Source organism: Oncorhynchus masou, chromosome 28, assembly GCF_036934945.1.
Source record: "Oncorhynchus masou masou isolate Uvic2021 chromosome 28, UVic_Omas_1.1, whole genome shotgun sequence".
Taxonomy (NCBI): Eukaryota; Metazoa; Chordata; class Actinopteri; order Salmoniformes; family Salmonidae; genus Oncorhynchus; species Oncorhynchus masou.
Genome location: NC_088239.1, coordinates 76854910 through 76999088, shown reverse-complemented (window position 1 = coordinate 76999088; position 144179 = coordinate 76854910). Strand labels below are relative to the sequence as shown.

At 42.7% G+C, this 144179-nt stretch overlaps 1 protein-coding gene across 2 annotated transcripts; it reads left to right on the top strand.

Annotated features, from left to right (window-relative positions):
* Positions 1-65693: 65693 nt before the first annotated feature.
* slc12a2 (solute carrier family 12 member 2) lies at positions 65694-140769 on the top strand. 2 transcript variants are annotated; one of them, XM_064943418.1, is made up of 27 exons: positions 65695-66790; positions 100314-100433; positions 103610-103685; positions 104341-104436; positions 108170-108309; positions 109228-109338; positions 109567-109675; positions 110018-110145; positions 110329-110413; positions 110497-110663; positions 110930-111037; positions 111264-111387; positions 111618-111719; positions 115022-115177; positions 116491-116590; positions 118517-118628; positions 120850-120990; positions 121935-122041; positions 122766-122845; positions 123888-124028; positions 126473-126520; positions 128862-128978; positions 131457-131568; positions 133000-133086; positions 134947-135082; positions 135369-135436; positions 137361-140769. In XM_064943418.1, exons 1-27 carry the CDS (start codon positions 66254-66256, stop codon positions 137494-137496), a joined length of 3444 nt encoding a protein of 1147 aa, XP_064799490.1. In that variant the 5' UTR covers positions 65695-66253; the 3' UTR covers positions 137497-140769. The 2 variants fall into 2 exon arrangements, with proteins under 2 accessions (XP_064799491.1, XP_064799490.1); XM_064943419.1 differs by lacking the exon at positions 126473-126520 and having other exon boundaries at positions 65694-66790.
* The last annotated feature ends 3410 nt before the right edge of the window (positions 140770-144179 follow it).

Genomic DNA, 144179 nt, shown 5'->3' with positions numbered 1-144179 from the left:
CAAAAGAGTGTGTGTGATTGTGAGGCATGGAGTGGCTAGATATAGGTGTGTGTGTGTGTGGCATTTGTTCACAGACAAGGAAAGGCAGGATATTTTAACCCATGAAACATCAATTACTTAATGCTGAAGTCTCCCCTCACGGTCCAAATGAATATTGATTTTAAATGTTAAAATCGATGTAATGGATCTTTGCTGGCTTGGTTATTGCTGTAGTCAATTAACAATCATTCCCAGTCGAATCTATGTGATTAATAAGTGCACTTATGGTCAGTTGTGTAAGGTTTTTTCTTACACAAAGAGTAGAAAGAACAACAAGAACACTTCACTGTGCTCTTATTAAGTACCCTAGTGGTTAAGAGCATTGGACCAGTAACCAAAAGGTTGCTGGTTTGAATCCACATGCTGAATAGGTGAAAAATATCTGTTGATGTGCCCTTGAGCAAGGTACTTAAACCAAATTGCTCTGGATTAGAGTGTCTGTTGAAATGTAAAAAAACATATGATTTATGAACATACTTATTACCCCCTATACGAGACTATGAATATAACAATAAAACCATTTATAATATTTCTTATAGGAATTTGCTGACAACAGTCATGACAGTGCCCTCTAACAGGCAAAATGTACTACAAGAACACACATGCCATTATTGCATGACTCTGACAGTACATATTGCATTAAGTCCCTCTCCAAGGTCTTTCAAGTTGTACTTTCTCTGCCCGTGTTCCCTTGTGATGTCTTGAGCAAATGTTCCTGCAGCAGGTCGGTCTGTCTCCAGGCGTACCCTTTTCACAGATCCCCTGTTGCATTTCAATAAGCATTTCGCTATGGAACCGATTCCAACCGGAGTTAAGCACGCGTAAATGGAACATAATTCCCTTTTAATGCACTTTTCTCTCTCTGCGTATTCTGACCTTGAACTTAAGCGTGAGAATAGCGTGCTATTCACCTGCTATTTATTTTTGTGTGCAGGTCCAATAAATTAAGGTGTGGTGGAGGTGTGTCTACAGATACGCCTTATTCTGATCTTAGTGTCCTAATAATTCCATCACCTTTACACGTGAGGGTAACGTGAATAAGGTCTAGCAAACCTACCAGTTCCACGTGGAAATAGCGCCAACTACATTTTTTCCTATAGAAATTACACCATTCCCCATGCACTGTCCTTTCTAACTTGATAAGAGCTATTGATAAGAGCTAGGTAAATGAGTAATCTGCTTAGATAAGGGAATTGTGTATATAAATTACACTTATTTTAGATATATTTGACCTTATAATCGCTGGAGACAAATGTGAAACCAGTCATATGGCAGCACACTGAAGAAAATCAACATATAAACTTTCCCACAGTAGTTTATGAAACGCTGTGCCATTGTGCAGAATTTAAATTGTACAACCTTTTAACTTGCAGGGATGAGTACCCTTGAATATCTTAATTTTAGGCTACCGGGACTTTCTCTGTTTCCTGTTTATATCATGTTAAATATTAGTCACTATCAGTATCGACCGTCAGTAGGCCTAATAACAAAACATATTAAATTTACTGTTAGTTCGCTTTAGTTGGTATAGCCTACATTATAATTCCATTTAATTCCATTGTTTAGTTTACCTTCATTTGCTTCCTCTGTAAACGCCGTCACGGCCATGTGGTTGTTGCTGAGGATAATATATCAAAAAGACATGTAGGCTAATTCAGTCATTATGAAGCGGAGCGCAGACCAAGCAGTTTGAACCTGACGCATGGCACAATACTTGACTGTGTCATCACACAGTTCCATGGTTAGCCCAGGCAATAGACAAGGTTAAAGCCTACTATTGTACACTATTCTCCCTATTATAATTTTATGTACACTAATCTTCCAATATTACCATGTGTTAAAGAACTGAATGTAGCAATTTTCAGAATGAATCAAAACACTGTTTTCTTTCTTTTGTGCGTAAGGAGTTTATATCCATAACCAGTTTTTTATGATTTGAAAATACTTTCCTAGCCCTAAATAATCTACAAGATCAGAGTATTTTTCCATCTACCAATTGCTGCCGAAATAGAGACAAATATTTAAATGTTTCATTGGAATCTAATATTCTGAACCCATTCTCTCAATATTTTCTTTAAAGTCTGTAGACAAAATTTGAACTAAAAGGTACACTGTATTTAAAGGGATGGCTTAAGATAAATGTACTTAAAAAACTATTGAATGAAAACTCCACAAGAAAATCTGTTGGCAGGCAAGTGGGAGGGTTTTCTCCTGATCAATTACATTTATTCAGTGTGCTCAAGTGAACCATGCCTGCAAAGCCCTGTTGAAACTCTGGGGGCGCTATATGGATTTTTGGATAAAAAGACGTGCCCGTTTTAAGCGCAATATTTTGTCATAAAAAGATGCTCGACTATGCATATAATTGGTAGCTTTGGAAAGAAAACACTCTGACGTTTCCAGAACTGCAAAGATATTTTCTGTGCGTGCCCTAGAACGTGAGCTACAGGCAAAACCAAGATGAATCGGCATCCAGGAAATGAGCAGGATTTGAGCAGGATTTTTGAGGCTCCGTTTTCCATTGTCTCCTTATATGGCTGTGAATGCGAGAGGAGTGAGTCAGCCCTTTCTGTCGTTTCCCCAAGGTGTCTGCAGCATTGTGACGTATTTGTAGGCATATCATTGGAAGATTGACCATAAGAGACCACATTTACCAGGTGTCCGCCCGGTGTCCTGCGCCGAAATTGGTGCGCAAAAGTCAGCTGCAAGTATTTTTCCACAGAATTCAGAGAAGAATGCAGGCTTCCACGAACGATATATCAATGAAGAGATATGTGAAAAAACACCTTGAGGATTGATTCCAAACAACGTTTGCCATGTTTCGGTCGATATTATGGAGTTAATTCGGAAAAAGTTTGACGTTATAGGTGACTGAATTTTCGGTTCGTTTCGGTAGCCAAATGTGATGTACAAAACGGAGCGATTTCTCCTACACAAAGACGCTTTCAGGAAAAACTGCACATTTGCTATGTAACTGAGAGTCTCCTCATTGAAAACATCCGAAGCTCTTCAAAGGTAAATGATTTTATTTATTTGGTTATCTGGTTTTTGTGAAAATGTTGCGTGCTAAATGCTACTCAAAATGCTAAGCTAGCTTAGCATACTCTTACACAAATTAGTGAATTGCTATGGTTCAAAAGCATATTTTGAAAATCTGAGATGACAGTGTTGTTAAGAAAAGGCTAAGCTTGAGAGTAGGCGCATTATTTTCATTTTATTTGCGATTTTCAGAAATCGTTAACGTTGCGTTATGCTAATGAGCCTGAGGCTTTAGTCATGATCCCGGATCCGGGATGGGGAGTTTCATGAGTTAAGCACCTTCATAAGGTAAGTCTGAATAGCAACTACTGAGAAGTGTGTAGGAAATGCATGCATAAGATAAGGCTTAATTTCGGAAATCTAAATCGGGCCCTATAGGAATGTGTTATGGATATAAACTTATTTTGTGTGTCTCTAAGGCATTGTGGTTTCATAATAGTTTAACAGAGAAATTATTGTTAATCTTTGATATTACACCGTTTTTGATTATTACTGTTCTATTTTTTTTCAGCACAGGGCAAATTTCACGGTCTGCTGAGCAAACTTGAATGTTGTGAAAATTCTGTGCAACATCAAAGGCACATTTAATGCGAACACTGAGGCTGTACCGACTTTACATTACAGTTTAACAACGACCAAGTAGGCGACTGTGGCTATTTGATCATAATGTAGGCCTTCCAGAGTGTCCTACCATCAAAAACAATGGAAAACATGCATCCCATTGTAACATGGAAAGAGCTGTTCTATCATTCAGCCACAGCAGCAGCCAAATGTGTGGTGTTCAATGTAGGCCTACATTCCATGAGAAAAAAACATGCAGTGCTTGGCATTAACCTGTTTATCCACTATGCACACACGTTTGTTGTGTTTGATGCAAGAAACCACTGTACAAAATACAGTGCTTTATTATTCCCATACCATTATTACAGAGAATCAGACACATTATGCTGCTCTCTGCCTATTGGCTACTAAGCTTATTCAAGTCTGCCTCAAAATACAACACTGTATTTTTACCTGACAAAGCTCTTTACCTGACTTGTTTTTCAAAGATGTCTAGAAATGTACACATTTTGTGCTCTTGTAGGAAGCAATCACTACCCTATTGCTGATCCTATTGGGTTGAGAGTTCCCTGGTGTCCACATCACCAATGAACTATCATGGTCCAAACACACCACGACAGTCGTGAAGAGGGCATAACAACACCTTTTCCCCCTCAGGAGACTGAAATGATTTGGCATGGGTCCCCAGATCCTCATCGAGAGCATCCTGACCGGTTGCATCACCACCTGGTGTGACAACTGCACCACATCTGACCTTAAGGCGCAACAGAGGGTAGTGCGTATGGCCCAGTACATCACTGGGGCCAAGCTTCCTAATCCAGGACCTATACACTAGGCGGTGTCATAGGGAGGCCCAAAAGATTGTCAAAGACTCCAGTCACCCAAGTCATAGACTGTTCTCTCTGTTACCACATGGCAAGCGGTTCCGGAGCACCAAGTCTAGGTCCAAAAGGCTCCTTAACAGCTTCTACCTCCAAGCCATAAGACTGAGGAACAATTAATCAAATGGCCACCGGACTATTTACATTGACCCCTTTTACACTGCTGCTACTCGCTGTTTATTATCTATGCCCCTACCTACATGTACATATTACCTTGACTAACCTGCAACCCCGCACATTGACTCGGTACCGGTACCCCCTGTATATAGCCTTCTTATTGTTATGTTATTATGTTACTTTTTATAACATTTTTACTTGAGTTTATTTAGTAAATATTTTCTTAATCTATTTCTTGAACTGCACTGTTGGTTAAGGGCTTGTAAGTAAGCATTTCAAAGTAAGGTCTACTACATCTGTTGTATTCGGGAAGCACAATTTGATTTGATCTATAACTGGGCTAAGAGCTCTCTAACTAGCAAAGGATACAGTGCATTCGGAAAGTATTCAGACCCCTTCCATTTTTCAACATTTTTGTTACGTTACAGCCTTATTCAAAAATTATTTAAATAATTTTGTCTCCTTAATCAATCTACACACAATACCCCATAATTAAAAAGCAAAAATAGTTTTTTTTAGACATTTTTGCAATTGTATTAAAAATAAAAAACAGAAATACCTTATTTACATCAGTATTCAGACCCTTTGCTATGAGACTCAAACTTGAGCTCAGGTGCATCTTGTTTCCATTGATCATCCCTTGAGATGTTTCTATAACTTGATTGGAGTACATCTGTGGTAAATTCAATTGATTGGATATGATTTTAAAAGGCACACAACTGTCTATGTAAGGTCCCACAGTTGACACTGCATGTCAGAGCAAAAACCAAGCCATGAGGTCGAAGGAATGGTTTGCAGAGCTCAGTGACAGGATTGTGTCTGCAGCATTGAAGGTCCCCAAGAACGCAGTGGCCTCCATCATTCATAATTGGAAGATGTTTGGAACCACCAAGACCCTTCCTAGAGCTGGCCACCCGGACAAACTGAGTAATCGGGGGAGGGCCTTGGTCAGGGAGGTGACCAAGAACCAAATGGTCACTCTGACAGAGCTCCAGAGTTCCTCTGTGGAGATGGGAGAACCTTCCAGAAGGTCAACAATCTCTGCAGCACTCCACCAATCAGGCCTTTATAGTAGAGTGGCAAGCCGGAAGCAACTCCTCAGTAAAAGGCATGTGACAACCCACTTAGAGTTTGCAGTACATCACTGGGGCCAATCTTCCTGCCACCCAGAATCTCTATACCAGGTGGTTTCAGAGAAAGGCTCTAAAAATTGTCAGACTCCAGCGACCCTAATCATAGACTGTTCTCTTTGCCACCACACGGCAAGCGGTACCAGAGTGCCAAGTCTAGTTCCAAAAGGCTTCTTAACAGCTTCTACCCCCAAGCTATAAGACTCCTGAACAGCTAATCAAATGTCACAGACACACAGCTGATCCCTGTCTGCCCACAATGGCGGCTGTATGCCACCATGTCACCGTTTAAGAGCCCACTACTGTCACAGAGAAGAGAATCTTCCTACCGAGGAAGAATCTCAGCAAACATAGAATGTTAAGTGATATTTCTCTTCAGCTTAAAATAAGGTTGAATTAAAGGTCACTGACTAACATTACGGATTGTTTTGGAAATACTTGGTTCGTATTGCAGGAACCATTCTTAAAGACCTATACCTTTTATAAGATACGTTGTATCAAACTAACAGCATAGCCTGACCATCAAACAATGGTTGGTTTCAATAATGATCTGCCCAGGGGGAAACAATAAAAACAGGTTCTAAGAACAACACTTTGTTAGCGTTCAAAACACGGTTTCTGCAGACAGGGTCTGTGGTTTCTTGTTGTGGTTTCTTGTTTTAGTTCGTAGGGGGAAGCTCATGGTTGGTTGAGCAAGATGGACAGGACAGACACAACCAGACTCCAGAGCCAGTCAAATCACCCTCTGACGCTGACAGAGACAGTGCATACAACAAGGAGGGAAATGGGTTCAAGAAAAAGCTTCATTGTAAATTGGTTTCAATAGAGACTGACAATTCTGCTAGGCACATTGATTTTTAGTGTGGAGTACTTATTCAATAGTGGATTAAAGGGTTTCCTCAACATTCCCATCACTCTTTTGAAAGTTATATCCACAGAGAGCTGGTGGGAGGGCAGGCTTTGTTCCAGACAAGCGTCGTCAACACATCCGATTTGACATAGAACTAATCATTATCTTCAGTCAACAATTATGTCTTCCTGCTTGGCTGGAAGAAAAGCCTGCACCCACACCCGTACTCTGCAGATAAAACACCCCTGGCATAAGGAATATACGTATGTGCTCTCAGAACAGCAACCACATGTCTGTAGCTATCCTTGGAATCAATTCACTGTTTCCATTAAGAGATGGTGTATATTAATTCAACTGCAGAGTGATATCTAGAAGCAGTTGTACTTCCCATGATGGGCCTGTTCATACGTTAAATGGTGTGCGACTGGTATTGTGCTTCCTGTAATGTGCTGTGTAATGCTTTATGCTCACTTGTTCTAATGTCAGAAAAGTCAGTTCTTGCTGATAAAGTGAATTGGATGGTGGACTTTTGAATTTCCCTTTTCTGCAAAGTGAGCGAGAGTGGAGAGAGAGAGAAATAAAGCAGGATAGAGACTTGAATTTCAAGCCTCAGGTATTGTGAGTTGTACAGTAATCTATACGACTCGTGATCTGAAAGACAAAATCCTCAGCTACGGTACATCGACATTGACACCGAGCAGCTCAGAGGGACATCACTGAAGTAGCTTCATAAATTGAACTACCTGTCAAGGAATAGATATTCCACTGTTGTGTTCTAACGCTCTTTCTGACAGCTTTTCCCTGTTTCTGAAAGAATTGTGCTCTGTTTACTGCATTGCACCAGTACCTCAATGCTTGAGTGTGTGTGTGTGTGTGTGTGTGTGTGTGTGTGTGTGTGTGTGTGTGTGTGTGTGTGTGTGTGTGTGTGTGTGTGTGTGTGTGTGTGTGTGTGTGTGTGTGTGTGTGGTTGCGTGTGTGTGTGTGTGGTTGCGTGTGTGTGTGTGTAGGTTGAGTTCCAGTTGGGTCGACTTCTACTGTACAACAATGCTAGCATTGTTTTTCCCAGTGTGTGTCGAGGCTAATGTATAGCTCTGAATTTCTGCACCAGATGTTTCAAAGACTGGAGACTATCACCACTGACTGAATATTTCTAGAATCCCTGGCACACAGAAACCCTTCCGCAAGACTGCTTTATTAGTCATTCATTCGTTCACCAAGGCATTGATATATATACAGCTCTCTACCTCCAGCTCTGACTGAAAAATAGCTCTCCAAACAATCACCAATGCTGCACTAAACCAAAGCCAACAGATTGCTTTGCAACAGATCAAATCAAATGTTGGAAGCGCAAGTCTAATGCGGCTGCCACAGACTCTTGTTTATCCCTCTTCGTTACAGTCCTAAACTGTTTGTTCCTCTGCAATACTGTTTGAACGGAGAATAAGACACATTTAATGGATCTGTTGATTGTGTTTTCTTTCATTTGCAGCAGTCTGATTGTGAGTCAGTGTGTGTCCTCTTCAACAGAGAGAGAGAGAGACAGACAGAGAGAGATAGTGCTTCAAAAGAATGAAGATGATACATCAGCCACCTCTCCTTTCCTCTCACTCTTTATCTCTGACTATCTCGCTCTCCTGTCTCTCTCCTTCCCTTTATGTCTCCCTCTCTCTCCAGTCTCTCTGTTTTCTAATGTGTCCTGAGTGTGAACAAGACTGAGCACCTCAGTTTTAGGACTAAATATGTACCAGGCATTGATCTGCTTGGAGAAGACTGCTGCCACATACCTGTCTTTGATTAGCGCCAAGCGCAAAGAACTCCCGCTGTGTTTTATAATCCTGAATTTAAGAACGCACTCACTTAAAGTCCCCCACTCACTGCCTATTGGCTGCCATTTTAGAGACTGCATGATGAAGAATGTGAAAGTATTCATGTTTAAAATGTAGAGGCTTTTAGAGATGTTTTTTAGAGACTTTAGCCTTCCCAGCATACCCAAACTACTTGCTCCGGCTAAACGCTACGTCATGCCCACAGACATTAGTTTCTTCTCCGGCAATGAGTCTGGATCTGAGTACCTCCCCGGCGATTTCTAGACCTCAAACACATTGTAACCTTTCTGATTGGTCCCAGAAACGGATGGCTTGGGCCAGAGCCTGAACACACATAGGTACAGTGCCTTCAGAACGTATTCCCACCCCTGGACTTTTTCCACTTTTTGTTGTGTTACTGCCTGAATTTAAAATTGATTCAATTGAGATTTTTGTGTCACTCGCCTACACACAATACCCCATAATGTCAAAGTAGAATTATATTTTTTGTCATTTTTACTAATTAAAATGAAAGGCTGAAATGTGTTGAGGCAGTAAGTATTCAACCCCTTTGTAATGGCAAGCCTAAATAAGTTTACATAATCACATAACATAGTCACATAATAAGTTGCTTGGACTCACTCTGTGTGCAATAATAGTGTTTAACATGATTTTTGAATGACTACCTCATCTCTGTACCCCACACATACAATTATGAATATAAATGGGATATAATAATTATCTGTAAGATCAGATTCAACCACAAAGACCAGAGAGGTTTTCCAATGCACCTATTGGTAGATGGGTAAAAATAAAAAAGCAGACATTGACTATCCCTTTCAGATTTGGATATCCCTTTGAGCATAGTAAAGTTATGAATTACACTTTGGATTGTTTATCAATACACCCAGTCACTACAAAGATACAGGCGTCCTTCCTAACTCAGTTGCCGGAGAGGAAGGACACCGCTCAGGAATTTCACCATAAGGCCAATAGTGTCTTTAAAACAGTCACAGCCACACTTTATATCTGAATACAAAGCGTTGTGTTTGGGGAAACACAGCACATCAATGAGTACCACCCCTCATATTTTCAAGCATGGTGGTGGCTGCATCATGTTATGGGTATGCTTGTCATCGGAAAGTTCTAGGGCGTTTTTTTAGGATAAAAATCAACCGAATAGAGCTAAGCACAGGCAACGTCCTAGAGGAAAACCTGGTTCGGTCTGCTTTCTAACAGACACTGGTAGACAAATTCACCTTTCAGCAGGACAATAACCTAAAACACAAGGCCAAATATAGACTGGAGTTTCTTATCAAGACAACATTGAATGTTCTTGAGTTGCCTAGTTACAGTTTGGCAAGATTTAAAAATGTCGGTCTATCAATGATCAACAACCAACTTGAGAGAGCTTGAAGAACGTTTCAAATAATAATGTACAAATATTGTACAATCCAGATGTGGAAAGCTCTTAGAGACTTACCCAGAAAGACTCACAGTTGTAATCGCTGCCAAAGGTGATTCTATTGACTCAGAGGTGTGAATACTTATCTCATGTAAATGAGGTATTTCTGTATTTCATTTCCCAAGAATTTCTAAAACCATGTTTTCACTTTGTCATTATGGGGTATTATGGGTAGATGAGTTCGATTGATTTTTTAAAATTGAAGCCATGTTTTATTCAGGCTGTAACACAACTAAACGTGGAATAAGATAAGGGGTATTAATTATTTCTGAAGGCACAGTAAAGTGGTGTTTAGAAAAAAAATGTCGTTGGCATTTTTACATCACCGCAAATGACTTCAACAATGGCAGTCTCAGACTAAAGTATGTAGCAAACAGAGCAGCGGAGAAATTCAGTTTGCATCATCAGGCAATAAAGTACCTGTATTGGGGGCTCATCCAGGACCTGTCATTGATCTAGCACTTTAGATGATTAAGTTGTTGTTTTTGTAAGTTGATCCACTCCAGTGGCCAGGTGTAGTTTGATGACTGTTAGCGGTGGATTTTAAAATACATTTTGGGGCATTTCACCTCAGTGAACTCAGTTTTACCTCAGGTAATTTCATGTCCCTAATAAGCATATTATCCAAGTTTAGTCAAAGCAATGGTACAGCTTTAAATGTAATCTGTGTTTTTTTGTTTTTGATTGAAACTTTGGTCAATCCTATCAGTATGCCAAAATCAACAATATCCTGTGGGTACCTGGCATCATCAATCCATGTGCAATCAACTTCAGCGTCTGCTGACAATATAGTGCATACTTACAGTTGAAGTCAGAAGTTTACATACACTTAGGTTGGAGTCATTAAAACTTATTTTTCAACCACTCCACAAATTTCTTGTGAACAAACTATAGTTTTGGCAAGTCAGTTAGGACTGTCACGCCCTGGCTTTAGTATTTTGTGTTTTCTTTATTATTGTGGTTAGGCCAGGGTGTGACATGGGTGATTATGTGTTTGTCTTGTCTAGGGGTTTTGTAGATGGATGGGGTTGTGTTCAGTGTAGTATTCTAGGTAAGTCTATGGTTGCCTAGAGTGGTTCTCAATCAGAGGCAGTTGTTTATCGTTGTCTCTGATTGGGAAACATATTTCGGCCGCCATATTCTTTGAGTATTTCGTGGGTGATTGTTTCCTGTCTCTTTGTTTTGCATCAGTTAGGACTGTTTCAGTTTTTCCACGTTTTCTTATTTTGTATATGTATATTGTTCACGTTATCATCTTTATTAAAGATGTTCAACCATAACCACACTGCATTTTGGTCCTCCTCTCCTTCCCAGGAAGAAAACCGTTACAAGGACATCAACTTTGTGCATGACACAAGTAATTCTTCCAACAATTGTTTACAGACAGATTATTTCACTTATAACTCACTGTATCATAATTCCAGTGGGTCAGATGTTTACATACACTAAATTGACTGTGCCTTTAAACAGCTTGGATAATTCAAGAAAATCATGTCATGGCTTTAGAAGCTTCTGATAGGCTAATTGACATCATTTTAGTCAATTGGAGGTGTACCTGTGGATGTATTTCAAGGCCTACATTCAAACTCAGTGCCTCTTTGCTTGACATCATGGGAAAATCAAAAGAAATCAGCCAAAAAATTGTAGACTTCACAGGTCTAGATCATCCTTGCGAGCAATCTACAAACACCTGAAGGTACCACCACGTTCATCTGTACAAACAATAGTACGCAAGTAGAAACACCATGGGACCACGCAGCCATCATACCGCTCAGGAAGGAGACGTGTTCTGTCTCCTAGAGATGCACCTAATTAGGTGCGAAAAGTGCAAATCAATCCCAGAACAACAGCAAAGGACCTTGTGAAGATGCTGATGGAAACAGGTACAAAAGTATCTATATCCACAGTAAAACGAGTCCTACAGTATATCGACATTACCTGACAGGCCGCTAAACAAGGAAGAAGCCACTGCTCCAAAACCGCCATAAAAAAAGACAGACTACTGTTTGCAACTGCACATGGGGACAAAGATTGTAGTTTTTGTAGAAATGTCCTCTGGTCTGATGAAACAAAAATAGAACTGTTTGGCCATAATGACCATCGTTATGTTTGGAGGAAAAAGGGGGAGGCTTGCAAGCCGAAGAACACCATCCCAACTGTGAAGCATGAGGGGTGGCAGCATCATGTTGTGGGGGTGCTTTGCTGCAGGAGGGACTGGTGCACTTCACAAAATAGATGGCATCATGAGGCAGGAAAATTATGTAGATATATTGAAGCAACATCTCAAGACATCAGTCTGGAAGTTGAAGCTTGGTCGCAAATAGGTCTTCCAAATGGACAATGACCCCAAGCATACTTCCAAAGTTGTGGCAAAATGGCTTAATGACAACAATGACAAGGTATTGGAGTGGCCATCACAAAACCCTGACCTAAATCCTATAGAACATTTGTGGGGCGAACTGAAAAGCGTGTGTGAGCAAGGAAGCCTACAAACCTGACTCAGTTACACCAGCTCTGTCAGGAGGAATGAGCCAAAATTCACCCAACTTATTGTGGGAAACTTGTGGAAGGCCACCCAAAATGTTTGACCAAAGTTAAACAATTTAAAGGCAATGCTACCAAGTACTAATTGAGTGTATGTAAACTTCTGACCCACTGGGAATGTGATGAAATAAATAAAAGCTGAAATAAATCATTCTCTCTGCTATTATTTTGACATTCTTAAAATAAAGTGGTGATCCTAACTGACCTAAGACAGGGAATTTTTACTAGGATTAAATGTCAGGAATTGTGAAAAACTGAGTTTAAATGTATTTGGCTAAGGTGTATGTAAACTTCCGACTTCAACTGTCACTACATGAGGTAGTCTGCACTCCTCGCAGCTCAATCCAAGCTGTGAATCAGTTGTGACAACTTACTGACACCCAAATCTGCACTTGCCAACTTGACTTTGGTCACCATGTTAGAAGCGGCAGCACTGCATGGGGAACTGTGGACTTTTCAGACAGGATATATATTTGAGGAAAACAGCAGTTGACACTCACTCACGCTCACTGCAACTTCATATCTGGCAGGTGGCATTTGACAAATAAACTTTTCAATCAAAATAACTTTTGTCAAAGAACATTTGTAGATATACACTTTTACAATTAAGTTTCCGTCAAATTACTTTCCTATGTCCTTGTGTTAATTCAATCAGTTCTCAAATGAACACCAAAGCTTGCAGTTTTCAAAGTTCGAAGGTGGCATTTAAATAAAGCAAAAATGAATTTAAAAAAATTAACTTGGATGTTTTGAGGCAGTTCTAAGGTGCTTGAAAGTTCTCATAGGACTTTTTCCATCAGGAATTTCCACGTCATTTTCTGTTAATTGAATCCGTATTTAGTTTTTTAAGCTTGTCTGTTTGATTTATTGCAGTATAAATCGTATCAGAGTGGATTGTGTCTTACTTCTTCTTAGAGCCAGTCAAACCTATAAAAGGTGTCAGAAAAATTGCAGTGCTTGACACTCGTATTTCAAACAAGTTCTTGACAGTTGATTTATCCTAGAATACCTTAAAGATAAATTACTCAGCACAGCACAGAATATGGACTCACAGCGATTTTTTAAAGTTATTAAAATGAAAGCGAAAAGGGTAACTGGGTAACTGGGGACACCTTGTCGCGTTCCCTTTTTTCCTTGTTTCAGATAAATCTAATAGAAACAGCAGCACAAGCAAAAAACTATTTCACGCTGTAGTTGGAATTTTGGGAAAAAATAAATTGTTTTTGTTTGTCTGTTCTTCAGATAAGCTGTACCATCCCTCAAATTTGGCCCATCATATTCGCGTTGAGTCAACATGTTTATGTTCAGGTGACGAATAACAAAATACTGTTCCCGTTCTGACTAATGGTTTTACACAGATTCTGTCTCTCTGTCTATCTTTCTCTGAGCTCACTTTTTTCCTCTTTTGCTTTCTCCTCGCACTGCTGTCTGTCTTTTTGTCCTAACCTCTTTTCCCTGTCTGTATCTTGTCCCCTATCTCCCCTTTTCTGTTCCCACCTCTCTTTCCCTCCATCTCCTCCCCCTTCCCTCGCCCCCCTCTCCCCTCCCCACCCCTCCCTGCTCTGTCATCCTGTTTTCCCTCCCTCTCTCTCCCTCACCCCCATCCCCACCTCTCCCCCACTCTCTATTTCTGTCTAGACAATGAGGTCCGTCTGGAGGGGATGAGGGATGGGGCTGGCTTCATGAGGATGCCAGAGCACCCCCTGTGGGAGTCCCGTAGCCTAGCCGCCCAGCACCTCTCCACCTGGATGACGGAGGGTGAGCCCTTCACCTCTCCTCTCTCCCTGCTGCACTCTGCCGGAGGACAGCGGCTCTCCTCGTCCTCTTCCTCATCAGTGGCCGCTACTGCCCTTGTCGCCGCCATGACCCTGGAGCAGAAGACCACCTTCGCCCTGGTCCTCTTCCTCTTCGGTGTCCTCCTCATCCTAATCGTGCGGTGCTTTCGCATCCTGCTGGACCCCTACCGCAGCATGCCCACCTCCACCTGGGCAGACGGCCTGGACGGGCTGGAGAAGGGCCAATTTGACTATACACTGGCATAGGGGGTTGGGCGTCCATGTACTGTACACACACACACACACACACACACACACACACACACACACACACACACACACACACACACACACACACACACACACACACACACACACACACACACACACACACATGAATATGCAGAATGGCTACATTCACCTTGGCTGATGGTCTGGATGGGCTAGAGAGAATGGTCAATTTGATCACACGCTGTGGTGTAAGGACACAGACCAACATGCAGTGTATGTCATGAAATACACACACACAACACACACACACACACACATGTGGTTGTATCCTCTTGGATTCACAGTATGCATGGGCAAGAGAAGAGCCGGTTTAACCACACACACACACACACACACACTGCAGTGTGGTTGCATCTTTCTGGGTTCACTTTCTCCCACTTGTTTACACAGTAGACAGCTAATGTCACTCACACACACTGACACAAGAGGCCACCTGGGGCTCCTTCAGTGCCTCACTCCTACAGGGTAGTTATCATCCTCCTCCGTGTCCTCCTCACCGTTCAAGTTGACAACAATGTCAGTGCTATTTCAACCCTCCTCCTCGTAATACCTCACCATCCGAATCAAGAACTAAACTATTTCAACCCTCCTCCTTGTAATACCTCACCATCCGAGTCAAGAACTAAACTATTTCAACCCTCCTCCTCGTAATACCTCACCATCCGAATCAAGAACTAAACTATTTCAACCCTCCTCCTCGTAATACCTCACCATCCGAATCAAGAACTAAACTATTTCAACCCTCCTCCTCGTAATACCTCACCATCCGAGTCAAGAACTAAACTATTTCAACCCTCCTCCTCGTAATACCTCACCATCCGAATCAAGAACTAAACTATTTCAACCCTCCTCCTTGTAATACCTCACCATCCGAGTCAAGAACTAAACTATTTCACCCCTCTTTCTCATAATACCGCACCATCCGAGTCAAGAACTATGCCAACGCTATGTCAACCTGTGCTGTCGTAGGCTGCTAAGTTATTCAACCTTGTACTAATGTAACATTTGAAATCTTCTACTGTCCTGGAGGAGTGTTGTTGTTGATATATGTATGTCCCAGAAATGTGTGTTCAGAATGTTAAATGCTGAAAGCTGACCTAACATATTATTATGGTGATCGTTTTGTCATTTTATAGTCATTGCTCATAATTGACTTATGTTGATCTATTATAGAAGGACGTATTTACACAATCAGGGAATTCGATTTAGGATGAGATTATTTTCAATGGCCAAAAACAAGCATTCCTCATCTTGTTTTTATAGCTCAATAATTTGATATTGTTGGTATAGATTGAGATAATAGCTGATATAATTTGACCCAGTCAGCAGATGGCTAGAAGGGAGACATAAATGTACATATTATATCCTATCTATCCATCTATCCATCTATCTATATCTAAGCACTTCAAGTCAACGCAATAATATATGAAAACTATCAGATGTGGTTTCTCCTATGGGAAACCTGGGTTCAGATCCTACCTGTGACACAAGTTTGTTCCTACCAATCAGATACCTGTTCCTCAAGATTACCTGCTGTCCCCACTGCAGATCCCCGTACGCTCCTCTTCTTTGTTTTCAGACCTCAAAAGTAGTCTAATATCAAGATGTGTGCATGTGTTGTGTAAATTTGTTTTTCTTCAAATATCTGACTAACTTAGATTTTTGAGTGGACTAACACTTTGACACTATATAAAATGTGGGGATTTATATGTAAAATGTAATGAAATACTGTAGGTGGCAACAACAGTGTGTTTGGATAGGGCTCTACAGTTGGAGCTGTCACTTTCATTTATAATCAACTGCATGCAACTTAGTTGCTGAAAGTATTTTTAGTAAATGTGGTTGTTGGATCTTGCATGGGATTCAGAGCAGTTGACACTTGATAAATCAAAATGATAGATTGCTTAGAGTTTGAACATAGGAGACTATCCAAATAAAGTATCACCAAGTAATTAAATCCTGGCCCGGTAATCCACAAACCCAAGAATATGTTGTACAACAGATATTTGCTCTCTTGTGACATCCAGAGTATACTTGCTTCGATTCAAATGAATGTGTCGTTGGTAAAAAATGACTTCTGTTACAGAAGGCAGGCTATGTCCACTAACTGTGTCTCACCTGAGTGTGTTGCAGTGACCAGGGTACAGTTCAAATAACACTCCTTTTTCAATACTGACATTGGAAGGAATGGCCTTTTCAATCTGTGAAGTACAACTCATAACTCAGTCACTAGATCAGCCTATGTAAAGTCTATGTAAATATGCAGGGTTATAGTGATGATTCTGCGGCAATTGCATGTAGTGGTCAGTCAGAATCTTGTGGAGCAACAGAACCTTTAAAATGTAAAAACAACCCCTTCCTTCAATGTGATAGAATGACGATGAATAAAGTGTTTCCAGATCACTACCTCTGAAGATGTAGTTATTGACGTTTGGCTTATGGTTCAAAAAGTGAAGTGGAAAGATATTCTGTGAATATAAATGTCACACCCTGATCTGTTTCACCTGTTTTTGTGCTTGTCTCCACCCCCCTCCAGGTGTCACCCATCTTCCCCCATTATCCCCAGTGTATTTATACCTGTGTTCTCTGTTGCCAGTTCGTTTTGTCCGTCAAGCCTACCAGTGGTTTTCTGCTTGCTCCTGTCTTTTTCTATAATTGATGTTTTCTAGTTTTGACTATACTGCCTGCCCCAACCCTGAGCCTCCCTGCCATTCTGTACCTTGTCACACCGCCCTGGACTATTGACCTCTGCCTGCCGTTCTATACCTTTTGACGCTGATCTGGATTACTGACCTCTGCCTGCCTTGACCTGTCGTTTTGCCTGCCCCTGTTCTAGTAATAAACTGTTGTTACTTCACCCCACTGTCTGTAGGGCGGTGGGTATCCTAGTGGTTAGAGCGTTGAGCCAGTAACCGAATGGTTGCAAGATCAAATCCCCAAACTGACAAGGTAAAAATCTGTCGTTCTTCCCCTGAACAAGGCGGTTAACCCACTGTTCCTAGGCCGTCATTGTAAATAAGAATTTGTTTTTAACTGGCTTGCCTTAATAAATAATAAAATAGATTTGGGTCTTCCCTAAAATGTGATAATGAATGTCGACTTAGACAGTGCATGCTGCCATATACCGCTGTGAGAGTGTCACATACTGCTGTGAGAGTGCCATATACTGCTGTGAGAGTGTCATATACCGCTATGCTTCAAGCTGTTATAGCTTTCAAGACTGCTTGAATCTTTCTCAAAGAGTTATTGACGTCATGCATATAACCAGAGTATGAGGAGGATTCAGGCCTAGTTCAGTATGAAAAGAGTACCCTAATGTTACACTGCAGTAATGACACACACATTGACTTAGTAAATTAGCATCATATTACTTGTTTCAATTTCTCAGTAAAACACAATTTTTTCACAACAAAGAACAGTAACAGAATACAAATCTTCTTTAATGTATAATTCAATCAAATAGGTCACATACACATATTTAGCAGACATTTTATTTTTTACTCCTTTTATGGTATCCAATTGGTGGTTACAGTCTTGTTTCATCGCTGCAACTCCCGTATGGACTCGGGTGAGGCGAAGGTCAAGAGTTGTGCGTTCTCCGAAACGCAACCCAACCAAGCCGCACTGCTTCTTGACACAATGCCCACTTAACCCGGAAGCCAGCCGGACCAATGTGTAGGAGGAAACACCGTACACCTGGCGATCGTGTCAGCAAGCACTGCTCCCGGCCCTCCACAGGAGTCCAATCCTTGACTTCGGCGATGTCATTTACAAAATAGCCTCCAACACTCTACTCAGCAAATTGGATGTAGTCAATCACAGTGCCATCCGTTTTGTCACTAAAGCCCCATATACTATCCACCACTGCGACCTGTATGCTCTCGTTGGCTGGCCCTCGCTACATATCCGTTGCCAGACCCACTGGCTTCAGGTCATCTATAAGTCTTTTCTAGGTAAAGCCCCACCTTATCTCAGCTCACTGGTCGCCATAGCAACACCCATAGCACGCACTCCAGCAGGTATATTTCACTGGTCATCCCCAAAGCCAACACCTCTTTTGGCCACCTTTCTTTCCAATTCTCTGCTGCCAATGACTGGAATGAATTGCAAAAGACAATGAAGCTGGAAACTTACATTTCCCTCACTAACTATAAGCATCAGCTGTCAGAGCAGCTTACTGATCACTACCTGTACACAGCCCATCTGTAAATAGCCAACTACCTCATCCCCATATTGTTATTTTTTTTAAATGCTCTTTGCAAACCAGTATTTGCACTTTCACATCATCATCTGCACATCTATCACTCCAGTATTAATGCTAAATTGTAATTATTTCGCCACTATGGCCTATTTATTGCCTTTCTACACTTGCACACACTGTATATAGATTTTTCTATTGTGTTATTGACTGTACATTTTGTTTATTCCATGTGTAACTCTTTGTTATTGTTTTTGCCACACTGCTTTGCTTTATCAAATCAATATAGGTAGGGTGGAGGCGAATATAGACTTCCGGCGCCGACAGAGATGGCCGCCTCGCTTCGCGTTCCTAGGAAACTATGCAGTTTTTTGGCCAGGTCGCAGTTGTAAATGAGAATTTGTTCTCAACTAGCCTACCTGGTTAAATAAAGGTGAAATAAAAAACAAAAGGATAGCACACGATGGGACAAGGACATCCTTGCCTGCCAAACCCTCCCCTAACCCAGACAACGCTGGGCCAATCGTGCACCACCCCGTGTGTCTCCCGGTCACAGCCAGCTGCGACAGAGCATGGACTGGAACCCAGAATCTCTAGTGGAACAGCTAGCACTGCAATGCAGTGCCTTAGACCACTGACCCACTCGGAAGGCCCTGCAGATATTATTGCGGTTGTAGTGAAATGCTTGTGTTCCTCGCTCCAACAGTGCAGCAATATCTAACAATTCACAACAAAACACACAAATCTAAAAGTAAATGAATGGAATTAAGAAATATATGAATATTAGATCAAGCAATGTTGGAGTGGCATTGACTAAAATACAGTAGAATAGAATACATTATGTAAACATTATTTAAACATGATTCATATTTAAACATTATTTAAACATAATTCACTCCTCAAAACTCAATATTCTGTCCTCACAATGATACAAAAACAAGTCCTTTTGCCCTCAAATGTCCATACCAGAACATTACAGGGAACACAGCTTGATCATGGCAGGTAATCTGTACCTGCCTAGTGGTAGAGTGTTGGGCCAGTAACCAAAAGGTTGTAAAATCAAATCCTTGAGCTGACAAGGAAAAAATCTGTAAGGCAGTTAATCCACTGTTCCTAGGCTGGCATTGTAAATAAGAATTTGTTCTTAACTGACTTGCCTAGTTAAATAAAGGTTAAAAATCAATTAAAAAATGACTTCATAGGACAGTGGGCCATTTGCTTGTCCTGGAATCTAAATATGCAGCAATAGCAGTATTGACCTACTCCCTCCCTCAATGACAGCTCGTCCACGTGGACCTTTGGTCTGCTCCGCTGTGTAATGTAACAAGTCCAATCCTGACATATTTTTGTGGTGTGTGTGTGTCAGTGCATATGTGTGTGTATGTATTTGTATGTGAGCAAGCTTGCATGTTTGTATCTCTTATTATTTCGGTGGGTGTGCGCATGTTCGTGCATGTGTGCGACCACGTTTGTGTGCGTGTACTTGCATGCAAGTTTTTGTGTGTGTGTGTGTTTTCAGGACTTGTAATCCTCTTCACCTTCCCTGCACAGCTGCAAAGCCCCCCACTCTATGCAAAGCATTCACTATGAATGGGCTCTACAACTGAAAAATATTTTTCTACCCAAATGGTCTTGCTCTCACAGACGAGAAAAGCATTTCAATCCATTTAATTGGTGGATCATTGTTGTTTTTCTTTTATCTTTTCAGCTTGGTGGATAATGGTAACTCTCTCATGCATTGATCATGCTGTTGTTCTCATTCAAAATGTTAAAGGCCTACGACCCCAATCAAACTACCAAATTATCCTGCAATTAATTCCATTCACCCTAAAATATGTCAAATGTGAGCTTGTTTCAAATTAGAAGAGGAAGATTACTGTATTGACGAACCATCTAAATCAGGAAATTATTATGAAAATGAAATACAATAAACAACATAATTCAGAATGACATCTCGACTGGCACACAAAGTACTTAATGTTAGCTGAATCCCTGTTCATCACGTCAACCCTTAGATACATTTACATTTACATTTAAGTCATTTAGCAGTGAGCTAGCCACAGGGTGTACAGGCATGACTCTCTTTCAAAATAAAGTTTTTAAAAAACAACAACATCCAAACCAGCACTGAAACACCTGATTAATTTACTAGTTGAATCAGGTGTGTAGTGCAGGGCTGGAACAAAAGCCTGTAGCTCTGAAGGACCAAGGATTCTGACCACTTAAATGCAGGAAGCTGCCAAAAGAAAAAAAACAATTTTCAGTAAATTATGGATACAAAGTACAAAGTATATTGAAAGCATTATTTTGACTGCAAGGCTAGAAGAAGAGCGGTCTCATTGACTTTGAAAGAGGGGTTTCAAAGATGCATAGGGGATTTAGTGTGTGTGTGTGTGTGTGTGTGTGTGTGTGTGTGTGTGTGTGTGTGTGTGTGTGTGTGTGTGTGTGTGTGTGTGTGTGTGTGTGTGTGTGTGTGTGTGTGTGTGTGTGTGTGTGTCTCAGTCACCAGATCTCAACCCAATTGATTCAGGAGCAGCGCCTGAAACGGCGTTTTCCACGACCATCAACAAAACATCCAAAAATTGAATTTCGTGTGGAAGAATGGTTTCACATCCCTGCAATTCCAGAATCTATGCCAATGTGCATTGAAGCTGTTCTGGCAGAATGGTGTCGCATCCCTCCAATTGAGATCCAGACACTTGTAGAATCTACGCTAAGGTGCGTTGAAGCTGTTCTGGCAGCTCATTGTGGCCCAATTCCCTATCAATACACATTATGCTGGTGTTAACTTTATCTTGGCAGTTACCTGTAGGATGTACTGTATACAAATAGGCAATGTCTGAATGAATAGTAGAAATGTAATTCACCTATTTGTCAATAGGAGGCAGCAGACCCCAACCTTGATTTAAAATTCCTCTACCCTTGAATCAAAGCTTCTATACTCGGGGGAAGGCAATTATTGTAGATTCAGCCGCGGGCCAATTTTTGATTGGGGGCCAAAACATAATTATAATAATTTGTACACTGCGAATTGACCACAACCAAGTCCAAAAAGAGATTGTATTTGAAAATAACATACTAATTTCATACCTTGATTATTTTTACATTTTTTTTGTTTCACCTTTATTTAACCAGGTAGGCCAGTTGAGAACAAGTTCTCATTTACAACTGCAACCTGGCCAAGATAAAGCAAAGCAGTGCGACACAAACAACAACACAGAGTTACACATGGAATAAACAAACATACAGTCAACAAAAACAATAGAAAAAAGTCTATATACAGTGTGTGCAAATGGTGTGAGGAGGTAAGGCAACAAATAGGCCATAGTAGTGAAGTAATTACAATTTAGCAAATTAACACTGGAGTGATGGATGTGCAAATGATGATGTGCAAGTAGAAATACTGGTGTGCAAAAGAGCAAAAAATTAATATAAACAATATGGGGATGAGGTAGATTGGATGGGCTATTTATAGACGGGCTGTGTACAGGTGCAGTGATTGGCAAGCTGCTCCGATAGCTGATGTTTAAAGTTAGTGAGGGAGATAAAAGTCTCCAACTTCAGCAATTTTTGCAATTCGTTCCAGTCATTGGCAGCAGAGAACTGGAAGGAAAGGCGGCCAAAGGGGGTGTTGGCATTAGGGATGAGATAAACCTTCTGGAGTGCATGCTACGTGTGGGTGTTGTTTTTGTGACCAGTGAGCTGAGATAAGGCAGAGCTTTACCTGACAAAGACTTTTAGCTGACCTGGAGCCAGTGGGTCTGGTGACGAATATGTAGCAAGGGCCAGCCGACGAGAGCATACAGGTTGCAGTGGTGGGTGGTATATGGGGCTTTGGTGACAAAATGGATGGCACTGTGATAGACTGCATCCAGTTTACTGAGTAGAATGTTGGAGGCTATTTTGTAAAAGACATCGCCGAAGTCGAGGATTGGTAGGATAGTCCGTTTTACCAGGGTATGTATAGGAGCGTGAGTGAAGGAGGCTTTGTTGTGAAATAGGAAGCCGGTTCTAGATTTAATTTTGAATTGGAGATGTTTAATATGAGTCTGGAAGGAGAGTTTATGGTCTAGCCAGACACCTAAGCATTTGTAGTTGTCCACATATTCTAAGTCAGAACCGTCCAGAGTAGTGATGCTAGGGAGGGTGGGTGTGGGCAGCGATTGATTGAAAAGCATGCATTTAGTTTTACTACCGTTTAAGAGCAGTTGGAAGCCACGAAAGGAGTGTTTTATGGCATTGAAGCTCGTTTGAAGGTTAGTTAACACAGTGTCCAAAGAAGGGCCAGATGTATACAGAATGGTGTTGTCTGCGTAGAGGTGGATCAGGGAATCATCCACTGCAAGAGCGACATCGTTGATATATACAGAGAAAAGAGTCAGCCCGAGAATTAAACCCTGTGGCACCCCCATAGAGACTGCCAGAGGTACGAACAACAGGCCCTCCAATTTGACACACGGAACTCTATCTGAGAAGTAGTTGGTGAACCAGGCAAGGCAGTCATTTGAGAAACCAAGGCTGTTGAGTCTGCCGATAAGAATACGATGGTTGACAGAGTCAAAAGCCTTGGCCAGGTCGATAAAGACGGCTGCACAATACTGTCTTTAATTGATGGCGGTTATGATATCATTTAGTACCTTGAGCGTGGCTGAGGTGCACCCGTGACCAGCTCGGAAACCGGATTACACAGCAGAGAAGTGGGATTCAAAATGGTCAGTGATATGTTTGTTATTAACTTGGCTTTTGAAGACTTTAGAAAGGCAGGACAGGATGTATATAGGTCTATAACAGTTTGGGTCTAGAGTCTCACCCCCTTTGAAGAGGCTGATGACCGCAGCAGCTTTCCAATCTGAGACTTATTTCTGGAGAGATTCATTTTTAAAATTAGAAGCTCGAACTGTTGGGCATAGACCTGGAAAGTATGACAGAACTTTGCAGGCTATCTCTGCAGTAGATTGCAACTCCTCCCCCTTTGGCAGTTCTATCTGAACGGGAAATGTTGTAGTTGGGGGTGGAAATCTCAGAATTTTTGGGGGCCTTCCTCAGCCAGGATTGCACTCAGACACGATCACATTTGCCTTTCTTTTTAATTGTGGGAATACATGGAAACACATTTTTAGCTTGTGAATTTATGGTATTTTTTAAAACAAAAACAAAAATGTGTCAATATATTTAAGCAATAAGGCACGGGGAGTGTGGTATATGGCCAATATACCATGGCTGAGGGCTGTTTGTTGCCTGGATACAGCCCTTAGCAGTGGTATATTGGCCCTATACCACAAAGCCCCGAGGTGCTATTGCTATTATTAACTGGTGACCAACGTAATTAGAGCAGTAAAAATAAATGTCTTGTCATATCCGTGACATACGGTCTGATATACCACGGCTGTCAACAAATCAGCATTCGGCGCTCAAACCACCCAGTTTATAAATATATAACTCAGGTTGCCCCTGATCTATACCGTCCATCAGTTTGACTAGTATTATCTGCCTTATCAGAGCTTAAAAAATAACTCATCCACAATGTCATTGTCAATGACTCACTCATCCATCCACTATCTATCCACAATAAACCTATATTCATGTAGTTCTGGTGTCATTTCATTAAATTGAATTAAGTCCATGTATTTTCTGCCACATTCACCAACTTGTTTGAACTTTGATGTAATGCAATCTTATTACAACCAGAGGACAAAACTCCTCCATGAAGACAGAGGTGCTCTGGTGGATATTAAGATAAAGTATGACATCATAATTTCCAAGCACTTCCCCTCTTGTAAAAAATTGGGAACAAATTTACACCCTTGCCTTTCGTGAACTTTTTTCCCCCTACAAGCACTGACTTTGCTGATAGCTACTTTATTGAGGGAAAACGTACCTCCTATGACTGAGATGTGGTTGTCCCACCTAGCTATCTTAAAATGATTACACTTTAAATCCAAACTACTACCTTAAAAGGCTGGTTTCCCAGACATAGATAAACCTAGTCTAGTTTAATCTGTGTCTGGTAAACCGGGCCAAAATAAAGCAGCGCTATTTTCCCCCACAGAAACTGCATTCTTTAATACTGTATCTATATAGTATAATATATGCAAAACACTGGATAATTTCGTCAACTGTGTGTCATATACTTCACTGTATCGTTTCTCAGTGAGAAGCAAGAGGATTTCACTATTGCCCTGCATCAAAATAAATGTATGACCTTCGCTGACACTTGGTTTTGATGAACCCGGGTGAGAGAAAGTGGTCACTTCAAAATCTCAAGTCATTTTTACAGATGGTCAATTTATTCCAGTGTCACTTTGCTGGTTTTGACAGGATTCCCTATCAGGTAGCTACCATTTTCTGGACACAGGCTATATTCCCATTCAAGAGAGCAGATGCTTATCTCTGTTGATTTAGGGAGAAAGTGACATTACCGGACCTGGCTTCTGGCCATTGGGTTTGTGATCAAGGTGGAATATGCCTTCAGTGCCTTTGTTATTTGACATTTCCGAAGCATAAAAACCTGCCTACCTGAGGAACACCATCAATATTGATACCCATAATGTTTACTTTAATTCAAAGTTCATCCACTTGAGCAGCTAGCTCTTCATTGCTTCACCCTTGATATCCAAAGCTAAATTCTGGGGGTTAAAATCTTGTGTCATGTCACAACGAACGCTGGTGGCCAAAGGGGAATTGGCAAAAATTATTTTCAACGTCCCATTCAAAATCAGTCAACATCAAATCAAATGTTATTTGTCACACAGTGTTGACTAACATTGAAAGCATACTCACGGGTACTTTTCCAAAAGTAAAGAAAAAAATAACAAAAATGTAATCGCTCAAGGTGGGGTGAAACCTATGTATTAGGTTTGTACACTGAGTATACAAAAGATTAAGAACACCTGTTAGTTCAAATCAAATCAAATCTAATTCTATTCGTCACATCCACATGTTCAGCAGATTTTTTTCCGGGTGTAGCGAAATGCATGTGTTTCTAGCAACAATAGTGCAGTAAAATCTAACAATATCTAATAGAAATATTACGACGAGCTATGTTGGAGTCCGGAGTATATACATGTATGGGATGTATAGACATTATGAACAGTATGTGGATATAATATGTAGAATATCTGAAGAATATGTAGGATAGAATAGTATATGTACATCAATAGTTAAAGAGCATTTATTTTTACTGTGGTAATTACGTTGGTAACCAGTTTATAAAAACAGTAAGGCACCTCGGGGGTTTGTGGTATATGGCCAATATACCACGGCTAAGGGTTGTAGCCAGGCACTCCGCATTGCGTCGTGCTTAAGAACAGCACTTAGCTGTGGTATATTGGCCATATACCACAAACCCCCGAAGTGCCTTATTGCTTAAATATACCATGGCTGTCAGCCAATCAGCATTCAGGGCTCGAATCACCCAGTTTATACATTTATATAATCACTCACAGTCTGGTGGCCCCTGTTCTATAACTTGCATCAGTTTGACTAATACTATCTGCCCTATCAGAGCTTAAACAACAACTCATCCAGAACATCATTGTCACTGCCTCACTCGACCATCCACTATCAACATTGAACTATTATCCACGTAGTTATAGTGATATTTCATTTGATTGAATTAAGTCAACGAAAGTCAATCATTTCATCAACTGTGTGTCATATACTTCACTGCATCATTTTGCAGTGACAGGTAAGAGGATTTGAGAATTTCCACTTCCCCAACAGCCAATCCAACAGACTTGCCCTGCATCAAAATAAATGTATGACCTTCGCTGACAATTGGTTTTGATGAACCCGGGTGAGAGAAAGTGGTCACTTCAAAATCTCAAGTCATTTTTACAGATGGTCAATTTATTCCAGTGTCACTTTGCTGGTTTTGACAGGATTCCCTATCAGGTAGCTACCATTTTCTGGACACAGGCTATATTCCCATTCAAGAGAGCAGATGCTTATCTCTGTTGATTTAGGGAGAAAGTGACATTACCGGACCTGGCTTCTGGCCTTTAAAACAGAATCGATTGGCGCTAATGATGATGTGGTTTTCTAATTGTATCAGTTGCAACCTCCTAGGCAATTAATATGGCTATTGACTGAATGTGGCATCAGAGATGCTAATGCTATTGTTAGCATCTGTTGTGGTTGTCTTGGGGAAATACATTGGCTAGCTAGCTGCGTGTTCTGTCTCCATAGCCTACAGCCAGGTGGGTGCCCCTTTGAGGAAGGCAATAGGTTAAATAAGTTTACAGATAGCTATTTACCGATCCACAGACTGTAATGGTTGAGTCACATCCCACTGGGCACAGAGGTCAATTCAACATCTATTGCACGTTGGTTCAACGTAATTTCATTGAAATATCGTGAAAACAACGTTGATTCAACCAGTGTGTGCCTCATCGTATAGCCCTGAGGTATTTTTGCAGCTAAACACATAGACAGTCCACCTCAAAACCAAAACATGGAGTAGTCTAAATTAGACTGTGTTGTGACTGTGCAGCACAGGATTTCATAACACCTTCCATTGCATCTCTTTCATTTATTAGGGAGTGAGTGCCATATTAACATGAAATATGAATAATTTCTGCAAACTAATGACAAGAGGAAGCATTGTTCAGGGATTAGAAGCATTATTCCAATCATTCATATCTTAAAATCTCAGATTTTGAGCTCATTTCCAACTATAAACACTGGACTGTAAATCTACTTTGGGACATGGTGTTGCCCCCTGCATTCTGAGTCCTCTCCTGTACTCCCTGTTCATCCACGACTGTGTGGCCATGCACGCCTCCAACTCAATCATCAAGTTTGCGGATGACACTACAGTGGTAGGCTTGATTACCAACAACGACGAGACGGCCTACAGGGAAGAGGTGAGGGTCCTCGGAGTGTGGTGTCAGGAAAATAACCTCACACTCAATGTCAACAAAACAAAGGAGATGATTGTGGACTTCAGGAAACAGCAGAGGGAGCACCCCCCTAGCCACATCGACGGGACAGTAGTGAAGAGGGTAGTAAGTTTTTTAAGGTCCTCTGCGTATACATCACGGACAAACTGAATTGGTCCACCCACACAGACAGCGTCATGAAGAAGGCGCAGCACTCACAAACTTCTACAGATGCACAATCGAGAGCATCCTGTCTAGCTGTATCACCGCCTGGTACGGCAACTGCTCCGCCAACAACCTTATAGCTCTCCAGAGGGTAGTGAGGTCTGCACAACACATCAAACTACCTGCCCTCCAGGACACCTTCACCACCCGATGTCACAGGAAGGCCATAAAGATCATCAAGGACAACAACCACCCAAGCTACTGCCTGTTTACCCCGCTATCATCCAGAAGGTGAGGTCAGTACAGGTGCATCAAAGCAGGGACCGAGAGACTGAAAAACAGCTTCTATCTCAAGGTTATCAGACTGTTAAACAGCTACCACTAGCGGCCTCCCGGGTGGGGCAGTGGTTAAGGGCGCTGTACTGCAGCGCCAGCTGTGCCATCAGAGACTCTGGGTTTGCGCCCAGGCTCTGTCGTAACCGGCTGCGACCGGGAGGTCCGTGGGGCGACGCACAATTGGCCTAGCGTCGTCCGGGTTAGGGAGGGCTTGGTCGGTAGGGATGTCCTTGTCTCATCGCGCACCAGCGACTCCTGTGGCACGACGGGCGCAGTGCGCGCTAACCAAGGTTGCCAGGTACACAGTGTTTCCTCCGGCACATTGGTGCGGCCGGCTTCCGGGTTGGATGTGCGCTGTGTTAAGAAGCAGTGCGGCTGGTTGGGTTGTGTATCGGAGGACGCATGACTTTCAACCTTCGTCTCTCCCGAGCCCGTGGGGGAGTTGTAGCGCACGGGAGTTGTAGCGATGAGACAAGATAGTAGCTACTACAACAATTGGATACCACGAAATTGGGGAGAAAAAGGGGTAAAAATTCACCCCCCCCAAAAATTTAAAACACACTGACTCAACTCCAGCCACTTTAATAATGAGATTGATGGAAATTGATATAAAAAATATCATTAGCCTACATTACTCATCTCATATGTATATACTGTACTCTATATCATCTACTGCATCTTTATGTAATACATGTATCACTAGCCACTTTAAACTATGCCACTTTGTTTATAGCAGCAGCACCCTAGCACCCTACACTGTATATACTGTACTCGATACCATCTACTGCATATGCCGTTCTGTACCATCACTCATTCATATATCTTTATGTACATATTCTTTATCCCTTTACACTTGTGTGTATACGGTAGTAGTTTTGGAATTGTTAGATTAGATTACTTGTTGGTTATTACTGCATTGTCGGAACTAGAATCACAAGCATTTCGCTACACACGCATTAACATCTGCTAACCATGTGTATGTGACAAATACAATTTGATTTGATTTGATTTGAAATAGTGGTACAATGGTGGTCTTCTAAGTCTTACATACAGCCGGGAAGAACTATTGGATATAAGAGCAGCGTCAACTTACCAACATTACGACCAGGAATACGACTTTCCCGAAGCGGATCCTCTGTTTGGACCACCACCCAGGACAATGGACCTAATCCCAGAAGCCGAACCAAAACAACAGCGCCTCAGAAGGGACTGACGGAGCAGCCTCCTGGTTAGGCTCTGTAGACGTGCACATCGTCCATCGCTCCCTAGTATACTACTCGCCGATGTCCAGTTTTTTGACAACAAGGTAGGTGAAATTCGAGCAAGGGTTGCCTTCCAGAGAGACATCAGAGATTGTGACATCCTTTGTTTCACAGAAACTCGGGATATGTTGTCGGAATCGGTTCAGCCACCGGGTTTCTCCATGAATTGCGCTGGGAAGAGGAAGGGCGGGGGTGTATGCTTCATGATTAACAACTCATGGTGTAATCATAACAACATACAGGAACTCAAGTCCTTCTACTCCCCCGACCTAGAATTCCTTACAAACAAATGCCTGTCATGACTTCCATCGAAGTCGGTCCCTCTCCTTGTTCGGGCGGCGTTCGGCGGTCAACGTCACCGGCCTTCTAGCCACCGCCAATCCACTTTTCATTTTCCATTTGTTTTGTCTTAGTCTTACACACCTGGTTTCACTCACCCAATTACCTGTTTATTATTTAACCCTCTATTCCCCAGGTTTGTTTGTGAGTGATTGTTCTTTGTAAAACGGTCCGTTATTGTGGGCTCGTTTATCTGCCTTGTATTTTTGTATTTTGAGTAAAGTACGTTGATTACTCAAATCAAATCAAATCAAATTTATTTATATAGCCCTTCGTACATTAGCTGATATCTCAAAGTGCTGTACAGAAACCCAGTCTAAAACCCTAAACAGCAAGCAATGCAGGTGTAGAAGCACTGTGGCTAGGAAAAACTCCCTAGAAAGGCCAAAACCTAGGAAGAAACCTAGAGAAGAACCAGGCTATGTGGGGTGGCCAGTCCTCTTCTGGCTGTGCCGGGTGGAGATTATAACCGAACATGGCCAAGATGTTCAAATGTTCATAAATGACCAGCATGGTTAAATAATAATAATCACAGGCAGAACAGTTGAAATTGGAGCAGCAGCACGGCCAGGTGGACTGGGGACAGCAAGGAGTCATCATGTCAGGTAGTCCTGAGGCATGGTCCTAGGGCTCAGGTCCTCCGAGAGAGAGAAAGAAAGAGAGAAAGAGAGAAAGAGAGAGAGCATACTTAAATTCACACAGGACAACGGATAGGACAGGAGAAGTACTCCAGATATAACAAACTGACCCTAGCCCCCCGACACATAAACTACTGCAGCATAAATACTGAAGGCTGAGACAGGAGGGGTCAGGAGACACTGTGGCCCCATCCGATGACACCCCGGACAGGGCCAAACAGGAAGGATATAACCCACCCACTTTGCCAAAGCACAGCCCCCACACCACTAGAGGGATATCTTCAACCACCAACTTACCATCCTGAGACAAGGCCGAGTATAGCCCTCAAAGATCTCCACCATGGCACAACCAAAGGGGTGGTGCCAACCCAGACAGGAAGATCACATCAGTGACTCAACTCACTCAAGTGACGCACCCCTCCTAGGGACGGTAAGAAAGAGCCCTAGTAAGCCAGTGACTCAGCCCCTGTAATAGGGTTAGAGGCAGAGAATCCCAGTGGAAAGAGGGGAACCGGCCAGGCAGAGACAGCAAGGGCGGTTCATTGCTCCAGATCCTTTCCATTCACCTTCACAATCCTGGGCCAGACTACACTCAATCATAGGACCTACTGAAGAGATGAGTCTTCAGTAAAGACTTAAAGGTTGAGACCGAGTCTGCGTCTCTCACATGGGTAGGCAGACCATTCCATAGAAATGGAGCTCTATAGGAGAAAGCCCTGCCTCCACCTGTTTGCTTAGAAATTCTAGGGACAATTAGGAGGCCTGCATCTTGTGACCATAGCGTACGTGTAGGTATGTATGGTAGGACCAAATCGGAAAAATAGGTAGGAGCAAGCCCATGTAATGCGTTGTAGGTTAGCAGTAAAACCTTGGAATCAGCCCTTGCCTTAACAGGAAGCCAGTGTAGGGAGGCTAGCACTGGAGTAGTATGATCACTTTTTTTGGTTCTAGTCAGGATTCTAGGAGCCGTATTTAGCACTAAATGAAGTTTATTTAGTGCTTTATCCAGGTAGCCAGAAAGTAGAGCAGTGCAGTCATCTAACCTAGAAGTGACAAAAGCATGGATGAATTTTTCTGCATCATTTTTGGACAGAACGTTTCTGATTTTTGCAATGTTACGTAGATAGACAAAAGCTGTCCTTGAAACAGTCTTGATATGTTTGTCAAAAGAGAGATCAGGGTCCAGAGTAATGCCGAGGTCCTTCACAGTTATATTTGAGGCGACTATACAACCATCAAGATTAATTGTCAGATTCAACAGAAGATCTTTTTGTTTCTTGGAACCTAGAACAAGCATCTCTGTTTTGTCCGAGTTTAAAAGTAGGTAAGTAAAAAAGTAAGTACTTCCTTATGTCTGAAACACAGGCTTCCAGCGAGGGCAATTTTGGGGCTTCACCATGTTTCATTAAAATGTACTCTCCAAAAGAATATGGTGATCGATGGTATCAAAAGCAGCACTAAGGTCTAGGAGCACGAGGACAGATGCAGAGTCTCAGTCTTGCGCCATTAAATGGTCATTTGCCACCTTTACAAGTGCAGTCTCAGTGCTATGATGGGGTCTAAAACCAGACTGAAACATTTTGTATACATTGTTTGTCTTCAGGAAGGCAGTGAGTTGCTGCGCAACAGCTTTTTCTAAAAATGTTTGAGAGGAATGGGATATTCGATATAGGCCGCTAGTTTTTTATATTCTCTGGGTCAAGGTTTGGATTTTTCAAGAGAGACTTTATTACTGCCCATTTTAGTGAGTTTTTGTACACATCCGGTGGATAGAGAGACGTTTATTATGTTCAACATAGGAGGGCCAAGCACAGGAAGCAGCTCTTTCAGTAGTTTAGTTGGAATAGGGTCCAGTATGCAGCTTGAAGGTTTAGAGGCCATGATTATTTTCACCATTGTGTCAAGAGATATAGTACTAAAACACTTGAGTGTCTCCCTTGATCCTAGGTCCTGGCAGAGTTGTGCAGACTCAGGACAACTGAGCTTTGGAGGAATATGCAGATTTAAAGAGGAATCTGTAATTTGCTTTCTAATGTCATGATCTTTTCCTCAAAGAATTTCATGGATTTATTACTGCTGAAGTGAAAGCTATCCTCTCTGGAGGAATGCTGCTTTTTAGTTAGCTTTGCGACAGTATCAAAAATAAATTTCAGATTGTTCTTATTTTCCTCAATTAAGTTGGAAAAATAGGATGATCGAGCAGCAGTAAGGGCTCTTCGATACTGCACGGTACTGTCTTTCCAAGCTAGTTGGAAGACTTCCAGTTTGGTGTGGTGCCATTTCCGTTCCAATTTTCTGGAAGCTTGCTTCAGAGCTCAGGTATTTTCTGTGTACCAGGGAGCTAGTTTCTTATGACAAATGTTTTTTTGTTTTTAGCGGTGCGACTACATCTAGGGTATTGCGCAAGGTTAAATTGAGTTCCTCAGTTAGGTGGTTAATTGATTTTTGTCCTCTGACGTCCTTGGGTAGGCAGAAGGAGTCTGGAAGGGCATTAAGGAATTTTTGGATTGTCTGAGAATTTCTAGCATGACTTTTGATGCTCCTTGGTTGGGGTCTGAGCAGATTATTTGTTGCGATTGCAAAAGTAATAAGACGGTGGTCCGATAGTCCAGGATTATGAGGAAAAACATTAAGATCCACAACATTTATTCCATGGGACAAAACTAGGTCCAGAGTATGTCTGTGGCAGTGAGTAGGTCCGGAGACATGTTGGATAAAACCCAACTGAGTTGATGATGGCCACGAAAGCCTTTTGGAGTGGGTCTGTGAACTTTTCCATGTGAATATTAAAGTCACCAAAAATTAGAATATCATCTGCTATGACGACAAGTTCCAATAGGAATTCAGGGAACTCCATGAGGAACGCTGTATATGGCCCAGGAGGCCTGTAGCTATAAAAAGTGATTGAGTAGGCTGCATAGATTTCATGACTAGAAGCTCAAAAGACAAAAACGTCATATTTTTTTTGTAAATTGAAATTTGCTATAGTAAATGTTAGCAACACCTCCACCTTTGCGGGATGCATGGGGGATATGGTCACTAGTGTAGCCAAGAGGTGAGGCCTCATTTAACACAGTAAATTCATCAGGCTTAAGTCATGTTTCAGTCAGGCCAATCACATCAAGATTATGATCAGTGATTAGTTCATTAACTATAACTACCTTTGAAGTGAGGGATCTAACATCAAGTAGCCCTATTTTGAGATGCGAGGTATCACGATCTCTTTCAATAATGGCAGGAATGGAGGAGGTCTTTATTCTAGTTAGATTGCTAAGGTGAACACCGCCATGTTTAGTTTTGCCCAACCTAGGTCGAGGCACAGACAAGGTCTCAATGGGGATAGCTGAACTGAGTAAACTGACTGTGCTAGTGGCAGATTCCACTAAGCTGGCAGGCTGGCTAACAACCTTCTGCCTGGCCTGCACCCTATTTCATTGTGGAGCTAGAGGAGTTAGAGCCCTGTCTATGTCCGTAGATAAGATGAGAGCACCCCCCAGCTAGGATGGAGTCCGTCACTCCTCAGCAGGTCAGGCTTGGTCCTGTTTGTGGGTGAGTCCCAGAAAGAGGGCTAATTATCTACAAATTCTATCTTTTGGGAGGGGCAGAAAACAGTTTACAACCAGCGATTGAGTTGTGAGACTCTGCTGTAGAGCTCATCACTCCCCCTAACTGGGAGGGGGCCAGAGACAATTACTCGATGCCGACACATCTTTCTAGCTGATTTACACGCCGAAGCTATGTTGCGCTTGGTGACCTCTGACTGTTTCATCCTAACATCGTTGGTGCCGACGTGAATAACAATATCTCTATACTCTCTACACTCGCCAGTTTTAGCTTTAGCCAGCTCCATCTTCAGATTAGCCTTAACGTCGGTAGCCCTGCCCCCTGCTAAACAGTATATGATCGCTATCAGACTGCTAAACAGCAATCACTAACTCAGAGGATGCTGCTTACATTGAGACCCAATCACTAGTCACTATAAACAATGCCACTTTAAATAATGCCTCTTTAATAATGTTTACATATCTTACATTACTCATATCATATGTATATACTGTATTTTATACCATCTATTGCACCTTGCCTATGCCGCTCGGCAATTGCTCATCCATATATTTATATGTACATATTCTCATTCACCCCTTTAGATTTGTGTGTATTAGGTAGTTGTTGGGAAATTGCTTGATAAATTGTTAGATATTACTGCACTGTCGGAACTAGAAGCACAAGCATTTCGCTACACTCGCATTAACATCTGCTAACCATGTGTATGTGACCAATAACATTTGATTTGATTTATACTCTATATTGTCTTTGCTTATTTTATAGACCAGTAGGTGTAACCTAACATAGTATTGAAAAACTAAATAACAGTGAAAAACACTATTTTGATTTTCAATGATAGGATTCATATAGTATATTCCAGTAATATGGTAAAGAGACATCTAGTGTTCTATGGAATAAATGTCATAAACCTCATTTTCAATCATTGACTCATTTCAATAAGGCTATAGTTGGGTTATTGGGTTTGTGATCAAGGTGGAATATGCCTTCAGTGCCTTTGTTATTTGACATTTCCGAAGCATAAAAACCTGCCTACCTGAGGAACACCATCAATATTGACACCCATAATGTTTACTTTAATTCAAAGTTCATCCACTTGAGCAGCTAGCTCTTCATTGCTTCACTCTTGATATCCAAACCTCAATTCTGGGGGTTAAAATCTTGTGTCATGTCACAATGAACGCTGGTGGCCAAAAGGGAATTGGCAAAAATGTTATTTTCAAGTCTTATTCAAAATCAATCAACATCACATCAAATGTTATTTGTCACATGCTTTGTAAACAACAGGTGTAGACTAACTTTGAAAACCATACTCACAGGGGTACTTTTCCAAAAGTAAAGAAAATAATAACAAAAATGTAATCGCTCAAGGTGGGGTGAAACCTATGTATTAGGTTTGTACACTGAGTATACAAAAAATGAAGAACATCTGCTAATTCAAATCAAATTCTATTAGTCACATACACGTTTAGCAGATTTTTTTCAGGGTGTAGCGAAATGCTTGTGTTTCTAGCTCCAACAGTGCAGTAAAATCTAACAATTCCTAATAGAACTATTAGGACGAGCAATGTCGGAGTCCGGAGTATATACATGTATGGGATGTATAGACATTAGGAACAGTATGTGGATATAATATGTAGAATATCTGAAGAATATTTAGGATAGAATAGTATATGTACATCAATAGTTCAATAGGATAGGCCTTAACTAGAATACAGTATATACAGCACTAGTCAAAAGTTTGGATACACCTACTCATTCAAGGGTTTTTCTTTATTTCTACTATTTTCTACATTGCAGAATAATAGTGAAGACATCCTAACTATGAAATAACACATATGGAATCATATAGTAACCAAAAAAGTGTTAAACAAATCTAAATATATTTTATATTTGAGATTCTTCAAATAGTTAACCTTGCCTTAATGACAGCTTTACACACTCTTGGCATTCTCTCAACCAGCTTCACCTGCAATGATTTTCCAAAAGCCTTGAAGGAGTTCCCACATATGCTGAGTACTTGTTGGCTGCTTTCCTTCACTCTGTGGTTTGACTCATCCCAAAACATTTCAATTTGGTTCGCCATGCCCTGCCCTGCTCTTAGCTTTAGGAAATTAGCATTGTGGGAAAATGGCATGGTAAGCCTCCACCATCCAGGTATTAGGTGTTAGCATGCTCACTGGCAGACTTACCATTAGACAGAAGAGGCCTCAGGCCTCACATCATCAAGGGGCCTCATGAGCTGGGCAATAAAAAAAAATATATATATATATATATATATATAATTTCTCCGCTTGACGCCCCCTTATGCTCTGATCAAGACGTAATGAACAAATAATTTTTAAAATCCCCATCAAAATCCATCTGTTTAAGCTAGAGATATCATGGGCTGCATCTCAATGTCAAAATAAATTCAACCACAACTTTGTTTCATCACAAAACTGGAGAGCAATCTCCACAAAGTCCACAAAGCGTATTGCATGTAAGAAAGAGTTACATGACCTACAACACAATCAAGCAAGTTAATGTTTACGAAATTTCCGGACCACTAAACAACCGCAAGTCGCAAATAAAACAGGAGCTCCCTCCACTATTTCAACATCATCAAATCACCTATGCTAAAAGATACCAAAAACAATTTAATCAAATCAACGTCAGCTAAATAGATGTGGCTGTCCATGGTTCGGATTTGTGTGTGTCTGTGTGTGTGTCACCAGATCTCAACCCAATTGGTTCTGGCAGTGCCTGAGACAGCGTTTTCCACGACAATCAACAAAACACCAAAAATTAAATTTCTCGTGGAAGGATGGTATCACATCCCTCCAATAGAGTTCCAGAATCTACGCCAAGGTGCATTGAAGCTGTTCTGGCAAAATGGTGTCACATCCCTCCAATAGAGTTCCAGACACTTGTAGAATCTATGCCAAGGTGCGTTGAAGCTGTTCTGGCAGCTCATTGTGGCCCAATGCCCTATTAAGACACTTTATGTTGATATTTACTATATTTTGGCAGTTACCTGTACAATGCAGCATGGTTCCACGATGTACTGTCTACCAATTGGCAACGTTAGAATGAATAGTAGATGTAATTCACCTATTCCTCAATAGGAGGCAGCAGACCCCAACCTTGATTTAAATGACATTGCCCTTGAATCAAAGCTTCTATAGGAGGGGTAGGCAAATATTGTAGATTCAGCCGCATAAATTTTTCCGAGCTGATAGTCGGGGGAACATAATTCTAATAATTTGTATACTGAAAATTGTCCACAACTAAGGCCAAAAAGAACATGTATTTGAAAATGACTCGATTACATTGAGACAAAATCTCATTTGTCTCTCTTTTATTTGTGGAAATACATGGCAACACATTTTTTGTTTGTGATTTTAGTCTTTTTTTTAAACCAAAAACAGACATTCTTAAATATATTTAAGCAATAAGGCACGGTGGGAGTGGTATACGGCCAATATACCATGGCTGAGGGCTGTTCATTGCATCGTGCCTGGATACAGCCCTATACCACAAACCCCAGAGGTGCCTTATTGCTATGGGTATATCGACCGTGTATGACAAAACATTTATTTTTACTGTGCTAATTACGTTGGTAACCAGTTTATAATAGCAATAAGGCACCTCAGGGTTTGTAGTATATGGCCAATATACCATGACTAAGGGTTGTATCCAGGCACTCTGCTTTGCATCGTGATTAAGAACAGCCCTTAGCCGTGGTATATTGGCCATATACCACACCCCCTTGGGCCGTATTGCTTAAATACAACACGGCTGTCAGCCAATCAGCATTCAGGGATCAAATCACCCAGTTTTATCAAATCACTTGCGGGCTGGTCGCCCATGTTCTACAACGTGCATCAGTTAGTATCAGTCAATCTGCCCTATCAGAGCTTAAACAACAACTCATCCAAAACATCACTGTCACTGCCTCACTTGGCCATCCACTATCTCTCCACATTTAACCATTATCCACGTAGTTATAGTGATATTTCATTTGATTGAATTAAGTCAATGTATCTTCTGCTTGCTTGAAGTTCGATGTAATGCAATCTTATTACAACCAGAGGACAAAACTCCTCCATAAAGACAGAGGTGCTCTGGTGGATATTAAGATAAAGTATGACATCATAATTTCCAAGCACTTCCCCTCTTGTAAAGAATTGGGAACAAATTTACACTCTTGCCTTTTGCAAACTTTTTTCCCCCTACGAGCACTGACTTTGCTGGTAGCTACTTTATTGAGGGAAATGTACTTACTATGATTGAGATATGTGGTTGTACCACCGAGCTATCTTAAAATGAATGCACTTTAAATCGCTCTGGATAAGACTAAATTACTCAAAGGTAAATGTACATAACCATCCATTAGCTGCCACAAGTCCTTTCCAAATCGTGTAGGCTATACAATATTGTAGTACTACTGTTCTATGGAGACATTCTGAAAAGATGACTCATCAGTCCAAACTATTACCTTAAAAGGCTGGTTTCCCAGACATAGATAAACCTAGTCTAGTTTAATCTGTGTCTGGTAAACCGGGCCAAAATAAAGCCGCGCTATCATCCCCTACAGAAACTGTATTCTTTAATACTGTATCTATATGGTATAATATATGCAAAAACACTGGATAATTTCATCAACTGTTCCAATCAAATCTGTTGACTCCCAAAGAAAGGATAAACAAAGAAGGGGGTGAACGTGAAAGGAAAGAGCAAATATAGCTACATTTGGAGCGATTTGAGAAGTCATATAAGCATTTGTAGAGAACGTCAGGGCATCATCACTTTTTCTAAAGGAAACCATTTGAAGGACAAGCCGCACATTAATCAAGCAGGTAATATTCTGCAACATTATCCACATTAACATACAGCCAATCAGGTCATAAGACTTGGATACCAGCTCAGATATAGCAACTACTTTTGGGCTCCCATTCTAAATAAACTTGTAAATCAAAATGTTTTTGTAGGAATTATAGTAATATATTCAAGTCATTATAGAGTCAGATCAATTTACAAGTTTATTTAGAAGAATGGAAGCCCTGTGGTAGATGTTGCTGTATATCTACGCTGGTGTTCGAGTCTTTTGAGGAAAGACAGAACAAAATTTGTCTTACTGAGTGAGAGTGTGTTTGCATTAATTTATCCAATGAAACTATACTTAGGTGTAACAAATACAACTCAATGGGTATTGATTCAAACAAACCGTTGTAATGCGGAGAGAGGTATGATGTCAAATCACATCAAATCAAATCAAATTTTATTTTATTAGTCACATACACATGGTTTGCAGATGTTAATGCGAGTGTAGCGAAATGCTTGTGCTTCTAGTTCCGACAATGCAGTAATATCTAACAAGTAATCTAACAAATTCACAACAACTACCTTATACACACAAATGTAAAGGGATGAATAAGAATATGTATATATAAATATATGCATGAGCGATGGCCGTGCGGCATAGGCAAGATGCAGTAGAGGGTTTAGAATACAGTACATACATATGAGATGAGTAATATAATATGTAAACATTATTAAAGTGTCATTATTTAAAGTGACTAGTGATGCCTTTATTAAGTCCATTTATTGAAGTGGCCAGAGATTTGAGTCTGTATGCTGGCAGTAGCCTCTCTATGTTAGTTTAACAGTCTGATGGCCTTGAGATAGAAGCTGTTTTTCAGTCTCTCGGTCCCTGCTTTGATGCATCTGTACTGACCTCGCCTTCTGGATGATAGCGGGTTGAACAGGCAGTGGCTCGGGTGGTTGTTGTCCTTGATTATCTTTTTGGTCTTCCTGTGACATCGGGTGGTGTAGGTGTCCTGGAGGGCAGGTAGTTTGCCCCCGGTGATGCATTGTGCAGACTTCACGACCCTCTGGAAAGCCTTGCAGTTGAGGGCGGTGCAGTTGCCGTACCAGGCGGTGATACAGCCCGACAGGATGCTCTTGATTGTGCATCTGTAAAAGTTTGTGAGTGTTTTAGGTGAAAAGCCAAATTTCTTCAGCCTCCTGAGGTTGAATAGGCACTGTTGCGCCTTCTTCACCATGTTGTCTGTATGGGTGGACCATTTTGAGCCTTCTTCACCGTTTGTCCGTGATGTGTACGCTGAGGATGTTAAAGCTTTCCACCTTCTCCACTACTGTCCCGATCATCTCCTTTGTTTTGTTCACATTGAATGAGAAGTTATTTTCCTGACACCACACTCCGAGGGCCCTCCCTGTAGGCTGTCTCGTCGTTGTTGGTAATCAAGCTGACTGTTGTGCCGTATGGAAACTTGATGATTGAGTTGGAGGCATGCATGGCAACACAGTCATGGGTGAACAGGAGAGGGATGAGAACGCACCCTTGTGGGGCCCCAGTGTTAAGGATCAGCGGGGTGGAGATGTTGTTTCCTACCTTCACCACCTGGGGGCGTTCCGAAAGTCCAACACTGCACAGGGCGGGGTCGAGACCCAGGGTCTCGAGCTTAATGACGAGTTTGAAGGGTACTATGGTGTTAAATGCTGAGCTGTAGTCAATGAACAGTATTCTTTTTTTCTCTTTTTTTTACCCCTTTTTCTCCCCAATTTCATGGTATCCAATTGTTAGTAGCTACTATCTTGTCTCATCGCTACAACTCCCGTACGGGCTCGGGAGAGACGAAGGTTGAAAGTCATGCATCCTCCGATACACAACGACAGAGCCTGGGCGCGAACCTAGAGTCTCTGGTGGCACAGCTGGCGCTGCAGTACAGCGTCCTTAACCACTGCGCCACCCGGGAGTCAATGAACAGTATTCTTACATAGTTATTCCTCTTGTCCAGATGGGTTAGGGCAGTGTGCAGTGTGATGGCGATTGTATCGTCTGTGGACCTATTGGAGCGGTAAGCAAATTGGAGTGTGTCTTGGGTACCAGGTAGGGTGGAGGGGATATTATCCTTGACTAGTCTCTCGAAGCACTTCATGATGACATAAGTGAGTGCAATGGGGCGGTAGTCATTTAGTTCAGTTACCTTTGCTTTCTTGGGAACCGGAACAATGGTGGCCATCTTGAAGCATTGGGGACAGCAGACTGGGATAGGGATTGATTGAATATGTCCGTAAACACACCAGCCAGCTGGTCTGCGCATGCTCTGAGGACGCTGCTGGGGATGCCGTCTGGACCAAAGAAAGAGAGCCCACAGGCTTTGGTAGTGGGCCATGTCAGTGGCACTGTCAGGTGCTCCTCAAAGCGAGCAAATAAGTTGTTTAATTTGTCTGGGAGCAAGACGTTGATTCCCGCAACCGGGCTGGTTTTCTTTTTGTAATCCGTGATTGACTGTAGACCCTGCCACATACGTCTTGTGTTTGAGCCGTTGAATTGCGACTCCACTTTGCCCCTATACTGACACTTTGCTTGTTTGATTGCCTTGCAGAGGGAATAGCTGCACTGTTTGTATTCGGTCATGTTTCTAGTCATCTTGCCATGATTAAAAGCGGTGGTTCGTGCTTTCAGTTTTGTGCGAATACTGCCATCAATCCACGGTTTCTGGTTAGGAAAGGTTTTAATACCAGTGATGTTTTAGCTTACTTTGGTAAACTCATGGATACCAGTTTTGAATGAATAGGGCCCCCTAGTGGCACAGGAAAGAATTCTCAAAACTATACATTTAAGTCATTTAAGTCATTTAGCAGACGCTCTTATCCAGAGCGACTTACAAATTGGACTGCCAAGCTGCTTCTTGTCTCTCTCGACCCCGATTGTCTTGACACACAGTGGGTTTAGGTGAATAGCCTTCAAAGTGACAATGGTCGATCAGGTGCAAATACCATGTGTCATATACTTCATTGCATCATTTTGGAGTGAGAGGCAAGAGGACTTGAGTATTGTCCAACAGACTTGCCCTGCATCAAAATAAATGTATGACCTTCGCTGACAATTGGTTTTGATGTACCCGGGTCAGAGAAAGTGGTCACTTCAAAATCTCAAGTCATTTTTACAGATGGTCAATTTACTCCAGTGTCACTTTGCTGGTTTTGAAAGGATTCCCTATCAGGTAGCTACCATTTTCTGGACACAGGCTATATGCCCATTCAAGAGAGCAGATGCTTATCTCTGTTGATTTAGGGAGAAAGTGACATTACCGGACCTGGCTTCTGGCCTTTAAAACAGAATCGTTTGGCGCTAATGATGATGTGGTTTTCTAATTGTATTTGTTGCAACCTCCTAGGCATTTAATATGGCTATTGACTGAATGTGGTGTCAAATATGCTAATGCTATTGTTAGCATCTGTTGTGGTTGTCTTGGGGAAATACATTGGCTAGCTAGCTGCGTGTTCTGTCTCCATAGCCTACAGCCAGGTGGGTGCCCCTTTGAGGAAGGCAATAGGTTAAATAAGTTTACAGATAGCTATTTACCAATCCACCGACTGTAATGGTTGAGTCACATCCCACTGGGCACAGAGGTCAATTCAACATCTATTCCACGTTGGTTCAATGTAATTTCATTGAAATGCCGTGAAAACAACGTTGATTCAACCAGTGTGTGCCTCATCGTATAGCCCTGAGGTATTTTTGCAGCTAAACACATAGACAGTCCACCTCAAAACCAAAACATGGAGTAGTCTAAATTAGACTGTGTTGTGACTGTGCAGCACAGGATTTCATAACACCTTCCATTGCATCTCTTTCATTTATTAGGGAGTGAGTGCCATATTAACATGAAATATGAATAATTTCTGCAAACTAATGACAGAGGAAGCATTGTTCAGGGATTAGAAGCATTATTCCAATCATTCATATCTTAAAATCTCAGATCTGTTGAGCTCATTTCCAACTTTAAACACTGGACTGGAAATTCTACTTTGGGACACTTTGTTGCCACCTGCTACTGAAATAGTGGTACAATGGTGGTCTTCTATACTCTATATCGTCTGCTTATTTTATAGACCAGTAGGTGTAGTATTACACCTACATAGTTTTGTCAATACATAGTATTGTCAAACTAAATAGTAGTGAAAAACACTATTTTGCTTTTCAATGATAGGATTCATATAGTATATTCCAGTAATATGGTAAAGAGACATCTGGTGTTCTATGGAATAAATGTCATAAACCTCATTTTTATTCATTGACTCATTTCAATAAGGCTGTAGTTGGGTTATTGGGTTTGTGATCAAGGTGGAATATGCCTTCAGTGCCTTTGTTATTTGACATTTCCGAAGCATAAAAACCTGCCTACCTGAGGAGCACCATCAATATTGATACCCATAATGTTTACTTTAATTCAAAGTTCAGCCACTTGGCCAGCTAGCTCTTCATTGCTTCACGCCTGATATCCAAATCTAAAATCTGGGGTTAAAACCTTGTGTCATGTCACAACAAACACTGGTGGCCAAAGGGGAATTGGCAAAAACTTTCCGTTCAACGTCCCATTTAAAATCAATCAATATCAAATTTGCCACATGCTTCGTAAACAACGCATGGTTACTTTTCCAACAGTTTAAACATTTAAGCGCTCAAGGTGGGGTGAAGCCGATATTGGGTTTCTACACTAAGTATACAAAAAAGGAAGATCACCTGATCATTCAAATCAAATCAAATTGTATCGGTCGCATACACATGTTTTGCTAATGATATTGCGAGTATAGCGAAATGCTTGTGTTCCTAGATCCAACAGTACAGTAATATCTAACAATACACAACAATACACAAAAATCTAAAAGTAAAAGAATGGAATAAAGAAATATTGAAATATTAGGACGAGCAATGTTGGAGTCTGCAGTGTATACAGTACTCGTCAAAAGTTTGGACATACCTACTCCTTCAAGGGTTTTTCCATTATTTGTACTATTTTCTACATTGTAGAATAATAGTGAAGACAGCAAAACTATGAAATAACACATGGAATCAAGTAGTAACAAAAAAAGTATTAAACAAATCAAAATATATATTTTATATTTGAGATTCTTGTCACGACTTCCTTCGAAGTCGGTCCCTCTCCTTGTTCGGGCAACGTTCGGCGGTCGACGTTACCGGTCTTCTAGCCATCGCCAATCCACCTTTTATTTCCATTTGTTTTGTCTTGTCTTCCCACACACCTGGTTTCAATCCCATCAATTACATGTTGTGTATTTAACCCTCTGTTCCTCACATGTCCTTGTCGGTATTGTTGATTGTAAGAGTTTGTGCACGTTATGTCTGGCGTGCGAAGGGTTTCGTCCCATTGTATTTATTTATTGTTTTTGTTCACTGTGATTTTTTTATTATTAAACTGCACCGTTGTAACACAGTCTTTGCTCTCCTGCGCCTGACTTCTCTTCCGCCAGTACGCATGCATTACAATTCTTCGCCTTGACGACAAGTTTTGCACAAACTTTTTTATTTAACTAGGCAAGTCAGTTAAGAACAAATTCGTATTTACAATGAAGGCCTACCAAAACGCAAAAAGCCTCCTGCAGTGACAGGGCCCTGAGATTTTTTTTTTAATAAACAGAATATAAATATAGAACATACACACATCACAACAAGAGAGACAACACAACACTACATAAAGAGAGAACTACAACAACATGGTAGCAAAACAACATGGTAGCAGCACAAAACATGGTACAAACATTATTGGGCACAGACAACAGCACAAAGGGAAGAAATCAAATCAAATTTTATTTGTCACATACACATGGTTAGCAGATGTTAATGCGAGTGTAGCGAAAGGCTTGTGCTTCCAGTTCCGACAATGCAGTAATAACCAACAAGTAATCTAACTAACAATTCCAAAACTAATTTCTTATACACAGTGTAAGGGGATAAAGAATATGTACATAAAGATATGGGAAGAAGGTAGAGAGAACAATACATCACACAAGGCATCCACAACTGTCAGTTATAGTGTCCATGATTGAGTCTTTGAATGAAGAGATTGAAATAAAACTGTCCAGTTTGAGTGTTTGTTGCAGCTCGTTCTAGTCGCTAGCTGCGGCAAACTGAAAAGAGGAGCGACCCACAGATGTGTGTGCTTTGGGGACCTTTAACAGAATGTGACTGGCAGAACGGGTATTGTATGTAGAGGATGAGGGCTGCAGTAAATATCTCAGATAGGGGGGATTGAGGCCTAAGAGGGTTTTATAAATAATCATCAGCTGGTGGGTCTTGTGATGGGTACACAGAGATGACCAGTTTATAGAGGAGCATAGAGTGCAGTGATGTGTCCTATAAGGAGCATTGGTGGCAAGTCTGATGGCCGAATGGTAAAGAGCATTTAGCCGCTCGAGAGCACCCTTACCTACCGATCTATAAATGATGTCTCCGTAAACTAGCATGGGTATGATGGTCATCTGAATCAGGGTTATTTCGGCAGCTGGGGTGAAAGAGGAGTGATTACAACAGAGAAAACCAAGTCTAGATTTTATCTTTAGCTTGCAGATTTGATATGTGCTGAGAGAAGGACACTGTCTAGCCATACTCCCAAGTACTTGTATGAGGGGACTACCTCAAGCTCTAAACCCTCAGAGGTAGTAATAACACCTGTGGGAAGAGGGGCATTCATCTTACCAAACCACATGACCTTTGTTTTGGAGGTGTTCAGAACAAGGTTAAGGGTCATTTAAGGGATACTGTGTGTAGATGGGTGAGAAAAAAATGTTGAATCCATTTTGAATTCAGGCTGTAACACAAGAAAATGTGGAATAAGTCAAGGAGTATGAATACTTTCTGAAGGCTCCGTATGTACTGTAGTCCTCGTATTGCAGGGGTCCCCAATTACATTCATCCGTGAGCCAATTTGATGTCTTGAGATGTTGCTTCAATATATCCACATCATTTTTCTGCCTCGTGAAGCCATCTATTTTGTGAAGTGCACCAGTCCGTCCTGCAACAAAGCACCCCCACAACATGATGCTGCCACCCCCATGATTTAAGGTTGAGATGGTGTTCTTCGGGCTTGCAAGTCTCCCCCTTTTCCTCCAAACATAACAATGGTCATTATGGCCAAACAGTTCTATTTTTGTTTCATCAGACCAGAGGACATTTCTCCAAAAACTACGATCTTTGTCCAGTGCAGTTGCAAACCGTAGTCTGGCTATTTTTTTTATGGAGGTTTGGAGCAGTTTCTTCTTCCTTGCTGAGGGCCTTTCAGGTTATGTCGATATAGGACTCGTTTTACTGTGGATATAAATACTTTTGTACCCGTTTCCTCCAGCATCTTCACAAGGTCCTTTGCTGTTGTTCTGGGATTGATTTGCACTTTTCACACCAAAGTACGTTCATCTCTAGGAAACAAAACGAGTCTCCTTCCTGAGAAGTATGATGGCTGCGTGATCCCATGGTGTTAATACTTGCCTACTATTGTTTGTACAGATGAACGTGGTACCTTCAGGCATTTGGAAATTGATCCCAAGGATGAACCAGACTTGTGGAGGTCTTGGCTGATTTCTTTTGATTTTCCCATGAGGTCAAGCAAAGATGCACTGAGTTTGAAGGTAGGCCTTGAAATACATCCACAGGTACACCTCCAATTGACTCAAATTATGTCATTTAGCTTACCAGAAGCTTCTAAAGCCATGCCATAATTGTCTGGAATTTTCCGAGCTGTTTAAAGGCACAGTCAACTTAGTGTATGTAAACTTCTGACCCACTGGAATTGTGATACAGTGAATTAGAAGTGAAATATTCTGTCTGTACACAGTTGTTGGAGAATTTACTTGTGTCATGCACAAAGTAGATGTCCTAACCGACTTGACAAAACTATAGCTTGTTAACAAGACATTTGTGGAGTGGTTGAAAAACAAGTTCTAATGACTCCAACCTAAGTGTATGTAAACTTCTGACTTCAACTGTACCCTGCTGTTCAAAAGTTTGAGGTCACTTAGAAATGTCCTTGTTTTGAAAGAAAAGCTCTTTTTTTCTCTCCATGAAAATAACATAAAATTGATTAGAAATACAGTGTAGACATTGTTAATGTTGTAAATGACTATTGTAGCTGGAAACGGCAGATTTTTTATGGAATATCTACATGGGTGTACAGAGGCCCATTATCAGCAACCATCACTCCTGTGTTCCAATGGCACGTTGTGTTAGCTAATCCAAGTTTATCATTTTAAAAGGCTAATTAACCATTAGAAAACCCTTCTGCAATTATGTTAGCAGAGCTGAAAACTGTTGTACTGATTAATGAATCAGTAAAACTGGCCTTAGACTAGTTGAGTATCTGGAGCATCAACATTTGTGGGTTCGATTACAGGCTCAAAATGGCCAGAAACAAATACCTTTCCGCTGAAACTCATCAGTCTATTCTTGTTCTGAGAGATGAAGGCTATTCCATGCAAGAAATTGCCAAGAAACTGAAGATCTTGTACAACACTGTGTACTACTCTCTTCACAGAACAGAGCAAACTGGCTCTAACCAGAATAGAAAGAGGAGTGGGAGGCCCAGGGCACAATTGAGCAAGAAGACAAGTACATTAGAATGTCTAGTTTGAGAAACAGATGCCTCACAAGTCCTCAACTGGCAGTTTCATTAAATAGTACATGCAAAACACCAGTCTCAACGTCAACAGTGAGAGGCAACTCCGGGACGTTCCAAAGAAAAAGTCATATCTCAGACTGACCAATAAAAAGAAAATATTAAGATGGGCAAAATAACACAGACACTGGACAGAGGAACTCTCCGTAGTTCCCACACTGCTCATCACTTTGTGAGAGTAAGGGCACACACAATAATACAATAATTCATAAATCAGAACTGTAGCAGAACAGTTGAACAATAGCAATTTATTCCCATTGGTATTGGGGTTGGTCACAAAAGGTCTCCTCGCCCAATGGATTTGAAGCACATTGCAGTTAGTTGCAGTTTGAACATACACTAGTCATTGTAGGATTCATCCAAATTTGAAGTTCTATCCATACACTGAAGTTCAATTCCTTTAGCCGGCAAATCCACAGAGCCTCTTTCTTGAGTATAAATATTTTCACCTGCATCCTATCTGTAATGGAAACCCTCTTGCGGTGTTGTGTTTGGCAATACAGTATATTTTCTCCTCATTGGAAGAGAGCTAATACTAATCTAACACCCTTTAACTTTTCTCTTATTGTAAAGGGCATTTCCAAATAAACAGAAAGGAGAGCCGTCGTTCATAATGTCAGTCAAAAATCTATTCTGTTTATTACAAGTTGCAACAGGGAGACAAATCCAGATGAAAAACAGAGAAAATGTCTAACAGGCCTTCTCTGAGAAGGCCCTTATAAATTAACTATACAGCAACAACGGTTCTGTAAACACCAGCCCGAGAGGCTTGTAGGAAGTCACAACATCAGCTGCTACAGAATCACACAGTCACAGAAACACAAGCATTTCGCTACACCTGCAATAACATGTGCTAAGCATTTGTATGTGACCAATAACATTTGATTTTATTTTGACATTTTCAGTGTGTCCTCGGTTCAGCTTGGCATCAAACTTTAACCATTCAACACTGGCAGACATTTGATGAGGGAGCACGCTCATTTGGGGTGGCAGGGTAGCCTAGTGGTTAGAGCGTTGGACTAGTAGCCGGAAGGTTGCAAGTTCAAATCCCCGAGCTGACAAGGTACAAATCTGTCGTTCTGCCCCTGAACAGGCAGTTAACCCACTGTTCCAAGGCTGTCATTGAAAATAAGAATTTGTTCTTAACTGACTTGCCTAGTAAAATAAATAAATAAAAATGTATATTTCTATGACAGCATATTGGATGACTGCCATTTTGTATTCCCTCAGCTCAATGTAACATCGATAGGTTTAGGCTAATACATGATACTCTAATTTCCCTATACCCATTATGAGGTTGCTACAACCTAGCCTTGGAATGAAAGGTTGGAGCGCACAGGTCAAGGGAAATATTTGAGTAATCAATGTGACAGACAGTGACACATTCAATACCGCCTTGCACACCCCTCCCTGCCTCTAGCTAATCTGGGGTGTAATCATTAGTCCAACAGATGCAAACAAGAGTTTTTATTGGACAAATTCTGGTGTGTTATGCCTGTTTCCTTGCGTTTTCTTCCATTTAAGAAGCGTTTTTTCAATAGAATCGGCGGTATGATTATACCCATGATCACACCAAAACACAGTTCACTTTCATACCAGCCACATACAAACAGCATGAACATTTTGATCATTGTATAATTCCTTCTCGCATCTACACGCGCTCCTCCTTTCACCTTTTTCCTTTGCTTGTGGACTTCAGTGCAGACCACATCAGCTGTCTGTGACGCAGGCGGGAAAAAGATTCCAGGCCAAACCTTCATATCATAACTGCTCACCTCTACACACAGACTACATTGCTGTAACTGTAACAGCTAACGTCAAAGTCAACATCGCTACTAGAACTAACGCGTCAGTAAACTTGCTACAGTCATGCAGTGCAGCGTACAGTCAGCAAGCAGTTCAGCAGTTACACCCACGGGTCCCGGTGGCAATAAATTAATAAAACCAAAAGCCTTGACTTGGAAGAGTTCCAGTGTTGGATAGCCACAGCCATCTATCTACCATAGCATTCCTTTCTGTTTGAGCCAGGTATTTGAGTAGTCTGAACTAGCTAACTGCATTCACTAGCTAAGTGAAAAAAATACAACTAAATATCTCTCTCTCTCTTTATTTTGATCTATCTATCTTGTTTCTCCTTACTTTTTAAATAATTAAATGTGTTCAAAACTGTTAAACTATTGTCTTTCTCTCTCTTAGTCAACTACTCACTACATTTTATGAATTACAAGGCTAGCTAGCTGTAGCTTATGCTTTCAGACTAGATTCCTTCTCTGATCCTGGGAGGACAACATGTCAGTTCACACTGCAAGAGCTCTGACAGGTTGGAGGAAGTTGTCATAATTACGGGCCTTGTATGGGCCTCTCGAGTGGCACAGCGGTTTAAGGCACAGCTGTGCAGTGCTTGAGGTGTCACTACAGACCTGGGTTCAATCCTTCTGGAATTGTGATACAGTGAAATAATATGTCTGTACACAGTTGTTGGAGAATTTACTTGTGTCATGCACAAAGTAGATGTCCTAACCGACTTGCCAAAACTATAGTTTGTTAACAAGACATTTGTGGAGTGGTTGAAAAACGAGTTTTAATGATTCCAACCTAAGTGTATGTAAACTTCTGACTTCAACTGTTTGTAAAAAAAAAAAAAAAAAATATTGCATGAATACAACCAGTAATGGTGTTTTCATCTGATTGTAAAACAAATCACTTCCAAACGTAGGTTACCTTCGCACGTTAGCATCCAATCGACTGAAACAGCAATCGGATGGAGCCCCGTTACAACAGAGATTACAATATGTAACCCAATGTATCTGATGCGGTCTGGCAAAAAAGACAATGTCATACCATACTCTTTTGGTCCAGACAGCATCAGATACATGGTCTAGGCCCGCCCTAACGTACCCCCTGGCCTGCTGAGGCCCGCCCTGGCTGAGATCCCAGCCACTAGGTGCCACTGTAAAGGACGTCATGCTGCTTGCTTAGCGAGAACCACTTCCTCCTGATTTGGCTCACACTGAGGCTCGAACCCAGGGCCTCTGCTTTGCCAGCACACGTGACCACCCTCACACTGGGGCTCGAACCCAGGGCCTCGGCTTTGCCAGCACACGTGACCACCCTCACACTGGGGCTCGAACCCAGGGCCTCGGCTTTGCCAGCACACGTGACCACCCTCACACTGGGGCTCGAACCCAGGGCCTCGGCTTTGCCAGCACACGTGACCACCCTCACACTGGGGCTCGAACCCAGGGCCTCTGCTTTGCCAGCACACGTGACCACCCTCACACTGGGGCTCGAACCCAGGGCCTCGGCTTTGCCAGCACACGTGACCACCCTCACACTGAGGCTCGAACCCAGGGCCTCTGCTTTGCCAGCACACGTGACCACCCTCACACTGGGGCTCGAACCCAGGGCCTCGGCTTTGCCAGCACACGTGACCACCCTCACACTGAGGCTCGAACCCAGGGCCTCTGCTTTGCCAGCACACGTGACCACCCTCACACTGAGGCTCGAACCCAGGGCCTCTGCTTTGCCAGCACACGTGACCACCCTCACACTGGGGCTCGAACCCAGGGCCTCGGCTTTGCCAGCACACGTGACCACCCTCACACTGAGGCTCGAACCCAGGGCCTCTGCTTTGCCAGCACACGTGACCACACTCACAAGAAGTCTTATCAGTCACGTCGCATGGAGGCAGAAGTTTCACACATCCCCATGTGCTACACACGCACTAGAGTATGTAGCGTCCTGCTTAGCATATCTTTTCTCTTTTTATAAATAAATGATGAAAGACAATCATTGTAATTTAGAATTCCATGAAGTGAGTGTGGAAGACGTGAAAAATGATTGTTATCCATCAACAATGACAAGCCACCCGGGTCTGACATCTTGGATAGAAAATTACTGAGGATAATAGCGGACGATATTGCCACTCCTATTTGCCATATCTTCAATCAAAGCCTACTAGAAAGTGTGTGCCCTCACGAAGTAACGCCAGTGTGGCTATGCATGCGGATGACGCAAAACTATAGACGTCAGCTACTGCAGCGAGTGAAATCACTGGAGGGTGCCTCCGACTCCTACAAAGAGATACAGTTAGTTTCAGAATGGGTAGCAAGGAATACATTTGTCCTAAATATGTAAAAAAAACTAGGAGCATTGTATTTGGGACACATCATTCACTAAACCCTAAACCTCAACTGAATCTTGTAATAAATCATGTGGAAATTGAGCAAGTTGATGTGAATAAACTGCTTGGAGTAACCCTGGATTGAAAACTGTCATGGTCAAACCATGTTGATACAACAGTAGCTAAGATGAGGAGAAGTCTGTTCATAATAAAGCGTTGCTCTGTGTTTTTAACAACACTATCAACAAGGCAGGTCATACAGGCTCTAGTTTTGTCTCGCCTGGACTACTGTTCAGTCATGTGGTCAAGTGCCACAAAGAGAGACCTTGGAAAATTACAATTGGCTCAGAAAAGGGTAGCACGGCTGGCCCTCAGAACAGGGCAGCACGGCTGGCCCTCAGAACAGGGCAGCACGTCTGGCCCTCAGAACAGGGCAGCACAGCTGGCCCTTAAATGTACACAGAGAGCTAACGTTAATAATATGCATGTTTATTTTATTAATTTAACCCTTATTTTACCAGGTAAAATGACTGAGAACACATTCACAGCAATGACCTGGGGGATAGTTACAGGGGAGATGATTGAACCAATTGTAAACTTGGGATGATTAGGTGACCATGATGGGATGAGGGCCTGATTGGGAATTTAGCCAGGACCCTAGCACACCCCTACTCTTAGGATAAGTGCCATGGGATCTTTTAGTGACCACCAAGAGTCAGGACCCATCCGAAAGACAGCAACCTACACAGGGGAATGCCCTGGGGAATTGGGATGTTTTATTTTACACCAGAGGAAAGGGTACCTCCTACTCACCCTCCAACACCACTTCTAGCAGCATCTGGTCTCCTGTCCAGGGACTGACCAGGACCAACCCTGCTTAGCTAGAAGCAGCCAGCAGGCCGTGGGATGCAGGGTGATATGCTGCTGGTGGTATGCTGCTGGCATGTAAATCTCTCATGAGAGATTAACTTCATCATTACTTGTTTTTGTAAGAAGTGTTGACATGCCTTGCCTGGTCCAGTCATCTAGCCCCCTCCGCAAAATACAGCTGACAGATCTTTTTTTAAAATAATTATGATTAAACGTGGACTTAAAAATTAAGTTTAGTAACTAAGAACTGGGAGCAGCACATTGGATGTCTTCCAAAGTAGCTATGTTATATTATATTGAAATGTTAGGTGGCCAACTGTAAGTATTAATTGCACTGGTACATTAAGGGAGTATCAGTTTGATTGGCTTATGGGACTTATTCTCATCATCCCCATACTGAGTCATAATATAGTCCAGGTGGTCAATTGGAGAGAATAGTTATATTTTAACGGGACAAAATTAGGTTTGGAACGATTTGACAACTGAACATCAATTGCCTCGTGTTTCGCCCAGTATAAGGTTGAAATGTCAAGGCATAACTATGTTTCAAATTACATTGTTGGTCGTCATGGCATCCATTTCATACAGCTAATCCTGTATCACAACGTTGACCTTTCAACAACCTTTACTTCTAGGACAGATGTGTCCTAAACTAATCAATCTGTAAACCAGTCGTGTGTACATTGTGCAGAGCCACCAATTGGTTCCATTGAAGAATTATGTAAGTAATTTCTATTTTACTGAGAGAAACTAAAATCATCCTATACTGGGTCTTCCATGTCGGGAATCGGATCAATGACTGAACTGGTTTCAATTTGGAAGAGAGAATGGAAAAACTTTTTCACTTCTCACATCATTATATCAGACCACAAACATTACTTTTCTGGCTCCATTTGGCTTCCAGTTTTCTTGGAAAAATCTCAACTCCTGATATTATTGGCTATGAAACAGGATGTGAGTAATATAGCTGCTATAAAGAATTTTAAAGCAATATTGAAGTTCTAATAATAGGCTACACATAAAGGAAGTCAATGATCCTAGCACTGAATTAATGAGATCATTGCAGATGACACAACAGTGGTAGACATCGACAACGATGAGACCTGGCCGTGTGGTGCCAGGACATCAATCTCTCCCTCAACGTGATCTAGACAAAGGAGATGATTGTGTAGTACAGGAAAAAGAGGACTGAGCACGCCCCATTCTCATCGACGGGGCTTCAGCGGAGCAGGATGAGAGCTTCAAGTTCCTTGGTGTCCACATCTCCAACAAACTAACATGGTCCAAGCACAACAAGACAGTCGTGAAGAGGGCAAGACAAAACCGATTTCCTTTCAGGAGGCTGAAAAGATTTGGCATGGGTCATCAGATCCTCAAAAGTTTCTACAGCTGCACCATCAAGAGAATCCTGACTGGTTGCATCACTGCTTGTGTCACAAGTTCCGCCGAAGTCGGCCCCTCTCCTTGTTCGGGCGGCGTTCGGCGGTCGACGTCACTGGCTTTCTAGACATCGCCGCTCCATTTTTCATTTATCCATTTGTTTTGTCTTGTTCCCTGCACACCTGGTTTCATTCCCCAATCACACTACATGTATTTATTCCTCTGTTCCCCCTCATGTCTTGTGAGATTGTTTGTGTTACGTGTCTATGTTGACGCGTTTTACTGGTATGCATTTATTCTGTGTTTTATTTCACGAGGTATGTTATTGTGTTTATACAATATTATTGTGACTGTTTGCACGTTTGCACTTTTGCATTGGCTGGAGGTTTCTAGGCAGTGGCATCCGTCTGCCTCAGTAAAGTGTGCGCCTGTTCACAACTCTCTGTTCACCTGCACCTGACTCCGCTCCCAGTACGCACGCCATTGACAGCCTGGTATGGCAACTGCTCGGCCTCCGACAGCAAGGCACTACAGAGGGTAGTGCGAAAGGCCCAGTACATCACTGCTTCCTGCCATCCAGGACCACTATACCAGGCGGTGTCAGAGGAAAGCCCTAAAAACTGTCAAAGACTCCAGCCACCCTAGTCATAGACTGTTCTCTCTGCTATGCACGGCAAGCAGTACCTAAGCTTCTAAACAGCTTCTACCCCCAAGCCATAAGACTCCTGAACATCTAATCTAATGGCTACACAGACTAATTGCATTGCGCCCCCCAACCCCCTACTTTACACCGCTGCTACTCTCTGTTGTTATCATCTATGCATAGTCACTTTAATAACTCTACCTACATGTACATATTTCCTCAACTAACCGGTAGATCCGCACATTGACTCTGTACCGGTACCCCCCTGTATATAGTCTCCCTATTGTTATTTTACTGCTGCTCTTTAATTAATTGTTACTTTTATTTTTTATTCTTGTCCGTATGTTTTTTTAAACTGCATTGTTGTTTAGGGGCACGAAAGTAAGCATTTCAATGTAAGGAATACCTGTTGTATTCGGTGCATGTGACTAGTAAAATGTGATTTGATAATTGAAAAAGCCTAAGCCATGCCTACGCATTCGAGTTGTTGCATTTGACTACACATCCTGCTGGTTCTGTGACCCAATCACAGTTAATGATGTGCTGTGGTGGTTCCAGGCTCTGTTGTGCACTTATTGATGCTTTCAAGAGGTCTGGGAAATCTGAAAAAAAACGAGGTCAAATCATGACTTCAGTGATCTTCAGGTCAGAAAGTCGGAGCTCTAGCAAGATGCCTGAGTTTCCGACTTGGAATTCCGATAAAGGATAACCTTTCAAAACTATTTTTCCAGTTCTCAGTTGTCCTGAAAGCACTGAAGTCGGAAGTCGGAGATTCCCAGTTCCCAGTTGTTTTGAACGCAGCATATGACGCCATACGTTCATAGTCGAACGAGCCTGCTGTTCGTTATCGAGCCTGATCGTCTCTCATTGCGTCACCCTCTCAGGGGACTCTCGGGGGACCTGCGTCATGCAGCCATTGTTTGTGTGCAGTGTCTCAGTCTTGCTCACTGGCTGCAGGGCTTACATGGTTAAGGCTACCAGCAGCCTGCATGGCTGAATGTTACATTTAATGGGGCTGCACATTGACACTTATCTTGAAAAATCAATTAAGATGGGTTGTGTGGTTTATTTTTGGGGTACTGATAATCTTGAGATTAATGAGTCTATGTCGGTTTCAATGTGAGCAGTAGACTACATTTAGAAATCTGGATCATATCCTTTGAAAAGGAATGGACACAATATTTGTGCCGTCAGTACTGAGAACGGCCAATTGGACATGCATACAACAGTTAGATCACTAACATTTTGGCAGACACTTTTTAACAACAATCTAGTGTCATGTTCTGACACCTGACACCTCAGAGGCCTCCGTCATCCTAGAATGCCACCACTGCTTCTGTCCTCTCGGATCTCTACCTAAAACTCTCCTCTCGGATCTCTACCTAAAACTCTCCTCTCGGATCTCTACCTAAAACTCTCCTCTCGGATCTCTACCTAAAACTCTCCTTTCGGATCTCTACCTAAAACTCTCCTCTCGGATCTCTACCTAAAACTCTCCTCTCGGATCTCTACCTAAAACTCTCCTCTCGGATCTCTACCTAAAACTCTCCTCTCGGATCTCTACCTAAAACTCTCCTCTCGGATCTCTACCTAAAACTCTCCTTTCGGATCTCTACCTAAAACTCTCCTCTCGGATCTCTACCTAAAACTCTCCTCTCGGATCTCTACCTAAAACTCTCCTCTCGGATCTCTACCTAAAACTCTCCTCTCGGATCTCTACCTAAAACTCTCCTCTCGGATCTCTACCTAAAACTCTCCTCTCGGATCTCTACCTAAAACTCTCCTCTCGGATCTCTACCTAAAACTCTCCTCTCGGATCTCTACCTAAAACTCTCCCCCCAGCTCCCAGCTCTATACTCAAAACTCACCTCTCAGCTCTCTATCCAAAACTCTCCTCCCGGCTCTCTACCCAAAACTCCCCTCTCGGCTCTCTCCCTAAAACTCACCTCCATTTACAAATTCAACACTGCCTGTGTCCTCCCGGCTCTATCCTCAAAATTCACCTCCATGTACGACAGGCAAGCCCGCTTGGTCGCTCAATTGGCTCCAAGGGCGTCAAACCATTACTGAAGCTGACCTGCAGATATGACACATTCCCTTGACTTTGCAGTGAGTGTCCTAATAGATGTCATAGTAGAGGTTTTGGTGAGTTACAGGAAGTAGGGGCGGCAAACATTGGTCACATGTTCTATTAGGCGTTAAACCAGGGTAACTACCAATGTATAACTAATGTCATTATTACCTTCTATCAAAGTAGGCTTCTATCAAAGTAGGTACTTTCAGTTTAACTATATCGTTTTCCCACAATGCTAATTTCCCACACATTTTTTTCAGGGAGGTTCCCTATGAATGGAACACAATACAAGGAATACAAATATGCCATTTTTTTTAATCTTCTGAGAACACTTCATTAACTGTGACAAGTAACTTCCAATATTTATATAAACGTTTATTTTGCTTATATACAGTAGTTTTGAATTAAATAGAATTAGGACCTTTGAGAAAGGCATTATTAGGTGTCATATTATCATTACTGATTGATGTTTATTGGATCTTAGTGGAGTCAAGTTATTCTCTAACCTTAAATCACTACTACAAATATAAGAGTCATGAATTGGGTGTTTAAATGTCATGGTTCATATGACACAAGTTTCTCACCAATCACACTGGTCTTTAAAGAGTACTTAAGTGCGCTCATGTGAAACTAATGGTTCCAGGATTTAGGCTTAACAATGTAATCAACATAGTATGACTTGTTCGCGGAAAAAAAGGCTGTTGGAGAGATGACTGAAGAACGAGAAACTTGCATATGTAAGGATTATTTACACCAGTGACATCACTGAGTGCTCTGTAAAAACACTTTAATGAGAAAATAATGGAATAACCATCAATAAAACATGGAAGTCTGTGGGTAAGGAGTTTGTGACCGACCGTTCATAAATACCATACTATTATTGAACCTTTATTTAAGCAGGGAGTCATGCTGAAACCATGATAAATGTTTCAGATGAGCCGTGCATGAACACAAAACGACACTATACATATCTATATACACATCAATTACACAATAGATAAAAACAGAAAACAATGAAAGCAAAACAACTTCAGTAAAAAGGCCCTCTAACTTCCGCCTGAATCCAGGCTGTATCACAACCGGCCGTGATTGGGAGTCCCATAGGGCGGCGCACAATTGGCCCAGCGTCGTCCGGGTTTGGCCGGTGTAGGCCCTCATTGTAAATAACAATATGTTCTTAACTGACTTGCCTAGTTAAATAAAGGCTGGAGGTTGAATGTTTGAAGGACTATAAAAAGTTTGGGAACCATTGCTTTAGACAGTTCAATAAAAAGGTCTGTGTTTCTTCTTATCCAACCAGTTAAGAACATCATTTATATCCAAAGAAGAGGCAGAGATGGTGCTATGACCTAGTCTGAAATCTGACTGGTGTACATTTAGAATACATTTCGTAGTTAAAAAGGATACATCTTACATAATTACAAATCTGTTCATAATCGTATGCCATAATGAACAGAATTGGTTGACATTTGAGTAGTGTATCGGTGAGAACTCATGTGGGAGACTGCTCAGTAAAAGACAAAAACTGCAAGTCTATTTCAACCTAATCAGAGGTGTAAAACAGATCTCAGTCACTGACAGTTTTAGGTCAGATTTAAAAAATATATTTTAGAAATAATAATAATGTGGCATACCACTAGTTGTTCACCCTGATGACATTTAGGTACATTTCTTTTGTCAAATGGACTTATATTGACTATACCTTAAAAACGTAAGATAAAGTGTAAGTGACCCTTTATAAAACCATTAGAATCTCCACAAGACCTGTTTCACCTAACCCCAAACCTCCCAGGCACCCCTGCTTTGTTGCCAGGTGGATTCCCTCCCTTTCAGCTGCAAGAAGCCTTCAGCCCTCAGCCCAGGTGGGAATTTGTTTCGTTTTTTTTTCAGCCAGGAGGACACAGAGAGATAATCTCTGTGATTCTCTGTGGCTCCAGAAAGAAAGGGGGTAATTGTGGGAAAAGACTGGAAGAGACAAGCGATGACCTGTGAAGTCCCAACGGCGAGGCTTTGTGAACAACCCCCTTATCCATCCTCCAAATGGGACCGGTTACGACACCCCTGCGCTCCTCTTCAGTGACTCTGTCAAAGGAGCCTTCCTGTTAGTGTGGAGGCTCAGAACAACTGTCTGTCTGTGAGAGAAGCCTTACTATAATTCCCTCAAAAGGAGTGCAACTACTAGGCTACACACTTCTGAAACGCCTTAATACAATATCATACAGCAAAATGTAAAATTCACAAGAGTGAATTGGCCCGGTACACATTCAGAATTCAAGTTCACTGTGAATAACAGAGTATACTGCTATAACCTAAAGGGTATGGTAGTAACCACTATTTCCAACATTTAATATCATGTTATTGTTGGAAAATAGAGTGTGTTATTGCAAGTGACTACACTTACTAGGGAAAGTCGAACAGTCTTCACCAAGGTAAGTGTGAACACTCCAAAATGGATTGCAAAACTAGTTAGAGGTGTAGACATTCAAGTGGGATGAAACTTCGTCTCCTGTGGTTTTAGAGACAAGCTGTAATTCCTGACCAAGAGGTGAAAATGATTTTCAGAGAAAGTGACAGAGGAATGATAAAGAGGGAGGTGTGGGGTGTCACGTAACAGAAGAGAGAGAGAAAGGGAGGGAAAACAGAAGAGAGAGAGAAAAGAGAGAGATGGGAAGAGAGGGGAAGACTGGGAGAAAGGGGAGAGGCAGAGACTAAAAGCCAGAGTGGAATTTTTATCTTTCAATGACTCATTTCAATTTGATGGATAATTCACTTTTTTTTATTACTTTTTTTTTGTAATTTCTTTCATTGCAGGAGTTACAGAAACAATATACAAATTCATATAACTTCATATTCAGTTGATTTCGCATTTATTTGTGGGCTGCCACTCAAATTAAAAATAAACATAAAAAAGGTACATAAATACAAAGTATTGATCATTTTTAGCATATTACAGAGTTCTAGAGTAATAATAAATGTATTTTCTCTCACCCCCACCCCTAAATCAAATCAAATCAAATGTTATTTGTCACATACACATGGTTAGCAGATGTTACTGCGAGTGTAGCGAAATGCTTGTGCTTCTAGTTCCGACAATGCAGTAATAACCAACAAGTAATCTAACTAACAATTCCTAAACTACTGTCTTATACACAGTGTAAGGGGATAAAGAATATGTACATAAGGATATATGAATGAGTGATGGCACAGAGCAGCATAGGCAATATACAGTAGATGGTATCGAGTACAGTATATACATATGAGATGTGTATGTAAACAAAGTGGCATAGTTAAAGTGGCTAGTGATACATGTATTACATAAGGATGCAGTCGATGATATAGAGTACAGTATATACGTATGCATATGAGATGAATAATGTAGGGTAAGTAACATTATATAAGGTAGCATTGTTTAAAGTGGCTAGTGATATATTTACATCATTTCCCATCAATTCCCATTATTAAAGTGGCTGGAGTTGAGTCAGTGTCAGTGTGTTGGCAGCAGCCACTCAATGTTAGTGGTGGCTGTTTAACAGTCTGATGGCCTTGAGATAGAAGCTGTTTTTCAGTCTCTCGGTCCCAGCTTTGATGCAGCTGTACTGACCTCGCCTTCTGGATGATAGCGGGGTGAACAGGCAGTGGCTCGGGTGGTTGATGTCCTTGATGATCTTTATGGCCTTCCTGTAACATCGGGTGGTGTAGGTGTCCTGGAGGGCAGGTAGTTTGCCCCCGGTGATGTGTTGTGCAGACCTCACTACCCTCTGGAGAGCCTTACGGTTGAGGGCGGAGCAGTTGCCGTACCAGGCGGTGATACAGCCCGCTAGGATGCTCTCGATTGTGCATCTGTAGAAGTTTGTGAGTGCTTTTGGTGACAAGCCGAATTTCTTCAGCCTCCTGAGGTTGAAGAGGCGCTGCTGCGCCTTCTTCACGATGCCGTCTGTGTGAGTGGACCAATTCAGTTTGTCTGTGATGTGTATGCCGAGGAACTTAAAACTTGCTACTCTCTCCACTACTGTTCCATCGATGTGGATAGGGGGGTGTTCCCTCTGCTGTTTCCTGAAGTCCAATCATCTCCTTAGTTTTGTTGACGTTGAGTGTGAGGTTATTTTCCTGACACCACACTCCGAGGGCCCTCACCTCCTCCCTGTAGGCCGTCTCGTCGTTGTTGGTAATCAAGCCTACCACTGTTGTGTCGTCCGCAAACTTGATGATTGAGTTGGAGGCGTGCGTGGCCACGCAGTCGTGGGTGAACAGGGAGTACAAGGGAGGGCTCAGAACGCACCCTTGTGGGGCCCAGTGTTGAGGATCAGCGGGGAGGAGATGTTGTTACCTACCCTCACCACCTGGGGGCGGCCCGTCAGGAAGTCCAGTACCCAGTTTCACAGGGCGGGGTCGAGACCCAGGGTCTCGAGCTTGATGACGAGCTTGGAGGGTATTATGGTGTTGAATGCCGAGCTGTAGTCGATGAACAGCATTCTCACATAGGTATTCCTCTTGTCCAGATGGGTTAGGGCAGTGTGCAGTGTGGTTGAGATTGCATCGTCTGTGGACCTATTTGGGCGGTAAGCAAATTGGAGTGGGTCTAGGGTGTCAGGTAGGGTGGAGGTGATATGGTCCTTGACTAGTCTCTCAAAGCACTTCATGATGACGGAAGTGAGTGCTACGGGGCGGTAGTCGTTTAGCTCAGTTAGCTTAGCATTCTTGGGAACAGGAACAATGGTGGCCCTCTTGAAGCATGTGGGAACAGCAGTCTGGTATAGGGATTGATTGAATATGTCCGTAAACACACCAGCCATCTGGTCTGCGCATGCTCTGAGGGCGCGGCTGGGGATGCCGTCTGGGCCTGCAGCCTTGCGAGGGTTAACACGTTTAAATGTTTTACTCACCTCGGCTGCAGTGAAGGAGAGACCGCATGTTTCCGTTGCAGGCCGTGTCAGTGGCACTGTATTGTCCTCAAAGCGGGCAAAAAAGTTATTTAGTCTGCCTGGGAGCAAGACATCCTGGTCCGTGACTGGGCTGGATTTCTTCCTGTAGTCCGTGATTGACTGTAGACCCTGCCACATGCCTCTTGTGTCTGAGCCGTTGAATTGAGATTCTACTTTGTCTCTGTACAGACGCTTAGCTTGTTTGATAGCCTTACGGAGGGAATAGCTGCACTGTTTGTATTCAGTCATGTTACCAGACACCTTGCCCTGATTGAAAGCAGTGGTTCGCGCTTTCAGTTTCACGCGAATGCTGCCATCAATCCACGGTTTCTGGTTAGGGAATGTTTTAATTGTTGCTATGGGAACGACATCTTCAACGCACGTTCTAATGAACTCGCACACCGAATCAGCGTATTCGTCAATGTTGTTATCTGACGCAATACGAAACATGTCCCAGTCCACGTGATGGAAGCAGTCTTGGAGTGTGGAGTCAGCTTGGTTGGACCAGCGTTGGACAGACCTCAGCGTGGGAGCTTCTTTTTTTAGTTTTTGTCTGTAGGCAGGTATCAGCAAAATGGAGTCGTGGTCAGCTTTTCCGAAAGGGGGGCGGGGCAGGGCCTTATATGCGTCGCGGAAGTTAGAGTAACAGTGATCCAAGGTTTTTCCACCCCTGGTTGCGCAATCAATATGCTGATAAAATTTAGGGAGTCTTGTTTTCAGATTAGCCTTGTTAAAATCCCCAGCAACAATGAATGCAGCCTCCGGATAAATGGTTTCCAGTTTGCAGAGTTAAATAAAGTTCGTTCAAAGCCATCGATGTGTCTGCTTGGGGGGGGATATATACGGCTGTGATTATAATCGAAGAGAATTCTCTTGGTAGATAATGCGGTCTACATTTGATTGTGAGGAATTCTAAATCAGGTGAACAGAAGGATTTGAGTTCCTGTATGTTTCTTTCATCGCACCATGCCTCGTTAGCCATAAGGCATACACCACCACCCCTCTTCTTACCAGAAAGGTGTTTGTTTCTGTCGGCGCGATGCGTGGAGAAACCCGTTGGCTGCACCGCTTCGGATAGCGTCTCTCCAGTGAGCCATGTTTCCGTGAAGCACAGAACGTTACAGTCTCTGATGTTCCTCTGGAATGCTACCCTTGCTCGGATTTCATCAACCTTGTTGTCAAGAGACTGGACATTGGCAAGAAGAATGCTAGGAAGTGGAGCACAATGTGCCCGTCTCCGTAGTCTAATCACCCACCCACTTAAACATCCAAGGTTGCTTGGCAATCAATGATGCTTTTCCAAACACCATCCCACTCCTCCTCCCAGCGATCAGATTATTGCCCTGAATTATTCACTTTTATGAAAAAAGCACTTCTTTCATTCATTCACACAAAATTCCTACTTTCACTTACAGCGCCTTCGGGAAGTATTCAGACCCCTTGACTTTTTCCACATTTTGTTACGTTACAGGCTTATTCTAAAATTGATTAAATAAAAAAAGAAACTCAGCAATCTACCCACAATACCCCACAATGACAAAGTGAAAACAGTTTTTTTGAAATGTTTGCAAATTTATTCTAAATAAAAAACAGAAATACCTTATTTGCATAAGTGTTCAGTCCCTTTGCTATGAGACACAAAATTGAGCTCAGGTGCATCCTGTTTCCATTGATCATCCTTGAGATGTTTCTACAACTTGATTGGAGTCCACCTATGGTAAATTCAATTGATTGGAAGTGATTTGAAAAGGCACACACCAGTCTAAGGTCCCACAGTTGACAGTACATGTCAGAGCAAAAACCAAGCCATGAGGTCGAAGGAATTGTCCGTAGAGCTCCAAGACAGGATTGTGTCGAGGCACAGATCTGGGGAAGGGTACCAAAAAATGTCTGCAGCATTGAAGGTCCCCAAGAACACAGTGGCCTCCATCATTTTTAAATGGAAGAAGTTTGGAACCACTAAGGTGGTCCTGGGGAGTTGCCTGGCCATAACCAGACTAATTCAGCGTTTCAAGGTCCTGGGGAGTTTCCTGGCCATAACCAGACTAATTTAGGTGATCAAGGTCCTGTGCAGTTGTATACTTTTGTTTAAAGGCCATCATCTATCCATTATTTCCGCCATTTTGCTCTTTTACTTTCACAAATACACTGCAACCATTTCATTTCAAATAACAGATGACCTTCAAATGAAAAGACCTGCGCAAATAATGAAATAATTTCACAACAGATGGGCTGACGCCTATTGCCCACCAGTGCATGCAATGGAGTCTTCCACATTTGCCACTCTGGACAAACATGCATTGATGCTGGTAGTGTACGTATGCATAAGAAGCATTCCTCCTCTTCTGAACCAGTCTGGACTTTTCACATTTCATCCCCTGGCCACTATGCCCCATCCTAAACTCTCTGCATTTCATAAGGACCGTTTGACAGGCAAGGATCTTATACATTTACTTACCCTCAACCTCTCCAAAGCTCTTTAAAAAATAATAATAATTCAATTATGTGACCAGCACACTTATTTGACTGGGTCGTGAGTGTCTGAGCTAGTGAGCTAGCTAGAAGACAGACTGAGTGGCTGTCATTGCCTGACCTGGCTGACTGGTTCACTGTAATGAGCTCCTGGGCTGTAGAGAATTGTATTAACAGGATTAGAGAGGAGCTAGGTAATGAGGAGAAGAAACTTTCTGATGGGTCTGACCTCTGGCCTTAGAACTCTGCTGGGCAAAGATGTTGCGGTGCCAAGAGCAAAGAGCTGCAGTGCACACTGAAGCAGCCAGATCTCCAACTTCCACACTACAGGCAGACCTCCAGACCATTGAAGTGGAAAACTTAGAAGTTGCAACCAAATGATGGACAGTGGACAGTAGTGTTGTATGCAGTGAGGAAAGAAAGCTATGGGATTAATGGAAAAAATTCAACAGACAATCATAGGGCTCTGATTAATAATGTATTGTTCTAAATGCACTTGTCATTCATTAAAATTTCATAATCAATCATGATGATGTCTTCATGTGGATGTATTTTTCTATTATACATTGTCATTTAAAATACCCTCTATTGCCAACATCCAGTGGAAACATATTCCACATTTCCAATATTAATATCCCATATTCCCAACATTAAGCCCCAACTTTTTTGTTAACAAGGACATTGGTTGACTTGGAGAGGGTAGGGTCAGGAATTAGGGGTGTGGTGTCACATTGCTGACAATCCATTGATATGAGTGTGATCTATGGTATGCATGTGGATGTAACAGTAAACAAACCCTCAGCATTGTGCACTGGACACAGCTCTTCTCCAGACAGACATCCAAGGTCCTTATTACGCGTCAGAAAGGTAGCCTGCAAAAAAATACTACAAACCCATGCAATCTGATGTCTTTGTTTCTTCTGTATCTAATCTAGACTATAAACGACAACACAGATTAGATATGTCTTTAATGTATGTGTCAAACTCATTTCACAGAGGGCCGAGTGTTTGCAAGTTTTCAATCCACCCTTGTACTTGATTGATAAATTAAGGTAACTAATTAGTAAGGAACTCAACTCACCTAGTTGTTTACGTCTTAATCGAAAAGAATAAACAAAAACCCTGCAGGTCCTCCCTAATGGACCGTTTTCTGCTGGACAAATGTAACAATGAATACCAACATTTACAACAAGTTTAGGGAGGCCCTAATTGAGCATGTGATAAACAAAAAGTACAACAGCTGGTGCATTTGACCCGGCCAACCACCAAACAGAGACCAATTGCTGTTCGGTATAATGTAAACCGTAAAAAATGTTTTAACATACTGTACATGACCATAATGTGTGGGCTAGTGGACCAATCCAAAAAGCATTATATTTTGGACACATAACTCACTTGTAACTTTGATTAAATTACAAAAATGATTTAATTAAATTGCGATAAACTCAAACCAATTCCTTGGTTTTGTCTGGACCTGCAAGTGACACTATAAATTGACACGTAGTACTTCAAAATTGTTATATATTTTCTATTATTTGAATGTGTGTGTAATATATTTTCTATGATTAGAACGTGTGAGGCAACTTTAATTTCATTATCATTTTCCTTCTCTGTGGTTTGGGATGATGTATACAGTATTTACCATTCGCAATTGCACGAAAGTTACCCACATTTTTGCATATCTATAGGTGATGTTATTATAATGATTGTACTTTTTTTCTCTACCTACAGACTCTGGAACATCCTTTGTATTACGTAAAAAAAAAAAAAAAACATACCTCAGTGCAAAAAAAACACGCTGTGCTGAAATCTCGCGAGCTCTACCTTCCGTTTGGAACCCACCCTAAAGCGTTGCCTTACTGCAGTGTGTATATATGAGCGAGGCGACGGTTGTTTTGGGAATCTCGGAAGAGTTGCGGCAAGGTCGATAGAGCATCCTACTCTTAAAAAAACATCACATCGCCGATTTTATTCGCTTTCGTACAAGTGTGCGGAAAGCTAGAGGACCGAGAGGCTACTCGGAGATTTCATCTCTTGATGAGTAGCGTTGGCTAGGGCTGAAAGTTGATGCCTTTTTTTAATCTCTGAGAGTGTATACTGAGACAGCTAGCAAGCCATCCTTCTCCATTTGTATCTCTGCATGATTTGTGGTTGTGCTACCTTTTTGAGAGGCAGAAGTGGCATTCGGCTTTTTCTGAATTCGAAAGCACCGCGTTTCTCTGGGACCAACTATCCAGACGGTCTTCCACCACTTGGGCGGTACCAGGAGTGTGAGCTGACTACTTATATGTCGGAAAGAACCGGGGTTTAGAAGCAGTGTACTTTTGCTATTGCACACGAGTTGTGCCGGACATTTAGCTAGGATTTTTCCCCCCCTTAAAAGGTCCTTCATTTACCGGTAATATTTGCAATGTCGGCGCCATCCTCCTTGCCTCCTGCCCAGGGAGAGAACCCCGCGCCAGAAAATGAGGGTCTGGCCGTGGATACAGGTTTGAAGCCCGCCGGCCCGACACCCAGCTCGAGTCGGTTCCAGGTGGACCTGGTGGCCGAAGCAGCCGGTGCCGCTGACAAAACGCTCGCATCTGGCGATAAAGACGCTCCCGCACCCGAAGGTTCGGAGCCAGCGGCGGGTGGCGAGGAGGCAAAGGGTCGGTTCCGTGTGGTGAACTTTGTAGATCCGAGTGGAGCAAGCCCACCAGAAGCAGTGCCCGCTGAAGGTTTCCAGAATGGAGACACCGTGATGAGTGAGGGCAGCCTACATTCTTCGACAGGAGGCCAACATCACTACCATTACGACACCCATACAAACACCTATTACCTAAGGACTTTTGGTCACAACACCATCGATGCCGTGCCGAACATCGACTTCTACCGGCAAACTGCTGCGCCTCTGGGGGACAAGCTGATAAGACCCACCCTTTCGGAGCTGCATGACGAGCTAGACAAAGTAAGCAAACTCATGGCTTTGACACGGATGCTAGCGCGTGCTAGGACAGAGCACACATGGGGCGCCACTGCTGCATCAACGTTCCAAGCTTGTGGGGCGTCAATTTGTTAGCTTTAGTTTCTGTATTTAGACCATGTTGTGGTGAGTGGATCATTTTACAGTCTCATGCTCGTTTATTGTACTTGGTAAAAAGGATGGCTAGCTACATGCCTGTCATTAGCAACATTGGTGGGATGTCGGTGTGGAACAGTGGAACTGTGCGCATTCTTCAATAGAAACGCATGTGGATAGGCTCCACCACGTATTCATTGTACTTGAATGATGTCGTCACACATTATTTGTCAGTTTTACGTAGCGCATAGAATGCATGGTTTCGGGTTACAAGAATGAAAGCTTTTGTCACAAAGTAGGAAATTGGAATCAGGAATTGACAAAATTATGTTTTACTTAGCAAAAACACATTTGTTTACCTAGCTGTGGCAAGTCAACGATATTTCGGTGTATTTTGATAGTTCCCAACTGAGTAATATATTAGAGTAGCTAATATTTCCAGAATATGTCCAACAATTGTGCGCACGTGAGACTCCCACCAGGATGAAAACAACATTTATCTCGCAGCTCAGCCGTCGGTTACACTGTATCTAACTAGGCCTACTTATAATCAGTCATTCTGGTAGAGCTATTATATAAGTATTATACTGGCGTTAGTTATGCAGTTGTATTCACAGGATAGGTTGAAGTATATTTCCTTGGATACATTTTACTTGGCTATTGATGTGATCTGTAGACACCCGGACTTCCTGCTTTGTAATATGAGACGTTTTCTGACCCAGTAGTCAAATAGTTCATCCTGTCCTAATTTAAATTAACTTACCTGATAATGTTAGTTACAGCTAAGTAATACAATTTCTGTGTCTAGTAGCTTATGGGTTTATCTAAGTACTGATGTGATCTTTTACACTTGACCATGACAAATCAATCCCAAGCACACTGGTCATTGTCCACAATGTTAGCCCTTATATTTGGTCAGCAAATCTATGTAAATCCTACTTTATTTAAAACTTGCCCCCAATAATAACTCAAACGGGACTCTTAATTCCAGAGCATTACTGCTAAGCATTGACACATTTCCCTGGCATGCCAGTCCTGTGCTCTTCGTATCGTTCTGTAAAACTTATTGGCGGATGAAAGAAAAACAACTGAAGGCCGTGTGCCATGTTGACATTCCATGGGCCATTATGTCTTGGAGACTGGTAAGCAGGCGGGGGCGTTCCTGACTGACACATGGGAGGTTAACTGGCAGCATGACCCCTTCCTTTATCCATTAGCCTTTGTCTAGGCTCCATATCTCCAGACATAAATTTCCACTTTTCACCCATGTCTTCTCAATACCTACCTTTTTTTTGTAGGCTTTTATGTTGTTGTAGTATTCTAATGATGTCCATTCGAGCTGCCAGTATGTATGGAGACTGTTTCCATATGGCTTTTATAACCACATGTCTTACAGCTTGTATGTGGAGAACATGGTTATGATATTGATAAGGCATGTGGGCTAATATATTTGGCATGATGAACTCATGAAGCGACAACCCTCTACATCAGGGCTGTCAAACTAATTCCATGGAGGGCCTAGTGTCTACTGGTTTTTATTTTTTTATTTTCAATGAAGCCCTAGACAACCAGGTGAGGAGAGTTCCTTACTAATTGGTGACCTTATTTCATCAATCAAGCACAAGAGAGGTGTGAAAAATTTGCAGACACTACCATCTGTGGAATGAGTGACACGTGCTCTACATGTTAGCTGACATACTGTATGTCCTTGAGGGCATTTGTGTGCCATGCTCTTGTGGCCTAATATAGGCTACACAAGGAATAACGATTAATTCATAGTCAAGACAGAGATTATTTTCTAGTCTTGTTACAATCGCCACTTCAGTTTCCTACTATAGATCTGTGGTCGTCTCCTTATCCGAGCATATATTTCAGCAGCATAACACATTGCCATAGACATTTTGAGATCCAGACAGGCTCTGTTTGAATACATATTAAATGCATGCATTAGTTATCATGTAAACTGAACAAAAATATAACACAATGTAAAGTGTTTGTCCCATGTTTCATGGGCGGAAATAAAAGTTCCCAGAAATTTTCCATATGCACAAAAAACTTATTTCTCATTCTTTGCACTATTTTCTTTACATCCCTGCTAGTGAGCATTTCTCATTTGCAAAGATAATGCATCCTTGACAAGTGTGGCATGTATGCAGTTTTGTCACATCACAATGCCACAGATTTGAGGGAGTGTGCAATTGGCATGCTAACTGCAGGAATGTCCACCAGAGCTGTTGCCAGAAAATGTAATGTTAATTTCTCTACCATAAGCCGCCTCAACATCATTTTAGAGAATTTGGCAGTACATCCAACCGTTCTCACAACCGCAGACCACGTGTAACCACGCCAGCCCAGGACCTCCACATCCGGCTTCTTCAGTTGTGGGATCGTCTGAGACCAGCCACCCGGGCAGCTGATGAAACTGGGTTTGCACATCCAAATAATTTCTGCACAAACTGTCAGAAACCGTCTCAGGGAAGCTCATCTGTGTGCTCATTGTCTTGACCTGACTGCAGTTTGGCATCATGACTGACTTCTGGGGGCAAATGCTCACTTTTGATGGCCATTGGTACGCTGGAGAATTGTGCTTTTCATAGATTAATCCCGGTTTCAACTGTAACGGGCAGATGGCAGAGAGTGTATGCCGTTGTGTAGGCGATCGATTTGTTGTGAACAGAGCGCCCCATGGTGGGGTTATGTTATGGGGAAGCATAAGCTACGGCCAACTGCCTTTTATCAATGGCAATTTGAATGCACAGAGATGCGTGACAAGATCCCGAGGCCCATTGTTGTGCCATTCATCCACCGCCATCACCCCATGTTTCGACATAATTCCCCATGTCGCAAGTATCTGTACACAATTCCTGGAACCTGAAATTCTTCAAAGATCAGACATTTCACCCATTGAGCATGTTTGGGATGCATCGATGTGTACGACAGTTTCTGCCAATATCCAGCAACTTCACACAGCCATTGAGGAGTGGGACAACATTCCACAGGCCACAATCAACAGGCTGATCAACTCTATGCGAAGGAGATGTCTCACTGTATTAGGCAAATGGTGGTCACACCAGATACTGACTGGTTTTCTTATCCAAGCCCCTACTTTTTCCTCCCCTGAAGTATCTTGGACCAACATGCATATCTGTATTCCCTGTCTTGAAATCCATAGATTAGGGCCTAATTTATTTCAATTGACTGATTACCTTATATGCACGGTAACTCAGTAAAATCTTTAGTTGTTGCGTTTTATATTTTTGGACCGTGTAGCTCATGTTTTATAGTGTAGTCTAGTTTTTAGCCTTGTGTACATACTGTATGTGGATTGTGTAAATTCTGTGTGCATTTGGAAAGTATTCAGACCTCTTCCCTTTTTCCACATTTTGTTATGTTACAGCCTCATCCTAAAATTGATTTAAATACACCCCCCCCCCCTCATCAATCTACACACACTAACCCATAATGACAAAGTGAAATTGGGATTAGATTTTTTTGTGAAAGAATTAAAAACGGATACCTTATTTACATAAGTGTTCAGACCCTTTGCTATGAGATGCAAAATTGAGGTCAGGTGCATCCGGTTTCCATTGATCATCCTTGATGTTTCTACAAATTGGAATCCACCTGTGGTAAATTCAATTGATTGGACATTATTTGGAAAGGCACAGATGTCTCTATACAGTTGAAGTTTACATACACTTAGGTTGGAGTCATTAAAACTCGTTTTTCAACCACTCCACATGTCTTGTTAACAAACTATAGTTTTGGCAAGTCAGTTAAGACATCTACTTTGCATGACAAGTCATTGTTCCAACAATTGTTTACTGACAGATTATTTCACTTAAAATAAGTTGAGAATGTGTTCTTAACTGACTTGCCTAGTTAAATAAAGGTATAAAAAAAAAAAATCGGCAAATTGGCGCTCAAAATTACCGATTGTTATGAGAACTTGAAATCGGCCCTAATTAATCGGCCATTCCGATTAATCGGTCGACCTTTTAGACTACGGTTTGCCACTGGACCTGGGGACGAAGATCGTACTTTTTGGTCAAATGTTCTCTGGTCTGATGAAACAAAATCATAACTGTTTGGCCATAATGACTAGAGGTCGACCGATTTTAATCGGAATGGCCAATTATTTTTTTTATACCTTTTTATTTAACTAGGCAAGTCAGTTAACACATTCTCATTTTCAATGACGGCTTAGGAACAGTGGGTTGACTGCCTTGTTCAGGGGCAGAACGACAGATTTTCAGCTTGGGGGATCCAATCTTGCAACCCTACAGTTAACTGGTCCAACGCAATAACGACCTGCCTCGCTCTCATTGTACTCCACAAGGAGACTGCCTGTTACGCGACTGCAGTAAGCCAAGGTAAGTTGTGAGGTAGCGTTAAACTTCTCTTTATAAAAGAACATTGCGCTGTTTATGACTTCAAGCCTATCAACTCCCGAGATGAGGCTGGTGTAACCGAAGTGAAATGGCTAGCTAGTTAGCGCGCGCTAATAGCGTTTCAAACGTCACTCTCTCTGAGCCTTCTAGTAGTTGTTCCCCTCGCTCTGCATGGGTAATGCTGCTTCGATGGTGGCTGTTTGTGTTGCTGGTTCGAGCCCAGGGAGGAGCGAGGAGAGGGAGGGAAGCTATACTGTTACACTGGCAATACTAAAGTGCCTATAAGAACATCCAATAGTCAAAGGTTAATGAAATACAAATGGTATAGAGGGAAATAGACTTATAATTCATAATAATAACTACAACCTAAAACTTCTTACCTGGGAATATTGAAGACTCATGTTAAAAGGAACCACCAGCTTTCATATGTTCTCATGTTCTGAGCAAGGAACTTAAACGTTAGCTTTCTTACATAGCACATATTACACTTTTACAACGCAGGAGTGGCTTTGGGACAAGTCTCAATGTCCTTCAGTGTCCCAACCAGCGCCTGCACTTGAACCCGCTCGAACAGCTCTGGAGAGACCTGAAAATGGCTGTGCAGCGACGCTCCCCATCCAACCTGACAGAGCTTGAGAAGATCTGCAGAGAAGAATGGGAGAAATCCTCCAAATACATGTGTGCCAAGCTTGTAGAGTCGTACCCAAGAACACTGATGTAATCGCTGCCAACGGTGCTTCACCAAAGTACTGGGTGTAAAGGGTCTGAATACTTATGGAAATGTACTATTTCCATTTTTTTCTTCTATAAATTAGCAAAGTTTTCTAAACCATTTTTTTGCTTGTTAATTATGGGGTATTGTGTGTAGATTGGGGGGAACAATTGTAATACATTTTAGAATAAGGCTGTAACGTATCAATGTGGGAAAATTCAAGAGGTCTGAAATACACTTTTTTGTCCACTTATCCGGTTTTCTGTCTGTGTCCTGTTTTATCGAGGCATCAACATTTCAATCAAATTCCTGTACATACAAATGTATATGGTGAAATTAAGGTGATTTTGTGATTCTTCTTTCCTTCCTTAAAGTAGATTAAGGATTGATCTGTACTGCTTTCGCCCAGCCAACTCTTTCCTAATCTGTTTACTTCAAGAAAGCAAGGAAGACTGTTTTTTTTATCTTTTCTGTTCCGAACAGGGCCTTCGTCGGCACATTTTGTTTTAGATGTCACCATTTTTGTCCTGGGATGCATCAGTTGAACATGTGCCATTTTTGACCACATGCTTGCCTTTGTACACGAGCAGCTGTACACTGGCAGCTGTCAGTAACTGGACACCGGTAAAATGTACTTGTTTTGCTATGACAATAAATATAGATGTCACTTTTTTTTCTGCATGTATGCATGGAATGCTGAAGCTTAGCATTCACTGTCATGTAGTAAAATAGCATAAAGTAAATCCAAAACCCTAGACTCTTAGCTATCGATGGCAATCAAGAGGGTGACCCGCTGTCCAGACATCCAAGGTTTTCATGAAAAGTAGTGTCCTATTGGTCCAAGGTCATGTAGTTGGCAGAGCATCCCTATTGAATGCATTTTTAGAACTAGTTGGGTACTATTACATGTTATTTCATCACCTTAGAATGACTTGTGCTCGTGGCGTTAACTGATACACATGGTTCAAAACATGAGGGCATTTTCTGTAGCTGGCAGTTGCCCACATATGCTATATGTTCTAGTCAATCATTGTCGGTGTATTATGTCTGTCTGTAACAGTGTGTTATATCTGATTGTATTTTAATGTTTTAAGGAGCCCTGGAAGATTAGTCAAAATGAGGACTAAAAGAGAATAAAAGAACCCTCATCCTCAACGCTAGATTATTTTGTTGCTCTATGCCACAGAGGAAGCATTCAAATGCAGTCTGTTCATTCTAGTTGCTTCAAGATCTCTACTAACATGGTATTGTTTTTTTTGTGTGTGTGTGTGTGTGTACTGCAAAAAAAAATTAAAGTGAACACTAAAATAACACCCTAGATCTGAATGAATCAAATATTCTTATGAAATACTTACATAGTTGAATGTGCTGACAACAAAATCACGCACAAATTATCAATGGAAATCAAATTTATCAACCCATGGAGGTCTGGATTTGGAGTCAATCAATTTAAAGTGGAAAACCACACTACAGGCTGATCCAACTTTGATGTAATGTCCTTAAAACAAGTCAAAATGAGGCTCAGTAGTGTGTGTGGCCTCCACGTGCCTGTATGACCTCCCTACAACGCCTGGGCGTGCTCCTGATGAGGTGTCGGATGGTCTCCTGAGGGATCTCCTCCCAGACCTGGACTAAAGCATCCGCCAACTCCTGGACAGTCTGTGGTGCAACGTGGCGTTGGTGGATTGAGCGAGACATGATGTCCCAGATGTGCTCAATTGGATTCAGGTCTGGGGAACGGGTGGGCCAGTCCTTAGCATCAATGCCTTCCTCTTGCAGGAACTGCTGACACACTCCAGCCACATAAGGTCTAGCATTGACTTGCATTAGGAGGAACCCAGGGCCAACCGCACCAGCATATGGTCTCACAAGGGGTCTGTAGAATCTCATCTCGGTACCTAATGGCAGTCAGGCTACCTCTGGCGAGCACATGGAGGGCTGTGCGCCCCCCCCCCCCCCAAAGAAATGCCACCCCACACCATGACTGACCCACTGCCAAACCGGTCATGATGGAGGATGTTGCAAGCAGCAGAACGTTCTCCACAGCGTCTCCAGACTGTCACGTCTGTCACATGTGCTCAGTGTTAACCTGCTTTCATCTGTGAAGAGCACAGGGTGCCAGTGGTGAATTTGCCAATCTTGGTGTTCTCTGGCAAATGCCAAACGTCCTGCACGGTGTTGGGCTGTAAGCACAACCCCCACCTGTGGACGTCGGGCCCTCATACCACCCTCATGGAGTCTGTTTCTGACCGTTTGAGCAGACACATGCACATTTGTGGCCTGCTGGAGGTCATTTTGCAGGGCTCTGGCAGTGCTCCTCCTGCTCCTCCTTGCACCAAGGCGGAGGTAGCGGTACTGCTGCTGGGTTGTTGCCCTCCTACGGCCTCCTCCACGTCTCCTGATGTACTGGCCTGTCTCCTGGTAGCGCCTCCATGCTCTGGACACTACGCTGACAGACACAGCAAACCTTCTTGCCACAGGTCGCATTGATGTGCCATCCTGGATGAGCTGCACTACCTGAGCCACTTGTGTGGGTTGTAGACTCCGTCTCATGCTACCACTAGAGTGAAAGCACCGCCAGCATTCAAAAGTGACCAAAACATCAGCTAGGAAGCATAGGAAGTGGTCTGTGGTCACCACCTGCAGAACCACTCCTTTTATTGGGGGTGTCTTGCTAATTGCCTATAATTTCCACCTGTTGTCTATTCCATTTGCACAACAGCATGTGAAATGTATTGTCAATCAGTGTTGCTTCCTAAGTGGACAGTTTGATTTCACAGAAGTGTGATTTGACTTGGAGTTACATTGTGTTGTTTAAGTATTCCCTTTTATTTTTTTGAGTAGTGTATTTTTTTTTTCTTTTCCTTTTATCAGTAGAGCAAACTAATGATGGAAAACGCCAAATGGAAATTCCATTGTAGCTAATCGACCTGTGCCTGTGGACTTACACCTAAATCAATGAGTCAACCAAATAGCCATTGTTAGTGCTGATAAAAGTGGACTTGAGTGATAGCCTGCTAAAGTTACCTGGCCATTGCTGAGCACCCTGGCTCCGTTCCACACACAAACTCCGTAACGAAACCAACGGCAGTTGTGAATTCCATTCAAATAAAATAAAAAAGGGGCAGCATTTTAGTGTATTCTCATTGGTCCCTGAACCCGTCACCCGGCAGTAGCAGCAAAAGCCGCATGAGACCTGTTATATTGACCAACCAGGGGGAACCCTGACAGGACAGATTTATTCTGCGCCGGGCAGCCAAGCAGATTGTACTGAAATATTGATGTCTTCGCACTGCCACTACAGTGAGGGCACAAAGTCGACGAACAGGCCAGCTAACTTCCAACTCTAGTATGAGTCGGTAGTACTGTGTGCCTTCTTGGCCTTTAGTGATGGGGAGCAGACATGTCTGCCTGTAAAGCCTAATTTATATTTTTAATGCAATTTGAACATGTGAGACCCAGTAAAAAGTGTGAACAGCTCACGATAAGCCTTTTGTATTAGCGAACATTTTATCAAAGTGTAATGCCTTTTGATGCAATGCCCTTATTGCTCCCATTACTACCTCTTGTGTGTTTCCAAAAAACAAGGACTTCAAGTTGGGTACACTACAGTGTTTTGCTGCCTATTCCATTGCTATCTGTTACAGGACAATGACAAACACATGTCCACATGTAGCTTTTGTTCTCCTACATTCTTTGGAAGGTGATGCCGAGTGGCGTTATTTTACTGTGTTCCTATTGGCTCATGTCGTTACACGCTGACCAATCCCTTCTTCTCTGGCAGCTAGCAAGCGTATTGTGAAGTCTTGACCCGCTCTCTCTTTCTCTGTGGAGTGTTGGGTAGGCAGGGCCTCAATAACAAGAGGCCATATTAGTAGGGAATTATTAAGAGACCAGTGTTCCTCCCTATAGACATGGTTGTGCTTTTCACTGGCTTAGCCCAGTCAACCAAACCCTTTTTTAGTTATGTTTCCACTAACTCAAATAGGAAGCCCTGGTGCTGGGGAAATGTGATGTGACACCCCACTCTCTTTTTTAAAATTTAAATGTATGATAGGTAGCCTTTTAAACATGAATCCTATTCTGAATGATTGGATAGTCTTACATTTTGACATGAGCAGTCTGCTGAAATTATCTCGCCAGAGCACAAACTTGTTTAGTTGTGCTTCTCCAGTGAACTCATGTTGAACATTGTTCCCTTATTACACTTCTATTGTACTGCTTTGAAGGATCTCCAGCTAATGTTACTTCATTGTTAGGGACATTTTCTATTGGATGCAGTGAAAACACAATTGGTCATTTGGGGCTGAATTAAAGGGCTTTGCGTGGCAGATGTTTCCCACCAGGTCAGGCATCACAAAAGCCCCCGTCTCCTAGCACTCATGTCCTTGGTCTCCATGGCGATGCCAGTCCTGTGGGCAGGGCTTGCTGTCAACAGGTTGTCTCTTGTGGCCCTTTTCAGAGCAGGAGGCCTGGAGATCAGGCTAGGTCTAATTTAACTGATTGAGCTGGAAGTGGCAATGTAGTGAGCATGCAATCCACAGCTTGGCTTTGCCCTCAATGCTCACCTTGAATCTCTCACACTTACGCCCATTCTGTTGTTCAAAAGCGGAAGTTGTGTTCCGATGAAGATTTCACCTCAGTTGCCATTTCCTGTGTGCAATGTCACTTCTTTTTTAGATCTAGCCTAGATCACATGTCAACAAAGAGGGCTTGTCTGGAAACGTCTTTTCATTATTGATAACCGGATATCAGTTGTAGTTTCTGGTCCCATGTGCTTGGAGCTCTATCACAACTGAGCAGCAACGCTGGGAGCCTCCGCCTGCAATGGCAGAGGTCGGTCTGTCACTCACACTGGCGTGTTTGTGGTGACTTGTGAAAAGTCCATCTGTCACCACAGGTTTACTGCAAAACATTTTTTGGGGGGTGCACCCTTCAAATTGAATAGGCCTGAGTTATGTCTGACTTCTACTGTAACCATAACAAGCTCAATGTTGTGTTGGATCCCGTGTCCCTGTCCAAATATTAAAACTGCACCCCATTAACCCCCATCGTTTTTGTTCTGGTACATTCCGTTGTTATTAGTTCATTACACAGTCCGGTCTTACCAGTCTAAGCATGTCTTTTTTGTTGTTGATAAAACAAAATGGATACTGTCTTTGTATCGCCAACCCTTCCTTTACAGGAGTGTCTAGCAGGATTAATAGTTGAATGTTGTTTTGTAGTCAGGCTACCTGTAGCCTAGTTAGTTTCTTTGCAAGTAAACAAGGTCTGAAGTAAGACTTTGTTGCATCGTTTGTCGCAGTTAACCTCATGACGGCGTCCCCTTTTAACTAGCTTGCACAAGGGATGCTCTGTGCAGTGGCCTGGCTAGGAACAACTCCACGTGGACTTGTTTATTCTCTCCCTCTGCCTCTGCACTAGTTGTGCTCAAGATTGTATGCAGTGTCAGAAACAGGAGAAGGAGCAGGCTTCTGGTCTGACCTGTGAATGGAGAGGGAGGCCTTTATTCAGTTCTTGACTGTGTTGTGGGCCTGCAAGCTTGTGTAATGTATACACGCCATTTGGCAGTCACTTGTAAGTGCTTGTGTGAAATGTTCTTGTATGCGTATGGTTTCTCTCTTGCCCACGGTCATATCTATTAGTGTCAGTGTGAATGTCAGAAATGACTATTTACTCTCCCTTCTTGGAGTAGGCCTACTCTCTGGGAAGGACATAAGATGCCACTGCTACACAGTCACAGATGGAGCAATGTATTCACTTCTTTTATGGTCTAAATACTTCCGTACTGACAACTGGTATTTCTATAGCCATTTTTCCATCCAATTGGCGACAGCTTTTCATGTGAATATTCTAAAATCTGCATAGATAATATTTCCATCGAACTTACTTGCTGATTAAAGGCTGTGCGTGATGACGTAATGCACATAAATCACTTTTAATTATATAAAAAAAAAACATACAAAAAATTAAATGGGTTTCCATGGCATTTTCAACTCTACTGATGGTTTTGTCAAAACATTTGTGTTTATATAGCAATTGTGCCCACTGTGTTCTTGGAACATGTGCTCTATCTGACAGCATGCTAATACAGTGCAGGGATAGCCTACTACATGATTGTATGTACGAAAGAGTAAGATCATTTTAATTTGTCAAACTGCAGCCAAGCATTGATCTTCACATCACCAGAATAAGACTCTGTATTTATTGGAAAGGAGCATGAAGCTCATCACTGTGAACTTTCACCCCATTGTAAAGGTCATAGCTTTATTTCCTCTGTAGCCTAATCGACTGTGTGCTTTCCCAAGTCATAGTGGAAGGACCACGCAACATATCATGTGTCACTCCAAGTTTACTTCCATATGTTGATTTTAATATAGTTATATTTGCTCATAAAGGTGTTTCTGCTGCCACTCTCTCATAATACATTTGACAGACACAAAAATGATCTACCTCGTCTAGTGTATTTTGTCTTGCTGACATTTGGAAAGCTTCCAGACAAGTTTGGTGTTTCCGTCAGGCCTGTTGTGACATTTATCCGACATGTACTTTACTCACATAAAAAGGTTGAATGGAAACCTGCTTGGTGAGCGTAAATATTGGCGCTATCTTTAATAGAAGACTTGTGGCTAGTTCTTATTTGCTGAATAGTAGCCCTTGACATGACCAATGATAGGCCGCATTCTTATCACATGGCTTCTCAGAACGTTTCCTTGGGGACAAAACACCTTCACGTAAACACATTTCCTGTCGCCTGCTATTGCATATAGCATCAGAACCGATGACTGACTGATTCGCTGCTTGTCATGGCCACATGCTATCATCAGTATTGGTGACTGTTGAATGGTATACAACTTTTCCCCTTCATGCTGCATCTTCAAGAAGTCTCTCTCTCATGACTGACCGTCCTTAGGCCTACAACAGTTTTTTTTTCCCCACGTTGAACTGTAAATTTGGAATTTCTTCAGCTATTAGGTGAACAGTAATGGCTTTTTAGGATATCTTTTTTTTGCCCTTTGTCTCGCTTTCTCTGGGTCTCTGAGAACCATTTTAGATGCAACGGAGTACCCCCCCATCCACTTCATTCATTATTCATCTCCCATGTTCAAACTCTCTGGGAGTCGAACCCAGGGCTCTTAGTGTGTCGTACTAATGGAACTGCAATTGCCTGCCTTGTGTTGCTGTTGCCTTTTGAATTGTGTTGAATTACCACTTGGATCACCACAGTGAAACTGGTGACGAGTGAGTCCCCCGCAACAATGAGGGGCTTTGTTGCTAAGCAAGGTAGTCCCATCACTAGAAATGAAAGACTGGCTCAGGCGTTCTCGTTTGGCGGATTTGATGAATAAAAAAACAAGCAAATTTTATATATATATTTATATTTATATTTTTTTGCCTTGAAGAATAAAGGTATCGGTCAGATATTGCAAACAACTTAAATTTTTATGGCTGTTACAGCCTCCAAAACAACCAACAAATGTTTTGCCAGGTACGAAAGAACAACCAACAAACATTTCGCCAGGTACGAAGGAACAACCAACAAATGTTTTGCCAGGTACGAAAGAACATCTTCTTTTTACATCAGTTTGTTCTTAGACGACATTTTCGACACGCTAGAAACCTCAACCAAGCCCATGGCACCTGCCACGCGTATTTGTATGTCACCCCCCCCCCCCCCCCCCACTACTCAAATGAACAGCATGTGACCCCGCAAAGCAACAATGATCTTATCATAAATGCACAGCTGGCTGATAGACAGACAGAGTCCACATGACAATCAGCTGCAGCCTGCTACTGCTAGTAAACATGGTCTCCTTTTCTTTCCATCCCAACCCTGTTTGGTCCCTTTTTTTAGTCACACTCCCATAGACCACTGCTGGATTGTACTAGCAGCTCTGTGTGTGAGTGCTGCCTCAGTGTGTGGTTCACCAACTGTGGCCAGTTTAGTAACTATATGTTTGTGCTGCTTTGCATTGCATGTCAACTGGTCTTTCTCTTTGCCTTTTGGGTTAACCAGTGGCCAGTCATGAGTACCCTCCTCCCATCGTGGTTTTATTGGAGGGCAATTCCACTGTATTGGAATTACACTGCGACTCAAATTTTTCACTTTAAAATGTAATACCAAACAAAAAACATTTTGATTTCTAAGTTTAACAAACCGTAGAACTCTATTAACAAGGACTACTTAACAAGGACTACTTAACAAGGACTACTTAACAAGGACTACTTAAGTAGTCCTTGTTAAGTAGTCCTTGTTAAGTAGTCCTTGTTAAGTAGTCCTTGTTAAGTAGTCCTTGTTAAGTAGTCCTTGTTAACAAGGACTACTTAACCATTTAGAATTTCTTAAACACACATTCACAGGGAGAACTGTGCAGATACAGAGTTTTGTAACAGAATAAAATGATCAAACTTTGCATCTGCATTTTTTTCCCCCCAGTAAATGTTTGAACAATTTACACAGTAAATAAATAAAAAGTAGTCCTTGTGTGGAGATTTTGTGTGTTAAACTTTTTAAAATCAATCTGAGTCCTGGTGTAATTGCCCTGGAGCTGTCAGTGGTCCCAGACCTCTAAAATTATGCCGATTTATACGGGAAGATGGTGTGACTTCAGATTTTTTTACAAGGATAAAAGCTTGTATAGGAGAGGGCTAGTGTGAATTGTCTCCAATGGCTGCTTGCAGTTTGTCTCCACACTTTTGTCTGTATGCGTCATTCAGTCGCTGTAAGTGGGTGCACATATTACATATGGTTTCCATTGATTTCATCAGTGTTTCTTTCGGCAATGCAGCTGGGATGTATTTGGGCCGTGCAACCATATATGGGTAGTCTAGCACAATTTGATGCTGTACTTGGTTACAAATAAGCCAGATCGTGTGTGTGTGTGTGTTCGCTCACGTGGAAGGGTGCAAATAAACATGAACAGGAAGCCTGCCCATTTTAATCAACGCTGTCATCTGTCACTGGGTCACAACATGGAGGGGCCTGAGTTTGATGACGTCATTGATCCTAATGGATCCAGGATGCTTGAAGAGCTCCAGTGTCCTGCTGGTCATCAATTATACTACTTTGATGATCCCGTCTTTCTCCCTCCGGGGGGAGACTATATAGGCAGTGGCCACCGTTACAACTCGACATTCACTGACCTCTGAGCGTCTAGTTATCTAGATCTTTTAATTCCGAAAAGAAAAGTGCACTTGTCAACAGCCGTATATACCTGTGGTATGCCGACTGCTAATTGCACTCTATATAGACAAAGGTCTTATTATGAATGGGAGGAAAGATGGCGGGCGATCTTAACCCCAGCTCAAGGTGAAACCTTATGAGTGGGCCAGTTACAGGGGTTTGGACAGGTTTTGTTTTCATTATTGGGCAGGTATGAGAGGAAAGGTGCTCATTTCCTGTTTAGAAATGAGCTCACCCTTGCGCAAGGGTCACCTATAAAACGCAACCCAACAAAGCTGTCTGTTTAGCAGAGCCAAATTGGAACCTGGGTTGTGATGCAGGCAGTCGCTATTTTGTTCCGTGATGCCATTTGGGATTGCAGTGGGGGGAACCGGCCGTTCCAAGAATACTGATATTAATTGGAGTGTTATTTGTTTTTTTGATTAGAGGTGTTGCGTCAATTCTTGGAAACCTGCTAACCCACAGGAGAGAACAGCGTTTATTATGAAACATGTTCTATTGCCAGATTAGTTTGTGGATTCATACATCTACAAGGTCTAGCCTAGCCCTGTATCCTATTGTGTTAGCTGTTTGCACACACAATTGTTCTCTATTGATTTTATTTTCATTCATCGTTATTCAAGTCTTTCCTTTTCCTGAGGTCAATTTTGCTTGGTGTGATATCGGTTTGCTCGTGTTTTTTTGGAGGCCATCTTCTCCTTGGCTGATCCAACTACAGTTTCCTCTGCCCAGCTAATGCTTTGGCATTGTTGTGGAACTCTGCTCTTTGTATTACTTCACCCACGTAGATAATGTTCTCTGACTCGTTCTGTGCCGTCTGCTCTCCAGTGGTGTGAGTTTCGGAAGCGTTGGCTCTCGCTGGCACACCAAGCAGATTTTTTAGAATTCAATACTGCTTTGCCCACTTATTTTATTACCGCTCAAAATGTGCCAAGACTTGATGCTTGTTTAACGGGAACATTTGAATCTCTTTATATGATTTTGAATGAATAAATAACAGATGGGGTACAGAAGCGACATGGGAACAGAAGCTGGTCCATGTTTTAACTCCTGGTACCCAGTTCTGTTCCATCCCAGCACTTCCTCTATAGACGTGAACAGCTCGTCTGTACACTCAGGTCTTACTACCAGGTACACAGCAGTCCGAGCATGTCAGCTGACTGACGCTCACAGAAGCTGCCAGTGGGCTACTGTCTTGAAGATCCCACCGGTAACAAGGTGATAGTCATAGCCCCGGGAAAGAAGTAAAGTGCTTTTGATGTATGTTTTTTGAGGGGATTGTCGGCAGTACAATATCAGTTCTCGGCATTTCCTCGGGCAGTATATGAGCTACCCTGGTCTCGCTCTTTAGCTCTACGCAGAGTCTGCTGTCCCTGCCAGGGAGCAAAATGTGGTGTAATAAAAATTCCTATTCAGTCCATCTACACACACACACACGTTTTTTTTTCTCTGTAGTTGGTCCAAATTGCCTCTACTTTGTGTAATTCACTCTGTTCTCAAGCCAGAGCATTGCAAATGGGCCGACAAAAACATATCTAGACACCGTTTGTAGTCAAATGCAATTGTTCACTTCATCCCTGATGTTTTATGTAGGTAATGTTTTACTTGGAAGTAAAGCATACAACTAGACAATGCTAAATGAAAGATGGAAAGCATAGTTTTCCACAAACAATTTTAGGGTCATTGGTCCCTAGATCACTTTTTAATTATTGCCTTTTGGGTAGGGCTACACGATATGGGCAAACAAATTGATTTATAGATGAACTGTTGGATTCATAGAAGGATTTTACATTAAGAAGCAAAGTGGAAAGTGTTTGACCTAACAGAACAACATCTAACAGAGGAGGAACTGCTTGAGTGATGGTGTGGGGCTTGGGATGGGGGGGGGGCAAACCATCAAACCGGTTGTTACACGTGGTTGAGTGTTTCAAGATGTTGCATGCAATATGGATCTCTTGTGATTATGGATATTGCTCATACTTCCCTTGATACCTGACTGCGGGTGACTCCTTTCATTTGTTATAAAATAAAAATGTACCCCGTTTTTCTCCCCAATTTTTCGTGATTACGATCTTGTCTTATCGCTGCAACTCCCCAACCAGATCGGGAGATGCGAAGGTCAAGTCATGCATCCTTTGAAACACGCCCCGCCAAACCGCACTTCTTAAACCCGCCCGCTTAACCCGGAAGCAACCTGCAACAACGTTCAACTGACGAAGGAAGCCAACCTGTAGGCGCCCAGCCAGCCACGAGTCGCTAGAGCATGATGAGCTGTCGCCCCCTCCGGCCAAACTCCCCTGACCTGGATGGCGCTGGGCCAAATGTGCGCCGCCCTATGGGATCAGACCGCAGGCTGTAGTGACGTCGCAACACTGCGATGCCTTAGACCGCTGCAGCACTCAGGAGGCCCGGTGACTATCCTTTTAATCTGCCATTGGCGTGACTGTTCCAGACCTTAGATTATTGGTAACCTTTTTGAGTGGACATCAAACAACTAATGAAGTAAACCAAAGGGTGACTTATTACAAGATCCAAGCTCCTTATCTGTCAACTGGAGGGGAACATTATGCCTCCACTGACCTCAATCTTCCCTACCAAAACAGTAGCGGAACTGATTTGGCCAAGCTTGGACTCTGAGCTTTTGTGTCACAATTCCAAGTCACGAAAACACTGTGTCCATAGTATCACACCACAGGCAGTGTGTTTGCCATTCATCAAACCAGTTGGCTCATAAGTGATTGAATACTACTTTACATGGCTGACTGAAATTAATTACCCGTAAAATATTAGAAAGAGCAAATGTAAAAAAAATATATATATATATATATCCTTTTTATATATATGTATGTGTACTTGTCTTTTCTTACTAGCACTGAATTTTCTGGTAACTACTTTGATGGAAAATATACTTACTACAACTGTGATATGTGGTTGTCACCTAGATACTCTACGTCACTCTGCATTCTATTTTGAATTTCGACTAACAAAATGTTGAATAAGTCAAGGGGTATGAATGCTTTCTGAAGGCACCGTACCATGTTGCACTGTGGAATGAGGAAGTTGGCCTAACATGCTGACTAGACTGGGCACGCTAGTGCGTCCGCTCATCGCGTGTATGTTTGATTTGTATTCCTCCACACCAGATGCGATTTAAAGACACTCAGGTTAAAATATCAAAACAAACTCTGAACCAACTATATTAATTTGGGGACAGGTCAAAACTTGCCATTGCTAGCTAATTTGTTCTGGGATATAAACATTGAGTTATTTTACCTGAATTGCACAAGGTCCTTTTTCTGGATCTTTGTAGAATTTTGATCAATTGTGTGTTCTCGACAATTAATCCACAGATAAAAGTGGAAACCGAGTTAGTTTCTAGTAATCACTCCTCTAGTCTTCTTCTGTGGACTTTATGGTGGTTGGCAACCAACTTAAAGGTGCATTACCACCACCGACTGGAGTGTGGACCTCCGTTAAGAGAGCTTCTTCAGGAGATGTGCTTCAAAAGTAGCTAGGATTCATATAGGCCCAAAGTAGGCTACACCTTAACATGTTTTTCTGGTGCACCTTTTACCCTGTGTTTTGGAAGTGCTCTCAATTCTTTTTTCATTGTGCTCCTACATTTTTCAATTCAGGAGCACATATGCTTGTTGTAAAACATTCCAGCGTAGAGCTCTGCATAGGAGGTATGTGTGGCCCTATGGTCACTTGAGAAAGGGCCTCATGTGGTACCCCAGACCTGAGAGGTCAACTAGCTCATTTGTGATGGGACAGGGGTTAGTATTTTCTCTTCTCTGGGCAGGATGAAGTTACTGGCAAATTCTCCCTCCAAAAAGTAGCCTAGCTGAGCCACTCCCTGGAGTTACGCAAGAGCACCTTGATTACTATGTTGCATAATGGCCCCAATAACATGGCCCAGTCTCACTTGTTTTTTTTTATTTAAATGAACACCGTCGTCACCCAGCTGTTCATGCCACTGATGGCCAAAAAAACAGATTACTGTTTATCTTTCATTACTGGGCAGCCATGGGCATCACTGTGACATGCAAATGGATGCTGCTACCTCTGGTTTCCAAGCAACATGGGTAATGCACCATCCTTTAGGCATATAAGTTTTTTTAAATATCACTCCTTGGCTAGGTCTTTGGCCTGGCCAGAAAGCTATCCTTTTAAATGTGGTTGCTGCCTTTCCTTAGATGAGAACATTCCGTTTTAGTGTTGCTATTTACAACCTTTTCACACCTCTATCATCGAGCAGCACTTGATTGTGGGGAAATAGTTGCTTTGACCTCCCTTAGGAGATTTTTAGGCTGTTATAGTATCAATCTCCTTGACATCATGCGCCTTAATCCCTTGATATTTTCTTCCCTTGGTAACTAGCTAGCTAGCTACCAAAATAAGTCTGCAGCATACACAAACATGCACTGTAGTAAGAATACCAGGAAAAACATGCTGTTTATATCAGAGCACCCAAGGGGGTGCTTGCCCATTTTAAAAAATAAAAAAAATAACGGCCATGTGTGAAGGAATTAGATTTTCCTCTGTTTCTCCATAAATACTCAAGGGGAAATAGGGAGGGAGGAAGCGAATGAGAGCACATAACAAGCTTTACCCAGTCTGTCATGGGAATTAAACATGTATTGAAGGTTTAAGGAGCCAGAGTTCAGATTCACCAACACTGATTAATTCAGTCAATTTTCACCTTCAATCTGGTTTCTATAAATAGGCATACCCCACCAATCTATACCAAGATAATTGTCTCCAGTCTTGGCTACAATATGTTCAACACGTGACCTCATATATCTGTTGCTTTCACGGTACAACTCTAGTGTTGATACACTTGTATTCTGTTGCTATTAGGCTATCTGATGACTTCCTTTTGACCCAGCTTTGTTTTTACAAGGGAGTCAAAACCCCTGGGTGATTCCAGTGATACAGTATTACTTTGCTAGCCTGGTTCCAGATCTGTTTCTGCTAGCCCGGTCCCAGATCTGTTTCTGCTAGCCCGGTCCCAGATCTGTTTCTGCTAGCCCGGTCCCAGATCTGTTTCTGCTAGCCCGGTCCCAGATCTGTTTCTGCTAGCCCGGTCCCAGATCTGTTTCTGCTAGCCCGGTCCCAGATCTGTTTCTGCTAGCCCGGTCCCAGATCTGTTTTAAGTTCGTTTTAAGTGACCAAGTAGGCTACTGTGGCTATTTGAGCATAAAGTAGGCCTACCATCAAAAACAATGAAGAAAATCCCATAACATTTTAACATGGAAAGAGCTCTTCTATCATTCCACCTACAGTAGCAGTCAATGTGTGGTGTTCAATGTAGGCCTACATTCCATGAGACTTTTGGGGGGGAAACATGTAGGGCTTGACATTAACCTGTTTATCCACTTGTCCTTCAGACAAGGAGGTGACTGAAAATGTTTGATGCAAGAAACGGCTATACAAAATAAAATGCATTATTATATCCATATAATTATTACAAAGAATCAGACAAATGATGCTACATTCTGACTACTTAGCTTATTCAAACATGTCTCAAAATGCAACACTGCCCCTTTAAGAAAAAAAAAGCTTTTTATCTGACTTGCTTTTCAAAGATGTCTATAAATGTACTCGCTTTGTGCTCGTGTAAGATGCAATAACTCCCCTATTACTTACTACAAATGATCTATAACTGGGCTAATAACTCACTAACTAGCAAAGGATAATACTGCGTTGATTTGATCACAATTGCCACTGTAAATGGAAACATTGATTGATTATTGTGTCAACTAACAGTGAACACTCAACTTTCCAGAGTTAAGTTCAATCTCATGGGCTGATATTTCTTCTGCGTATCCCAGGGGAAGCTGCCCGGTAGTCTTGGCATGCCAGTGTGTAGCTTAGAGGGAATATTGCGCACACACATGACTAGATGGAGTACGACTGCAATTCATTTGATTGTGTTGGGCCGGGCTCAGACTTGCTGCTCTGTGTTAAAAAAGAAAATGATAATACTAGACAGCCAGTGACTGTGACTAGCACCCGTTGTCTCGCTCGCACTCCCTGCTGCAGCGACCACCACAGGAACATCAGTGTTTATCACGCTGTCCGTGTTGCTAAACCTGCAACATAATAACAGCCATTTCTGACTGAAAAGTTCTGTTACTGAAATCCCTAATTTAAGAAAAACATTCCCTCAACCCTTGCTCTCTTTATGTGACACGTATGCATCGCATGCATGTGACCAATAGAGCCTGACCTATAGCGTAACATTATATCTCACAACCAATTTATTGATAACTAACACGTGACAGAAAAATGGATGGATGCAGAGGACGTGCCAAATAAACTGAACTAGAAACGCGGGAATGTTTACTGGTTGCTCAGGAGGTAAAGGGAAGTCAGATGTGTGGAATAAATTTGACTAGTTTTGAAAAATACTGGAGCTCAAGAAAAAGGTAAGGCGCGGCAAGCATATTATGTGTGCCAAACAGGTGCTGTTAGATTACAATATAATTTTCCTGACTGTTTGGAACAATGTAAACAACACTAACTAAATTATAAGCGTACCAGAGTCTGTAATGTTTTTTCCCCCCCTAAAGCCTTTATTACAGCAAAGACTAAAAACGGACGCATTCATTTGTGAATGCAATTTCCGAATTTGAAGGGTTTATTTATCGTTTATGCTAATTATTCAAGGGTCAATTTATTTATTTTGAAATTAAAATGCTTATTTGCATTTAAAATCATGAATGACTCATGTGATAACATGAACAAATGAATGATTGATACAGTAGCCTATATGTTGAAATAATATAGGCCTAAGTACAGTAAGTTACAGTGTGAAGACTAAACAGGACGTGCTCTTAGGCCTACAGCTCGATGGTGATTATACAAGGTTGTAATTTAAGCTCACTAACGATAATGACATTACTTATTTATTATAATGATGATCAAAGAAAAAGGGTTATTATAAATATTTTCGGACAATTTTGAACAGTGTTCTGTCAAGCCTTTTATTACAGCAAAGCAAAGATAAAAAAAACGCCAAATTTGTTATTGTTGATCTAACGTGGTTATGTGAAGCTTGGTGCTCACGGAAATCAGTAGGTTATTAAACAAACGGGCAACAGAAGCAGGATCTTTCTTATTCCTGTAGATACGCAATACATGAATGGCGCCGGAAGAAATGGCAGCAGTTTTATGGGCGCCCAACCAATTGTGCTATTATGTGGGGGTTTTTAAGTGTTTATTTGTAACTTATTGTGTACATAATGTTTCTGCAACCGTATCTTACTGCAAAAAATAGCTTCTGGATATCAGGACAGCGATCACTCACCTCGGATTAGGCAAAGATTTTTATCTTCAACAAGCAAGACGCACAGGGTTTTCTCCAAACACCCGACAGGGCCAGCATCCCCGTTATTTGAAAGAGGAAGCGATGCAGATACAGAGGACAAAGAGTCGGATGCACGGTCAGGACCCAGAAAAGTTGAGTGGGAAAGCTGCCGTTACTGTCAGTACTACTTGCCAACGTGCAGTCATTGGACAATAAACTAGATGAGGTACGATCACTAATATCTTATGTTTCACAGATATCGTGGCTGAATGACATGGATATTTAGCTAGTGGGATATACGCTGCACCGGCAAGAGAGAACAGCACACTCCGGTAAGACTGGGGGGGGCTGGTACACGAAATCTAAGGAAGTGCGGCCCAGTACATCACTGGGGCTAAGCTGCCTGCCATCCAGGACCAGTAGAGGAAGGTCCTAAAAAGTGTAGAGGTAGAGGAAGGTCCTAAAAAGTGTCAAAGACCACAGCCACCCCAGTCATAGACTGTTCTCTCTACTACTGCATGGCAAGCGGTACCGGAGTGCCACGTCTAGGACAAAAAGGCTTTTTTTTATACTACTGCTACTCTCTGTTTATCATATATGCATAGTCACTTTAACCATATTTACATGTACATACTACCTCTATTGGGCTGACCAACCAGTGCTCCTGCACATTGGCTAACTGGGTTATCTGCATTGTTTCCCACCCGCCAACTCCTATTTTACGCTACTGCTACTCTCTGTTCATCATATATGCATAGTCACTTTAACCATATTTACATGTACATACTACCTCAATCAGCCTGACTAACCGGTGTCTGTATGTAGCCTCGCTACTCTATGTAGTCTGTCTTTTTACTGTTGATTTATTTCTTTATTTCTGCACTATTGGTTAGAGCCTGTAAGTAAGCATTTCACTGTAAGGTCTACACCTGTTGTATTCGGCGCACGTGACAAATAAACTTTGATTTGATGACCAAAGGTATGGGGACACCTGCTCGTCGAACGTCTTATTCCAAAATCATGGCTATTAATATGGTCCCCTTTACCTTTGCTGCTATTAATAGCCTCCACTTTTCTGGAATGTCTTTCCACTAGATGTTGGAACATTGCTGCTGGGACTTGCTTCCAATAAGCCACAAGCATTAGTGAGGTTGGGCAATTAGGCCTGGCTAACAGTCTGTGTTTCAATTTATCCAAAAGGTGTTCGATGGGGTTGAGGTCTGTGCTCTGTGCAGGCCAGTTCTTCCACACTGATCTCGACAGACCATTTATATATGGACCTCGCTTTGTGCATGGGGTATTGCCATGCTGAAACAGGAAAGGGCCTTCCCCTAACTGTTGCCACAATGTTGGAAGCACAGAATCGTCTTGAATGCTGTTGTATTCTGTAGTGTTAAGATTTCTCTTCACTGGAACTACGGGGCCTTGCCCGAACCATGAAAACCAGCCCCAGATTAGTCCTCCACCAGACTTTACAGTTGGCACTACATCGGGGCAGGTAGTGTTCTCCTGGCGTCCGCCAAACTCGAAGACAGACATTTTTACACTCGGCTGAGTCGTTGTTGCTCTTAGACATTTCCACTTTACAGTATCAGCACTTACAGTTGACTGGGGCAGATCTAGCAGTGCAGAAAGTTGACGAACTGACTTGTTGGAAAAGTGGCGTCCTGTGACGGTGCCACGTTGAAAGTCACTGAGCTCATCAGTGAGGCCATTCTACTGTCAACGTATGTCTATGGAGATTGCATGGTTGTGTACTCGATTTTATACACCTGTCCGCAACGGGTGTGGCTGAAATAGCCAAATCCACTCATATGAAGGGGTGACCACACAAAAGTATATGTATATACACATTTGTACTATTTTTCTACATTACATCCACGGGCCAACTCATCCCAAACCATCTCAATTGGTTTGAGGGCGGGTGATTGTGGAGGCTAGGTCATCTGATGCAGCACTCCATCACTCTCCTTCTTGGTTACACAGCCTGGAGGTGTTTGGGGTCATTGCCCTGTTGAAAAACAAATGATAGCCCCACTAAGCTCAAACCAGATGGAATGGTGTATCGCTGCAGAATGCTGTGGTAGCTTTGCTGGTTAAATGTACCTTGAATTCTAAGTAAATCACAGTCACCAGCAAAGCACCATCACACCTCCTTGCTTCACGGTGGGAACCACACATGCGGAGATCATCTGTTCACCAGTTGGAACCAAAAATCTCAACTTTGGACTCATCAGACCAAAGAACAGATTTCCACTGGTCTAATGTCCATTACTCGTGTTTCTTAGCCCAAGCAAGTCTCTTCTTATTGTTGGTGTCCTATAGTAGTGGTTTCTTTGCAGCAATTCGACCATGAAGGACCGATTCACAGTCTCCTCTGAACAGTTGTAGTTGATGTATCTGTTATTTGAATTTATTTGCACTGCTGTTTGAGGCTGGTAACTCTAATGAACTCCTCCTCTGCAGCAGAGGTAACTCAATCTTTTCCTGTGGCGGTCCTCATGAGAGCCAGTTTCATCATAGCGCTTGATGGTTTTTGTGACTGCACATTTTCTGGATTGACTGACCTTCATGTCTTAAAGTAATGATGTACTGTTGTTTCTCTTTGCCTATTTGAGCTGTTCTTGCCATAATATGGACTTGGTCTTTTACCAAATAGGGCTTTCTTCTGTATACCACCCTTACCTTTGGCTCAAACGCATTAAGAAGGAAAGAAATTCTACAAATTAACTTGTAGTTTTTCATGTTTGTCTGTAATTTTTGTAATGACTTGGTGCTGCCTATCTTGGCCAGGTCGCTCTTGGAAAAATAAATTTTAAATCTCAATAATCCCTTCCTGGTTAAATAAAGGTTAAATAAAATGCATAAATTAACAAGGCACACCTGTAAATTTAAATACATTCCAGGTGGAACCAAATTTCCTCCTACAACAGGACAATGACCCAAAGCACAGCTCTAAACTATGCAATAACTATTTAAGGAAGAAGCAGTTAGCTGGTCTGCTGTCTGTGCTGGCCACTATTATGGTCACCTGATCTCAACCCTATTGAGCTGTTGTGGGAGCAGCTTGACCGTATGGTGCGTAAGAAGTGCCCTTCAAGCGAATTCAACTTGTGGAAGGTGCTTCAGGAAGCATGGGGTGAAATCTCTTCAGATTTACCTCAAAAAATTGACAACTAGAATGCCAAAGGTCTGCAAGGCTGCAAATGGAGGATTCTTTGATGAAAGCTAAGTTTGAAGGACACTTATTTCAATTGAAAATCATTATTTATAACCTTGTCAACATCATGACTATGTTTCCTATTCACTTTGCAACTCATTTCACATAGAAATGTCCTTGTTTTCCATGAAAACCTAAGTCACCCCAAACTTTTGAACGTTAGTGTATTTTGATTTAACACTTTTTTTTGGTTACTAAACTATTTCATAGTTTTGATGTCTTAACTATTCTACAAAGTAGAAAATAGTTTAAAAAATAAAGAACCCTTGAATGAGTAGGAGTGTTTGACTGGTACTGTATATGTGGATGGATTGATGGAGGATTTAAACAAAATAAGAAACGTCCTCACTGTCAACTGTTTATTTTCAGCAAATGTAATGTGTAAATATTTGTATGAACATAACAAAATTCAACAACTGAGACAAACTGAACAAGTTCCACAGACATGTGACTAACAAATTGAATAATGTGTCCCTGAACAAAAGGGGGATCAAAATCAAAAGTGGCCACCAGCTGCATGAAGTACTGCAGTGAATCTCCTCCTTGTGGACTGCACTAGATTTGCCAGTTCTTGCTATAAGATGTTACCCCACTCTTCCACCAAGGCACCTGCAAGTTCCCGGACATTTCTGGGGGGAATGGATGGCCCTAGCCCTCACCCTCTGATCCAACAGGTCCCAGACGTGCTCAATGGGATTGAGATCCGGACTCTTCGCTGGCCATGGCAGAACACTGACATTCCTGTCTTGCAGTAAATCACGCACAGAACGAGCAGTATGGCTGGTGGCATTACACGTGGTCTGCCACTGCGAGGACGATCAGCTGTCCGTCCAGTCTCCCTGTAGCGCTGTCTTGGGCGTCTCACAGTACGACCATTGCAATTTATTACCCTGGCACATCTGCAGTCCTCATGCCTCCTTGCAGCATGCCTAAGTCACGTTCACGCAGATGAGCAGGGAACCTAGGCATCTTTCTTTTGGTGTTTTTCAAAGTTAGTAGAAAGGCCTCTTTTAGTGTCCTAAGTTATCATAACTGTGACATTAATTGCCTACCGTCTGTAAGCTGTTAGTGTCTTAACGACCGTTCCACAAGTGCATGTTTCATTAATTTTTATGGTTCATAGAACAAGCATGGGAAATGGTGTTTAAACCTTTTTAAAGTGAAGTTATTTGGATTTTTACGAATTGACTTTGAAAGACTGGGTCCTGAAAAGGGGACGTTTCTTTTTTTTGCTGAGTTTATTTACATATGTGATTTCTCTAAAGATCACGTTTGTTGCTCTGAGGTGAATTTTTGCCCAAAGATTGAGTTTATATATGTTAGTGCCACTGAATTCATTTAAAATTAATGGGAGATTCTGTTACAGAGGAGTATAAATGTTTTTTTTTTAGGCTGGATCATGTTTTAATTATGTAATGTATTGATTGTTGCTGCCTTCTTGGCCAGGTCTCCCTTGAAAAAGAGACTGTGTCTCAATGGACTTTTCCTGGTTTAATGAAGGTTAAATTAAAAAAATAACTTAAGAATTAGTGAGATTTGTCACAATCCAACTCGTGGGAAGTGACAGAGCTCTTATAGGACCAGGGCACAAATAATAATAATCTAATTGTGCTCTTATTTAACCATCTTACATATAAAACCTTATTTGTTAAATGAAAATTGTGAATAACTCACCACAGGTTAATGAGAAGGGTGTGCTTGAAAGTAGGCTCACAACTCTGCAATGTTGGGTTGTATTGGAGAGTCTCCTTCTTAAATCCTTTTCCACACACAGTCTGTGCCTGTATTTTGTTTTCATGCTAGTGATGGCCGAGAATCCACTCTCACATAGGTACATGGTTGCAAAGGACATCAGTGTCTTAACATATGGATTTTCCAAGGCAGGATACTCTGAGCTCAGCTCAATCCAGAAATCTGGCAGTGGTTTCTGATTTTAAATGCCATTTTCACAGAACCGCTTGCAATTTTAGATGAGGCTCTCTTGTTCAGATATCTGTAAGTGGACTGGAGGAGGGGAATGAAAGGGATAACGAATCCCTGTTTGTCATCCATTTCGGGAAAGTACCTGCGTAATTGCGCACCCAACTCACTCGGGTGCTTCACTGTTTGACGTTGTCCATAAGCTTGTTCATTTGCACACTCAATGATGGAAAGACCTGTGTGTTGTCCTTGTTAATGCAGACGGAGAAGAGCTCCAACTTTTTAATCATCGCCTCAATTTAGTCCCGTACATTGAATATAGTTGCGGAGAGTCTCTGTAATCCTAGATTCAGATCATTCAGGCGAGAAGAAAAAACATCATTTAATCCTAGTAAAAATTCCCTGTTTTAGGATCACCACTTTATTTTAAGAATGTGAAATGTCAGAATAATAGTGATTTATTTCAGCTTTTTTTCCCTTCACATTCCCAGTGGGTCAGAAGTTGACATATGCTCAATTAGTATTTGGTAGCATTGCCTTTAAAAAAAAAGCACCCCACAACATGATGCTGCCACCCCCTGCTTCATGGTTGGGATGGTGTTCTCTGGCTTGCAAGCCTCCCCCTTTTCCTCAAATCATAACGATGGTCATTATGGTCATTATGGCCAAACAGTTTGTTTCATCAGACCAAAGGTACGATCTTTGTCCCCATGTGCAGTTGCAAACTGTAGTCTGGCTTTTTTATGGCGGTTTTGGACAGTGTCTTCCTTGCTGAGCGGCCTTTCAGGTTATGTTGATATCCTCTTGAAACTCCCCATCCCGGATCCGGGATTGTGACTAAGCCTCAGGCTCATTAGCATAACGCAACGTTAACGATTTCTGAAAATCGCAAATAAAATTAAAATAATGCGTTTGCTCTCAAGCTTAGCCTTTTCTTAACAACACTGTCATCTCAGATTTTCAAAATATGCTTTTGAACCATAGAAATTGACTAATTTGTGTAAGAGTATGCAAAGCTAGCATAGCATTTTGTGTAGCATGTAGCACGCAACATTTTCACAAAAGCCAGATAACCAAATAAATAAAATCATTTACCTTTGAAGAGCTTCTGATGTTTTCAATGAGGAGACTCCCAGCCACATACCAGATGCGCAGTGTTTCCTGAAAGCGTCTGTGTGTAGGAGAAATCGTTCCGTTTTCTACATTGCGCCTGGCTACCGAAACGAACCGAAAATGCAGTCACCTACAACGTGAAACTTTTTCCGGATTAACTACATAATATCGACCGAAACATGGCAAACGTTGTTTGGAATCAATCCTCAAGGTGTTTTTTCACATATCTCTTCATTGACATGCAGTTCGTGGAAGCTTGCTTCTCTCTCTGTGCCCCATGGAAAAATACTGGCAGGTGACTTTTGCGCACCAATTTCGGCGCAGGACACCGGGCGGACACGTGGTAAATGTGGTCTCTTATGGTCAATCTTCCAATGATCTGCCTACAAATACGTCACAATGCTGCAGACACCTTGGGGAAACGACAGAAAGGGCAGACTCATTCCTCTTGCGTTCACAGCCATATAAGGAGATCATGAAAGACAGAGCCTCAAAAATCCTTGTCATTTCCTGGATGCCAAGTCATCTTGGTTTTGCCTGAAGCTCACGTTAAAGGGCACGCACAGAGAAGATATTTGTATTTCTGGACACGTCAGAGTGTTTTCTTTCGAACAGTAGCAATTATATGCATAGTCGAGCATCTTTTTGTGACAAAATATCTTGTTTAAAACGGGAACGTTTTTCTTCCAAAAATGAAATAGCGCCACCATAGGTGTAAGAGGATATAGGACTCGTTTTACTGTGGATATAGATACTTTTGTACCGGGTTCCTCCAGCATCTTCACAAGGTCCTTTGCTGTTGTTCTGGGATTGATTTGCACTTTTCGCACCTAATTACGTGCATCTCTAGGAGACAGAACGCGCCTCCTTCCTGAGCGGTATAATGGCTGTGTGGTCCCATGGTGTTTATACTTGCGTACTATTGTTTGTACAGATGAGCGTGGTACCTTCAGGCGTTTTGGAAATTGATCCCAAGGATGAACCAGACTTGTGGAGGTCTACAATTTTTTTTCTGAGGTCTTGGCTGATTTCTTTTTAATTTCCCATTATGTCAAGAAGAGAGGCACTGAGTTTGAAGGTAGGCCTTGAAATATATCCATAGGTACACCTCCAATTGACTCAAATTATATCAATTAGCCTATCAGAATCTTCTAAAGCCATGACATTTTCTGAAATTCTCCAAGCTGTTTAACGGCACAGTCAATTTAGTGTATGTAAACTTCTGACCCACTGGAATTGTGATACAGTGAAATAATTTCTGTAAACAATTGTTGGAAAAATTACTTGTTGTCCTAACCGACTTGCCAAAACTATAGTTTGTTAACAAGACGTGGAGTGGTTGAAAAATGAGTTTTTTTTAATGACTCCAACCGAAGTGTATGTAAACTTCCGACTTCAACTGTACACGAGAGTTCAGGGGTTAACCATTTTCACTGTAGTGTCCAAAACGTCAGGCATTCCCTTGGCATCAAAAGCCTCTTGGTTGATGCTGCAGTGTACACACGTGGCGTTGGGAGCAACTGTTGCACGCGCGTTACCACTCCACTATGTCTCCCTGTCATGGCTTTTGCGCCATCAATACAGAGACCAACATGAACATCAGCTACATACGGACCGTTAGTGGTCTTCCCGCGAGAGAGTAACGGTTAATGTGATTGGATGTTCATTATTTGACTAGGCTATCTGTATTTGACATTGGGTTGTTATTTTGCTGAACACCTAGATGGTTTCATTTCATTTTATTTTTGGCAGTGAAACGAGGCTACTCATGCGAGGGGGGGAGAAACTCCACCAAATGTATAGCCCAGTTGGAAAATATAAATGGACTGTTTGAAAATGTGAATAAAAAAAAAAATGTGAATCACATTTTTATTTGGCAATCCAAAGCGAGACAAAGCGCGCTTGTTATGAAATAATATTTTTTATTAGTGTTGCACCATTGTTCTTACATAATACCACATGTCTTTGAGTGATGGACTGTGCCATCCCCACGGCCTCCACAATGGATCAGTCCACTCAGACCGGTGAGAATCAGACAGCTGTCCTGTACACCATGATTAAACATTTTTTTTTGTTTTTTTTTTGCTTCTGCTCGACTAAAGAAATCTCGGTCAACTAATAGCCTATCGACCAGTCTACTAAATGGGGTCAGCCCTAATCATATGGGATGAATGTTCACATGAAATGCTCAATTAGGACAGAATAAGCCTATAATGTGCGCAGGGATTTTTTAATTTTTTTTTTTTTAACCTTTTATTTAACTAGGCAAGTCAGTTAAGAACAAATTCTTATTTTCAATTAACTGCCTGTTCAGGGGCAGAACGGCAGATTTGTACCTTGTCAGCTCAGGGGTTTGAACTTGAAACCTTCCGGTTACTAGTCCAACGCTCTAACACTAGGCTACCCTGCCGTCCCAAGTAAGTAAGCATCTTTGTAACGAACACTGACCACCTGCTCTACCAAGATATCATCATTGGCTATTAATTTAAGGCACCGGGTAATTGACTAACATTAAACACATACTTGTGACTGACGAGGTCATTTTTAGCTCTAAAGACTGTACTCCTGGTCAACATTGTGCTAGTAATCTCTCGGGCTCAGGACGTGAGCATGCCAAAAGTGATTAGAGGACGTGTTCTAGATGTGTAAATTCTTTCCCTGCTTTTAAAACCTCCTGTAGATTGTAGTGACACTTGTTTTAGACTCACTAGGTGGAGTAATGCCATACTGCTGTATGTTGCACAGTCAAGAATCCCAGTCAGATGAAGACGACTAATGATGTGCATCTTTTTTCTGAACCGTGGTTTGCTGACATGAGCCTGACACGTCTCAACATGGGTATTCTTTTAAACTGCTGATCCACTTAAGATATTCCAGACTGACCTAACAGTGGCTGATGTGATGCCTACCTGCTCAACGACATTCAGAAGATTCCTGTGTCCCAGTCAACTCTCCGAGACGCCCCGAGGGCTGCTGACTAACAAAGAGACAGAGTTAGATGGGATGCATGACTCACTTCCTGAGGCTCTGGGTCTTGCCCCTCACTAGCAGCTAATCTATTGTTGGTCTATCCATGACCTAATACTATTGGTTGTTTTCCAGATCTTCCCTTCCTCCCGTGTTGAGAGCAAATTACAAGAACTTTAGCGTGTCTGCTTTTCATGATTTTCTTCCTTGTGAGCTGGGAATTGGGACTGTCAAATTCGAGTCTCACTGCTATCATAGCTGAGAAGCGCTACGTAGTTTGTTTGAGAAGAAGTTGGTTACTTAGTGGTCTGACTAGACAGACCTATTGAGGCAGTAGTAGAGACCTATTTCCTAGCTCAATGTGTTTGCTGTTCATCCCACCCTCCCGATGCTTGTCCACACATGGTCCCCACATGCCCCTTGCCCCTGGCAGAGACTCACGGGTCCCCCACTGAAGAGCATTGACAACCCTAACTGACAATACAATACCGTCGCTTTTTTAATTTCCTAGAATCTCCCATCACCTCCCTCAATAGCCCAGTGTACCTGCCACTGCCAGACCCCAGCGAAGCTGCTGAGTCATTGTTAGGGGACGCAGGCAGGGAGCTCTTGTTGACAGATGGCCTTGGCGAGGCAAAGCTGAGCACCCTTCCCTCTACACAGCCCATCCCCGTCACATGCTGGGGTACATGCCAGAGGCGCCGTGCTCTTTTATAATTTACACACCTATTTATACATCTATTGTAATGGAGCCACACCTCCGATCAATTTACCTACCCGACATACTAGAGTAGATGGTGACGTTTCCCCCCCCATTGGTTTTATCCTTCCATGAACCCATTTAATCTCCTGTACACACAACTCAAACCGAGGATTACGTTTTTTTGTTTGGTGTCAGAGCTTCCCAACAGAATCCTATTTCCCATCAGATAATACACAAACACTTGGTAGGCTATATTCTGTTAAGTGGCTGAGTGTAGCACTGCTTTACTTCAGGCATCAGCCGGCGGTTGCTAAGATGAGTGAAAGGGGGGGTGAAGGAGGAGCGCATAATGCTGAGGAAGAGGACAAGATAACCCCAAGGGAAGTGTAGGAGGAGGAGAAGCTCCACTCTTCACCTTCTCTAGAGACACACTTGTCCTGAGAGCTGTGAGTGACTCATCTACATGAGACCACATCTAGCGTCATCTCATCTATTGATCTTTACATGTAGAAAATAGTGCAAAGTCATTCTGCATTGGTCGTTCAGTAGCTATAGTAGCGTACCTTCCAAAACAGTTAAGTGAGTCACTATGCACATGATGGGCAGAATGAAAGTTGAAACAGATTAAATGAATGATCATGGAATGGTGGCGCTTTGTTCTGCAACTCCATAACACTGGCCAATAAATTTGACCATCCGATAGATAGCATGATGAGTCGGTCTCCTAGTGCCTGGAGTGGGGTGAACATCCCTGTCCTTATCACTGAACACTGAGGGCATTGCCCCTGCTGTATCAGCCAGCCTGTATCTGTTTTGTCATGTAACACGGTCACCCTGCGGACTGGCGCTATCAATAAACCCAAGGTCATCCATACATTCAATGAACACTCTCCACGTCGTCTCTCACCACCCTCTAATGTGCCCGAAGGGCATAGTAGGACTACTGACTTTGGCGTTGTGGGCCTTGGAATGCCAATCCTAGGTAAATGAAGGACCGTGGACGAGAACAAGCCCTGTATTGTCACGTCAGCCAGACCTCATCTCCTGTTCCTGTGTCAATCTTCCTGAAATGAAGACTGCGGACCCGTGTCTGGCCCTCTCTGGGCCTGAGTGGTGTATCGAACGCTGGCAGAACATCAATACCCATTCGTGCGCGCAGCCGGGTGGACGTTTGCATGCAGTCGATGGTTACTTATTTTTCCACACTGCCAGTGGCGACTGGGTTAATCACTATACATGTGTATATGTTGTTTGGGGTCAACTTTTGGTTCAGTGCCCATAAAGCAGGAAGTCTAGGCTGATTTAAAAAAAAAACAACAACAAAAAACAACATTTTTTAAAAGATCCTGTCTTCAAGCTTCCTCTTTTTCTGGGCCTTATTTCTGCCTTAATAGGTGGGAAGTACCAGGGACGGGATGTTGTAAAGGCCTTTGAATGCGTGGCTTCCTCTCCTGTGCTGTCCCTGGTGAGGGTGGGCTGGGTGGACTGCAGGCTGGGGGCGTCCTGGGCCACTTAGATGGAACAGCATGGGGCGGTGGGCACTGAGAGACCAACCCAGTGAGGCAGCCACCCACTTCACGGCATTGTCTCTGCAGGGATGCTTCCTGTGTTTGACCTTCTCCAGCCAATACAACCACGTGTGTGTGTGTGTGTGGGTGTGGGGGGTGTGTGTGTGTGTGTGTGGTGTGTGGGAACTGGGGAGTCTTCTCTGTCGGCTGAAGAGCAAAATAAGATCTTGTAGATTGTTCATAGAAATTAATGAACATGGGTGAACAACCGTTTAATTCAGAGATAATAGTATTCAGGTGTGTGAACTTGCACATTTACTTTAATAAGGGTCTTTTTCCATTGTGTGCTGACCATAGCCTGTCTGTCTCGTCCTGTTTGCAGGAGCCGTTTGAGGATGGCTTCGCCAACGGGGATGAGCTCACCCCGGCCGAGGAGGCCGCAGCCAAGGAGGCGTCCGAGCCCAAGGGAGCAGTCAAGTTCGGATGGATCAAAGGGGTGCTGGTGAGTAGTCAACCGAATCTCGTCTCTGACATCCTGAGAGTGTTGTCCCCCTGGTTACCTTTTTGTTATGTGACACTATCTGTGTGTGTCTGTCTCTCATTTAGCAGACATTTTCATTCAAAGTGACTTACAGTAATGCTTGCATAAATGTTTTACGCTTGGGTGGTCCCTGGACTTGTACCCACTATCCTGGCGTTGCAAGAGCCATGCTATAGCAACAGAGGACCAATGTGACATTTCTGCCTCTACAATTGGTACCGCATAAGCACTTCTCTTTTTAGTCCTGACATTGTAGGGAATGCAGTGTCCTCAAGTTATTCTTGAACGCAATGTTCAATGGCATAGACCAGGGATAATCTAGAATCAGCCCCGCGACAATGTTTTTGTTGAGCGAATGTTTGCGCGGGGTGGGGGCGGAACATAAATGCTAATAATTTCTAGACTGCAAATTGACCGCAAGAAACCCCCCCCATTCAAAGTACAGAAAATTCCTCCCATAATTAGCCTCTGTAGTATAAAGTTCCCAGGTGGTTACTTAAACTTTATTTGGAATTCAGATCTCAATATGCACTTATTATCATTGGACTATGAGAGTCCTGTGGCTTTGTGTGTGTGTGTCTGTGCTTATTTGTATTAGTTCCTATTGCAGTTAAAGAGGAACCTCAACAAGTGGTAGATTACATGAGTATGTCACCAAACAAACTGAGGTGTGTGTCGATCACACTCTACAGGATTCTAGCAAGAATTGCTTTTGCTGATTTGAATCCTTCCAGGTCTGTCCAGGCCATAGCATGTTTCTGAGACGAATGCACATATGTCAAACCCATTCCAAGGAGGGTCGAGTGTTTTTCACTCCTCCCTTGTACTTGGTTTGATAAATTAAGGTCACTAATTTAGTAAGGAACTCTCCTCACCATGGTTGTCTAGGGCTTAATTGAAAGGAAAAAAACAAAACCCAGCCACCACTAGGCCCTCCATGGAATGAGTTTGACAGCCCTGCTCTAGTGTGAGCATCTGGCATGGTTGTAGCAGTGTTTCCCAAACTTGGTCCTCGGAACCCCAAGGGTGCACACTTCGTTTTTTTTTTTGCCCTTGGTCAGCTGATTTCAAATAATTAAAACTTGATGATTAGTTGATTATTTTAATTAGCTTTGTAGTGTTAGGGGAAGGGAAAAAAACGTGCACTTCTGTGGTCCCCAGGACCTAGTTTGGGGAAACAATGTTGTAGCTACTTGTCACACAGTGCATAGTTTTCAAAATGTACAGTGCTTTTAACTACATCCTCAATTTTCAACTCTACTGATAATTTTGTCACAGACTGAGTTAAGAATCAAACGTGTCTACTCTGGTCTTGGCACCTGTGCTCTAGCCAACAGCTTGCAGATACAGTGCGGCTAGGCTGTTTGGGTGGCTAGTCTACATGATGAGTTTGTTATGGATATGATATTTTTATTTGTCAAGCATCGAGCATCACGTCGCCGGAGTTAGACCCTCGAGCATCACGTCGCCGGAGTTAGACCCTCGAGCATCACGTCGCCGGAGTTAGACCCTCGAGCATCACGTCGCCGGAGTTAGACCCTCGAGCATCACGTCGCCGGAGTTAGACCCTCGAGCATCACGTCGCCGGAGTTAGACCCTCGAGCATCACGTCGCCGGAGTTAGACCCTCGAGCATCACGTCGCCGGAGTTAGACCCTCGATCATCGAGCATCACGTCTCCGGAGTTAGACCCTCGATCATCGAGCATCACGTCTCCCGAGTTAGACCCTCGATCATCGAGCATCACGTCTCCCGAGTTAGACCCTCGAGCATCACGTCTCCGGAGTTAGACCCTCGATCATCGAGCATCACGTCTCCGGAGTTAGACCCTCGATCATCGAGCATCACGTCTCCCGAGTTAGACCCTCGAGCATCACGTCTCCCGAGTTAGACCCTCGAGCATCACGTCTCCCGAGTTAGACCCTCGAGCATCACGTCGCCGGAGTTAGACCCTCGAGCATCGAGCATCACGTCACCGGAGTTAGACCCTCGAGCATCGATCGTGACGTCGCCGGAGTTAGACCCTCGAGCATCACGTCGCCGGAGTTAGACCCTCGAGCATCACGTCGCCGGAGTTAGACCCTCGAGCATCACGTCGACGGAGTTAGACCCTCGCTTATTTATTGGAAAGCAGCATCAGGCTCATCACCATGCACTTTCACCACCCTGTGATGTTCATCATAATGTATTTAATCTGTAGGCTAATGAACTGCATGCTTTCCCGAGCAGTAGTGGGAGGACCACACACCATGTTATTGCATGACTCCAAGTTTACTTCGAAATAACAGTTATTATATCAATATTTGCACATAAGTGACTTTTCCACTGCCATTTCCCACATAATTAATTTTACAGACAAAAAAAGATACCACAATGTCGAACAAACATTGTTCGGCATTTCTAAAAGTACACAACCTGTTTCCATCACTGCTGTCATATTTTTTTTTATTATGTCTTTAGTGTGGATGGAAACATGGTCAATGATTTTTATTTGAAATGGATGAAACTGTGGTAGATATTAATGAATGTTCTTAGAGGTTGACAGTGTTGTTATTATTATTTTTTAACTTACATCAGCCTTGGCCAGTCTTAGTCGGGCAGCCAACATTTATTTTAGCGTGTCATACACTGATATCAACATTTTAATATCATGTATTTCATTGTTGTCCAAAGTTTTCCAATTGATATCAGGACTTTAATCCCTGTTTTGAACCGTTCTTCTGACCTTAAATTGCAAGCTTGGTGCTTGTAGCAATTTTGAATAGACAAGTAGATGCCAAGGCGGAACTGCTACTTTCACTAGGTTTGGGATCTTGCCCTTTAACATTCGGTTCAAATCTTGATTGAATCCTCATCAGTCTTTCAAAAGTTACGCCTATCGATCTGGATTTCGCCTATTGGATAGGGTTAAATGCATAGAAATCATTGACTTGAATGGTACTCCCGTTCTTTTCATTGTATTTCAATGCATTTAATTCTATCCGATAACTTGAAAAGCTGGGCCCAGGTCTTGGACATCTAATCAGTGGATTCCCACCAGGCAATGTTTCAAGACCAGGTTTTCGGAAACCTCTCTGCTGAGTGAAGTGTTGACGTTACTTGTCATGCGTCCTAACTGCCACCCCTTCCTCTGTGCAGGTGCGCTGCATGTTGAACATTTGGGGCGTGATGCTCTTCATCCGCATGTCATGGATCGTGGGACAGGCGGGAATTGGTAAGACACCCTGGAGTTGCGCTTGGGAGTATATGTGAATTACTTTTAATTTTTATTAAAAATAAATAAAAAATGGTTTTATTCACACACGACCTCACCCCAAACCCCCACCTCTCGACCATCCCTCCTCCCCTCACCTTCCCGACCATCCCTCCTCACCTCACCTTCCCTCCTCACCTCACCTTCCCGACCATCCCTCCTCACCTCACCTTCCCGACCATCCCTCCTCACCTCACCTTCCCGACCATCCCTCCTCACCTCACCTTCCCGACCATCCCTCCTCACCTCACCTTCCCGACCATCCCTCCTCCCCTCACCTCTCGACCATCCCTCCTCCCCTCACCTCTCGACCATCCCTCCTCCCCTCACCTCTCGACCATTCACCGTCCAGATGTGAAATGTTGCCACACGGCGACATATGCAGTCAACTGTCACGCACTAGCTTGTTTTTCTAGCGGCGCCGCTACTATTCACAGGTCTTCTCAGAATGTGTGAATGCCAGGAGAGGTAGAGCGAGAGAGGGGAAAGCCTCAACAAGCAGATAATCGGCTGCTCATTATTGCAGTTATTTGCCTCTTAGAAGTTTGTAGAAATGTTAATGCTGATATTTTTATTTGTTTTGTTAATCAACCATGACCTCCATTTTCTTTCACAGTTCTCTCCTGTGTGATCGTTCTCATGGCAACAGTTGTGACCACCATCACCGGCCTTTCGACCTCAGCGATTGCGACCAACGGCTTTGTACGAGGAGGTATGAACACTTGCATGTTTAAAGCGTGTTTCCAAAGAACCCCCAAGGACTCCCAGTTCTTCCAAGCCTAATCTCTACTATAAGACTAGATAGTTGCCATGTTCATCCCTCTATGAAACCATAAAACGCATGAGTAAATCAACATGGAACGCTAATGTATCATGAAATGCAGTGTTTTCTGTAGTATCTGTGTAACGGAAGGCTCGTTCTCTGATGGTGTAATAAATCTGACACTCCAGGTATAGTCATTGGAGTGCAGGCAAGTATAACTCAATCTGGCTTCAGGATGCAGTCAGGGTTTCATCCAGGTATAGTCCGGGTGCCCTGGGGTGAGTTGAGCTGGGCTATGTATCTTACCTCAGCTAAATGTCCACCTGAAAGAGCTGTGCGGTTTAGCCAGCAGCATCCCACCCTGCATCCCACTGCTGGCTTGCTTCTGAAGCTAGGCAGGGTTGGTCCTGGTTGCTCCCTAGATGGGAGACCAGATGCTGCTGGAAGTGGTGTAGGAGGCACTCTTTCCTTTGGTCTAACAAAATATCTCGATTCCCCCGGGCAGGGATTGGGGGCATTTCCCTGTGTAAGGTGCCTTCTTTCGGATGAGACGTTAAACAGGTGTCCTGACTCTGTGGTCACTAAAGATCCCATGGCGCTTATTGTAAGAGTAGGGGTGTTAACCCTGGTGTCCTGGCAAAATTCCCAATCTGTCCCTCATACCATCACGGTCACCTAATCATCCCCAGTTTACAATTGGCTCAATCATCTCCCCTCCTCTCCCCTGTAACTATTCCCCAGGTTGTTGCTGTAAATGAGAATGTGTTCTCAGTCAACTTACCTGGTAAAATAAGGGTAAAATAAATAAAAAATAAAGAGCCGAACAACTACGAATAGTGGCGTGCGAGTGTGCCTCTGCATCATTAGCACATGCTTTAGTCAAGACAACATATAGGTGATTCGGTTAGTTTTGGTCCATTTTCATAGCTGGTAATAGTTGTGAATGGAAGTCCAGAAGTTGTTGTTTTCCTTCAATTTGTTACATCACTTATCGGAGGTATTTTTTTCCTTCTGTGAGGAAGCTGATTTTCTCTCTCTTTAATTATCAGCTCAAATTTCACCCCCTCGGAAGTCAAGGACAACTTCACTGTACATTTTCCTTAACATCCAAAACCATTGGGTTTTAATGAACTCCCTCCTTCCCCGGGCCCTAGATATGCCATCGCCTCCACTCTCTAATCTCTTTACCTTGAGGAAGGTCAGGATATTGCAAACAACAGGAGCCTGACTGAGTGCCTTTGCCAGATTTAATAATGACTTGCCTGATCACTCGCTGATTTCTCTTTCGCTAGAATTCTGATGCAAATCACTTCTCTCGTCCAATCATATCATAGTCCTCCAGTCAAGTTATGCACCTCTACCGGAGTGTGTAAGAGCATGCGTCAAATGTATATAAGTACAGAAACAGTTTTGCTTTTCCAAGCCCACTCCATGTGAATTCCTCACTTTGATGAGAAACCATTAACAGAGGATAAAGAAAACGTGGAGTGGCTTTAATTGGGAGTATGGAACGTTCTGGCCCGGTGTTGCCTAGTGTAATCGGAGATCACCAAGCGTTCATCAGTGGGCTGATTGGGAGGTCATGAGAAGGGCACCACACCGTTATTCTGCCTCTCCCACCCCACCTGGCCGATGTTCATCAGCGTAGACCTAATTAATGTCTGTTGCTAATGGCCACAAGTCTTTCTTTGATCATCTCCGGTGACTCAGTAGCTCTTCAGGTGTCGATGGCTGCAGGTGTGTTGTTGCCTTTAATCTTCAAAGCAAACATTTGATAGCTGTTGTTGGTTCGGTCTTGAACAGAGAGCCCTTAGACATAATAATGTTATGGACATTACATTAATCAAAAAGCTCAAGGGCATGTTGTTAGAAACCAGGACTATAAGACTGTGATTGTTGCTATTACAGTCCAGCCAGTAGATTTAATACTGCAGCTCAATTTATATTCATTCAAGAGAGGGCTCGCCAACAATCTGCTCAGTGCTCAGGTTTGCAATCCTAATTCTACCCTCGTCTCTCATTAATAATTGACTGATGAGTTGCTCAAGGTGGCATTATGCTGATTTACAGTACTGTTTTGTTCCCTTTTCTTGGCATGTTTGGATAAATTGGGCTGAGGGTTCCCACGCTACCCATAAACTTAACATTGAACTCCTCTCTGGAATCAATTCAAATATGCAACCTGCAGAGCAGTGGCCGGCTCACATGACATTTGCTTAGTCTCCTGCGTTTGGATATGGAATTAGGTGTCCTCTACAGGTGTGATTTTTACCAGCTGGACCTGGCTATCGTTTACTTCCCTCATCCACGGAACTAAAAATTTATTCTCTTAGGACCTCAATGAGATGTGCCCTGGTTCATTTGGAGTGGAATGAAATGATGGGGGGGAACACTGGCCGCACATTGCTCCTAGTTTTCGCAGCATGAGGGGAAATTCAATAGTGTGTTTCTAAATCAGTGGTTCTCCCTCAAGTCACTGAGAGCTGGCAGGGTGGTCTGAAATGGATATTAGGATGCTGTCTCTGTGAGGGCAAGGGAAAACCAAAGATTCCATTTTGTTTTGAAAATATCCTAGTGAGGAAACTATATCGTAGTAAAGGATATTGGTGTTTTCAGCAGGGTATTCCTCCTGGAGACCGCGTCTTCGATTCATCCTCATGAGATTTCACGTCTACCTCTGCCCGATTGTCTTTGGCGTCAGGCAGCAAGGGAGGCTCCATATAGTGGCCGTTTTTGTTTAGAACAGCACAGGAACCATCAGCTCCTCCTCTGAATTGATTTCTTTCGAAGTAGGCTAATCCATTACCCTTGGGTGGAATGCTAAAACCTTTTTTCCCCCTTGGTAATATCTGTAACGTGTTCAAACATGAACGTCCCCCCTGCTGCTACTGCACCTGCTTTAGCAGGGTGAAGTTGGTGCACTGTGATGCAGTGAACTGAGTGTCAAGAGTAGATTGAAATCACATGCCTTTCGTAGGGTTTACTGTAATACTCCTAATCACAGCACCGTGTAGGTTTCTAATCCCATCCAAACTAATCTTTCCAAGTATTCCAGTTATTCCCACATCTCCCTCCAAATGGTCTCTCAATATCAAAATGCCCCTTTCAAAAGGGCAAATCAAAATGTGCTCTCTGGGAAATGGTTTTGCAATTTGACTTTGATGCTCGAGTGTACTTGATTTAAGTGGAACGAAGAGAGCCAGCAAAAAAATCAAGCATGATCCCACATGAATTTCTCTACCTGCTCATGCCCTCAGAGATTAGTTGTTTTGGTTCCTGCCACTCGTGTATGTAGGAGCACCTGAAGTGCTCTCCAAAGCTGTCAGCAGAGACATGGCATAAAGAGAGCTCAACGAGGAACACTACTCAGCCTGTCGCACTACGAACTCATCTGGCAGCAAAATTAATTGACACATTTAATCTCCCATCTTGGAGCTACTCTACCATCTCCACTCTCATTTGAGCTGGTATGTTGGTTTAAGCGTGTCATCGAGAGGAGTGTGCTGCACTGCAGCGAAGGTTTGACTGATGTAGGAAAATGCAATAGGCTAGCCTACATATGACAGTTATTTGATTAAAACGATTTGTGTTTAACCTTTTTTATGAGAGATAATTAAATGAAACCCAGTTTTAAATGCTATGTCCATCTGGCCAACTGTCTGTCCGTCTGTCTGTTTGTCAGGAGGGGCGTACTATTTGATATCAAGAAGTTTGGGCCCAGAGTTTGGCGGCTCCATCGGTTTGATCTTCGCCTTTGCCAACGCTGTGGCCGTCGCCATGTACGTGGTGGGCTTTGCCGAAACCGTTGTGGAGCTCCTTGCGGTAAGTCGCTGAATCTTTCCCCATGTCATCATCGACAGTTATGTTTCTTTCACTCTTTCAATACTTTCTTTTAGGCGTTTTTTAATTGCTTTTTCTGGGGACATCTTTGGTTTTTACTCAGAAGGTTTTGCTGATTCATTTAGTCCATGTTGACCGAGTCTACCGTTTGGAACATTGTTTCAACATCTGCAATAAGCCTAATCTAATTGGCCTTTGGTTCTCATGATGTTGTTCAATGTTTTATTCTTGGGTTGTTTGCATGGAGGGCACGCTATTTTTAAGGGATGGCTCATGCAAAATTCGTAATAATGAGTCTTCTCCTTCCGAGGTCTTTCAAGTATTTTAACCAAGGATTGGCGCGGTACAATCATGGCCTATTGGTCACTCCTTAGTCACAGATGAGGGTAGTTGTTTTGCGCTTTGCTGATTGAAGCATGCCATTGGCATTCGAGTTGAATGTTCATCAGACTTCAATTTGTTTTGTGTTTTAGTAGTGCTCTATAGTAAAATGAGGTCCGATGTTTTGGGCCTTTCTAAAAGTGGTTGCTAAATGTACAGTACCAGTCAAAAGTTTGGACACACCTACTTATTCAAGGGTTTTTCTTTATTTTTACTATTTTCTACATTGTGGAATAATAGTGAAGACATCAAAAACTATGAAGTAACACATGGAATCATGTAGTAACCAAAAAAGTGTAAAACAAATCAAAATATATTTGAGATTCTTCAAAGTAGCCACCCTTTGCTTTAAATTGTAAAGCTGTTGAAAATAACTTTAGCAAAATATTTGCAATGCTTTTTCAAATGGCCATTATCACAAATTATCTGAACAGCGGAAAGTCAGGGATGAATTTGAGAGGATTTCTCCTACCTCTTGGCCTGACAGTGAAGTTGATATTCTCCTGTAATTTTTCACAGAGCGTGGATTGCATCATGACTGATGAAATCAATGACATCCGAATCGTCGGAACCATCACAGTCATCCTTCTCCTGGGTATCTCCGTGGCAGGAATGGAATGGGAGGCCAAGGTAAGATAACATACAACTATGTTTGATTGAATAGAGCTCTCAAACTACGACTATCTAGAACTTAGATATTGAACTACACCTTGTCTCTGATGTTGAGCCTCAAGTTCCAGACTGAGTGAATGCAGACATTGATGTGCGCTGTGTAGTTGGCTAGATTTAATGCATGTGACTAGTGCTAGTTGGAATTGGGAGGTGAAAGTCAAGTTAACCTGTTCATTCTGTCCACAGGCTCAGATTTTCCTGCTGGTTGTTCTGATCACGGCCATCTTTAACTACTTTATTGGCTCCTTCATCCCCCTCCAGTCCAAGGAGTCGCAGGGCTTCTTCGGCTACGACAGTACGACGCCTTTGGTTCTCTCTTTACACAACACAAACTGACATGACTGTCAAACAAAATAGAAGACTGTCAAAGACAATTAGATTGACACGCTAGCGGCGGTTGGATTGTGGATCTATAATGATTCTGAAGTCATGAGCACTGGCTAAAATTGTGCCAGAGATGTTTTTGCTGAAATCACAAAATCAATCCAATTCGATTATTTGAAATTGACTTTGCGGCCTGATTCCCAGCTCTGAGATCGAGTCTGACTGTCCTAACATACACACTGCTTGCTTTGTCAGCGTTCTCAGTTTTGCTTAACCCCCTCCCCTCTCTCTCACCCCCCCTTCTCGCTCTAAGGTGGGATTATGATGGAGAACATGGGTCCGGACTTCCGGGGCACAGAATCATTTTTCTCAGTCTTTGCCATATTCTTCCCTGCAGCCACTGGCATTCTGGCCGGTGCCAACATCTCAGGAGACCTTTCTGTAAGACCCCCACATCATTTAAAAAGACGTCACAAACAAGCAAAAGACTAACCTCAATTCATATACAGTCAATGGAACTCCTATATTGTCTTGATTTAAACGGTGTGTGTGTGTGTGTGTGTGTGTGTGTGAGACTTGATATGAAATCTATGTTGGAGACTAAGCATTTATTTCTATTCACAGGACCCACAACTGGCCATCCCAAGAGGAACACTCTTGGCCATTCTTATCACCGGTATTGTCTACCTGGGTGTTGCAATTTCTACTGGTATGTGGTATTCGCCCCTAACAAGACCAATAAAAATAAATATAACAGAGACAAAGTTTGACATTTAGTATTTTTCATTAAAGGCTCATGCATCGTGAGAGACGCAACAGGAAACGCCAACGACACTCGCAGTACCCAGATCATGGCTAACTGCACCGACGCCGCCTGCAAGTTTGGCTACGACTTCTCCTCCTGCAAGAGTGACGACGGCCTGTACAACTGCAGATATGGACTCCAGAACGACTTCCAGGTATGTCTGATTGTGTGCCGTTTCCCCACCTAGAACGCTAGCCATTTTGTAGCAATATCACAGTTGAGTAGTGTTTGGTTCTCATTCTCAGAGTAAAAAACTCTAAGGACACTATGGAAGCCTAACCAAGTTTAATTCTTCCCAGAGGGCCAATACAGCTGCATTCAGACAAAACATGTTTCCACCACAAGTATATAAACTCCAATTTAGGCACTCCTCCTTCTCTCCAATCCTTACATCTAACCTTTCACATGCTTTTTCTTCAGGTCATGAGCATCGTGTCTGGTTTCGGACCCATCATCACCGCCGGGATCTTCTCCGCCACTCTGTCCTCTGCTCTGGCGTCTCTGGTCAGCGCCCCCAAAGTATTCCAGGTGAGTCCCCAGATACCACTTCCCTCCTCTGTCCCTGCTAGTCAGTTTATGCTTATACTATCCATACTGTATGAAATACTAACATTGTCATGTTAGTTACTGTCCCATAGACGCAGATAAAAGGCAAGATTGTGATCTCGTATCCCAATGTTCCTTCGTCATCAAGGGTCCTATCCGCTGATTAGTATAGCAGTGTCCAATTCCAATGATTTTCTTCCTTCTCCAGGCTTTATGCAAAGACAACATCTACCCTGGCCTGGAGATGTTTGCCAAGGGCTACGGCAAAAACAATGAGCCCCTCCGCGGCTACATTCTCACGTTTTGCATCGCTCTAGCCTTCATCCTTATTGGTACGTAATACGCTATCCAGGTTTCTGCATCGAATGACAACACTGTTATTCACAATACGAAATTCTGTAGTGTGTCAGGAATGTGTCTGTAGTGTGACATTCAGTAGTCTAGTTCTGTCCTGTTCGGGACAGCTAATTACCTAAAGAGCACTATTGAATGTCTATGGACAGTTGCCAATGAACATATGCAAAGTGTTAATCTAAACAGCCATGTTTTTGTTTCATTTTAGCCCAGTTGAATATTATCGCTCCCATCATCTCCAACTTCTTCCTGGCCTCCTATGCTCTCATCAACTTCTCTGTGTTCCACGCCTCTCTGGCCAACTCGCCAGGTAAGGCCTCTCTGGCCCACTCGCCAGGTAAGGCCTCTCTGGCCCACTCGCCAGGTAAGGCCTCTCTGGCCCACTCGCCAGGTAAGGCCTCTCTGGCCCACTCGCCAGGTAAGGCCTCATTTCCTGAGGAAAAGTTATATATGCAGGAAGACCGGAAGTTTAATACGACAAAAAAACTGCCACAAAGGTCCTGACTATAGCCACAAATACAAATATGGTACTCTGCTGAAGAAACCTCCTAGATTTGCTAGTTAAAGGGGCAATCTGCAGTTGTTAAATCCTTTTTTTCAAATTTTTGGACATTTTTTTTTTTTTTTTTACCGAAACTGGTGAGAAGAGCGCTTTAAACGTTTCAACTGCTGATTTCCTCTTTAAGAGTAAAGTCATGAGTCTTAACTTAAGTCATTGGTCACAAGTCCTTCTGGCTTAAATACTTGATTTAATAGGAAATGATAGGACTTCCACACTAATTATTTCCAGTACAAGGCATACAATAGTCTTCCCTTTAAACCACTTCAATGCAGTTATGCAATGGTGGCTCACAAGTTGTCGTTCCATTTACTGTAGAGGCTGGCCACATGGCGAAGACCTCATACCCAGTGGAGTGTTTTTTGTTGTTGTTGTTATGTTCACTTTTTAATGGCACATCCAGGAATACCTTTTAAACAGATGTCAACTATAGAATTACAAATAACATTTGTTTCCGCTTACACAGCACTCCATGAACGGTCTTCCTAGGAGCTAGGCACAGCCATTCTATGACGGCCTGTATAGGAACTGACCAATCATCTTGAAGGCAGACTCTTGACATTGTGGAGGGAGATGGGGCAGTCCTAACTCTGATTCTCAGTGAATAGGACTTGTTTAATATGCATGGCACCAGTGGTATGTGTTGCATAGAGTCTTATCAATCTGCCATTCCCAAATAACTCAGTCATGTCATTACTTAAGCTATCTGAACATTTTCATATCCGGCGAGTTGTTTTATTAAATAACGGCTACTGTAATCTCTATCTTAGGAAAGTAGTTTGGAATAAATGGGAATGTCTCAATTACTCATAATACACACGCAATATTATGCAATTGATACAGTACTTGGCTGAAAACAATACTGCTGAAAAGCAGCTTGCTGCTCTTTATTATTCAATGTAACACATTCTCTATTTTGGATTTGACCCTTGTCTGACTGGAGGTTTGACAGACACAAATCGGAGGATGGGGTTTAGTACTGAAGCTAGCTTGGGCAGAATGGGACAGTGTCATTAATTAGGATGGGGTTTAGTACTGAAGCTAGCTTGGGCAGAATGGGACAGTGTCATTATTTAGGATGGGGTTTAGTACTGAAGCTAGCTTGGGCAGAATGGGACAGTGTCATTAATTAGGATGGGGTTTAGTACTGAAGCTAGCTTGGGCAGAATGGGACAGTGTCATTATTTAGGATGGGGTTTAGTACTGAAGCTAGCTTGGGCAGAATGGGACAGTGTCATTAATTAGGATGGGGTTTAGTACTGAAGCTAGCTTGGGCAGAATGGGACAGTGTCATTAATTAGGATGGGGTTTAGTACTGAAGCTAGCTTGGGCAGAATGGGACAGTGTCATTATTTAGGATGGGGTTTAGTACTGAAGCTAGCTTGGGCAGAATGGGACAGTGTCATTAATTAGGATGGGGTTTAGTACTGAAGCTAGCTTGGGCAGAATGGGACAGTGTCATTATTTAGGATGGGGTTTAGTACTGAAGCTAGCTTGGGCAGAATGGGACAGTGTCATTAATTAGGATGGGGTTTAGTACTGAAGCTAGCTTGGGCAGAATGGGACAGTGTCATTATTTAGGATGGGGTTTAGTACTGAAGCTAGCTTGGGCAGAATGGGACAGTGTCATTATTTAGGATGGGGTTTAGTACTGAAGCTAGCTTGGGCAGAATGGGACAGTGTCATTATTTAGGATGGGGTTTAGTACTGAAGCTAGCTTGGGCAGAATGGGACAGTGTCATTAATTAGGATGGGGTTTAGTACTGAAGCTAGCTTGGGCAGAATGGGACAGTGTCATTATTTAGGATGGGGTTTAGTACTGAAGCTAGCTTGGGCAGAATGGGACAGTGTCATTAATTAGGATGGGGTTTAGTACTGAAGCTAGCTTGGGCAGAATGGGACAGTGTCATTATTTAGGATGGGGTTTAGTACTGAAGCTAGCTTGGGCAGAATGGGACAGTGTCATTAATTAGCACTCGGTTGATCAAAGATGGACGCTGTCCACTCCGTTTCAACTGTCAGTCTAACTGGTGTCAAGAAATCAAGATCTCTGCTTAGATTGACTGTTATTCTTTTTTTTAAATGCCTAGTCGAAATCATAGAAGATGGAAGAAACAGATTAACCATTTTCAATGTGATATTTTTATCCTGTTGTATCGTTCAGCAGTCGTTGTATAAAGTGACGTTTGTTTTTCCCTTAATACCAAAAAACCCTAGGAGAACAGAAGGTAGAGTTGATATCTAATTCTGACATTGTCCGCACAGACCATTCAATTACACAGACTTAAAGGGTACATGACTCACCAAAGGCAAGGCAATAGACACTTGGCTTCTCACCTCTGGAAACTCTCAAACTGGCAATGTCTAACGCCTTCTTTTCTGGCTCTAGCCCATTGTCTCTCTCCCATGACTGTGTGTAAAAACAGTAATGTGGCAAAGAATGACGTCACAAACAATGTACCCTTTAGGTCCTGTTTTTTTGTAGTTCTTGTCATTGTGTAACCGTTCACACAGTCAAACTGTGCCCCATTGTTCCAGTTTACTAAACTCCCACTGGTCTAGTGTCTTTAGTACCCAATAAATGGGTATCCAGTAGCCGTGGATGTAACATTCTCTTACAATGTTCTAACTGGTTGCTAACTCTGATTTTTAACTCCATTTTTAATCCAAGTGCATATCCATGCTCTTATTCATTCAGTGACATTACCATATTAAGCCGCCTCCCATATATTTTTTTAATGATTCAGTAATTTCACTAAAACCATGTATGTGAAGACATAATGCAAGTCGTAAATTAACAAGAGCTTTCAGCTATGGTAAGCGGCTCGCCATAGAGTCACTGGTTCTTCATAGACATGAGGGGCAGATTTGATCTAATCTTTTGGATTCTACCTTTGTTCAAGTTCACATTTTCTTCCTTAAATTTGGTTATATAACCCATTCCAGCCCCTCTGTCTTTTACAAGAAGGACAAATGTCATATGCTGGCCCCCCCAAGTGCATGTTATGAGGGTCCTTCTAAGGGAGTCCACCTAACGTTTTGCTGAACCATAGGATGGCGCCCCAGCTTCAAGTACTACAACATGTGGGTGTCCCTGGCCGGAGCCGTGCTGTGCTGCGTGGTCATGTTCGTCATCAACTGGTGGGCAGCCTTGATGACCAACGTCATTGTCATGGGCCTCTACATCTACGTGAGCTACAAGAAGCCCGGTGAGTGACTCGTCAACAGGCCAAGTTGGCCATCTTGGATTGCCTCAACATCGACTAGTGTTATTTTGCCAAGATAGGTGCTCATTGTGAAACTTGATGTGGATTATCGTTGTCGTGGATTATCGGTTATTTTACTTTACAAATTATAGCAGAATCTTTTCATGAATTAGCCTACAAAAAAACATTTCCCGCAACATGTAAATTACGCTTTCACCACTTAACGTAAATAATTGCCTAGTTCTTTTGATTCCACTGAAACGTCAGCCACATTAGCACAGTGCACTGGAAGTCCGCCCCTTGATGCCCAAAGATGCTTTGAACACAGAATGTGAATCAGGTCCCAGTATTGATATTTCAAGTTATTTTATTGCTGATGCACACATGTATTTTGGTGAAGTGGTAAGCATTTGCATCACAATGAGGTGTTTGTTATGCACCCTCTGCTGCAGTGCAGCCCAGGCCAACACGGTTTAAATGTATTTATAGCAAAACGCAGGGTTGTGGAAACTGTCTGAATTCAACTGAAGTGAACTGGCTTTTCACAATATGATATTGCATTAAGAGTGGCTTGTGGCTCCATTTGCAGGTCAGAAAATATTTTCACAAACATTTTCATAGGAAACTTTGTCTGTTAATTAGCATATGAATTTCTGAACAACTTTTTGTTCCTTCTATGACGTTATCTAGTACATGAAGAGACTTTCCCTCCGGTGTTTCTATGGTGATTTGCCAAAGGGCTGGCTCGTTCTGTTAAGCTACCCGCCCACGCAAGGCAGTGTGACATTAAATGGGGGCCTTTTTGAAATGTCTAGAGCTGGGAGGGTGCAGCAGGTGGGGGACCAGCTACATGCTGTTACATGCCCTCCCCTGTGTTGGTGCTCAGCCTCTCTGGCCTGGCTGTGGAGGTCCCCACAGGGGTCAGATGGCTATCTGGGTCCCCATATGGGACCTCTGGGTAAACACACCTGACCTGCGCTAGAAACCCCAACAGAGCATCAGACACCAATATAGACATCTACAGAGAGGCTTTGTATGAACCCACAAATACACACATGGCTTCACACACTCAATTTGACACGCATCTCTAATACACAAATGCTCTCCATCACAGATTTACACACACACACACACACACACACACACACACACACACACACACACACACACACACACGGTGAGTCACAGCTCTACACACACGTACACAGCATCCCTACTGAGTCCCACACTGCATGGAAGTTGCTCCAGTGGCCTGACTGTCTTAATGGCCACCCATACAGGGTCCTGACTCCAGAATGTGACTGTTTGTCTTCCAGATGTGAACTGGGGCTCTTCCACTCAGGCTCTGACATACCACCAGGCCCTGACCCACAGTCTGCATCTCAGCAGTGTTGAGGACCACATCAAGAACTTCAGGTACTGTACAGAACCCACTCCCATATACACACACTTTCACTTCTTAGACCAACGGAAAAGTATGTCTTGTCTTCAAAATGCGCTCGCCCGTATTTATCTAACCTTTATTTAACTAGACAAGTCAGTTAAGAACAAATTCTTATTTACAATGATGGCCTAACCTGGCCAAACCAGGCGGACACTGGGCCAATTGTGCGCCGCCATATGGGACTCCCAATCACGGCTTGATGTGATACAGCCTGGATTCGAACAAGGGACTGCAGTGACAACTGTTGCACTGAGATGCAGTGCCTTAGACCGTTGCTTCACTCGTGAGCCCAAAAGGCTAGGTTCTTTAGTCACTAAACCACCTAATTTTCACCACCAGCGTCCGTCCCGGTGTTTAAATTTCATTATGTTACTTGTTAAATATTTACTGGGTAAAATGTATTGTATTCAGGAAATCTCTATCATTCACATTGTCATAAAGGCTGTTGCCCTGTCAGTTCTAAAAGTATCTGATTGGCAAATTTGATTAACGACGACTCCTTCACTTAATTACCTTTCGATGCTGCTCGGCGAGTCGTCCCTAACGCTCACTGTGTCTTCTAGATCAGATGAGGCTGCAGTAGGCTCAGGCTGCAGTAGGCTCAGGCTGCAGTAGGCTCAGGCTGCAGTAGGCTCAGGCTGCAGTAGGCTCAGGCTGCAGTAGGCTCAGGCTGCAGTAGGCTCAGGCTGCAGTAGGCTCAGGCTGCAGTAGGCTCAGGCTGCAGTAGGCTCAGGCTGCAGACGGGGTAGCGGGGGAGGAAACTGCAGTTTGTCGAGTCAGGCTGCAGCCAGAGCCCTCTCTTGGTCTCGGCACGACACACACCCCCCCTGGAGAGGGTTGTATAACTGCACACCTGGGACAACAATGGCATATGATTGGCATCCTTCACACTCCCTCGCCTCAGGACAAAGGAGCTAAACTAAACCATCTATTTTCAGGACAAAGGAGCTAGACTAAACCATCTATTCTCTGAAACCTAGCATCGGTCATTATCAAGCCACAGTAGAGAGCATGGGGATTAGGGTATTGGTATAGAACTGGATTTCTCAACTATGGTCTACTGTGCAGTGGCCTCTGTTAGAATGATTCCACATTTATTGAGCCTTTTTATCTAGCTAACTAGATTTGTGATGCTTTAGTACTATCATTCTAGTGATGCTTGATTAAACTTACCTGGAGTTTAATCAAGCATACCCAGTGGGTCTCGTTCAGAAACTGATGTAGGAAAAGTGCTTCAGTAGAGCTAAACCAGATGTTGTCCGAGCCACAACACAACAACCTTGTGCTTTATTGTTCAATCGCTCTCACATGGACTGTAGGAGGCGCTACGGATGCTGTTCGGACTGAGCCGTTTGTCCTGGAAGTGTTCCAATGGATTGGGGAGGACATTGTCGTCAGCATTCAAACATGTTACTCCTGGCGTTTTCTCCCCCTTCCTGGCTCCCCTAATCCCATGTGCTTAACATATTTGCTTTGATGTGCGCTACTCTGGAGCTCTCGGTCTGTTTTCATTCCTCATCGAGGATATGACAACGTCTTCTCTCAAGGTCATGAGAAGACACGGTGTGAGATGATGCATTGAGTACTATGTGCATGTGACCTAGCAACAACAACAAAACAGTCAAAAGGGTTAAGTCAGCAGTGGCTGTTGGTCAACCCACCTAGAGAGCTACTGGGTGCTTGCTTTTGTCTCGGCGCTGGTCTCGCACGCCTGATCCGCTGCTCCTCAACATGTAGAATCAGTGTTGGAGCAAAGGCTTGGAACCAAAGGCCAGTTGCTCTCCGGAAGGACGATTTACTACTCCTGGGTTAGGTCTTTGTGTTAATTTGTGCGCCACTTACTGTTAGCATGGATGTTAACTAAATGCTAACTCCGTTTTGATCTTGTTTTATAACAGACCTCAGTGCTTAGTGATGACGGGCTACCCCAACTCGCGTCCGGCTCTGCTCCACCTGGTCCACGCTTTCACCAAGAATGTGGGCCTGATGATCTGTGGCCATGTTCGCACGGTGAGTAACCAGAGATGTCGCCCAATCGGAGGCCATTTTGGCTCCATCCCATAACTGTACCATGGCACAGTGTGGGCTCCATTTCATAGTTTTTCACTTGTTTCATAGGGTCCATTGAGCCATAGATGAACATTGAGCCATAGATGAACAATCTCAATGCAATGTCATAACTACTTCTTGTTGACTGCAGGTGACTAAGTGCTGTATTAACTCACATGAAGACCATTAGAACCGGTTTACAGGAAACCGAACACAGTGGCTCCTGTGTTGTTCTGGACTCCTGTGTTGCGCTTATTAGTCCCCTGTTCACTTTTAAAATCCACATTTCCTGTTGAGTGAGTCATTGCTCCCATTTAGTTTTTTTGTATTTGTATTTTTTAGCTACTTTTGAAATCGAAATCCCTCACCTGGGGGCAATAAAATGAGCGATCCAATAAGACAGTGTGACGGCTGGGCTGATGTAATCGTCCCTGCGCTGTGCCCACAATGTGAAAAGGCACTTTACTGACGCTCTACTGTCAATAGCAGCGAAAAGTCTCTGGCCTTAATCAATTTGCCTCCACCAGAGTGTCAGTGGAGCGTGCCACATTTGACTGGCGCGAGATTCCCAGAGGCTTGAGCGCCAGCCTTATTGGCCACTCCAACTTCTCTCCAGTAGCGCCCACTTCACGAGCTCAGAGCATGCCTGGCCCAGCATGCATTTGTAGTTTACTTGTGCTGCTATAGCTACTTTAGCTACTCTCATGGAGTTTTCTAAATATTTTCATAAAGAAACTGATAAAACACACAGGTGCAAAAATCAAGTTGTCTTAGAGGAGGAAGAAGGAGGAACAAGAGCAAGAGAGGGAGTGTGGTGATGTAGTGTCCACAACCTCAGGAATCATTGTAGAATCTGAAAAGACCCTTAACCTGAAAGCATGATGGTGTCCTGGGTGCACATGCTAACAGAGAGGAACGAGGTGGGTAGCCAGCTAAGAGTGTCATTGTAGCAAAGTACTTATAAACCAAAAAATCGTCTCTCTTAAGTTGTGTTCATTTTTGTTATATTATCGATACAGTTGTCCATAATTGATATTAGCATATACCCAGTTTCAAGGAACTTTACGTTTTGAACTTTTAGACCTACCTATAGAGAGAAAAAATAAAGAAAAGAACTATGCATCTCTGCCCAGCCTGGCAAGAGTGGCACAAAGGGTGTTCAGCATTCCCAGTAGCTCTGCAAGCAGGGGAGAGGATATTCTCTGCTGCCGGCCTGCTCTCCAGGCACGAGCCTGAAGCCACAGACTCTGGCCAAACTGGTGTTTCTAAAAATATATTCAGACCAAGCCTAAAGGCATTTTTAGATTAATTTGTATTTAATTCTAAGTAAGTCACAGCATATATGCGCAATTTATAGACTAATGATTTAATACAACGAAATGTTGTTTAAAATGCTGATTGCTTTATGTCCCTACCAGCCTAGTGTCGCACTCGAAAATGCTTCACAATGTATTTCTTTGTAGGCTATAGCCTTGATATAATATAGCCTAAATAATTAATTTTCATTCCTTATGCTCCCTGTCTGGCTCCTGACCTATTTACAGTGTTTATATGCTGTTTAATATGACATTCACCTTTTTATGTTTATTAAAATACTTTTAATTCAAATCATGTGGTTTGGTTTCAATACTTCAAAACCAAATGGTAGATCCAGGTAGTTACAAAAATAATGTTGGTTAAATTGTGATTTTAGAGGGGCATTTATTTGTTATTTTTTTGAGCGAGGAGCGGTTTTTAACTTAGCGGTTGGAAAAAATGTGGCGTGCCGCTCCATGAGCGGGATATCTCTCCAAGTCCACTGGGCGTACTGCGGAATATAGTGCCCTCTCTTTGTCTTGCTTGCTTACTCTCTCTCACACACACCCTCACTCTCTCTATTGCAAAAAAAGAGCAAGTACAACGACACAAGCCAATGCATTTTCTGGCTTAGGGCTGCTTCTTATGCTGAAGCCCCTCTTTAGATAGAAGCAAGACTCCATGGATAGGCCTTTTAAGAGTGGTTGTTTGAATTAGGGCTTTTTTCGGGACAACTTGAGAACCTTTTCTAACGGTAATTGGTACCGTAAATATATCCAGCTGTGATTTGACTGCAAGGTGGAACTAGTTCTGTTTTGTTAAAGAGTTACTAAATACTACACTTAGCCTTTAGCGTGACTCTATTTTCTTTGTGTTGTGTTCACAGGGCTCCAGAAGGCCCAACTTCAAAGAGCTGTCCAATGACCAGACACGTTACCAGCGCTGGTTGATGAAGAACGAGACCAAGGCATTCTACACACCCGTGTTCGCTGAGGACATTCGGGAGGGCACCCAGTATCTGCTACAGGTGAGAACAGACAAACGTTACAATAATTGGCAGTGTACCAAGCCATAGAAGTTAAGTGGGCTGTAATTTTAAGTACATCAATTGTGAGAAGTTATTTTAGTTCTATTTGAATTAAAGGTATTTTTATCATCAATTTGAAACAAGGTCCAACCGGAACAGAGAGGTGTGGGTGGTTAACGGCCTTGCACAAGGGCAGAATGACAGATTTTTCACCTTGTTGGTTTGGGGATTCAAACGGGCAACCTTTCAGTTACTGGCCCAGCGCTCTAACCACTAGACCACCTGCGACCCTACTCTAGTTGCCCTTGAAACACAAGTCTTTGACCTTATACAAAGTTGTCATTATTTATCCTAAAGTTCAAGTACATTCAATCAAAGTGCATGAAAATATATTGAAACCCACGGTAGTGACCATTGGCGTGAACTCCAGTTCAACTCCATGGAATTGTCAATTGACACTGAAAACTAGAATTAATGATAGCAATGGATCGAGATTGAATTGACCCTGATGCCGATGGTGCTCTTTGATTGCCTGCCAACCAGACTTTTTTTATGCTTGAAAGCGATTGCGTGACCTGGTTTTTGGTTGATGCAGCACTGTGTGACATTTATATTTTATTTAACCTTTATTTGACTAGGCAAGTCAGTTAAGAACAAATGATTAGTTATAATGACGGCCTAACCCCCCCCTCCCAACCCAGACGACGCTGGGTGAATTTTGTGCCGCCCAATGGTACTCCCGATCACGGGCCGGTTGTGACACAGCCTGGGAACGACGCCTCTAGCGTCGTTGATAGTGCCTTTTGATAGCTGTGTCACTTGCCTTTGATAGCTCTGTCACTTGCCTTTGATAGCTCTGTCACTTGGGGGGGAGGGGGGTTAAACTCCTGACCGTGATCTATTTAGTGGTTTCTTTAGGTTGTTCTGACCTGTGTTTTCTCAAGGCGGCTGGGCTCGGTCGTCTGAGGCCCAACACTCTGGTGATTGGCTTCAAGAACGACTGGAAGGACGGAGACATGATGAACGTTGAGACCTACATCCAGATGATCCAGTAAGTCAGCGGGGGCCTCGCAAGCCACCTTGTCAAAAGGCTGTCCACAAAGATGCCTGATTTAGAAAAGTAATTTGTTTTAAAGCACATGAACATGTGATGGGTTGTGAAGATAACAAGCTTTGACACGAGAAATATATATATATATATATATACATACATACATACATACATACATACATACATACATACATACATACATACATACATACATACATACAGCGCACACACACAGCTTGGACTTCCATTTATAAACTTAATCAGAGTCACGTAGGTATTAAATCCAATGGATTTAGGTTGAATCAGTTCCTGCTGTAAAGTGTGTGAATTTTTGTATTAGATTGGAAAGCTAGAGTTCATCCACGGTATATTAAAAGCTACTCTAAGACTTATAGGAATGTGCTCTTTAGTTTTCAATATATGCTAGCTTCACCTATAGACATCAAAGTATTATTAATTGGGTGAAGTCTGGCTGCCAGTTTTCACATCATCATGAAGTTCCCACATCTACCAGTAAGGCATTTCGCTTTGTCCTTTGAAACCATTCATTGTGGCCTGAGTCCTTAGCTTGTTTGTTTGCGTTAGCCTGGTTAGTGTGTTTTGTCCAAGTGGAAAAGTACAGGTTTTAATGTAGTGTGTTATACACACAGCCAGGCCCAGTTCTGTGTCAAGCGGCTTCCTGTGAAATGCCAACAGCGCGTGTTTCTTTCTGTTTGTCTTTCAGTGATGCGTTTGACTATCAGTACGGTGCCGTGGTCCTCAGACTGAAGGAGGGTCTGGACGTGTCCCACATCTCAGAACAAGGTGTACTCACACACACAGTAACACTTTTGTACCAAACGACATGATACTCTTACCCACCCACACACACACACGCTAAAACACTCCCTTGCCAAACGACTAATCTCATCAGCTTGTCTCATATTGGTTTCCTCATAAAATGTTATGTTATTATTGAGAAAATGAATTTCGCACCAGTGCTTTTCTGCGTCATGTCTATGTTCTGCAACTACACAGGGAATCGAGAGCAACCAATAATGAGGTGTGATTCTTTAACTCAATGTGGCTCTCGCCAGTTGGAGAGAGAGATTTAATTAAACAAGTAACTCAAATGGATGTTTTATTAGATTTGCTTTCCAAACACAGTCCAACTGCAGATTCTAGAAGATCACCTGGGTCCCACGCGGTCTCTCTCTGTTAACCTTCTTATTCATCTTCACCTGAAGGTTGACCTTTTTTCTTTCCCCTGTATTTGAAACCCATTTTTTTCTACATATTGTGAAGATGTCTTGGTTGAAGAGTAGGCGCGTTACCATTCCTTCACCAATAAACCTCAATACATGTAGATAATTGTATTAAAGGAAAAAGTTAGGCCCAAGTCCTTGCTTGTTTGTGGGAAGCCACTGTATCCTATTACCGAGCAGTTCCTAACTGTGTACTTTTTAGTTGAATTCATCTTCCTCAGTCCAGTCATCTGACTTGGCTTGTTACGCAGCCAAAAGTCCACCCAAATTCACCTTAATTGGCCCAAATGGCTTGCCGGCCATTTTCTAACACACTGTTTGCCTTTCACCCATCAAATAACCCCATCATCAAGATAATTACCAACATTTTAACAGTTACTGGCTACTTCTGTGTTTAGTGGGCACAAAATGGAGTCTTGCTCAAGTTGTTTTCCACTCAGCCCAGGCTACTTTGCAGGTCATTTATTTTCAATGTTAACAGGATGTTCTGTTTGCATTATGCTAATAGTTTAGCATCACAGGTCATTTGTTCATCATGTTTGCAGGATGTTCTCGTCATGTCAGTTTCAGTTGGCTAATAGTTTAGCTTTGTTGTTCTGCAGATGACCTGCTGTCGTCGCAGGAGAAGACGTCGGGGATGAAGGATGTGGTGGTGTCCATCGACATGAAGGACTCTGACGGAGACTCATCCAAGCCCTCGTCCAAAGCCACCAGCGTCCAGAACAGCCCAGCCATCCAGAAAGGTCAGGAGTTGTAATGGGAATTTCCAGGTGAACCAAAAGGAGCGCAGTCGTTGATAATGTCAATCAAAAATCGATCCGGTTTATTACAAGTTGCAACGGAGACACGCCTCCCTGTTGAAGCAGAGAAAATGTCTAACGAGTCTTCTCTGATATTAATCACACAGCACCGACAGAAGTCACAACATCAGCTGCTACAGAATCACAGTGTCACAGATACATTGTCAGTGTGTCCTCGGCTCAACACTGGCAGACATTTGATACTGGCAGTTAAGCAGCTCAAAGGTAGTTAGTCTCAGCAGATAATTATAGGCTCAAATACAGGAAAGTAATTCATCATATTTCCCATTACAGGCGTCATTCTAAAGTATCCCACATAAACAGGAACGCGTGTCGAGTGCCTTTTTACTTAGATTCTACACCAGTGGTTTTGCGCACATGCCTGCTTCAGCTAATTGAGGTCCTGAGACAGGAAGAAAACACTAGCTCTTCAGGAGCAATAAGGTTGGTTCACCCCTCTCACTCAACCTAATTGTCCAGAACTTCACGTCAGCATGTATGGAAACTTTGGCGTTTTGTGATGACATTCGATGGTCTGATACTCTGCTGAAGTGAACTAGGTTTCTTGTGAAATCACAATGTGAACGTGCTTGAGAAAGAGGTCAGGGTGTAAGAATTCTGAAAGCAGTTTATCGCCACACTCCCTATCCCCCCTAGATCTCTCAAAGGCCTCCCTTATATCTTGCCAGCCAGTCACTAGGATACACTGAGTGGGCGGCCCTGTAAGTCGCCCGACTCAGAGAGGAAGTGGCCTCTGACCCCGTGACCCCCAGCCTTCCCACTGGGCCCAGTTTGTTAGTCCACAGCCCACAGATGGCTTCACTACAGTGTGTGTGTGTCTGTCCTTGTTTACACACACGTATGTGTACGCACACACATGCACACAAACATCTCATGCACTTAAACGCATATGCACACACACAAACCCAAATACACACACACATTGCTTCACTAAAATGTGTGTTTTCCTCAAACTATGACCAAACAAACAGGGAAACTGTTCCCACAGTGCAGCATGGACAGGCTGGGAACTTCAGTTTAATTCTATTTCCTCCCATAGGGAATATCATGTCCCTGATCCTGTGCAGTGACAGAGGAAGTGACATTTCTCACGATTCACTCAATTCCCTCCCACAGTAAATAATGAAGAGCATCTGAAGCTGTGTGTTTGTGTGGGTTTTCTAATGTTACCCTGACGTGTGTTTGAGTTTGTGTGTGTGTGTGTGTGTGTGTGTGTGTGTGTGAGTACTTTAGTGTGCACTTGTTTGATGGAGAGGGTGTTTGTGTGGGTTTTCGAATGTTACCCTGACGTGTGTGAGTGTGAGTACTTTAGTGTGCACTTGTTTGATGGAGAGGGTGTTTGTGTGGGTTTTCTAATGTTACCCTGACGTGTGTGTGTGTGTGTGTGTGTGTGTGTGTGTGTGTGTGTGAGTACTTTAGTGTGCACTTGTTTGATGGAGAGGGTGTTTGTGTGGTTTTTCGAATGTTACCCTGACGTGTGTGAGTGTGAGTACTTTAGTGTGCACTTGTTTGATGGAGAGGGTGTTTGTGTGGGTTTTCTAATGTTACCCTGACGTGTGTGAGTACTTTAGTGTGTACTTGTTTGATGGAGAGGGTGTTTGTGTGCATGCCGGTTGACTACTTAAACTAAGGTACATGTTTGTACTACATGGTGAACTTTCAGTGCCAAGTGACGAAAACAGCTAGTTGAAGATTAATGTCACATCTATAATCGTCTTAGCAGTAAGCAATTCTAATGCCGGAACCTTCATTATTTTTCTCAGATTACTTGCGTACATTACTTTCTCAATTTTGACACAACCAGAGAACCTCCCCAAAATTCTTCAGAATGTGAAGAATGTGATTTAGACCAAGTTATTTAAACTGTTGTTGTAAAGCAGTGTTTCTCAAATGGTTGAAGTCACAGAAAATGATTTTCCCCTCTTTAAAGACTAAAGAGTTGGGTCCTGGCTAGAAACACTGGTTACACAAATCTGTCTTTAGACTATTCCAGTAGCTTTCAAAGGAGTCAAACATCTAAACCAATGTCTTAAAACTCTCAAAAGTGCTCGTCCACTACTAAGCCAGTAGTGGAGTTGTCTGACTCCAGGATTTCTAACCATTGACGGAGTTGGAAGTTCCTTCCCTGAGAGACTCCAACAGTTGGTGTGACCACTGATGCCTTTTCCATTGGGGTCCATTTTGTTTGGCGCAGGGATTAACTGATGTAGTCCCCCCCCCAACACACCCAGTGGGCTGTTGATGTATGGGTTTCCATCATGGCGACAGCAACAAAAACATTAACCCTTCCGTTCTCAATTTCTCTCTCTCTATCTTTTTGTCATGTTCTTTCTCCCTCCATCTTTTTTTGTTTTTACATGATCCAGGTGACGATGATGAACGCAAAGCCGCAACGAAGCCGCTGTTGAGAAAAGGCAGGCAGTCCACCTTATTGAGTTTCTTTACCTTTCCTTTTCTCTTTCTATTGTTTCACACGTGCTCTCTCACACACACACACACACACACATACGCACCCACATACCCACCACACATACCCACCACACATACCCACCACACATACCCACCACACACATACCCACACACACCCACCACACACATACCCACACACACCCACATACATACCCACACACATACCCACCACACACATCCACACACACACCCACACACCCACATACCCACCACACACACACCCACATACCCACCACACACACACCCACATACCCACCACACACACACCCACATACCCACCACACACCCACCCACACATACCCACCGCACACCCACCCACACATACCCACCGCACACACACACACACATACCCACCGCACACACACACACACACACACACACACACACCCACCGCACACACACACACACACACACCCACCGCACACACACACACACACATACCCACCGCACACACACACACATACCCACCACACACCACCCGCACACACACACACATACCCACCAAACACACCACCCGCACACACACACCCACCACCCGCACACACACATACCCGCCCGCACGCACACGTTACCACCACACACGCACCCACTCACACCTGCTCACTTGCACGTACCTGCATCACACGTACCCACACTCTGTTTAAGAGGGGTTGGGTTAAATGTGGAAGACACACTTCAGTTGTACAACTGACTGTATCCCCCTTTCCCTTCCCTCACACATTGTCTTCCTGTCATGTTGACTTATTGTAAATCTCTTTCTCTTACTCTCAGTCATGTGCTTTCGACCCGTGGAACCTGGTTGAGTTTGGTTTTCTTTTCTGCTTCTATTGCTCTCACACTCATGCGCAAAACTCTGTCACCCTTTGTTGCCGTCTTCCTCTGTCATCTAGAGTTAGTCTTTCCTGCCTGGCTAGCTGCCCTGGCTCTGGGTCAGGGCCGGCTGCCCTGGCTCTGGGTTAGGGCCGGCTGCCCTGGCTCTGGGAATAACCTGTATGTTTATTTTCTCCTGTCTTTCCACTCCTAACTCACTCCGGCTTCCTGTAGCTCTAGCGCAGTCCCTGAAGTGCCGTCGTGTGTCTGCTCTGACGTTGTATTTTCTCTAAATCCTTTCTTTGCTGGACTTCCTGTCGGTCATTAGTGCCTGTTTCTTCTCTTTCTGCGGAGATGACACTGTCTTCAGTACTGTTACTGTCTCTCTCCCTTCCTTTCTGGCAGGCATGTCTGTTTCTGTTGGGGTTTGTCTGCTTATCTCTCCTCCTCTCCCTTTTTCTACCTCATTCTACCACTCTATTCTCTCTCTACCCCTCTATTCTCTCTCTACCCCTCTATTCTCTCTCTACCCCTCTATTCTCTCTCTCTACCCCTCTATTCTCTCTCTCTACCCCTCTATTCTCTCTCTCTACCCCTCTATTCTCTCTCTCTACCCCTCTATTCTCTCTCTCTACCCCTCTATTCTCTCTCTCTACCCCTCTATTCTCTCTCTCTACCCCTCTATTCTCTCTCTCTACCCCTCTATTCTCTCGCTCTACCCCTCTATTCTCTCGCTCTACCCCTCTATTCTCTCGCTCTACCCCTCTATTCTCTCTCTCTACCCCTCTATTCTCTCTCTCTACCCCTCTATTCTCTCTCTCGACCCCTCTATTCTCTCTCTCGACCCCTCTATTCTCTCTCTCTACCCCTCTATTCTCTCTCTCGACCCCTCTTCTCTCTCTCTACCCCTCTATTCTCTCTCTCTATTCTCGCTCTATTCTGTGTGTATTTGTCATGTGCTTTTCAGGTCCAGCTGTTTTATAACTACTGTCTACTTATCCAAGTCCCAGACAGACAGACACAGACCAAGACAGAGAGCAGAGGAAGGAATGTTACAATAGACACTCACTGACGGCACACCGTTTACATTCCACTGAGCCCACTTCAGAGAAGGTTTCCATTATACTGTGACTGTTAGATAAAATACACATAAGATCCCACTTCCTTTGATTTCTATCACACATATCCTGATCCCAGGTCTTGCTATTGACCTTAGGAGTTGGCAAGATCACACAAACAACATATCTGGGACCAGGGCAAAAAATATATATATAATCAGGATCAGATCCCTCTTGTCTGTATAATCTGGTTCATTATGATCTGAAAGACAAAACTGATCCTAGAGACTTTATGATTGCGGGCCCAGTCTGAGTCACACACAGATAGGGAGATGACTTTGGTAAGAATTCCTAAGTGAGCAGCTTCCTGTCCTGTCTTGATCTTAGTGTCTGACATAGCAGTTTTTGGGCCCCACAGAGAAAAGCCCCCAGACGTTGAACGTGGCCGACCAGAGGCTCCTGGACGCCAGTCGGCTGTTCAAGAGGAAACAAGGCAAAGGCACCGTGGACGTGTGGTGGCTCTTTGACGACGGCGGTGAGTTAAGTCTGGTCCTCCAGAACACAAGGGGGTGCTATATGATTACTTACTGCCTAGTGTTTCTGTTACAGAGCAGCTTTGATACCTCAGTTTTAAGTTGACAAACACTCCCTGTCCTCCCCTTTAAAAGATAATGATTTGAATAGAAGTATGGTGGAGGCAGTCTAACCAAGTGTTTCTCAATCCTGGTTCATGTTGCCCTAGCACACACAGCTGATTCAAATGATCAACTCATCATGTTTGATGATTTCAATCAGGTGCGTTAATGCTAAGGCAATAACTAAAATGTGCACCCCTTTGGGTCCCCGGGACCCGGATTGAGAAACACTGCTCTAGCCCATGCTCACACTAACCCAATGCTTTTGAATGTGTTGGGAAGAATGCGCACTACCAGGAGAAAGAGTAGATAATTGGGACGCAGGGTTATGATTCTGGATGGCCAGATAGCAACAATGACAAGAAGCTGCCATGTAGGGAATCGTAGGTGGCTCGTTTCATCTTGTTCTTTAAACCAGGTCTTGTTTTGACTGATTTCATGTCAATGCTATTATGGCAAAAAATTGCGAGCTAACCAACAACGGTAACAATCTATTTTAGAGACAACAAATGCTCTCTGTACAAATGTACAGTGCCTTGCGAAAGTATTCGGCCCCCTTGAACTTTGCGACCTTTTGCCACATTTCAGGCTTCAAACATAAAGATATAAAACTGTATTTTTTTGTGAAGAATCAACAACAAGTGGGACACAATCATGAAGTGGAACAACATTTATTGGATATTTCAAACTTTTTTAACAAATCAAAAACTGAAAAATTGGGTGTGCAAAATTATTCAGCCCCTTTACTTTCAGTGCAGCAAACTCTCTCCAGAAGTTCAGTGAGGATCTCTGAATGATCCAATGTTGACCTAAATGACTAATGATGATAATACAATCCACCTGTGTGGAATCAAGTCTCCGTATAAATGCACCTGCACTGTGATAGTCTCAGAGGTCTGTTAAAAGCGCAGAGAGCATCATAATGAACAAGGAACACACCAGGCAGGTCCGAGATACTGTTGTGAAGAAGTTTAAAGCCGGATTTGGATACAAAAAGATTTCCCAAGCTTTAAACATCCCAAGGAGCACTGTGCAAGCGATAATATTGAAATGGAAGGAGTATCAGACCACTGCAAATCTACCAAGACCTGGCCGTCCCTCTAAACTTTCAGCTCATACAAGGAGAAGACTGATCAGAGATGCAGCCAAGAGGCCCATGATCACTCTGGATGAACTGCAGAGATCTACAGCTGAGGTGGGAGACTCTGTCCATAGGACAACAATCAGTCGTATATTGCACAAATCTGGCCTTTATGGAAGAGTGGCAAGAAGAAAGCCATTTCTTAAAGATATCCATAAAAAGTGTTGTTTAAAGTTTGCCACAAGCCACCTGGGAGACACACCAAACATGTGGAAGAAGGTGCTCTGGTCAGATGAAACCAAAATTGAACTTTTTGGCAACAATGCAAAACGTTATGTTTGGGGTAAAAGCAACACAGCTCATCACCCTGAACACACCATACCCACTGTCAAACATGGTGGTGGCAGCATCATGGTTTGGGCCTTCTTTTCTTCAGCAAGGACAGGGAAGATGGTTAGAATTGATGGGAAGATGGATGGAGCCAAATACAGGACCATTCTGGAAGAGAACCTGATGGAGTCTGCAAAAGACCTGAGACTGGGACGGAGATTTGTCTTCCAACAAGGCAATGATCCAAAACATAAAGCAAAATCTACAATGGAATAGTTCAAAAATAAACATATCCAGGTGTTAGAATGGCCAAGTCAAAGTCCAGACCTGAATCAAATCGAGAATCTGTGGAAAGAACTGAAAACTGCTGTTCACAAATGCTCTCCATCCAACCTCACTGAGCTCGAGCTGTTTTGCAAGGAGGAATGGGAAAAAATGTCAGTCTCTCGATGTGCAAAACTGATAGAGACATACCCCAAGCGACTTACAGCTGTAATCGCAGCAAAAGGTGGCGCTACAAAGTATTAACTTAAGGGGGCTGAATAATTCTGCACGCCCAATTTTTCAGTTTTTGATTTGTTAAAAAAGTTTGAAATATCCAATAAATGTCGTTCCACTCCATGATTGTGTCCCACTTGATGTTGATTCTTCACAAAAAAATACAGTTTTATATCTTTATGTTTGAAGCCTGAAATGTGGCAAAAGGTCGCAAAGTTCAAGGGGGCCGAATACTTTCGCAAGGCACTGTATATGTTTTCAATAAACATTTGAGACTAAATATAGTTAACATGTTGTCAACAATATGTGGCTGAGAAATGGGGACCGAAATGGGCCTTGCAGCTTTGAGGACACTAGAAACCTAGACCTTAGACTCTAGAGATATCCCAACTCTGCACATCAGCAAGAACAAACCATAGCATGGCCCCACAAAGAGATGGTGAGTGACTCTTTCTCGTGACTCTGCCAGGCCTCACCCTGCTCATCCCCTATCTGCTCACCAACAAGAAGAAGTGGAATGACTGCAAGATCCGTGTCTTCATCGGCGGCAAGATCAACAGGATCGACCACGACCGCAGAGCGTGAGTGGAAAGTCCTAGTTGCTGTAGATTTATTCTACCTATGCCAATGTGTTGAAAGTACTTGAAATAACTGAATGCTGCATTTAACTTCATGGCTAGATTGCTGACATAGGCTAATGTGGAAATACAATGACAAGAAAACACACAAAGAACCTTTAGGTTAAATTCTGAGGAAAACCAGTTAAATAAAGGTTAAAAAAATAATATTTAACACACAATGCTACATACATAATGGGAGAAATTTAATTATTCATTTTTCTTATATGGCCTAGATTTAAGTCTGCTGAAACTAAAACTGCTGAATTATATCAGTGTGTTAATGGTGCCAGGGATCGCCTTCCAAAAACACTGCCTGGCATGGACACAGCCCTATGGGATTAAACACACGTTGTTGCATCATCACATTAAATCTGCATGTGTTTTTATATAAACTCTTTATCGTCGTCTGTGGCATTCACTTCTCATAAGCAGGTTAGGGTCTCTGTCTCTTTCTCCTTGTCTCTCTGTCTGTGTTCTGCGTATTACAAACCCACATGGCAGTAGTATTATTGTCCAAAATGTCCTGTCCCTCACTGTTATTGTCCCCACACAGCTGCCTCCCTTTTGTTGGCAACCCAAGCCTTTTATCTTAGCATGTGCCACAACTCATTTATTTAGTGTGTTTATTACTTGAAAACCAGGACCAGACATTTGATAGAACCAGGACCAGACATTTGATAGAACCAGGACCAGACATTTGATAGAACCAGGACCAGACATTTGATAGAACCAGGACCAGACATTTGATAGAACCAGGACCAGACATTTGATAGAACCAGGACCAGACATTTGATAGAACCAGGACCAGACATTTGATAGAACCAGGACCAGACATTTGATAGAACCAGGACCAGACATTTGATAGAACCAGGACCAGACATTTGATAGAACCAGGACCAGACATTTGATAGAATTTCCTCGCTGATTTGAACGTAGTTTCACTACTGGCTAGCCATCTTTCTGGAACTTCATTTGTTCAATACTTGGACCTCTTTATTGCAATAATATCCCATCCAAACTCTCCATGTCATTGAGGATTCCAGTATCCTTTGATATTAAAGTCCTTTGACAAAAAAATAAGAAAAGTTGCAGTTCACACGCAGACATTCCATGTTTGTAGTCGCCGTGTGCTGACGATGAAGATGTTTTGAGGAGACGTTAACCCTATCTTTTGAACAAAAAAGCCTAGGGAAATGACTGTCATAAAGAGAGAGCCTCTCAACAGCCACGGCAGCTTTTCCCCCTACAAAATATAAACTACAGCTTGCACCTGTTTGCTCTGATACTTCCAAATGGCTTCTTCGTGCCCTCAGTGGCTTGTTTGCTGTCTCTCTAAAACTTCTGGATGTAAGTGGCTTTTCAGTGTTTGATCAGGCATTTGTTCCTCCTCAGGATGGCCACACTTCTCAGCAAGTTCAGGATAGACTTCTCCGACATCAATGTACTGGGAGACATCAACACCAAGCCCAAAAAAGAGAAGTATGTTGTTTTTCTCTTATGATTGAATCTCAGATTGTCGGGTGGGTGGGGGTTGGGAACCGTTTCGTTTTTAAATATCTATTTTAATTTGACACATTTGTTCTTAATTGAAATGTCACTGCAAAATGTATGGAAAAAGAAAGTGAAGTAACTAAGCAGACTGTGTTCTTTGAGCTGGGAGTCAACAAGTCTACAAGCACTTAAATACTTACAGGAAACATTTTATTGACATTCACAAATATGAATAATAGGATAATTCCCTTTTGGACACTCAAGTGGCGTATTGCAAATGTAAACTGCAAGCTGCAATGTTTTTCACAAGTTGAAAACAGATTATTGTGCATAGTAATATACAGTAGCGGTAAATTGAATTGAAACATATTTTGAATGAAATGTATTACTGCGCTGTATGTACAGTACCAGTCAAAAGTTTGGACACAGTTACTCATTCAAGGGTTTTTCTTTAATTTTGCTATTTTCTACATTGTAGAATAATAGTGAAAACACAAACTATGAAATAACACATGGAATCATGTAGTAACCAAAAAAGTGTTAAACATAACAAAATATATTTTATATTCTTCAAAGTATCTACCCTTTCGCCTTGATAACAACTTTGGAATGAATTTCAGTTAACAGGTGTGCCTTGTTAAAAGTTCATTTGTGGAATTTCTTTCCTTCTTAATGCGTTTGAGCCAAAAGGTGGAATACAGAAGAAAGCCCTATTTGGTAAAAGACCAAGTCCATATTATGGCAAGAACAGCTCAAATAGGCAAAGAGAAACAACAGTCCATCATTACTTTAAGACATGAAGGTCAGTCAATCCAGAAAATGTGCAGTCACAAAAACCATCAAGCGCTATGATGAAACTGGCTCTCATGAGGACCGCCACAGGAAAAGATTGAGTTACCTCTGCTGCAGAGGAGGAGTTCATTAGAGTTACCAGCCTCAGAAATGACAGCCCAAATAAATGTTTCACAGAGTTCAAGTAACAGACACATCTCAACATATTTTCATAGGAGAGTGTGTGAATCAGGCCTTCATGGTTGAGTTGCTGGCAAAAAAAAACACCAATAAGAAGACTTGCTTGGACCGGTGGAAATCTATCCTTTTGGTCTGATGAGTCCAAATTTGAGATTTTGGGTTCCAAACGCTGTGTCTTTGTGAGACGCAGAGTAACTGAACGTATGATATTCGCATGTGTAGTTCCAACTATGAAGCATGGAGGAGGAGGTCTGATGGTGTGTGGTTACTTTTGCTGTGATTTATTCAGAATTCAAGGCACACTTAACCAGCATGTCTACCACAGCATTCTGCAGTGATACGCCATCCCATCTGGTTTGCCCTTAGTGGGACTATCATGTATTTTTCAACAGGACAATGACCCAACGCACCTCCAGTCTGTGTAAGGGCTATTTGACCAAGAATGAAAATGATGGAGCTGCATCAGATGACCTAGCCTCCACAATCACCTGACCTCAACCCAATTGAGATGGTTTGGGATGATTTGGACTACAGAATGAAGGAAAAGCAGCCAACAAGTGCTCAGCATATGTGGGAACTCCTCCAAGACTGTTAGAAAATCATTCCAGGTGAAGCTGGTTGAGAGAATGACAAGTGTGTGTGCAAAGCTTTCATCAAGGCAAGGGGTGGCTACTTTAAAGAATCTCAAATATAAAATATATTTTGATTTAACACCTTGATTCCATGTATTATTTCATAGTTTTGATGTCTTCAATATTATTCTACAATGGAGAAACTAGTACAAATAAAGATAAATTCTCGAATGAGTAGGTGTGTCTAAACGTTTGACTGTGTGTGTTGTGGTTTAACAACCTTTGATCCCCTGTGGTGTTTAAGTGTGACTGCCTTTGAGGAGATGATTGAGCCGTACCGGCTGAAGGAGGACGACATGGAGCAGGATACAGCAGAGGCACTGAAGGCCAGCGAGCCCTGGAGGATCACAGACAACGAGCTGGAGCTCTACAGGGCCAAGGTGAGTCTAACCACTAGCCATCACCATATCACTTATTCCTATCCAGTCCTTTCAGATCTGTGAACATGGAGTGATAGGGGCTAACTGTAGGATGCTAGGAGAAGAAATGGAACCATGCCAATGAGGAGTTCTGTATTGTGCCCATTTTACAAGCTATATGGGAAGGAATGTGCTCTGATATCTGCCTATCTTACAGCCAAGTGTGGCTGCAGTCTTAGATGGTAATCTCGTAACCCAATGCCTGTGTATGCAATTTAACCTGTATTTTTGTTTTGATTGTTCTCAGACTAATCGTCAGATCAGACTGAACGAACTGCTGAAGGAGCACTCGAGCACAGCCAACCTCATTGTCATGTAAGCGCATTTATTAATGTGTGTTGCAACTTGCCTGTGTGCGGGCATTATGGCTTTGACCTCTGGCAACCACCGGCAGTGTGAAGATGTGGAGGAGGCCTCGTGTCTGTCATTAATGGGCGCTAAGTGGATCAGCTGGCTGCCCTGTAAACTGAGACGCCAGCAGCCCTCCCATAATCATTCTCCTGTGTCACCCACCCCCAGGTCTCACCTTCTCTCATCTGGCCTCTCCTTACCTCAATTTTTCCCACTTCTCTGCCACTTAACTTTCACCTTTGCTCACACGCCTTTCTTTCTCAATCCACTCTTCATCCTGTTCTCTCTCTGCTATATTTACCCTCTCCATTTTCCTCTCATCCTCATTTCATTCTCCCACTGCTTCCTCACTAATCCTTCCCTTTCCTATGGACACAGACCATAGTCCACACAAATACACAGACCATAGTCCACACACACGCAGATACACAGACCATAGTCCACACACACGCAGATACACAGACCATAGTCCACACACAAGCAGATACACAGACCATAGTCCACACGCGCGCACACACAGACCATAGTCCACACGCGCGCACACACAGACCATAGTCCACACGCGCACACACACAGACCATAGTCCACACGCGCACACACACAGACCATAGTCCACACGCGCACACACACACAGACCATAGTCCACACGCGCACACACACACAGACCATAGTCCACACGCACACACACACACAGACCATAGTCCACACGCGCACACACACACAGACCATAGTCCACACGCGCACACACACACAGACCATAGTCCACACGCGCACACAGACCATAGTCCACACGCGCACACACACACAGACCATAGTCCACACGCGCACACACACACAGACCATAGTCCACACGCGCACGCGCACACACACACAGACCATAGTCCACGCGCGCACACACACACAGACCATAGTCCACGCACACGCGCACACACACACAGACCATAGTCCACGCACACGCGCACACACACAGACCATAGTCCACGCACACGCGCACACACACAGACCATAGTCCACGCACGCGCACACACACAGACCATAGTCCACGCACGCGCACACACACACAGACCATAGTCCACGCACGCGCACACACACAGACCATAGTCCACACGCACACGCACACAGACCATAGTCCACACGCACACGCACACAGACCATAGTCCACACACACGCGCACACACACACACACACACAGACCATAGTCCACACACACACACGCACACACAGACCATAGTCCACACACACAGACCATAGTCCACACACACACACACACACCATAGTCCACACACTCTTTCAGTAGGGCTGTGGGTTAATTGCCTTCGCATTCTCTCTCCACAACTGGCTAGGTTTTGCTTCACCCCCTGCTATGCTATTCACAACACCACTGATACTGTACTGATACCACTATAATGAAGGAGCCCATTGTCCTCAGTGTCACTGGACCTCCATTTTGTGTCTCATTAATGGATGTTTGGAATAGGATGTGTCAATGCTGTCTGTTGGTCATAATGCACTTTATTGAAGTAGGCGTGTGGGATTGAGTTTGTGCTGATACACGGATGGGGCACGAGGTTGAGAGGGTCTGAAATGGGTAGTGCGATCTGAAGGGAAATCCAGACTAATGCAATAAAATCCAAGTGGGATTGGATGGTGCAGCTGGTCACATGATTGCCAGTCAGCCTATGTGAAGATGTCTCTATGTAACTGCCCAAGAAGTGGGACCGTATCGGTGAGATAACAGTAATGTGATGGTCCATCAGTCCTAGGGTGAATTTGAACTATGCTTTTGTGGACATACACCAAATCCCCCCCCCCCGGGTAATTTTCTCAATAGGTTATACTTTTTCTTTTGCCAAGGACACTGTATGACTTTTTAATATCTCTCTTCCAGGAGCATGCCCCTGGCCAGAAAGGGAGCCGTATCCAGTGCTCTCTACATGTCCTGGTTGGAGACTCTGTCCAAGGACCTGCCTCCCCTCCTCCTGGTACGAGGCAACCACCAGAGCGTCCTCACCTTCTACTCTTAAAATCACACACGCCGCCTCTGGGACCGCCCACACCTCCTATCCCAGTGCCCTAAGAGACACACATACACTCCAATGAAGGTAGAAACCGTAGCCATTGATAATAATGATGATAATAAAGGATATGGTGTTGCTCTGGAGGTCCAGCCTCTTATGTGAAAGGGGTCGGTCGGGGGGGTCCGCACTACTCTTTTCAAATTGTACACAGCACACGAAAGAAGTGAACAATTTTAATTTACTCAAAGTTGATTTCCTCTGGCTTGAAAGCATCTGTTCATGTGATTCACACATCGTTATTATCATTATTATCATTATTGTTATTATTCAGATTCTTCTCGATGTCACGTTTTTAAGTTAGATCATTTTTGCTTTTTTCAAAGCAGCAATAATCGCCCTCTAATTTTTCCTTTTCTTGTGTTGGGAGAGAACCATACCGAATGCTTTGCTACTCCTTTTATAGCCTTATGGATGTGCCTTCCAGTTGGAATCAAAGGAATTAAATTATGAATCGCTCTACCCAGATTGAATGGTATGAATAATATAGATGGATAAGTTATTTTGTTATTGAGTTTTAAATGTTTTTTTTTTTTTTGAGGAATGTTTTTATGCGAGTGGATTGTAAGGTTAGCAGAGTCTCTCCACTTGATGGAACAAAAAGCTTTCTAGTGTTTATTTCTCCTCCCTAAACGGTTTCCTATTGTTTTCTGACCACCTGATTTAATTTTTCTCCACATTTGTATTTGTCTTCCTTCAAGCTGTGGAAATTAAACAGTGTTCTTAGTGCAGTACCCTCTACCTACTTTATAGTAGACACAATCAACTTCAACTCTGAAAGGTGATTTGGTTGGTGCCCAAGAATGGTCTCTTAACAGAAAGATATCTGCAGGTCTACACTTGGAAGGTCCCAGGGGTCACAACAGAAAGATATCTGCAGGTCTACACTTGGAAGGTCCCAGGGGTCACAACAGAAAGATATCTGCAGGTCTCCACTTGGAAGGTCCCAGGGGTCACAACAGAAAGATATCTGCAGGTCTACACTTGGAAGGTCCCAGGGGTCACAACAGAAAGATATCTGCAGGTCTCCACTTGGAAGGTCCCAGGGGTCTTACCACCATGCTGTCAGAAATGACTGGGTTTAGCTTCGGATTAGCCTCATCATGCCAGTTGTCTCTCAAAAGCTGCTAAAGCGAACAAGTGTTTCAACCAAAAGCAGCAAAACCCTGGGCTGAGTTCTTAGTCCACGTCCCCGTAGGTTCCCCTTATTGACGTCTGTCCTCAGTGGAATCGATGGGCTGAATCCTAATTTGAGACTCTACAATTTTACTCAAACTTTTTGCGGAATTTGTGTATTGATGTCTGAAGGAGACTTCAAAGTCTGAGTTGGTTAATTCATATCTCAAGTTAGGACTCTGCCCCTCAGGTCCCCCACATTGGAGTGACTACAAAGGAACCGGTCTGGCCCTTACAACCGAATTAAGACTTTGCCTTAACTTTGCTGAGTGTCTTTGTTCAGAGTTTGAGTTAGTTCCGTGTTCAAAAGAGGGGAAATTGTAGGTAAAAGCTATGGATTAGCATGTTTCAAGAGGGAACTGATACATGCCTCTATGCAGATGCGCTGTAATCATTACTTGTTATAAAAGCCCATAACTGGTTTATTTGAAAGGTTCCACTGTCCCTCAGTTCATTTTTGGACTATTTAGTCTGGTCCTTAAACCTATTGTCGGCCCACTTTGCCATTGTTCCGGGAGAGTAAAAATTGTAGTCATAAGGCCAACCACGTCATTGCCCCGCTCTTACCTAGTTCTCATAATTTTATGCAATTAAAGTTTTTTTAGTTTTTTTGGGGGGCAGGAGGCTTGGGTCAGTTGAATGTAAATCTGATTAACACTAAAGTGGACGTTGATGAAAGGATGGTCTCTTTCTGTTGCTTTTATTTTCAAGTACTGCCATGTTGAGTTTTTGCTACAAGCTACAGGTTTTTTTAGATTTCAGTCCCACATGGAAATCCACATGCAGTGTGCTTTGCAGTTCAGGTTCATTATACTATTACCACCCACACGACTGCAGCTCCCCATGCTGTGTTCTTTATCTAGACCATGACTACACCATGTGATTATGAATTAATATATATATATATATATATATATATATCGTGTGTGTGTATATATACATATATGTATACATATATACATGCTTTGCACATTTGCAAAGCATGTCATTATCTTCTTTTTGTCTTCTTTTTTTTAACGGGTGGGGGATTGTACATCTTTTTAGAAGCCAGATGGTACAATCTCACTAACCAAGATATGTTCTGTGTACTGGTGTGTAAAGCACTCAACCCTCAGTTATTGTTACAAAGCGACAATGTTACAAACAAAAACACGGGTTACTCTACATTTTATATTTAAATATATGAATAAGAAAAGATGTATCAATCCAACCGGGCGGGGCTCTTTGTCGTCGATGTCACGTAAAAATACAAAAAAAACTTGCTATCGATATGTCACAACCAAATAAGGTGCGTTCTTTCTTTTTTTTTTTATGTGTGAGGAGTGTAATACTGTAACATCCTCTCAATGTCATTATTTAGCAGAAACTTGACACTACTGTGCTCTATCCAAGAGACCAAAACATGTCACCTGCAACTGGTATCCACGCCATGTTGAAACTTCTTTATCCTCTTTGTATTTGTAGCCAAAGCCCCCCCCTCTTCTTCCTCACCCCCTCCATCTGTCTTGAGTTGTTGTGAGCCATGACAATGGATGAAGAAAAGCATTGGTCAAAAATTCTCATGACTCAGAACCCTTAGTTCACACTGTAACTCGAAGAAAAACTAACATGTAAATAAAAGTAGTCTAACTAGGTAAATTAAGGGAGTAGAATATTAATGGCAAGTTAATAAGGAGAAAGATATATATTTATTTTAGTTTAGAATTCTCCAAGTTTTTTTCCTTTCTGTTTTAAATTAATTTGCATGTTCATTTTTGCGTTTTGATCAACAACAAAAAATCAGTTTCTCTTTTTCAGTCTGGACATTTCTATCTTTTATATGCCTTTGAACGAAAAGTTGTGTTGACAAAGCAGTTTAAAGATGTTTTCTCCTGCTCTTCCATCTGGGTAGATGTGATCTACCTAGTTGGTTGAAACAGTAATGTTTGATATACTGTACTGTTAACTGTCACAGATGTTTTTTTTCTAACATTTTAACATTTAAGGTTACCAATACTTTGTACATCTATTGCAATAAATAAATTAAATGAATCAATCGTTATTAAAGTACCTGGGTGCTTTTTTTTTCACATCTCTTGGAATTTTAAGTTTGTTCAGGTTATTTCTCCACCTATAACTAGCATCAAATCTGTTTGCTAGTTGGTCTGACTGAGATGCAATCCATTATTGATTGGTTTTAAACAAGGTAGCACTTGCAGAAGGGCTTGATATATGAAGCAGCATATCTCCTGGAAGAGAGGGAGTTGACCTGGGATTTAGAAACTAGAAGTCCCAGGGTGAGACCTGTTCAGTTTGAAAACCTGTCTGATAAATAACCCGGTGCACGCAGCCGGACTGAACATTTCTGTACCAAGTGTCTAAGTCCCTCCTTTCAGGAGATGGTGCTGTGCAAGTCAAATGCAATCGCTATTTGGAAATCCACTATCTAGAACTGATTGAATGCCGTCCTCAGTTCATTTGTCATTGAACAGCAGAAGTGGATTTTCATCAGCTGTACATCTCTACCACCATCTAGTGCTCAGTTAACAAGACACACGTTGAAGCCATCTTGTTGAATACTGTACATTTACAATCCCAAAACATTGTGGATTACTTAAGCAATAAGGCCCGAGGAGGTGTGGTATATGGCCAATATACCACGGCTGCAACGCAGAGTGCCTGGATACAGCCTATAGCCGTGGTATATTGGCCATATACCACAAACCATAGAGGTGCCTTATTGCTATTATAAAGTGGTTACCAATGTGATTAGTGCAGTAGAAAATGTTTTGTCATAGCCACGGTATATCAGACCTTATACCACAGGTATCAGCCAATCAGCAGTCAGGGCTCGATCCACCCAGTTTATGTTAAATGTATACTTAAGATACTTAATTGATGCTTGATACTTAATATATACTTAATTGCTTAAACAGCTATTGTTTCTCTGACCAAGCCACAAAGCGATTAGCACGCAACAGCTAACAGTTCCGCTGCCAGATCTCAAGACAAAGTTGACAGCCTATAACTGGCGATACCTTTAAAAAAACCCTGAGTGATTGTGTAGTAGGCTAATGATTTAAGAATTAGAAAGCAAAACCACAGGTTAATGCAAGGTGTAACCAGGGCTATACTTTTTGAGAAAAGGCATCATCAAGATTTTAACCCATGACCTGGTCCCTAATCCACAATGTCAGCAAGTGGTAGGGCACCATTCATGTTTTTTCACCTATATAAAGCTTTTCAGTAAGTTTGTCATTTAGAATGTTCATTGATTAGAAATTTGATTAAAGGTCCAATGCAGCTGTTTTGATCTAATATTTCTAGGTGGCAAAGGCCCAGTGCAGTTAACATGACTTATGTGTAGTGTGTGTGTGTGTGTAGAATGATGAGGGGAAAAGTGTACAACATATGAGCGTGAAACACCCAGTAGCATTGCAATTCTTGAAACACTCAAACCCGGTGTGCGCCTGGCACCTACTACCATACTCTGTTCAAAGGCACTTAAATCGTTTGTCTTGCCCATTCAGCCTCTGAATGGCACATACAGTGCATTCACTTTTTCCACATTTTGTTACTTTACAGCCTTATTCTAAAAGTGATTCAAGTTTTTTCCCCTCTTCAATCTACACACAATACCCCATAACGCAAAAACACATTTTTGTAAATGTATCAACAACAAAAAACTGATTACATTTACGTAAGTATTCAGATGCTTGACTCAGTACTTTGTTGAAGCACCTTTGAGTCTTCTTGGGTATGACGCTAGAAGCTTGGCACCCATTCTGCTCTGCAGATCCTCTCAAGCTCTGTCAGGTTGGCTGGGGAGCATTGCTGCACAGCTATTTTCAGCTTTCTCCAGAGATGCTTGATTGGGTTCAAGTCCGGGCTCTGGCTGGGACACTCACGGACATTCAGAGACATGCTTAAGGTTGTTCTGCTGTTGGAAGGTGAACCTTTGTCCCAGTCTGAGGTTCAGAGCACTTTGGAGCAGGTTTTCATCAAGGAGCTCTGTACTTTGCTCTGTTCATCTTTCACTCAATCCTGACTAGTCTCCCAGTCCCTGCTACTGAAAAACATCCACACAGCATGATACTGTCACCACCATGCTTCACCTTAGGGATGGTGCCAGGTTTCCTCCAGGCGTGATGCTTAGCATTCAGGCCAAAGAGTTCAATCTTGGTGTAATCAGAATTGAGAATCAGGTCTGATGCTCTGAGAGTCCTTTAGGTGCGTTTTGGCTTCTGTCTGATCACTACCATAAAGGCCTGATTGGTGGAGTGCTGCAGAGATGGTTGTCCTTCTGGAAGGTTCTCCCATCTCCACAGAGGAACCCTGGAGCTCTGTCAGAGTGATCATCGGTTTCTTGGTCACCATCCTAACAAAGGCCCTTATCCCGATTGCTCAGTTTGGCCAGGCGGCCAGCTCTAGGAAGAGTCTTGGTGGTTCCAACCTTGTTCCATTTAAGAATGATGGAGGCCTCTGTGTTCTTGGGGACCTTCAATGATGCATACATTTTTTGGTACCCTTCCCCAGATCTGTGCCTCGACACAATCCTGTCTCTGAGCTCTATGGACAATTCCTTCGACCTCATGGCTTGGTTTTTGCTCTGACATGTACTGTCAACTGTGGGACCTTATATAGACAGATGTGTGCCTTTCCAAATCATGTTCAATCAATTGAATTTACCACAGGTGGACTTCAATTGTTTTTATTTCATCTTTATTTAATCAGGTAGGCTAGTTGAGAACAAGTTCTCATTTCCAACTGCGAACTGGCCAAGATACAGCAAAGCAATCAAGTTGTAGAAACATCTCAAGGATGATCAATGGAAACCGGATGCACCTGAGCTGAATTTCGAGTCTCATAGCAAATGGTATGAATACTTACATTATTTACTTATTTTTTTAAATAAATTTGCACACAAAATCTAAACTTGTTTTTCGTTTTGTCATTATGGGGTGTTGTGTGTAGAATGATGAGGGGAAAAAACATTTTTTAAATCCATTTTTAGAATAAGGCTGTAACTTAATGTGGAAAAAGGGACGTGGTATGAATACCAAATGCACTGCATACAATCCATGCCTCAATTGTTTTAAGGCTTAAAACTCATCCTGTAACCTGTCTCCTCCCCTTCATCTACACTGATTGAAGCGGATTTAACAGGTGACGTCAAGGGATCATAGCTTTCACCTGGTCAGTCTGTCATTGAAAGTATTCCTAATGTTTTCTACACTGTATTTTCCCAAAATGTCAGCCTGTTTTGGTTGGATGGAGTTTTGGCCTGCCTGGTGACAAGTTTTCAGTTTTCCCCTCCCCACTCAAACAGTCCTAGTAAAATTCTTGCTTGAAAACTGCATCTCTGCTAAGAAGCTATTTGATCATTTTTTACCATTTTAATTTAAAACAATCACAGTAAGGTACTTAATTGTCACCCAGAAATTATTTGATATTGAAATAAAGATCCAATGCAGTTG

Bases quoted from the DNA above. Each gene is read 5' to 3' on its own strand.
- slc12a2 (XM_064943418.1), top strand. From the start codon at position 66,254: ATGTCGGCGCCATCCTCCTTGCCTCCTGCCCAGGGAGAGAACCCCGCG. The intron at 66,791-100,313 runs GTAAGCAAACTC...TCCTGTTTGCAG, and splicing joins TGCATGACGAGCTAGACAAA to GAGCCGTTTGAGGATGGCTT. The intron at 111,388-111,617 runs GTACGTAATACG...GTTTCATTTTAG, and splicing joins TCTAGCCTTCATCCTTATTG to CCCAGTTGAATATTATCGCT.